Source organism: Camponotus vicinus, unplaced genomic scaffold (assembly GCF_025532165.1).
Source record: "Camponotus vicinus isolate PSW18456_S1 unplaced genomic scaffold, iyCamVici1.0 SCAF_13, whole genome shotgun sequence".
In the NCBI taxonomy this organism is placed as follows: Eukaryota; Metazoa; Arthropoda; class Insecta; order Hymenoptera; family Formicidae; genus Camponotus; species Camponotus vicinus.
Window position 1 is genome coordinate 8613201 of NW_028141949.1, and position 144179 is coordinate 8757379.

Genomic DNA, 144179 nt, shown 5'->3' on the forward strand with positions numbered 1-144179 from the left:
AATAATTGTTTATTATTAATTCTGGATAAATTTTCATTAGATGGTCCAACTATACTATTCACTACATTTTCTTTTTGCATATTTCTTTTCCATAAATTTGTAATATTATGTGTTTGCAATAATTGTCTATTATTAGTTCTGGGCAAATTATTATTAGATGGCCTACACACAATAGTATTATTTGCAATATTTTTTTTCTTTCTTTTATAGTATTTTTGTTGATTTAAAGCCTTTCGTTCTCTTTTCAATCGCTGAAATTCTTCTTCTTCCTCTTGAGTACGAACAACTTTTCGTTTACCCATAATTATTGATTAGCTTAATTTTTCTGTTAAAAATTAAATTTTACTTTTATTCAGTGTAAAATGTATTAAAAACAAAGTTTTTGTTTATAACGTAAATGTTATTAATTTGTAGTTAATAAATTAAACAACAAAATACTATATAATGTTAAATTTTATTTAAATAAAAATAACAATAATAACTTTTACAAAATTGAATGTTATGATATATTACAAAAACTAATTACTTTAATACACTTTTTTAAATTATAACTCTGAATATGACTCATATAAGATTTAAGTTTAATGATAAATAATTATAAAACGATAATAAATATATAACGTTGAAATACAATCTAATCTTATATAAAACATATAGTTTTATATTGATAATAATATATAATTGAATTAATATAAATTGAATGTTAATTTATTAAAAGCGACAAATCTTAAAATGACAAAGTTGATTTAAAATGTCAAATTTTTAACTATATTAATGACAAATATTAAAATGTTAACTTTTTAATTGTAATGTCAAATATAAATGTCAAATAATTTTTCAACAACTATGTCAAATTATCAAATAATCTTCTTGAGTAACTGGTAAATCTGAAATCAAATATTTTATTATATTTTTAATTATATTTTTTCATTAAATAGTACACACACACACACACATATGTAACACAGGTATATAATTAGTTTATTTTTTTATTATTATTAAGAATATAAAGTTTTTTATTAAAAATGCGAAAATATGTATATTACATATATACTTTCTATATGCAACACTTCTTCCTTTTTTCCTTTTTTATTTTTTTGTCTCTATATTGATTCTTTCTTTATCTTTTTCTTCTTTCTCCTTTCTTCTCTTTTTACCTTTTTTATTTTTTTTTCTCCTTCTTTCTTCTTTATATTTATCTTAATTTTCTCTCCTTTTTCTTCTTTTTTATTTTTCTTTAACTTTCCTTCTCCATTTATTCTTTAAATAAAAATTTATGAAATTAATACATATGTATAATAAAAATTATAATAATAACAATATACGCGCGCGCGCGCGCGCCCACACACACACACACACACACACACACACACACACACCTTTTTTGACTCTTCTTCTTCTTACTCCCTTTTAATTCTCCTTCTCTCTCTCTCTCTCTCTCTCTCTCTCTCTCTCTCTCTCTCTCTGTCTGTCTCTCTTTCTCTCACTACACAATTCTTTTTCTTGTCAGTTCTTCTTCAATTATTATTTTATACTCTTAAATAAATTAATATTGTATATATACTACGCAAAAAAATTAGGGGATCACTTTAAAAATTGTAAATTTTGTCGATTTTTGAAAAGCTATATCTCAGCTTCAGGAGGTCGTAGGACGGTGTTCCAAAGCGCATTTTAAAGAGTGAAGTGTCAACTTTAAAGCGTGTGAGGTCGCATTGCTCATCTCATCGAATTGTATTACGTGGTCGCATTTTAAAGGGGAAGATGCCCACTTTAAAGCCAATGTAGTGGCATATTTTATCCCATTCCTGCTTTTTCCGTGCATGATCATAAAATCATGAAATTTTTGGAATTTTTTTTATGGTCTCACTTTGGACCTCAGACGTGATACAATGCGATGAGGCGGGCAATGCGACCTTACACATCTTAAAGTTGACACTTCACCCTTTAAAATGCGCTTTGGAACACCGTTCTACGACCTCCCGAAGCTGAGATATAACTTTTTAAATATCGATAAAATAATAATTATAAGTTTTAAAGTGATTCCCTAATTTTTTCGCTATATATACGAACATAACAATTATAAATAGCAGAATATTTAAAAATTATTTACATATTTACATATAATATTAAAATTTATTTACACATTTATGCATACTTTTTTTTATTCGCTTCTTCTTCTTTATCTGCTTGGTTCTCTATCGTTTTCTATTTTTTCTTTCTTTCTTTTTTTTATATTTTACATCTATTATTTTCTATAAATTGTTAAAATAAATTCGTGTTACAATCTATTTAAATTTGTTCAACAGTTTAACAGTAACAACATGAATCTGCACAGACAATTAGCATCGCAAAAAGAGATTTCAATTTTCAATACTTCGAGATATTCGAGTTTCAAGTATCGATATCAATTAAACATATAACTTTTTTAGAGACTCAGTGTTCATGAATATTAGAACTTTCTTGATCCCAAAAATGTTTAACCAATCAACTTGCAATTTTTATGGAAAAGCAGTAATCTTAAGCCTGATTTATGCAGGTCGTAACTGATAAGTATCGTAAACTGTAAGAAATTAACTAATCAAAATTAAGTATGAGAAGAATAATCGAATATAATTGGTTAATTTCTTATAGTTTACGGCATAAATTACCAGTTACGGTCTGTATAAATCAAGCTTTATTAGTTACGCATTTCTTGAACCGAGAACTCGGACTAAGTTCTGTATCGTGGACATAGAACATTTTTAAGGCATTTGTACATAAAAATGTTTTAATCTTTAATCATAATCTTTGACTATACACGACCAATCACAGTGCATCGTAAGGCAAGCGAAATTATTACTACGCACTGTGATTGGTCAATTTCTTTGCGTTTCCTTTGGACACTCACGCGCTGAAAGCATTCTATCTTTGTTGCTCATTATACATTAAAGAAAGATAGCATGATGTTGAGCGTCGCGAAAAGGAAGCCAGAATGTCACCATTCGTTATTTGTTGACATTCGTCAGTCCGTTGTCACAATATATATAGTAGCGCAACTTTGGCAATTTCAGCATGAGTAAAAATGAATTGCACATGCGCGGACTTGGTAGGTAACCAATCACGACAGTGACCTTCTGTCTCGCTTACTCTCTCTTTATCTCTCTTTCTAACCTATTATACACACACACTATACAGGACGAGCTATCTGACATCGGAACATACACTATACTGGGTGACTTATTTGAAATATACAATTTCAGATCAATCACTTAGTATAGTGTATGTTCCGATGTCAGATGTTTCGCCCTGTATAGTGTGTGTATAATAGGTTAGAAAGAGAGAGAAAGAGAGAGCAAGCAAGACAGAAGGTTACTGCCGTGATTGGTTACCTACCAAGTCCGCGCATGTGCAGTTCATTTTTACTTACGCTAACATCAAAGGTGCCGACAGAGAGTTGCGCTACTGTATATACTGTGCCGTGAGACCGTTACCGGCCTTGAACCGGTGCGGACGTGTTTTACGTGTGTGTCCTTCGGATAAGAATTTTTGAGTTTAACCTCTTACGAGAACTTTAGCCGTAGACAAAATTTAAACCAATTGTTGGCCTGAGTAAATTGATCGTTGTTCAGATCAATTACGACCATAAAAAATAAAAAAAAAAAAAATATACTGTGCCGTTGTCGACCTCTTATGGGAACGGACATAATAGCAAATCAGGTTATTTTTAATTATTCCGTACACATACACACATGCACACATGCACACCCACAATTTTTAATTTAAATACATTAATTTTACTCAACAGGGTTTTTATTTTAATAAAATATATTTCTCACATATAGGAAAATAGCAGGTTACGTGATTTCAAATTTTCAATAAAATTATTTCGAAAAGAATGACCAGTGACAAGAAATAGGATTTCTTTAATTTATTCCTGCAACGATGAAGCCACGGTATGCAAATAATTGCTTGGAATAAGTAATTTGGCCATTAACAAATAAGACAGAACAGGTAATAAAATATATATATGTATATATATATATATATATATGTATATGTATATGTATATGTATAAGTTCTTTTATTTGTTCTGTCTTATTTATTAAATTTGCATATTTGCATTTAAGGGCCAAATCAGTTAATCCAAGCAATTATTTGTACAGTATAGCTTCATTGTTACATATAGGAAAAAATTAAAGAAATCCCATTTTTTGTCATTCTTTTCGAAATAATTTTATGTGAAAAATTAGAGTCACGCAACCAGTTATTTTCCTATACTTATATGAAAGATATATTTTATTAAAATAAAAAGCCTGTTGAGTAAAATTATTGTATCTAACAATAAATTAAGAATTAAGTGTATGTGTATGTGTGTGTTTGTGCGAAGTAACAATTTATAATTTAGTATGCGATACATATTGTGTTAATAGAACTTAAATTAATAAGTTTTAGTATCTTTTTAGTATTTGCATTATATATGTATATAAAACTGCTTATTTTAATTATATTAACTTCGAATTAAAATTATTAGAAATATTCTGATTCTAAAGAAGCTAAAATTGGTATGGACATCTAGATATAGACATCAATATTATTATTTACCTTTATTATTTATTGTTATTATTTATTATAATTTTTATCTATTATATATATTTTTGTTATAATAAACAATAAAAGATTAATATTAAATTATTTATTAATATTTAATGCATTTGTAGTAATTGTATATATATATATATATATATATATATATATATATATATATATGTATATGTATATGTATATGTACATGTATATGTATATGTATATATATATATATATATACAGGGTGACCCATTTTAACTTAGGCAGCCAAATAACTCGAAAAATAAGCAAGATAGAGAAAAATGTTTTAGACAAAAGTTGTATGGTTTCGAGGGGGCCATAAGATGGTATCATTGGTTTGACCTTGAAGAGTCATTTGAAGGTCACGTGAAGGTCACTTCAATTTTTTTAAATGGAACATCCTATATATTTTTGTACATTCTTGTAGCTCATCTCGAGAGCTTTCCAAAACACTATAATTAAGTACATTTTCGTTAAGTACTTTTTGAGTTATGAGGCTTGAAATAATTTCTTAATTTTACATAAACCGTAAAATATCTTGTAAAATATTCATTTTTCGATTACCTTACCTTAATAGTTTTATGTACAAAATAATGAGAGGAATCAATTGGTGTAAAGAAAACACATAGTTGTTTCGAAGAAAAAATATGTAATTTGCAATTAACAATTCCATATTTTTTCTTAAAAACAACTATGTGTTTTCTTTACACCAATTGATTCCTCTCATTATTTTGTACATAAAAGTATTAAGGTAAGATAATCGAAAAATGAATATTTTACAAGATATTTTACGGTTTATGTAAAATTAAGAAATTATTTCAAGCATCATAACTCAAAAAGTACTTAACGGAAAGGTACTTAATTATAGTGTTTTGGAAAGCTCTCGAAATAAGCTACAAGAATGTACAAAAATATATAGGGTATTCCATTTAAAAAAATTGAAGTGACCTTCACGTGACCTTCAAATGACTCTTCAAGGTCAAACCAATGATACCATCTTATGGCCCCCTCGAAACCATACAACTTTTGTCTAAAACATTTTTCTCTATCTTGCTTATTTTTCGAGTTATTTGGCTGCCTAAGTTAAAATGGGTCACCCTGTATATATATATATATATATATATATATGTGTGTGTGTGTCAAAGGGTTTGTTCCGGGACATTTAGAAATCTCATATTTTTTACTGAATTTTAATAAAGCATTAAGATTCAAACTCATTTTGATCTTAAAAAATTAGATATTTCTTTCCGTTTTTGAGATATTACATTTTTAAAATTTTCCAAGACACTTGCATAATGGCAGTTTTCAGGACAATGGTTATTTCCAGGACTGTCCTGGAAAAATTCTATATATAATGGTATTTTCCAAGACAAACATAAAATATATGTAATTCTTTTTAAACATTCAAATATTCGAATATCTTTTTTTTTATTACTTTTAAAATGTTTAGTTTTCCAGGAAGTAATCAAAGCCTTACTTTAATCATTTATATGTAAGTTATATATTAAAATTACGTCTTTTATGTTTTTTGCACATTCCTATGAATCGTACGGCTTTCAAGACAAATGTGATCTAGTATACCTGAACGCCAAATTTTGTATGTACGTTAATTGCTTTGAACTCTATGAAGAACTAAAAATATTGATTTGTGGCCTAACGTTCGTTTCCAGGACACAAGTTTATTTTCAAGACATACGAGTATTATTGTAAATAATGTCCTATTAAACACTTAAATGAACAACTCCTCTTGAAGTACATTTATTTGACTTCAAATAATATGACCGCGTTTCCAAATATTGTGTGTACGTTAACTGCGTTGAATTCTTGAAAGAAATGATAATGATCGATTTTTGGCCTAATGTTTGTTTCCAGGACACAAACACACCGTAAATAATGTCCTACTAAATACTTAAATCAACTCTTCTCGAAGTACATTTAGCCTAAGTCTTTTTCAAGTAATTTATAATTTTCAAATCTCCTCAAAGTACATTCATATCAAGCTCCTATTAAGTAATTCATGATTTAATATTTAATTGTTTTATCTAATTATATTGGAAGCAATCAGAACTTTGGCGTATAAACTCGCATCTCTGTTCTACATAAGTTATTTATTCTTTCACTACTTTTGATGTCAACATTTTTGAAAATGATACATCATTATGGAAAGACATGAGTTAATGCCAAACCGCCTTTACAAATGTCTGCGGCACGTTAAATGCGTTTAATCATTGAAAAAAAAGAAAACATCATTGAAAAAATAGGAACATTTTGTGGCCTAACGGTCATTTCCAGGACACGAGCCATTATTTGTAACAATATCATATTAAACACATGAATAAACAATTCTCCACGATGTACATTCATCCCAAGCTTCTATCAACTAATTCCTGATTTATTATTAAATTGTTTAATCTATCTATCCTGGAAGTAATCATAACGTTGGCATATAAACTTGCATGTCTGCTCTATATTAATTGTATTCTTTTGTTCTATTTTATATCAAAATTCTAGAAAGTGATATATTACTATGCAAAGGCATGAGCTAACAATGCCTGACCGCCTTTATAAATGACTACGTTAAGTGTGGCAAGTTAAATCGTTGGAGAATGTGAATATATCATTTTATGGCTTAACGTATGTTTTCAGGACACATGCAATTTCTCTTAAATAATATTATATTATAATAAACACGTGAGGAAACATTATTCTTTGATGTATATTTTTCCTAAGTCTCTTTCGAAAATTTTTTTTGTTTTAAATATTCAGTTTAATTTTTTGTAAAGCAATAAAAAAACATTGTATAATAATTATAATATCACTTTGTAACCTAACATTTTTGTCATAAAATATTTTTCATTATGTCATAATCAATTTATCTAATTTCAGATTACATACAATATATTTTTTTTTCAGTTTTTATAAATATTTGTATTTATTTTAAAAGATCGCTTCTTTTCTTTCAATATCTTTTTTATATATATTATTCGATGTTACACTATTATTTTAATTAAATATCTATATATATTAATGATTCTTGTGTTTAATTCAATAATACAATGTTTATACTTCAATTGGCAATGTTGCACAATATATGTATATTTTTTTAATCAAATGGCAGTTTCCAGGACAGTCCTGGAAAATATATGTATATACATTTGAGAATTGTATGTACGTACATCTTTCATATGTATATACATAAGTTTTCCAGGACTGTCCTGGAAACTGCCATTTGACATAAAATTCTTCCAGGTCAGGGCTGGAACCCCACGAATGTCCCGGAATTTACCAATATATATCGAGAAATGTCTCGGAATAGACAATTTGACATATATATATTGTGACGTTGCCGCCCCGACGCGCGTCCATCCGCCCCGGAAATCTTGACGGGGCGCGAGCCGAGCGGCCGCGCCAGAAAGAGATTGCGAGAGCCGTATCGAAATCCCCGGGGAGACGAGTCATTGTCATATTTCGCGCTATTATTAATTCCTATTTTTTTTTCTCTTTGTATCATTTTGTACGTCGGGCAACCCGCCGGAGGGAACCCGGAAGAGGCTCAAGAGGAGTCCTTGTTACGACAGCCGACACGACATTTCCTACCTCCGATTTGAGAACGGAGAAGGCGCCGGAAGAACAGGGCAGCGCAGAGTCGCGGGTGGATTTTGCCCCCTGCAACTAAAGACGGAAAAGCGGCAAAGGACCAGCTGTCTCGAACCGGGATAACCGGACCGGATCGACGCCACCCTCCGAGGACGGAGGACGAAAGACCTGCCTCCGGAAGACCACGAATAACAGGGTCGCCGAAATTAAGAATTTTAAATTATCGGGGCCGTTACGGCCCCCGATACGGCATTGTCGCGGGGCGCAGTGATACCTCGCGTGTCGCGGCGCTATTGGCCGCGAATCCGCGCACCCCTGCGCGCAGGATTGACGCCGCTATCGACCCTGGATCGCGAGATCCAGGGAATCACTCTGGTGCGGTCGCTCTTAGCGTAAAGTCGCTCTTTTCCAAGTGTTGTCGTTGTCGTATTGAGTGTCGCCGAGGAGATCAAGACGAGAGGACGAGACCGAGGATCACCCCCTGTTCACGGGAGCGAGTATCGGTGAGGTTGCCCAGCGCTAACTTGTAAGCCACGTACGCGATTCCATCCGCGGACCGGCCGCTCTGTCGCCGTCGCCATTTTCGTGTTTCGTTGTCGCTCGGGCTTTGTACCGAGTTCGCGATTTTCGTGTATTTCGGGCGACCGGAGACAAGCGACCGAGGCATCAAGGACGATTGTAACGTCGGCCGTAGCTGATAAGGAACCGTTCGTCTCTCTCCGGGATTCGGGGTGTCGTAAAACGCGTAGTGACCGGCTCTCGTATATCGACCACGTGCGCGGTAAATCGCGGGGAATGCGTTCGCTATCCGTGCTGTCGAAAAGAGTTGTCGAAGCCGCGTAAGACGTCCCCGCAATCGATCTTTGGGCAATTTTTGTTAGTAATTTGCGTGTATGTGAGCGTGTGACCGTGTGCGTATCGCGACGTGGCAAATGTAGTGCTGTCTTCGTCGCACTCGGTACTTGTATGAATTGCGTTTATCGCGAGGTAATTGTCGTACGTGTGAGTGTGTCGCGGTGTATAATAAATTTCAGCGAATTAAGAAAGTGTCGAAATTCGAAGGTTTCGCATAGATAAAAAGCGTTACGCCGAAAAGAAGCGAAGCTCCGACGGCTATCGAATATTGATCGAATCGAACGCGCTCGTCGCGAGCGACAATTTCTCGTCTTCGCAGATTGCTGGATTGTTCTCGCTCTAAGGTTAAGCTTCTTTTCGAACCTATTGCTGTCGACTAAATGAGCGAGCGAAAGAATAATGCATAAAGATCGATAAAATTGAGTCGTTAATGAGATTGTCGAAATTTCCGTTACGATCTCGAAACGCCGTTCGGTTTCACAAAATCCGGCCATAAAAACGGGCCCAGAGGACGATGAATATCACAGCTTTCTTATAGTCTCGACTTCGTATTGTTATTGTTATCACCGCTGTCGAAGAATTTTCTGTGGTACGTTCCGCTATTTCAAATCTTCGAAATTATGTCAACCGCAGTTATATTTCGATAATTCAGTCTCGCTAATTTATGTCATTATTATTATTTCTTTCTGGAACTCGTTATTTCTTTTACTTTATATTCTTTTCTATTATATTTCATTTATTTAAATAAATTTGTTATATTATCTTTTCTGTTAAATTTGTTTGTTAAATTTGTGTATTTAATTTGTTATATTATATTTCTATTAAATTCGATTTGTAGAATTGTATATGTATACATATATATATATATATATATATATATATATATATATATGTGTATACATATACAATTCTACAAATCTATTGAATATTATTAAATAATTTAACATTAATCTTTTATTGTTTATTAACACAAATAAATATAATAAGTAATAACATTGATGTACATATCTAGCATAATATCAATTTTAGCTTCTGCTTTAGAATCAGAATGTTTTTTAATTATTTTAATTCAACGTTAATATAATTAAAATAAGCAATAGCTTTATATACATATATATAAAGTTAATACTAAAAAGATATTAAAATTTATTAATTCAGGTTCTATATTAGAACTTCATAATTTCATATGTATCGCATATACTAAATTGTGAATTATTGTCATTTCGCACACACATACACATACTCACATACACTCACACATGCACAATTTTTAATTTAGATGCGTTAATTTTACTCAAACAACAGGTTTTTATTTTAATAAAATAAAAATATATTTTTCACATTATAGGAAAATGACAAGTTACATGACTTTAATTTTTCAAATAAAATTATTTGAAAAGAATAACAAGAAATTGGATTTTTAAAATTTTTTACAATTTAATAGTGAAGCCACTGTACAAATAATTGGTTGGAATATGTAATTTAGCTCTCAAATATGCAATATATATGCAATAATAAATAAGACAAAACTGGTAAGAAACATATCTATATATGTATATATACAATACAATGATACTATGTATCGAGCATAATATCAATTTTATCAGCTTCTTATTTAGAATCAAAATGTTTTCTAATAATTTTAATTTAAAGTTAATATAATTAAAATAAGAAGCAGTACCTTTTTGTATATAATGTACAGTATATATTGATTCCTCTCGAGGATACAAAGTTATATATAATGTATATACTAAAAAAATATCAAAATTTATCAATTCAAATTCTATTAGCACTTTATATGTCATTGCATATGCTAAATTGATGTTATTATATCATATTTTAAATTTTAGTAGCCAAATTATACTTTCATGATTTTAATGAAAAACAAGTAAATATAAACAAAATATATAGAATTTAAAAAAATTTTGCATATTGTTGACTATGCTGATTTAAAAAGAATGGATAAAGTACACAACTTTTGACAAAAGTTATTTTATGCAATTTCCAAACAATGTTTGAATAATAATATATATTAAATAAAAACTTATTATTTATAGATTTTCTTTATTGAAACTGTATTTTACACATAATATTGAATTATCAGAATAGTATTATTGTTATTTTTGTATATTTTTCTCATTTCTTATTAATTATATAGAATTCAATTAAAGTTTTATATAAAATTTAATACAAAATTACATATGAAATTTAATTAAAGAAATTATAGTCAAAATTATAATGAAAAATGTTGCTTCTTATTCATAGTTTTGACAGTACTTTTGTTATTGTTTTTACTACAATTTAAAAAATAATGTCTATGTTGATGTTACGTCCGGTGGACTCCACGATTCTTTTCTTTCCTCGAAACGATTTCGTGGAAGAAAGAAATCGAGGATCGACTTGCATTTGGAATGTAAATCGATTCTTCTTAGGAATAATGATAACGCGTAGAAGAACGCAACCTAATCCGCGTGTATCGCTAGTAAACTTTAACAAATCTAATTCAGGGAATGGCCAGTCGAGATAGCGTTAACGAAACTCTAAATAAATTCGTGAATTATAAGACGAAAAGTTGTTATAAGAAATTCCAACTGTCCCGTATCTATATCTTGGTACGGCTTTATGTTCGAAGCCTCTCTATCTAAAGAATTTTTAAAATAAAGATCTAGTTCTCGGGAAGATTGTCAAAATCTAAACATACAGCAATATTCTTGAAATTGATAGTGCACGTGCGCTCGTTCGACAGGCCACCCTCAAGCGTTCTCCGAATTGTTAAATCATCAAGAACGATAAGCTAATCAACTTACTCCCACTCTCTACTGGATGGAGCTAAGTCTCGAGCCAAAGGGCTTAACCAATAAAAATCTTAAGAAACGCCTCTCCTCCCAAAAATCAGCCTCCTCTTGTTCTTAAGAAGGGAGTATTGAATTTATTATGAAAGATTCCCACCATCCAGTAAGGAGGAGGAGTAATAACTTTAAAATGCAAGCGCAAGGCGCGACGGGCGCTATTAACACTCCAGTTGACAGTTCAGTACGCTAATTCTTCCAACGAGCAGCAGTGCAGTTGACAGTTCAGTTCACAGCTCCAGTCAAGATTCAGTCATTCAATTTTAAAATTATATAGCCTCGGGGATCCTTTTTTTTCTTGCATTATGCAATTGAGTTATTCATCTGTCTTATATCACAGTGAAAATGATTTTGTTAACATTTAATTGTGCATCGTGTGAATTTTCTGATGAACATCTCCATTACCCAGCTCTTCATGTTATAAATCTCCGACCTCAGCCATTGCAATTTTATGAACGCACTCATTTTTGTGATGCCAACGAGTTGTGAGTAAAATTGAGTAATTTTTTATTTTCTCCCTTTCCCATATCTTACTATCTCATAATTTAAAATCTATGTCTGACAAATAATTTTAAACGGTTTAATAACCATTAAATTTTTACTAATTACTATCAATCAATCAATCCTTGTCTCACCTCTCCTCCAGTCTCATTCCTTGTTCTTCCTGTTCGCCGAGAATCTCCGCAAGGCGATTCGCGAACAATTCCTCGTTCGCCGGGAATCTCCGCAAGGCGATTCGCGAACAATTCCCCGTTCACCGGGAATCTCCGTAAGGCGATTCGCGAACAATTCCCCGTTCGCCGGGAATCTCCGTAAGGCGATTCGCGAACAATTCCCTGTTCGCCGGGAATCTCCGTAAGGCGATTCGCGAACAATTTCCCGTTCGCCGGGAATCTCCGTAAGGCGATTCGCGAACAATTCCCCGTTCGCCGGGAATCTCCGTAAGGCGATTCGCGAACAATTCCCTGTTCGCCGGGAATCTCCGTAAGGCGATTCGCGAATAATTTCCCGTTCGCCGGGAATCTCCGTAAGGCGATTCGCGAACAATTCCCCGTTCACCGGGAATCTCCGTAAGGCGATTCGCGAACAATTCCCCGTTCGCCGGGAATCTCCGTAAGGCGATTCGCGAACAATTCCTTATTTCTCTTTATTAGCTCTTTCTGATTTATTTACCGAGAATTTATATTGTTTTCTATCATTATATCTCGTTTCAGCCCTTCTTTATATATATATCTTTTCATTTCTATTTTTTCTTGACTCCCTTTCGTTTTCTTTTAATTTCCCATCCTCATATTATTATTATTATTATTATCTTTTCCTTTCTCTTCATATTATTTTCCTTTGAATTATCATTTGGGGAGAATACTTTTGGGAGAAACCGTTGAAATAGATGAATAATTTTCGAACTTAGACTTGGCGAATCTCTTATCTTAATTTTATTATTGTATTTTAATTTAGACCTGTGTTTCAGCGAATTTAGAAAATTTTAATTCTAACTATAACACATATGCGCAAGCGACGAATTCTATACTTCTTCTAATGAGTAAGCGTTATTCATATTTTTATTACACATTCACTTTTTATTTTGTTTTATTTCTTATATTATATTAATTATATGTATATTGTATTAACCAATCAGAATTTAATTCTTAACGTAAATTCTTCCCTGTATATTCTGACTGATAACCTCCGAACGATTGTAACACCCGCGAGAATATATACATACACACACAGATACCCACTCACGCATACCTACAACTGCTAAAATGTATTTTTCTTTCATTATTTTTTTTATAATATATGTATTTTTAATTTAATGTATAATTTAATTATTTAAACCGTTCTCTTCCCTAAATCCTGAGATCGCACTAGGTCCCATCCCGCGTAACAAGGATTAAATTCCTTTACCGAAAAGGGGCCATCGAACGAATAGGCTTAAAAACGCAGCGTTAAAGAGATCTTCGGTCGCTGACCTGTGTCAGGCCCTTCACATTCGTTCGACCCGATCCATACACACGCCCGAATAAAGTGTGTCACGGGGTAAGTAAGTTGCGTCCTTCCATACGGCCCATCCATTCCAGGGTCTGAACGTAACATTGACAATTACGATTAATTAATTAGATTTTTGTCTGGATAATTCTACATTAATTTGAATCGATTTTAAGTTCTACAAATTGGTCCAGTACAGCAATAGAAGAAATTTAAAAGATATGTGTAATTATTAATTTTAATGCATTGTTTACATTAAAGTGTATTTGTTTTTAATATTAAAAATATTACAAATATATTTTTAATATTATATTAAAAAAGTATCATTTTAGCAATATATTTCAGACAAGAAATATAATAAAAAATAATAAAAAGATATTCCTATAATATACATACATATGTAAAAAATATAAAAAAGTATAGAAAATATAAGGAAAAATATATATCAAAAATATTTTTTATAAATATTTAAAAATTAAATATATTTATATATTATGTATATTTAAGTTAATACTATTTTTCTTTTTTCTCTACATTATCGATAAAATACACTATATATATTATATAATATTGATAATTTTATAATAAAAAAATTATTTTTTATAGATATTACTCAAGAATGTAAAATTTCAAAAGTTTAGTTTTCAATTCATATGTTGAAGTATTTCTATAATTGATGTTGAAGTAATTCTATAATTGTACATGTATCCTTAAAAATCCATTAATTTTTATTTGTTTTAACTTTCTTTTTTTTTCAGGAAAAGCAAATGTTTCTTGTTTTGTTTTATATCAGAATCTTTTTTTCTAAAAGGGAACGCTATAGTAACCTACAAATAATAGAAGTGCATCTTGTTGTACTTTTATAAAACAAAATATAAATACGAAATTACAATATTTACTATATTTTGGCGTTTTATTTGTCTAATACAACAAAATTGTAAAATAAAATTTCAAACATGGACAGTGATTCAGACATTTATTATGATTTGTGTAATACTCCTACATTATATGTCTCATCGAGGGAACTTTTTGAAGTTATGCTACCTAATGATGGCACAGTGTAAGTATTATCACAAAAAATTGATTTTTTAATTTTTAACTTCATATTTATAAATTTATTCTCATAAAGTTAATATTATTATTATATTTGTAAAATTATAATAGTTATGAATGAAGAATTTATAATAAAATAAGTTATTGCGCAATGTCATATAATTAAGCTGATATATAAAAAACACATTAAAAGTTTTATTTAATTTTTTATTAATTTCTTATTTTTTAATACAAATATGTAATATTAATTATAATACATATATATTATAAATACAAATAATATTATAACAAATATAAAGTGTTAATTATTTTTATATGTATTTTCAGATGTTTTATCGCTATAGTGGAACGAGTCGATGGCAAAATTACTGTAAAAACTAAAAACGGTAATGTTGAACGTTGCCGAGTGCTTTTAACAAATAATATTGACTGTAAAGTACAACTTTACTATATGGGGCGATAATATAAATAGAGTAATACATAACTCCCAAACATCATTCGTAAGTTTTTGTCATAAAATTAAAATTGTTTTATTATAAATATTTACTATAAATTAATATACAAATTATGATAATAATGTTTTACTTTAATTTGTTATTGAATAAAAAGTAAAAGTACTAATTGTTATAGAATTTAATTTTATTTTTATAAAATAATTTATAAAAATTTTTTTAAATTTAGTTTTAATAATAAAAAAATATTTAATTACTTTAAAGGCCAAAACACACTTGCATTTTGATTGAATTCTTTATGTAGTTGCTTTTGGAACAATCAATTTTCTTATGCATATGTGTTATATGTTATGCAAAAGTGTGTACTCTGGTTCTAATTCATCTACACAATTTTTTTTTATTTAATCCAAGTCTAACTCAGAATGACATTTTTTATAATTATTTAATAATCAAGCATCATATGTATAAACCACAATGGAAATTAAAGTTAAAGAATTGCGAAAGAAAAGCTTCTTCTTTAATTTCCACTTTGTTTTATATTCATGATGTCTAGTTATTAAGCTATGAATAAAAAAATCTTACTTTTAACCTTGAATTAAACAGGGGATTTAATTATTTTAAGTAATATAAAACTGTTTTTTAAATAAATAATATTTTACAAAAATGTTTTTATTATTATTATAGGTAATACATATATCCGGAGCTTTTTCTCAGCCTCGTCATTCTACAAGTTTGGGAAATGTGATAATGGATTTAACAATAAAAGATTATACAATCGTAAATGTTATTAGAAAAATTCGAAATTCGGAGGAAATGCAATCTTATACATTAATTGATATTCAAAATATTTTAAATTCTCCAACGAAGTATGGTAAGTATAATTTTTTTTTAAAAGATGTACTATGTAAATGTAAAGTTTAGTTTAACACATTTCTATTAAAACAAATTTATTAATTAAATATAATACATATACAAATATATGTCAGCAATAGAACTGAAAAAATGTTTTAATTTTTATCAAAATAATTAGTTGTATATCCTTTTTCTTATTTAATTTTTATTCTAATTATAGTGACTTTGGAAGCTTTTTTAAAACACGATTTTACTGAAGATACATTTGGAGAAATTACTTATATTTCATCAGTAGGAATCGGAAAATTTCGGTTTGAAATACGATGTAAAGATCGTAATGTTTTAAATAAATTTAAAGTAAAAACAAAGCTTCAAATATCTGGAATTCTGAAAATTGATAGAATGCCAAATTTGTTGCTTGTTGAGAATGTATCAGATATAAAAATCATACCAGGTATTATTACCGATGAGGAACTTTCGAAGGCAGTATTTCTTCCGAAAAGGAAAAGAAAATCCGAAAATGACATTATGGTATATTCTTTTATTCTATTTTCTTCCTTCTTTTTTTATCTTTGATTGTTTACTTATTAATTTTATTTCACTTTGAATATTTCCGTAAATTTAACAGTAAAATATTTATTAACTATTAGTTAAAATTATAATTTAATTTTAAAATTAACATTAATATATCTATACATGCATTTAAGTTTTCTTCTCAATTTTTTGTTTAATAACTTTTCTTTTAACTTTTTCTTTTAAATCTTTTTTTTCAACAAGTTACACATTAGTTTTGAATTATATATTATATAATAAAGTACACAAACAAGATAAAGTACATATAAAATAAAGTACACAAACAAAAAAAATATAACATACTTCTATTTTATGAAAAATTAAATTATTAATTTTAATATTTTATTTATAGGAGTAATCAAAACATAAAAAGTAATCTTACAGCAATTTTATAGGAGTAATCTATTTTACAAGGTAAACATATATTTTTATAATATATAATATAATTGATATATTATATAAATATATTATATAAATATATTATATAAATATATAATAATAAATAATAATATTATATAATAATAAATATATAATAATAGATAATAATATTATATAAATATATTAATATATTATATATATATATATATATATACAGGGTGACCCATTTTAATTTAGGCAGCCAAATAACTCGAAAAATAAGCAAGATAGAGAAAAATGTTTTAGACAAAAGTTGTATGGTTTCGAGGGGGCCATAAGATGGTACCATTGATTTGACCTTGAAGAGTCATTTGAAGGTCACGTGAAGGTCACTTCAATTTTTTTAAATGGAATACCCTATATATTTTTGCACATTCTTGTAGCTCATCTCGAGAGCTTTCTAAAACACTATAATTAAGTTAGTTTTCATTAAGTACTTTCCGAGTTATGAGGCTTGAAGTAATTTCTTAATTTTACGTAAATCATAAAATATCTTGTAAAATATTCATTTTTCGATTATCTTACCTTAATACTTTTATGTACAAAATAATAAAAGGAATCAATTGGTGTAAAAGAAACACAGTTATTTTTAAGAAAAAATATGTAATTGTTAATTACAAATTACATATTTTTTCTTCGAAACAACTATGTGTTTTCATTACACCAATTGATTCCTCTCATTATTTTGTACATAAAACTATTAAGGTAAGGTAATCGAAAAATGAATATTTTACAAGATATTTTACGGTTTATGTAAAATTAAGAAATTATTTCAAGCCTCATAACTCAAAAAGTACTTAACGAAAATGTACTTAATTATAGTGTTTTGGAAAGCTCTCGAGATGAGCTACAAGAATGTACAAAAATATATAGGATGTTCCATTTAAAAAAATTGAAGTGACCTTCACGTGACCTTCAAATGACTCTTCAAGGTCAAACCAATGATACCATCTTATGGCCCCCTCGAAACCATACAACTTTTGTCTAAAACATTTTTCTCTATCTTGCTTATTTTTCGAGTTATTTGGCTGCCTAAGTTAAAATGGGTCACCCTGTATATAATTGAATATTTAGTCAAAATTATTTAATGAAATATAGTATGTCTTTTTTATATTCAAATTGCACTTTTGTTTTAATCTAATTCCTAATTTTTGTTTTAATAATTCTAGCTATCGATTTTAATTATTTTTCAATGCAATGAAATGTTTTGTTGAAAATTAAATTCCTTATAACTTTTGATTGTTTCATTGACTTCAGATTTTTTTATAAATCTTTAAACATATGTAACAACAATTTGTTTTTGTTAAATTCCTATCTAAATATCTTAAACATAAATACTAAACATCCTTATAAATTAAAATATTTTAATGTTTCTCTTTTAGAAACAAACTTTTTCGATCTAAATAAACGAAATTAAAATTTAGCAATTCAAAAAATGTACATAATCTTTGCAATCTTGCTTTTTAGTTAATATAAATATTGTCACATTTTGCAGAATTAAAATTGAATTTCAATTACTTTTTATTACGATACATTCTTCAGAATCCATTAATATATATTTGTTTTAACTTTTTTTTCCAGAAAAAGCAAAGTTTCTTTTTTGTTTTCTAAAAAAAACATAAATGTAGTAACCTACAAATAATACGAGATATTAGTTGTGCTCATAAAAAGTTTAAATTAATACAAAAGTTAACATCAAAGTTTAATTATTGCATATTGATCATATTATTGCAGTAGTTGAGATAAAAAACAATTATTTGCATAATTAATAAAATAAAATACGAAAATAAAAATGACCAACACAGGAAAAAAAAGACATTGCAAAAAACGAGAACATGATCTTAAAGGAAATTACCGATTCAGATTTATTTACACACAAGGAAATTTTAGAGGATATTGTTGAAAACGATACAACTTTGTAAATAAACAACTTTTTATTTTATTAATAATCACATTAATTATAAAGAATAAGTATATATTATATAGAATCGATTAAAACTATAAAGCATACACATACTTTTGATACAAATTTTATAATTTATAATTTTATAATTTATTTATAAAAAAATCGTTTTAGATATTGCTTAAGAAAATTACGCGTCAAAATCAGGATTGAATAATTTCATATATGCACGTACACGCGCACATATACACGATTTTTAATTTAGATACATTAATTTTACTCAAATAAGCTTTGTATTTTAAATATTATAAAATATATTTTTTATTTTACAGTGAAATAACAGGTTATGTGAGTTCAATCTTTCAAATAAAATCATACGAGAAGAATGACAAGAAATGGGATCTTTTTAACTTTATTTTAAGTACCGATGAAACCACTATACAAGTCACTGCTTGGAAAGCTAATTTGGCTTTTAAATATGCAAGCTTAATAACTAAAACAGAACGGGTAAGATATTTATTTATACACACACACACAAATATATATACATATTAAATTGATACCAAAATTTAGCAATTTATATTTCGTTAGCGATTTATCGCAGATACTAAATTGGTATCGATAGTATGTTTTTAATTCTAGTCAAATTACTTTTACGATTTCAATGAAAAGTAAATAGATCAAATAAAAATATAAAAAAAAATAATTTTATATATTATTATATAACACTTAGATAGAAAAGTCTTAGTTTGGTAATAAATGCCATAATATGATTCTGCAAAATGCACATTTTTTCTTAAAAAGGATTTTCTAATTATAAGTTAATAAATATTTTAGATAATTTTAAAGAAAATTATTTAGAAATAATTTTACAACAATATACAATGTACAGAAAGTCTGAGACCATCCGTACACCTCTTTTATCTCAGAAACAGAGCATTTTAGAGAAAAATAAATTGATAAAGAATTCGGCTCTATGTAATTAATAACACGATACTTAAGAAACGAGCGAATAAGAGCCAAACGCGGATGATAGTGCGTAAATTTCTTAAACATTAATTGTTCGCGAAAAATTTTTAACGTGCACAAGGCATATATACAAATATTTTACTTGGTGTATAAACCAAGATATAGATTCTCATTTTTGAGAATTCTATAAAACCCTCTTTACCCTCCTGAAGAGATGTAGACAAGAAAAATATCGGGGCGAAGTCGCTGAATCGGGAATCGAACCCGAGTCTTTCGCTTGCCGGGCGACTGCTCTTACCACTGAGCTATTTAGCCCCACACCGATACTTCTCTCGTCTATTTATTAATCTATGGAAATAATGAGAACGCGATCATTTCAGCTACGCGTGAATTAAATAAATTGATAAAGAATTCGGCTCTATGTAATTAATAACACGATACTTAAGAAACGAGCGAATAAGAGCCAAACGCGGATGGTAGTGCGTAAATTTCTTAAACATTAATTGTTCGCGAAAAATTTTTAACGTGCACAAGGCATATATACAAATATTTTACTTGGTGTATAAACCAAGATATAGATTCTCATTTTTGAGAATTCTATAAAACCCTCTTTACCCCCCTGAAGAGATGTAGACAAGAAAAATATCAGGGCGAAGTCGCTGAATCGGGAATCGAACCCGAGTCTTTCGCTTGCCGAGCGACTGCTCTTACCACTGAGCTATTTAGCCCCACACCGATACTTGGATAATCGTTTGAAGGTCATGTATATTACAAGATATTTTATATTTTATGTTAAAAATACTGCAATTTTGAAGCCTTATAATCGAAAATCATTAAATGAAAAAAATATTTTATCATAGTATTTTGAAAAGCTCTCTCGAAATAAGCTGCAAGAATATGCAATCAAAAATAGTGTTCCATTTAAAAAAATCATCATGACCTCATATGACTTACAAACAACTATGCAAGATCAAATCAATGACACCTTATATATCCCTAGAAATCATGCAACTTTTATCTGAAACATTTTTCTCTAAAATACTCTATTTCCGAGATAAAATCTTAAAATTTTTTTTCGAAATTTTCATTTAAGAAGACTTCAATAATAATTGTATAATTTTATGCTATAACAATTTTCACAAGTACAAACTTAGTTTCTAAAATGTATTCACCAATAAATGTGCTAAGATAATTCTTGCTAATACTACAATTATATTAGCATTTATTTTAGGTGTTAATTTTACGTAGATCACTACATATTACAATAATTAAATTTAAAATGGTTTCAAAATTTAAAATTCTAATATGATATATTATATCTTATATTTTAAAATTAAAAAGATATTAAAATTTTTTTACATGCTTTTCTATCTGGATGAAAAAAAATTAAAAAGATATAAATAAATAATAAAGAAAAAATATGTGAGAAGTACATAGTTTTTGACAAGAGCCATATTTATGCAAAAATTTATGAAAATTTAATTTAACAATAATATCGAAAATATCATTTTAGTAAATAATCAAGAGTATATAGTATTAACTTTAATAACATTATCACATATCAATTTTTCCAAGATTGTTATAATTTAAAAAATTTACTGAATTACAGGTTTATACTTTACAAAATGTAGTACCTAAAATTCCTGTAAAAAAAGAGATTTTACATAATGCATCTTTTCCGTTTGAGTTGCTAATTCGAACTTATACCATTGTCATACCATTGGGAATTTATAAAATTCCACGACAAATTGAAGAAATTTCATTAATACAAATGCGTCATGCTAGAGCAAAGAATGGTGTAATAATAGGTAATAATAATAATAATATAATAGATAATTTGCTATTAAAGAAATTACAAATTATCCAAATTAATTATTAAAATATTTTAATGTATTTGCAGAAATGATACATTATATACAAATGGTTTTTGAAAAACCATCAAATAATAATTTTTATATTGGAGCAATCACAGATGGTTATTACAAACTATGTGTTTTAATAACAAATGACGGAGAATTTAAAGATGAATTTACTTATGGTTCAAAAATCAAAATAACAGGAAGAATGCGAATATCTGAAGACAAACCCCCATATCTCTCAGTTTCTTCAATAAACAATGTTAAATTAGTTAACGAAGAAAAGATGCCATTTTTAAAAACTTTAGACGGATATCATCCAATTCCTTAAAAAACATTCGGTAAGTTAATCACTTTTTTTAAGAAAGTTGTTTATTAATGTAAATGAAATAAAATAGGTTAATTTACTAATCTTAATTTTATATATTAAAAATAAAATATTAAACTTTTTTTGTTAAAACATAAAATTTAAATTAATTGCAGGTTTTTTTGAATAAATTAAAATAAATACTCTATATGCTAATTTTAATAAAATATTAAATTTTTTTTAATATAAAACTCAAATTAATTGCAGGTTTTGTTTGTTTTTAAATAAATTAAAGTAGATACTCTATATATTTACAAAAAATACAAAACAATGCTGACACTCTTGAACAGAAGTGCCGCGTGCCTTAATAACGTGTTCAGCATGCTTGATGGCGGTTGTTAATGCGTGAGCAGCAAGTGAAGGACAATATGGACGTGTCTCGAAATTGAGCTGAAATGTACATTTTAACATTGATTTAAATTATTAATGTAAAATTAATATTTATAATTTTTTTTACAAATTGAAATTACCCACGAGAGTCGCAAAACAGTACAAAAAGAAGTAATCGCGATAATTACAAATAAATTGAAATTTATTTTTAATTTAAAGCATAATATTACAATATAGAATACTCCTGTAAGATTACAATATAATTATTCCTGCGTTTTATCTATGTTAAAAAAATCTATATTATAATATAAAATACTGTTGTAAGATTACAATATAATTATTATTGCGTTTTATCTATGTTAGAAAAATCTATATTACAATATAAAATACTGTTGTAAGATTACAATATAATTATTAATGCGTTTTATCTATGTTAGAAAAATCTATATTACAATATAAAATACTGTTGTAAGATTACAATATAATTATTATTGCGTTTTATCTATGTTAGAAAAATTTATGTTTGAAAAAGTTTATATTTTGCAATAAAATGTTCGTATAAATACAGTTAAATTTATAGAATTTGCAATTATAATCTGTTTTTTTACTCTAAAAAAAAATATATTTTGCACGCAATAAAGTTTGTATAAGCAAGTTGTATTTATTTATAAAATTTACACACACATACATAGATGCATACAACATACAAACCGCATATATATTTTCTCTGTTCCTTTATCTACACACACACATACATAGATGCATACAAACATACATACAAACCGCATATATATTTTCTCTGTTCCTTTATCTTTTCATATTACTTTATCTTTTCATATTATTTTCCATTCTCTAGTATTATCTCTCCCTCGATCATTTTTATTCAAATTATTTTTTTCTTCAAAATAATTTATAGCATAACATAATTACTAAAAAATTCATTTGCTATTTTTTCGAACTGTCAAATGAGTGCCACCTGACTCGTCACGCAATCATCGCGAGATCGATCACATCGCGAAATCGAGACGGCCAATCACAAACGGAATAAAACGACAACAATGCAAACGCCAATTCACGATCCCACAGCAATTTTTAAAGAGGAACATACTATGAATGCAAATTTATAAAATTACATTCTTAAATTAATGAAATTTATAATTGTTCTAGATAAAGATAATGGTAAAACATATAATGATATTGAGAATATTTCCTTTGAGTTATCAAATACAGGTAAGATCCAATATGTATATACAGATGTTGGTTATTTAAAAATATCGTTAATAACTACAAATATAATATTTAATATAAGTCAAATTGTGTATATATTGATTAATTTGTAGATTTGTTGCAATTTCTCGCTTCGGATAAAGAAAATAGCGAGAATCAGAATCATGCAGAAGATATAACTACTGTTATATCAAACATAGATAAAATTAATGTATATGTATAGCTACATTTGAGATTTTTTAAAGATATTATATTTATTTATATTAATTTTCTTTTAATATAAGCATATTTTATAAGTATTGACTAACTTAGAGAACTATAATAATTTTTAATTTTAAATAAAAACAGTGAAAAAGATGATACTAAGAATAATGGAAAAGATGATATTAACAATAATAATCAAAAAGATGAAACGAACATTGCAACAGTGTCATCAAATAGAGATGAAATCATTCCAAGTACGTAGAATCTACAGGGTGACCCATTTTAACTTAGGCAGCCAAATAACTCGAAAAATAAGCAAGATAGAGAAAAATGTTTTAGACAAAAGTTGTATGGTTTCGAAGGGGCCATAAGATGGTATCATTGGTTTGACCTTGAAGAGTCATTTGAAGGTCACGTGAAGGTCACTTCAATTTTTTTAAATGGAATACCCTATATATTTTTGTACATTCTTGTAGCTTATTTCGAGAGCTTTCCAAAACACTATAATTAAGTACCTTTCCGTTAAGTACTTTTTGAGTTATGATGCTTGAAATAATTTCTTAATTTTACATAAACCGTAAAATATATCTTGTAAAATATTCATTTTTCGATTATCTTACCTTAATACTTTTATGTACAAAATAATGAGAGGAATCAATTGGTGTAAAGAAAACACATAGTTGTTTTTAAGAAAAAATATGGAATTGTTAATTGCAAATTACATATTTTTTCTTCGAAACAACTATGTGTTTTCTTTACACCAATTGATTCCTCTCATTATTTTGTACATAAAACTATTAAGGTAAGGTAATCGAAAAATGAATATTTTACAAGATATTTTACGGTTTATGTAAAATTAAGAAATTATTTCAAGCCTCATAACTCAAAAAGTACTTAACGAAAATGTACTTAATTATAGTGTTTTGGAAAGCTCTCGAGATGAGCTACAAGAATGTACAAAAATATATAGGATGTTCCATTTAAAAAAATTGAAGTGACCTTCACGTGACCTTCAAATGACTCTTCAAGGTCAAACCAATGATACCATCTTATGGCCCCCTCGAAACCATACAACTTTTGTCTAAAACATTTTTCTCTATCTTGCTTATTTTTCGAGTTATTTGGCTGCCTAAGTTAAAATGGGTCACCCTGTATATGTAGATATTATGAGAGGTATGATGGTACACAATGCGATAGAATTTAATAATCAGTAATAGATTATTTGTGTGTATGTGGCATCTGATCAAGTAAAATTTTTCTATCATATATCATTATGCCCTGTGTACTAATAAATCCCTTTACATCTTACATGATCAAATATTGAATATTTATATTTTATCTTTTTAACAACTCATTTCTTTTGTATATCTTAATTTATCCCTTTTTTTGCTTATTGAATGAAACAAATTATCAAGTAAAACATATAGCAATATTGTGTTGCTTATTAAACACAATTGCAAGCTGAGTTAAAATATGTCGATGTTTTATATAATGTGAATAATTAAAATATTTATTTTTATAGTTATTTTATAGTTATTTTTTATATCTGTTATATTTAAAAATTTGTTAATAATGATACATTTTTTATCAGCAAAAGGAGTAGTGGAAAGTGAATCAGATGATGATTCTGAATATTATCCATCAAATGAATCTTGTTCAGAATCTTCTGATGATAATGATAAGGATGAAAAAGGATGTAAAGAGCCACCTAATAAATCAAATACTTTGGAAATCAATAAATCAACAGAAGTACCAACAGCAGGAGTTTTTGATGATAAAGATTTGTATATTCCAACTTCATCTACCAGTAGTAAAGATAAAAAAAAAATTGTCTCTTTTGTAAAAAGTTATATACGAAAATAGCTCGTCACTTGGAGACTATTCATTCTAATGAAGCTGTAGTTAAAAAATTCATTATACTACCCAAGAAGTGTACAGAGAAATTGAAAATAATAGATATAATTAGACGTAAAGGAAACTTTCAATATAATACTGACAAAGATATTGGAAAAGGTGACTTAATCGTTTGTCGAAGACCACAAGCTTCAAAAAATAAGGAAGCTAAAGATTATTTACCCTGCGCAAAATGTCATGGCTTTTTTTCCAAGATTTCACTTCGCCAACATTTTTATCGATGTACTGGTCGTTCTAGTAAGCATTCTAAAAGTGTAACAATTTTGGGACGTGCAATATTAGGTAGAGTACATAGCGCGGCTAATAAAAAATTACGATCTGTGATATTACCTGTAATAAGAGAGGATGGTGTATGTCGTGCAATAAGATATGACAAGCTTATTATTTTATATGGTAACAAATTATCTATTAAATATAAACTTCAACACTAGCATGACATGATTCGTGCATATTTAAGGCTGCTAGGTCGTTTTCTACTAACTATTAAAAAGAGTAATAAAAATATAAATGATTTTGAGTCTATATATCATCTGAAATTTTATGAAGACGTTAGTAGTGTTAATAAAGTAGCTGGTTTGGATGATGAAGTAAGAACTTATTCTAAACCTATTACAGCAGCCATGTTAGGAACATTAATAAAAAAAGTTGGTCATATACTTATTACGGAATGTTATAAAACGACAAGATGATGAAAAAAAGCTTTAGTTAAAGACTTTTTGGAATTATTAACAGAAGATTATGGTACCAGTGTTAATAAAACAGTTATAGAAACAAGCTTACAACATCAAAGACATAAAAATGATGATCTTCCATCATTAAATGACATAGCTAAGTTATACATGTATTTGAAATGTAAACGACAAAAAGCATTTGACGATTTATCGAATAAATACACATATGAAACTTGGTTAACACTGGCAGAATGTATATTAAGCTCAGTTCAATTATTCAATCGTAGACGATCTGGTGAAATTGAACGGATGTTTATAACAGATTTTAAGCAATATAAAGGTATTGATCCAAACATGACTAATGAATTTTTTAAAATAATTTCATTGAAAGCACAAGAAGCAGCAAAAAATATGTACGATTTGTAATTAGAGGCAAACTTGGTCGTACAGTACCTGTGATATTAAATTATAGTTTACTAGAATGTATAAAATTAATACTAAAATTTCGCACAAATGCTAAAGTTCCTGCAGAACATCCGTACATCTTTGGTCTTCCAACCTATAATCGAAAACGTTTTAAATACTTAAGAGCTTGTGTTCTCATGAGAAAATTTTCTGAAGATTGTAATGCAAAAGTTGCACATTTATTACGAGGCACTAAGCTAAGAAAGCACATTGCTACATTTTGTGCAAGTATGGAACTTGCTGACACTGAGATATCTGATCTCGCAAACTTCATAGGACATGCTGAGAAAATACACAGAGAAGTGTACAGGCAACCCATCATTAGTCGTGATATTTTGAATATTACGCAACATTTAGAAGCGGCTCATGGTTGTGATTCTCAAAGTTCAGAAAGTGAGGATAGCAATCAAGAGGATATTGAGGAAAAATTATAGAAACAACTATAAATAAAAATAATAAATATGAGACTCGAAATATAAAATTAAACAAAACAGTTATAATGGCAATATGAGTCGAGTGTCGATGTTATAACACATTTATTTATAATACAATCAAATAAATATTGATATTAAAGCATACAAAGAGAGGATAGCGAACGTTCAGCGCGAAAGTATATAATAAAAGATAATATAATAAAAAAAATATAATAACAAAGTGTTTTATATCGGAGTCTGTTACAAAGGGTGCTGTCTAAAGCGATAATAAATGTCTCGGTATCTCATTATCTTGACGATGCCTACATAAAAACAAAGGACAAAAGTAAAATAAGTTAAATAAATAATGTAACTAATATGAACAAAGAAAGAAAAAAGTACTAAATTAAACATGAAATTACGAGATTGAAATGTCAATTTATTAAAAATGATCTAATATAAACTGAACATAAAGTCAAAGAAATAAAATAAATAAGTTCTAAATAAGTTAAATAAATAATATAATTAATATGAACATAGAAAGAAAAAAGTACTAAGAATTAAACATGAAAATTACGAGATTGAAATTATTTTAATGTCAATTTATTAAAAATGATCTAAATAAACTGAACATATAGTCAAAGAAATAAAAATTAAAAGGTTAAAAAGATAAGAAGTTAAAACTACAAAAATAAGACTTACTTCCAGGCATCGAAGATAATGACGCGCCGAGGAGACGAATAGAGACAACTTAACATCTCCGAAGACAAAGATCGACTCGTCTTTAACGGATAAATGTGACTTATATATAAACGGTAAAGAGAGTCAAGTAATGTATAAATGTACACATACGCAAAGTCGCAGATCTATTTGTTATGATAGAAACTATGTTAAATTTTTGGCAAGTTGTTGACAATATTTAAATAAATTTCTGGTAAACGTTCAGTATCCGTCTGCAAATTGAGACCATTTTTTTGCCTTTTGATATATAGCATTTCGGAGATCAATCTTTTACTCAAATATGGTTCCCGATCCAAAACCTGAACGCCATCCCAATCAAAAGTATGATCAAAACCAACCCTGTGATTCGTGATAACTGATTGAGAATTAGTGTTATGTCTAATGTGACTGCGATGTTCGTTGATTCTGGTATGCAGTTGTCTGCAAGTTTGTCCAACGTAGGACGCATCGCAATCCATGCAGTTCAATTTGTATATGACGTTCAAAGAATTGGAGGTAGGAAGAGGATCCTTATGAGCCCTGATGAAGTTTTTCATTTTATTGATTCTGTAATATGAGAGTCGAACATCCAAATCCTTAACGATATGTTTAAAACGCCCGGAGATTGAAGGAACGTATGGTATCGTGAAATAAGTAATGTGATCATTTGTGTTTATGACCTGGGTATTATTCACTAAGGAATTTGATTTGAAAAGGTGTGTCTTAAGGCGGTCAACACATGTATGGAAAATAAAATTTAAAGGGTATCTATTGCTTAAAAGGATGTTGATAGCCAATTTAATATTCTTATAATGGAAAACAGGGTGAGACAAGCGGAAAACCTTGTCTATTAAACCAATTACTGTGCTTCTTTTTTGGCAGAGAGGATGTTGAGATAAGAAGTGTAGGTATCTACCGGAAAAGGTATCTTTACGGTACCAGTCAAAAATTATAAAATTATTGTCGGAAATTAAAGTCACATCTAAAAAGTTAATTTTATTGTCTACAGCAATTTCCATTGTGAATTGTAGACGAGGATGGAAAGAATTGAAAGTGTCAAGAGTATCTTTAAAAAAAGAAGGAGGAATGGCTAACAGAACATCATCAACATACCTTAAATAAAAGGGGGGAGTAAATTTTAAGGAAAGAAGTGCTTTGTTTTCCAAATCCTGCAACACTATGTCAGCTACAATAGGAGACAAGGGGGAGCCCATCGGCGTGCCAAAGGATTGCTTATAAGTGATGTCGTTAAAGGTGAAAAAGGATGAATCCAATACAAACTTAACTGCTAAAAGGAATTCATTGCATGGTATGTCACAATTTGGCGAGATATTATTCCATCTGGAAGAAACGCTGTCAATAATCAGATTTGTTGGCACGTTGGTAAAAAGAGAAATTAGATCTAGCGAAACTAATCTGAAATTGTTGTCGAGGTATGTATTAGACAGTTTTTTAACCACATCACAACTGTTGGAGACATGACTGTGAGAAACCGGAAAACTCTTAATCATGATCTTATGTAAATATGTGGCTAAAAAATACAAAGGACTGTTTATGGATGAAACAATTACTCTAAATGGACAGTTCGGTTTGTGGATTTTGGGTAAACCGTAAGCTCTCGGTAAAATACCATCACTGTAATAAAGTGACTTGTAAGTGGAAGCTGAGATGATATTCGACTTCCTCCATCTCGTTAAAATTTCACGTAAACTATTTGTTAACTTCTTGACAGGGCTTCTTCCAACCACCATGTACGTGTCAGTGTCCATCAAAAGATTTTCGACTTCTCTAACATATTTGTCTTTGTCTAAAGCAACTGTGACATTACCTTTGTCTGCACGAGTCAAAATTAGGTTTTTGTTGCTGTTAAGAAACTTTTTCGTAGCTAATGTAAGTCTATTCAGAGTCTCATCAAGTTCATCTCTGTTAACTGAGTAAGAAGGTAAATTGTTGATAGTGTTCAACGATCGATTCCGAATAGCTGATTGACTGACCGCAGGAAGCTTTCTTATGTTATTTTCAAAACTCTTGATGAACTCCATTGTTAGCATGTCATTGTTCTGTGTAGGAAGACTGAAATTCTCGCCCAGCTGTAACAAGGATTGTATATTCTTCGGGATGGTAATGGACGATAAATTAATAAACCATTTTTTGTTAATGTCACAAAGGGAATAGTGGTTGTTGATAAATGACCCAGAATCAACTTTGATCTCAATAATGTCATCGGAATGAAGGGCCGGTTCTGGAGGTTCAAAGGAGAACTTCATATTATTTAGGTTTCCAAAATTCCCAGACGTAGAAGAAAAACTACAAAAATAATGTATGGAATCTAACTTTTGGAGAAAGGCATTACGCCTAGATCGTAGAGAGGCAAATTTCTTGTTGAGTCTCTCTCGTTGGTTGCAAAAAAAGGAAAGCAATGGTCCCGCTTGTTTAAAAAAGAAAGAATTGCAAACTATAAATAAAGATACAAATTATTAAATTATTAATTGTATTAATGTTAATTTTATGTGAGTCTTGAGAACATTGTAATCATTTATATAAATCTTTTTGAAAGTCATGGAAGAAAAATCTATAAAAATATACCCCTAACAGCACATGTCCAAAAGACGTTCAGAAATCATCGAAAGGACATCCAGAGGACATAAAACATCCTCTGACTCCTCTGGAGTCCTCTGTGAGTCTTTTGGATATATGTATTGTTACAAACATATTAGCGAGATATCTACTACTGCAATATGTATTTTAATTACAGAAACAAATGATAGTAACTCATTTAATACATATACATCGGATATTGGAGATACATCAGGAATTAAAAGACGTTCTAGTAAGTATTATGTTACATTGATTTAATGACTATCAAATTGTATCAAAATATAAAGGCAAAACTCATAAACAATTAATTAATTAATGAGATAATTTTCACTATACATTTACATATTTATTATAAATCTACCTATCATTTCATCAACTATTATATATATTTGTTATATATATATATATATATATATATATATATATATATTTCATCAACTATTATTAAAGTTTAAAAAAATTAGAATTTAACAATCCTGTAATATTTCAATAATCGATTTAAATCTATAAATTTACACTACAGTATACATTAAGTCTATTTCATTAACAATAATTACTATCATTGTATTGTTAAAATTTAAAATAAAAAATGTGATTTAATCATCAATGATGTGATATTAAGTAAATTACTTATTAAAGTGTAAAGTAAATTATAATTTATTATAAATTGATTCTATAAGTGCCTATTTTAACTAATACAGTTAATACGATACGAAAATTCTAATAATATTCATTTATAAATAATCAACATCTTTTTATAGGTTCCCCATATGGTCGCACAAAGCGAAAACGATAGAACGAAAATGAAAAAACAGTAGTGCTAACAGCGTTTGATGAAAATATAAAAAGTGGCAAGTTACCTTCTTTACGAGCAATTCATGAAATTATAAAACAAAATCCTTGCTTACGACATAGATCATCTCCACAAGTAAAATCTTGGTTGCAAAACCAATTAAAAAGAAATCAAATCTTCAAAACCAAATTAATTTTTTTCTGTTATATTTTTTTCTGATTCAAACGTTAGATATATTAGTAGCGCTGGGTTTTCTGTTATTTACTACGTTATAAACAATGCTTTGTAAAATTAAAAAATTTCCGCTACAATGAGTCGTAAGTCGTAAACAAATTGATCAACCATAGTCGATTATTCTTTAAATAATTGACCATGGTTGGTCAATTTGCTTACGACTTACGACTCATTGTAGCAGAAGTCTAAGGCCCATATTCTGAATCCTCTTTTATTGATAAAAGTGCCTCTAAAAGTAGCTTATAAGCTTTCTGATTGGCTACAAGCCACTTTTAGAAGCACTTTTATCGATAAAAGAAGATTCAGAATATGGACCTAAGTCTTATAATGAGTTATGTTCCTTTATGTGATATTTCTAACATATTATAGTTATTTTCTTAAAAAAGTATAGTTATTTTCTTAAGTATAGTTATTTTTTTTAAATAAATATAATTATTTTATGTTTGTAAGATTAACATGTTAAATTTAAAGGAATATTCCATACATCTATTTACTTATATTATGTTTCTCTTAAAAATTAAGATGTATTGTTCTTTTTTATCAAGTATGCAAATATGCGTATTAAGTATGTATTATTATACAAAAAGTTATTTTATTATTATTTTATAAAGAATGTTTTTTTCTTTTATGTACTTGTGCTCAATATTATAAACTACACTTTGTAAACTCGAAAAATCAAATTTATGATGACTTTTCTTTATTAAAATCATTTCAAAGTATAAACAGTTATTTTTTAATGAAATACCAATATATATTTGTATAATAAAATTGATTGATAGATCAAATGGTGTGTTGTAATTATAGATCAAAATTGAATTATAGATCAAATTTAAATTAATCTTCTATTTACTTTCTTATATTTTTTGCATTTCTTTGACAAACGTATTCATTTTATCAATGTCTTTTTGAAAATGTGAATGTATAATACATTATTATATAAAACCCATAATATACATACAGTGTTCAAAAACATCAATAATTAGAAAATAAGCGATTAAGATGTTCTACTTAGGTTTACAACATTTCACACAAGTAATTTGTATCTCATCGCCCGTTTCTTTAGGAGCGAATTGGAAAGAAAAGGACTGTTCAATATGGACAATAAAAATAAAAAAGCTCTCATAGTTTATTTTAAGAAATTTTTTACAATTATATTTGTTTTCTCAAAATTTATTTGTTGTATGTTTTCTTTTAATATTAAATTTTTTTCATTATCTTTTTCATTATCAAATTAAATATTTGTAAAAATCAGTTAAAAGGCTACAAGGACCAATGCAATGGTGGAATATTTGCAAAAATAAAACGGTTATTACAATACAATAACCATATGAAAATGTTTATTTAATTTGAACATGACAAACGCCGCGTTTCAATCCAATTCGGATCCTTTTCAATGTCGAATAACAAAGTGAGTAATAAACATTAAGATAAAAGCAAAATTAACAGTCATAGGAGAAATGTAAATAAGTTTCGGAACAACGCAAAGTCAAAAAAAGTCAAAAAATCGGAAGCAAATATATGTAAAATAACGGAAAATTTAAACCGTCAATCACAAAAAAGGAAAGAACGCATCGCATTAACGTATCGCCACAGAAAAACCGAAAGCAACTCGTACCGCATATCCTTAGTGTACCGTTAAGAACGAGCTGATCCTCTCCAAAACAAAAACCGGAAGGAAATCCCACATACAAGTCCACGCCCATTTCCAAAAGAAAAAACAGTCACAGATGCATAAATCGATGACCAGTTGGAAACTTGATGGTCCAAATATGTGCGAGTAAAAGCTTAAAAGTATGACACTCTAAAAAAGAAAAAACAAGACAGAGCAATAATTTAACAATCCGGAAACTACTTAAGAGAATCCTTCATATAAAGCAAGACTAAAGTTAATATAATCACATACCGGTCTCTAAATTTGAAAGTGATCTCAAATTAAAAAATCGACACAAAGGGAGAGCAAGTTAAGCACAACTTAACGTTCCAATCAACAGAGCCGAACTGAGGCACATGGGAATCACGTATACCCAAGTAACGTGAAACATCAAAAAGAGGGGGGGGGGGAAAAGGAAGGAGAAGAACAAAACGTCACAGAAGGAAAGAAGACAGAACGAAGGAAAAATTCAAAAAATCAATACGAACATTTTTTTATAATGGGCAAATACAGCTTATCCAAGAAATCGGTATGAATGTTAAGGCTATGATTCTGACTAGAGATATGTAACATCTCAGCAATTAGTCTCTTTTTATATCTAGGCTCCTCCTCCAAAATGGAAACATTCTCCCAATCAAACTCATGACCATTCAATCTATGAAGGAACACAACTGAGAAAGAACCAGAAGATTTATTGATATCAGAACGATGTTCTTTAACTCTGGTCAGTAACTTCCTTTGTCCCACATACGAAGCATCACAGTCTAAACAACTAATTTTATAAATGACATTCACGTGATGGAATTTAGATACCGGATCCTTGTACAATCTAATAAGGGATTTTAATTTGTTATTAACTGTATATGCCAATCTTCTGTTCGCATAACTCTTTATGTTAGAAACAAAACCTCTTGGAAAGCTTGAGGAAAAAGGAATGGTGAAGAAAGGAATAAGAGAGGAGGAGGATTGAGTGAGAGCAGTTTCGTCATTGTTCACGTCAGAGATTAAAAACTTTAATCTTTGAGAAATAGTGTGAAAAATAAATTTAATAGGATAACCATTGCCTAATAAAGTCGAAATAATAAATGAAAAGATTCTCATTATGAAACCGTGGATGTGAAAGTTTAAAAATTCTATCAGTCAATTCAATGATTATTATATTAACTTTAGTCTTGCTTTATATGAAGGATTCTCTTAAGTAGTTTCCGGATTGTTTGTCAAATTATTGCTCTGTCTTGTTTTTTCTTTTTTAGAGTGTCATACTTTTAAGCTTTTACTCGCACATATTTGGACCATCAAGTTTCCAACTGGTCATCGATTTATGCATCTTTGACTGTTTTTTCTTTTGGAAATGGGCGTGGACTTGTATGTGGGATTTCCTTCCGGTTTTTGTTTTGGAGAGGATCAGCTCGTTCTTAACGGTACACTAAGGATATGCGGTACGAGTTGCTTTCGGTTTTTCTGTGGCGATACGTTAATGCGATGCGTTCTTTCCTTTTTTGTGATTGACGGTTTAAATTTTCCGTTATTTTACATATATTTGCTTCCGATTTTTTGACTTTTTTTGACTTTGCGTTGTTCCGAAACTTATTTACATTTCTCCTATGACTGTTAATTTTGCTTTTATCTTAATGTTTATTACTCATTTTGTTATTCGACATTGAAAAGGATCCGAATTGGATTGAAACGCGGCGTTTGTCATGTTCAAATTAAATAAACATTTTCATATGGTTATTGTATTGTAATAACCGTTTTATTTTTGCATATATTCCACCATTGCGTTGGTCCTTGTAGCCTTTTAACTAATTTTTATTGATTTTATCTAACGGACCTTTATTTCATTATAATAATTTAAATATTTGTATATCCAAATAAAAAAATAATGATCCGAAAGTGAGATTCAAGTTGCAAAAGAAGAAGTGCAAGAGATAAGTTAGTCACAAAATAAATATGAAAAATATGCACATAAATATATAACGTTTTACTAAAAATAAATGATTAATAAGTTAAAAGAAAATCAAAGAAAACAATATTTTTTTGTTTTATTCAAATATACTAATGTTTTGTTAAAAACATCTTTTTAAAAATATCTTTTGCTACATTAAAAATTCTGAATTTTGTAATTATAGTTTTTACATTATAGTAAAAATTAATATACTATGGCCCAGTTCCACAACTTATTCTAACCGAAGCTCAGCTCGTTAAAGGAGGATTTACATTACGTTCAATGTCCGATGTATGACGTCCGATTGGATACTATGGGTTTGGGACGCAATGTAAATCTTCCTTTAACGAGTTAAACTTCGGTTAAAGTAAGTTGTGGAACTGGGCCTAAAGAATTAAGAGTTTATATATTAATTATAAATAACACAACATGTTGCATATATATGAGAGTTTATTAAAACGAAATTAGAATTTATTAGTGTATTAACTTATAATTTTCTTATTTTTATTTATTTCTGTAAAAAATCAGAGGATAAAAGCAAGGTTAAAAGTTTAATACTTATTGTTAGATAATAATAATGTTTGCAAAAATATTTTATTTAACTTGTTTTTTATTTGTTTTATATTTTCTAAATTTGTTTTGTTGAAAATATAAGGAAAATATAAGGAAACTAATTAAAAATAATATAAATCATTATTTTAGCATAAAGAGAAATATAATAATTTAATACTATTAACTTTATTCTAAAATAATTTGTCATTCTGTTATTTTTCATTGAATCTATCTTTCTTTTTTTACAGGCAATTCAGGTTGAAAAAGGTCAATAAAATCAAAGATATATAAGCATGTAAACATATATTACTCAAAAAAAGACATTTAGAAAAGCCATTATTTGCTTATCTTTTCCTTTAAATTACAGAAGAGATTATTAGTTATTTCTATAATATGATATCGCTATATTTTATTAATATGACAAATTTCCTAACCTTAAATACACAAGAATTTGTTGATAAATATGTAATTAGTCCGCACATCTTAGATTTCAATCAAAATACTCATTTTCTGTTTTTTCATAAGAAACAAATCTTAAAAAAAAGTAAAAGTCATTACTCGATATTAACAAAATAAATAATACGCTATTAAAAGTTATGCTTTTGAAGATGAGGAAATTTCAATCATATCAATGAAATAAACGAAATTAGTATAATAGAAATAACCTAAGATGTCTACACAAAAATGTAAATAAAAAAATAATTATGAGACAAATGTTCCGCTCTATAGATTTGCAAATTTTCATATGAATCGGGGTACACAACATATCGCCTGTCACTTTATAATTAATTTAATATAATTATTGGCTGCGTTTAGCAGAAAAAGCTGCTTTGCAATTGTTGTGAAATTCATGAATCTGATTGGTGTATGCTCTTAGATTCAGTCAAAATTAAGAGCATACCAATCAGGCTCGCGAATTTTACAAATTTTGTTAGTAATCACAATCTACTTTCTGCTCTTTTAATGTACTGCTTATTACCAGCGCGAATTCTGACTGGCTTTCTGCTTTTCTATCAAGGTGTGAATGCGCCCTAAGTCGATAGATTAACTCCAACCGCTCAGAAATGCTAATGACTGCGTTCAGCAGGAACAGTTGCAAAGCAGCTTTTCCTGCTGAACGCAGTCATTAGCATTTCTGAGCGGTTGGAGTTAATCTATCGACTTAGGGCGCATTCACACCTTGATAGAAAAGCAGAAAGCCAGTCAGAATTCGCGCTGGTAATAAGCAGTACATTAAAAGAGCAAAAAGTAGATTGTGATTACTAACGCGAGTTTTGATTGGTTTCTGCTTTTCTGCCAAAGTATGAATGCACCCTTATAGAATGGACTGAGCATCGCGATAAACAGGCGAGCGCCCGTTGTAGAGAAAGATTATATAGGATGGCTATGGGGGTATTATGGGAGGCTTATGTCTGTCTCTTTTGCTAGCATTTCATTGGTAATTTTCATCGAAAAAGCTACCAATGAGATATTAGCAAGAGAGACAAAATAGGCCTCCTACACAGGGTGATTCTAAATAACTTTATGTTTTTGCAAAAACATAATCTTGACCGAATTCTAAGACGATTTTTCCTTTGTCAAAATTTTGTCCGAAACTTAGTTTTTGAATTATTAAAGGAAGTAGTTAACATACGATGGGTCAGATACAAGAGGCAGGCAAGGGTGGCGCGATTCACCGTCAGACGCGGGTGCTTACGCGGGGCGCCTGCTGCGATCAGCTGGTCGCTATACACATACAGACACACATGCGAACACATAAATTCTCTCTCTGTCTGTCTTTCTGTCTCTCTCTCTCTCCCCCTTCCCTCTCTCTCTCTTTCATTCGCTCACTCACCTGTATTTTTTTTATTTTTTTTTAATTTTTTTTTTTTACGAGAGAGGGGAAAATGCATTTTATGCATACCCACCGGTCGATCCAGTGAGTTATGTGGGACTCGAGTACCAAGTCGAATTACCAACTCGGTACTCCCTACCCACTAAAAACCCCTTTCTTTTCATGAATTTCCTTTGACACACTGTCCCTCTGACTTCCCGAGATCTGTTTTCACATAACGTCAAAAAATAGTTATTATTAGCTTGTTCGATGACTTTTGATGTATTGCTGTAATTGCTTGAAGGAGAAATGAATTTTTAGATCGTACGTTCTCAAATTTAACGTAGATATCATGCTGCAAAAGACAAGAAATCCACACTAAATTATTAACTGAAAGTTTTTCTTCTTTCATGAACTATATTCTTTTATAAACTTTAACTTAATCACATTTATTTACTCACTCGATGAGATGAGAAATTTACTAATGACTATCACTAATCACTATTAATCACTGTCGAATAATAACTGTTGGCGATTAAAAATCACCCAATGAAACACGCGCGGACACGTTACTACACGACGCGACGACGCGACAATGCGACGATAATTACTCGGCGACTGCAAGCAGTTTTTCGTCATGGTAGGTTGCGGTAGGTTAAGGTACTACTGGCGCTATCGAACGCGATCATGTGTTCGATTGAAGAATGCGGTAAACATAATAAACATTTAACATATTAATATTATTATTATCATGAATGTGTGTGATATCCATACATCGTATGATATCTATTTAAAAATTAATTAGATTAAATAAGTGTTTTTAAAATATTTATTACTTTTACTATGTTTATTAAATGTTATGTATGCTATGTTGTTTAAATGTTTATTATGTTTACCGCATTCTTCAATCGAACACATGATCGCGTTCGATAGCGCCAGTAGTACCTTAACCTACCGCAACCTACCATGACAAAAAACTGCTTGCAGTCGCCAAGTAATTATCGTCGCATTGTCGCGTCGTCGCGTCGTGTAGCAACGTGTCCGCGCGTGTTTCTTTCATCGAGTGATTTTTAATCGCCAACAGTTATTATTCGACAGTGATTAATAGTGATTAGTGATAGAGTCATTAGTAAATTTCTCGTCTCATCGAGTGAGTAAATAAATGTGATTACGTTAAAGTTTATAAAAGAATACAGTTCATGAAAGAAGAAAAACTTTCAGTTAATAATTTAGTGTGGATTTCTTTTGCAACGTAATATCTACGTTAAATTTGAGAACGTACGATCTATTGGAAAATTCATTTCTCCTTCAAGCAATTACAGCAATACATCAAAAGTCAAGTCGAACAAGGTAATAATAACTATTTTTTGACGTTATGTGAAAACAGATCTCGGGAAGTCAGAGGGACAGTGTGTCAAAGGAAATTCGTGAAAAGAGAGGGGTTTTTAGTGGGTAGGGAGTACCGAGTTGGTAATTCGACTTGGTACTCGAGTCCCACATTACTCACTGGATCGACCGGTGGGTATGCATGAAATGCATTTTCCCCTCTCTCATAAAAAAAAAAATTACAGGTGAGTGAGCGAATGAGAGAGAGAGAGAGAGAGAGAGAGACAGACAAACAGACAGACAGAGAGAGAATGTATGTGTTCGCATGTGTGTCTGTATGTGTATAGCGATCAGCTGATCGCAGCAGGCGCCCCGCGTAAGCACCCGCGTCTGACGGTGAATCGCGCCACCCTTGCCTGCCTCTTGTATTCGACCCGTCATACGTTGACTACTTCCTTTAATAATTCAAAAACTAAGCTTCGGACAAAATTTTGACAAAGGAAAAATCGTCTTAGAATTCGGTCAAGATTATGTTTTTGCAAAAGCATAAAGTTATTTAGAATCACCCTGTATAATACCTCTCTCTCTCTCTCTCTCTCTCTCTCTCTCTCTCTCTCTCTCTCTTTCTACAGGGGGCGCTCACTTATCTATCACGATCACTGAACTATATATAAACTGGAATGGAACTGTCATTGCAAGTACATAAGCGGACAGCGAATCTGATAATGTTTTCGACTGCTCGGGTTCAGTCGTTCCGGGGTAGTTTACTAGACGTTATTGACCAATCACAGTCATTCTTCTGAAGAATGTAACTATACGTTCTTCCTCAAAGCGATTGAACCCGAGCAGTCGAAAACGTTATGAGATACATAGATTTTTAGGGAGTGGCTCATTGGCGCACAGTACAATTGGACACGTTGCAATTGCACACCGTGCTATTAGACACATAAGATTGCGCACCGTTCAATTGGACACAGTTCTTTTGCGCACCGTTCGATTGGACACGTTACATTTGTCCACCGTTCAATTGGACACAATTCTTTTGCGCACAGTTCTTTTGCGCACAGTTCTTTTGCCCACAGTTCTTTTGCGCACATTACTTTTGCCCACATTACTTTTGTGCACATTACTTTTGCCCACAGTTCAATTGCGCACATATACTTTTCCATGCGAAGGGAGGTTCCACATGGATTTGCAACGAGGTTATGGGCGGGGAGCGGGGGTGCAGTCTGTGCGTATACTTTGCAACGCAAACTGAGATTCCACATGGGTTTATAAAACTATGGGCAAAAGTAATGTGGGCAAAAGTAATGTGCGCAAAAGAACTGTGGGCAAAAGAACTGTGCGCAAAAGAACTGTGTCCAATTGAACGGTGGGCAAATGTAACGTGTCCATTCGAACGGTGCGCAATCTTATGTGTCTAATAGCACGGTGTGCAATTGCAACGTGTCCAATTGTTCTGTGCGCCAATGAAGGCTTCTCAGATTTTTAGGGCTAGGTGTCTCGCTCACTACGCACATGCGCATATCTTGAACAAGCAGATCTAAAAAGATAAAATGAGACACTAGCTCTGACGAGTGTTCTCTCTCGGCTCGCGAAAACCTCTTGAGTTCCCATTCTAGTTTATATATAGTTCAGTGATCACGATGCTCAGTCCCACAGACTTCTATATAATATACTAGACTGCGCACTGCGGCTTATCAAACGTACCCTTTATTTATGTATCTTGTACAGTACGCATCAACGTTCCTGTCCTACGCGGGGCAAGGGGAGCGTAGAACTGGCCAATCAGCCACTGCCGCGCTGTTGGCTGATCGGCCAGTTTTACGCTCCCCTTGCCCCGTCTAGGACAGGATCGTTGACGCGCACTGTACATAAGATAGAGCGCATGCGCGAAATAAGGGACCATTTATTATTGTCACATTATTGTCGTCTGCAACTTGAACGATTATAGGTTCATTCCATGGTCCTCTATTTCGCGCATGCGCTGTATCTTAATTTTGATACATATTTTTAGGGTACGCGTACATAAAGCCCTTTGCACAATGCTAGGCAACAGGCAATAAGAACAGAAATAGTATCTATTCTCTGCTCCTATTGGCGAATATTTTCTGTTCTGCGTATTTATTGGTGAATTGGCTAATATATAAGAGTCACGCAGTCTAGTTATTATATAGAAGCCTGTGCTCAGTCCATTCTATAAGTCGATGGTTTAATTGCTTCGAGATAGTTTACTAGACATCATTGACCAATCACAGCCAAGAATGCCACCATTACATTCTTCAAAGAAATAACTGTGATTGACAATGACGTCTAATAAACTATCTTGGAGCGATTAAATCCGATCACTCGAAAATGCTATATATAAATACTGTTTTAATTTTGAATGCTTTAAGGCTGTTCTACATATAAAGATCATTTTTTTATTAATCGTAAGCAACCAATTGCAAGCAATATTTTTCTATATTACTAAACTGACTGCTTATGATTAATAGCTGCGTTCAAGTAGAAAAAGCTACTTTACAAGCTGTTGTAAAATTCGTGATTCTGATTGGCGTACACTGTTAGATTTAACCAAAATTAAGACATACGCCAATCAAATTCACGAATTTTACAATGGCCGGACCATTTAGCGGACTCAACAGTTGGGCAACATTACTAGATTTTCCGATGTAATTCGACGCTAATTGGTCGGACCTGAAAGTAGAAACCAATCATGTTCGATTGCTATTTAGTGGTTGAGTCTGCTGAATGCGACCAATGGTTGCAAAGCAGATTTTTCTGTGAACACAGCCAATGTAAAATGAATACGATAGGCTTGTCTATAATAGGAGTCGTACACACTGAACTATATATAAACTGGAATGGAAACTGAAGAGCTTTTCGCGAGCCGAGACAAAACAATCTTCAGGGCATGGTGTCTCATTTCATCCTCTTAGATCTGCTTGTACTGTCCAAGATGTGCGCATGTGCGTATATGCGTGTGAGCGAGACACCCTGCCCTGAACATCCATCTATCTCAGGCTCGCTGTCCGCTTATGTATTTACAATGGCAGTTCCCATTCCAGTTTATATATAGTTCAGTGGTCGTTCAGTCGTAGATACGGTTGCAGTTTTAAAGTCAACTAGGCGGAAGCGCAATATAAATACTATCTACATAAAGTCATAAGGAGAGTAAAGGTGGAAGTACATAAAATTGCAGGAGCCATGAGCAGAATGCAGAAGTCATAGCGCATGCACTGTGATACCTGCATTCTGCTCATGGCTTCTGAATTTGCAATCTACATAAAAATACATAATGCATAGCCACGGGCATAACTCATTGTAGCTGATCCTAAAGAAAAGTGAATCGTGTTTTCAAAAAGAAAAAGACTTTTCTTTAGGACCGGACAATGAGTTATGCTCGTGGCTATGCATTATGTATTTTTATGTAGATTGCAAATTCAGAAGCCATGAGCAGTTGTTTGTAATTCTTTCTTAATACATGTTGTGTTTTATATTCATTACTCAAATGAAATCTTACATTATATTCTTGTATTTATTTAACAATCAAAATAAGCTGCCATCAGAAACGTCATATCCGGTATTCCCCAACGATGACATTGTCCAATCTCTGATTAACCCGAGTCTACAATAGGTGTAGTAAGCTTTAAATCGTAAGATATTGATTAATCACAGTAGAGTATGAGAAGAATAATTGAATATATGATTAATTTCTTACGGCTTAAAGCTTATTACACCTATAGGTCTACTATTGTAGACCTGGGCTTAAGGATTTTTATGCTTGTCTAGTAGCATCCCAGGTAGCAAAATGATATCAAAATGACATTAAAAGGACAACCAAAAAAAGATCTGGATGACTTTTTAGTTGGCAAAAAAGATGCCTTTTTGTAGCACAAATAGTATCACTAATGTCCGCTTAAATGACAACTTATTTGTATCCGAACGCCAACTATAAGAAAACTTGTAACTGTAACCAAATTGCCAGCATATGGTCAACTTTTATCAGCTGTCGATAAGTCAACGTAAAGTTATCGAATCGTTAGAATCGAAAGATATCTTTTTAAAGACATAAAACAGACAAATATGTATAATGCCGTTATCCAATAGATGTCTTATAGACATTTAAAAAAGGTTAACAAAAGGCATCTAAATGGCATCAATCAGTTACCTAAAAATTATTTTATTTACAGGATATATGGGACAGATGCAAGCAGATAATAAAAGTTTGTTATCTGAAATACAGATGTATATTATGTATATATAGTTGATTGTTAACTATATATTAATAATTTTAATTAACAATTAACTTCGTATTATATACATCCGTATTTCAAATAACAAACTTTTATTACTTGCTCACTATCTTATATTTCGGATATCAAAAGCTATTTAAAATAATCAAAATATTTTATTCATGAAAAACAGTCTTCATTGCACATTCAAAAACTGACACATTCAAAAGTAAATAAAACTCAAATAAAAAAAAGAATATTTATATTACTTAACATATGAAATAAATATCACAAATTAGAAATAAGTAATTCAATAATATGCAATAAAGCGAAATAGTCGTTTATAAGATACTATATTGCTTTTACATATGAACGAAGAAATTCTATTATTTAAAAAAATAAACTTTATGAATTATTATTATTACTATTATTTAAGCAAACTTATATATAAAAAATAATTATTAATCATTATTATTAACTATTATTTAAAAAAATAACTGAGTGTATGCACTTAAAACAAGCATACTGTGTATATATATATATACATATATAATAATAATAATAATTATCGTATTTAATATTTAATATTTCTCTCGAAAAAAAAAATATGCCTGAAAATTCTACTTCTCCCCTTCGCCATCCCGAAACAACATCCATACATTCGCAGCGAATTTTGCGATATTATATTATATATTACAACGAGGATATGTGCCCGATGTGCGAATCTCTATGTCGATCTTTTCTGCGTTGCGTTTCTTTATATCGGTTTAAACATTAACGCGAACATTGGTATACGTGCAATCGTTAACTACATGTGTATATAATCTAACGCGATATTACGTTTAGAATCATGACGAACCACCGGGAGTACTCTTTATCGATTTACTTATCGATAACTCTTGCCAATTCACGCAGCATCAATCACGCACAATCTCCCCCAAATGTAAAAATTAATCTTTACCTAAATATCGCTATGTAATTACGGAAATTCTTCATCGAACTTAGAAAATGCATCTTCGATAATAGGCTTGCTCGACATATCAACGAAGAAAAACTGTTTTGCGTTATTAATACGGAATAAATGTTTTCACTGGTGGTGGCGTTCTCGTCGTTTATCCGCAGCTTTTTTTCTATCGCCCCCACGGCGAAGCCAATCGGCAATTCGATCCTCGACGGTTTTTATCGTTGTCCCGGGAAATGCATTACGTATTACATCTGAAAAAATTAATGGATAAATATTATCAGAATGATATGACGAAACGTAGTAACTTCTTCACGACGAAGAACTCAATAAGGCTGTGAATGAGATTTCATTTAACGTTTGTCGACGTTGTTGGACGTTTTAGTTGATTATTGGATAGGAAATATATGAGATTCTATCAGAATTCTAAAAATTATATATCTAATAGCCAATCGATAAGTCCAACAACGCCGACAAATGTAAAATGAAATCTCATTCTAAAATATTGAAACAATATGTATCATGTATATATATATTGTGTATGTGTGTGTGTATACGTACCAATAATAAGATACGGAAACGTAAATTTTGATATTTTTTGAGTATTCTCAGCTCCAAGAGTCCAAACGACTTTTTGAGTTAAGTCATCTGTCATAATCACTTCCATCGAAAATTTTACCGCTTTTTGAACCGTTTTTCCACCGATATCTTGAATTTTCTGTGTCTAAAAGATACCGATTAAACAATTAATTATTATTAAATAAACGATATATCGCAGTTTCAGAATACTCGTATACTTACAAACTGATTTCGCATTTGCTCATTGTTTTTTAGCTCAAGATCAAATTGTTGTAACGCATTGATATCATTGAATGGCATCGGGGGCAGAAGTAAATAATTGCGTTTTGGTAATTCGAATGGATTAGAATTACGTGCTATTTCTAATAATTCATTTAATTTTCTGAGTATTCGTTCTTCAAAACGTTTTCGCTCTTCTCGACAATCTTCTGAAAAATAAAATATATAATAATAATCTATAGATTTACAGATATAAGTGTTATAAAAAGTTTTTTATACTTACTGCAACATCTTGCATTGTGTAAAGTGTTTTCTCGAATAATTTGATTGCTTTGAGTAGTATCTTCTTCATCCTCTTCATTATTTTCTATGTACATTTGATCCAAAAGATATTCCTCCTCTACTATATTTTCATCTGTAAAGTAAAAGATTTTGGTGTCAGATTTATTTTATTTCGAATATAATGTTCGGACAGTTTATTAATATTAATTTTACTTTGTCCTTCCTCTTCCGTTTCTATACTCTCTATTGGGACGCTCTTGCCCGAGAAATATTTTTGAATATCTTTCGGACTTTGTAACTGTTTCATGTTTTGAGCATAATTGCTGTCGATTATTTTAATATTTGAGATGTTAGCCACGCTTTCATTTTCTACAATATAAAGTACACCATAATTTTTTTATACATAATTTAGATCTTATAAAATTTTTCATAAGATATTTAATATATAATGTATATACCTATAAAATTTCTAGGCGGAAGGTACATAATCTTTGAATTAGCTGCAAAAAATGAAGAAAATTTAATGTAGAATATTACTATGTATATTGATAATCAGTTCAATTGTGATGAATACTGACATATGATCAAATACTTACACAATTCTTCACATATTTGTTTTGGATTTAGTCTCTTTTTTTTCGTGATCTTCTGAGTAGATGTCATATCCTACACAATATATATAAGAACAAATTTAATAATGATACTTCTTATTTTTAGTTTAATTCAATATAATATTTATACGCATGATAATTAAGAAATAGCACCACCCATATCTACTGAAATCCGTAAGAGACATCTATAAGAGACACGACAGAGGGGAGCAAGACAATCACATCAAAACTTAATAAAATAAAAATGGAACAATGTTATAAAACGATAAGGACCATTGAAGCCAGACAATATCAAATACATAACAACATAAATCTAAACAAAATCAAAATGAAATCAATCTGTTGTATGCAAATTAAAATAAAATTATAATAAAATTAAATCTACACAATCTCATTCATATATTTATGTCAAATTTGTGAAATGATCAATATGAAATATAGAGTAAATATTATAAATATTATAAAAAACACCATGAAGTGGATAATAAATAACATAACATTCAAATAAAATAAAAATAATATTAAATAACATAAATCAAAATAATATTAAATAATATTTAAATAAAATCAAAGTTAAATCAAGGCATACAAATCGAAATAAAAAAACACCATGAAGTGGATAATAAATAACATAACATTCAAATAAAATCAAAATAATATTAAATAACATTTAAATAAAATCAAAGTTAAATCAAGGCATATAAATCGAAATAAAATTAAAATCAAATCAAAATTAAAATAATTAAATTAAAATTAAATCTATCATCTCAGTGAAATGTGCAAAATGATCAGTATATAAAAATAGAGCAATATTATAAACCGATACCGAGAAAAGCATGAAACCAAATAATATCAAATATATAACAACAATTAAAATCAAATCAAAATCAAGTAATCTGCCATGCAAATCAAAATTAAATCAAAATTAAATCTGCACTCTCATCCAAGTATTTGTGTCAAACCTGTAAAATGACCAGTAAAATATTGTAGAATATCATATATTGTTGTCGGGAAAATGTAACATATTGTGAGCGGTTACAGCGATTCCTTCGTACAAGATTGGATTGAAAGATTGGCAACCATTTCCTCCGACGTCTCATGATGTTAAATCTGTAAATGGAAATATATAATTACATGTTCTAAATATCATATGATAAAATGTAGTCTCATGCAAACATACGGCTATGCGACAATCAGTCAATGTGATTCTTACCATGCAGTCAGATGCAGATAAATAATATTAATAAGGAAGAAATAAAAAGCCAGAAGATATATTTTTATGTGTCACTGTGAATCATAGGGAAAATATATACACAATCAGTGTTATACGGAACAACGAAGCCTTTTCTGTCAATGTAATCTATGTTCCATGTCTGAGATTCGGAAAGCTCGCGACCTTCAAAAATACCTAAACTGCAAGAATCGCACGGATAATTAGGAATAGAATGAGTATTAATAAATTTGCGACCAATAATAACAGGAATCCCTTCGTGGTAACATATATGTTGGATGAGAACAACGCTCTTATCCGATAGATAGCAACAATTATTAGGACTCTTGTCAGTTAATAAAAAATCTCGAAATTGAATCTCCCGATGGGGATCAGTATATCCTTTTGGAAATTGATTATCTAACCAATTCTTCCTTTTGTTTAAATTGTAATTAGTTTTAATGCAGTTAGTTGAAGGTATAAAATGAATCGATCGTTCTGTTATTCTTTTCATTATTTGCGCTACAGGCTGAGCACCACCTTTGATCATTAATTTAATTTTCTGCAAAAAATTTTCAAATAAAAAACAACTAAAAGAATCCAGAGGTCCATGATTTAAAACATCCATCGGAATGTGAATTAAATTATGAATGTTATAAATTAATGTTTCTTTGCCATACAAAAGTTCCATATTATTCACGAAATAAATCATAAGATCTTGAGCATATCTATTATTGCGTACACATTCCCTTGGATCACAAAGAATTCTAACGGCACAGTTAAGAGCATTAAAATGTATGATATAAGGTTTTTCCAAAAAATATTGCAAAACCGCAGGACCCAAATACAATAAAAACAATCGAAACTCTGTCGCCTTCCACTGAGCAACTTCTTCTAAAGAACGCGGACTTCGTGAAAATTCTGCTGGAATAAATTTAGCAAAACTACAATAAAAATTATTAAATGCGGCAAATTTAGTTAATGCGTTGACGGATTTTCCCATAACACGAATCCAGATTAAAATAAGTTTTTTCATCGTTCCTAAACACAACAAATGCATGTAATCAAGAGGAAATTGCTTAATCATATCAACACCTATGGTTTCAAAAGGAGAGATAACATTTTGATATGCAGCAGGTAATCCTTCTCTAAAAGAAGCATTAGTTCTCAAAGGCGAATTTGTTTCTTCAAATATTCGTCGTCCATTAATAGTTTCACCGGATTGAACACACTTAGCACAACGACTGTTATGAGCAGGGAAGCAAGCGATGAAATTTCGTGCAGGAGTAGCAAGAACTGCGTTCAATTGTACAAAATAATTTCGATTTTCGTACATGAAACCCTCACTGTTTAATTTTGTGTATTCTGCGATAAATGTTTCCAGAAATTGAGCAACAGAGGAAGGCTTGCTATTTCCATGAAACGCACCAATAAGAAATGGTTCGATAAATTGATTCTGAGTTCCGACAACTTTACCCAATATAGGCCACAATTGACTCTTTGAACTCTTTGACAGAGGTAATCCATCGATATTAATATTAATTTGAAGAATCACAGGAATTCTTGTGTCAGAAATACGCTGTAGGAATATATATCGCAATTGTTCTTTCAATGCCTTCTCTAAGCCATAATGAGCATAAGTACCTCCAGCGAGAGCTTGTATATTGATTCTGTTTGGCGTGTTACATAATGTCCTGCTATCAGATGGAAGCTCAGGATGACCAAATTTCTGCAACCCTATCAAAAGATTATTTACAACAGATTGAGGTACTTTATTTTGAATTGCCCAATGAGCAAGAAAAGCTCGAAGATCAGGGGGACGAGTATCAGTCAAATGAGTCTGAATCACTTCTACATAAGAAGAAGAAGAAGATTGAGCTGAAACATTTATTTGAGCATCTTTGTTAGTCAACGCTGTGGATCTTTCATTGACCAACGCATTAAGATCTGCAGCATTAAAATGCTCAGGATTATTAAAAAACTGACCGATTTCATGACGAACGTTAAGAATAGGTGCACCAACTGTTGATGAACAAGGAAGACATATAGGATTAGACACAATATTATTTGCAAGATATAACGAATTATTATCAATTTGCAAAAGAGCGCGTATTCGTCGTCTTTGCTGTCTTCGCGAAACCTTAAGAAATGGTTTCAACGGGGGACCCATAATCATGTATTAGCTATTCAACCGTTAAATAAAACAGAATATATTTACAAAAATATTTGTACTCACTTAAGCTTCCCGAGCAAATTTGTAGTAGTAGTAATGTAGTAGTAAATGTAGTAGTATAATTGTTCCAATATAACCTAAAAAGTACACGTGTTCTTTATGAATTTCTAAAGTATATAGCATATATTCGTATATATTAAAAATGCGAATGATAATAAACTGATAATAAATTAATAATATATACTTACGTGTATATCGTAAATGTTTTTAAAATATTTTTATACTCTATAACTTTTTCCTTCTGCAAAATACGCAATTCGAGAGGCAAAGAAGCAGCACAATGGACTCAACCGTTAAGTATATACAGCAATCGAATGATTGATTTCTACTTTCAGATCCGGCCAGTCAGCGTCGAATTACATTGGAAAACCTATAGTGATTTGCCCAATTGTCGAGTCCGCTGAATGCGATCATTATGATATCTGATTGGTGACATCTTTCGGACTGTAATAAAATCGAAAGATATCTTTTGGACAACTTTCATAGAGATATTTTGGATAACAATAAATTGATAACTTTTTGATGTATTAAAATAGACATTTATCAGATTTAACGATATGCTAACTTTTAGACAACAGTCTTTCTCTTTGTTAAGATATCATAAAAAAGACACCATTAAGGCAACAGTTAAATAGATATCGATTTAAAGACATACATAGGTTATCTTATAGTAAAATCGTAAAGGCAACCTTAAAACGATAACTTATAGACATCGAATGGACATTAATGCTACCTGGGATGTTACGGGACGGCTCTTCTCGCCGCGCGTGAAGGCGGCCGACACGCCGCGCGCTTCTACTTGCGCGCATTGGTTAGTCTTTATAAATTAATATCTGATTAATTATTGTGAAAATTGCAAAATGGTGAAGAACTTTTCTATTCAGTTTAACTCGCTCTATCAGCACATGACAATGCGACTATTACCGGACATCCTGTGTCTATATAATATTCACTTCTTAGAGAGATATTTAATAAATATTTACGAATATGTTCTTTAACGATAATATCGTTATTGTTACAGAATTCTAGACAATTACATAATATGTTACGCAAATCGACAACATAACCTAGAACAACAGCATATATGTCGAAAAAACCTCCGGAGAGAACATCCAAAGGATGTTTTATGTCTTTTGGATGTCCTCATGGATAATCTCTGGATATATTTTTATATCTGAGCTGTTGATGCTGGGATGATAATAAAACTGTTCTTAAAAATTATGAAATTAGTTCACGATTGCCCGGTCACACCTATTGCATTAGTCGCACCGACCAACTTGATTGTGGAATCACGTACAACATTTTGGTCATTAACTGAACAGGTGTAAGCTTAAGTCGGATAGGGCTGCTTTAGACGAAACGCTATTATCTTTCTTTTTTATTTTAAAAGCTGCTGTATATTCTATTTTCGCAAAATAGTAACGTCTTTATATTAGTTTATATTAATTTATTATATTAGTTTTTATTAGTTTATATTAATTTTATCAAGTGAACGGTATTATGAATGATAATGAAAACCTGAATCGCATAATGAAGCAGTACAAATATCGATCACTTTTATCAATAAAACATTCTGTGCGTTTAGCGATATAACTTTATGTTCAACATAACCGTAACAAAAAGAAATTATGATATATATTCTTGGATATCATATAAAAATTGTGTAATAAGAGACAAAAGTAAATCATCAAATCTCAATGTAAACAAAATAATACAGTTGTGATAATAAATGTTATTATGTTGTGTAAAAATTCATACGGTATTGATGTATAACAATTATAGATATTAATATATAAGAAAAACATCATTTATAAATGTCCTCAAAAATATTGTTATATATAAATTATTTGTATATACATTTGTATATACATTTGCGAAGTCCTCGAAAACAAAAATTTGTTGTACATTACTGTAAAAATCAAGATAAAGGAAAATAGATTGTAATGTATATATCAGAAACCGACACTCTTTGCACGTATGCAAAGAAACTATTAAATTTTTCATAGTCCTCAAAAACGTCAATTAACATATATACAGGGTGTCCCATTTTAATGTCCCACCCCAAATAACTTTCTTATTTTTAATTTTAGAAAAAGATGTTTCAGACAAAAGTTGTATGGTTTCAAGGGGGACATAAGGCGGTGTCATTAGTTTGACCTTGAATAGTTGCTTCAAGGTCACGTAAAGGTCACCTTCAATTTTTTAAACGAAACCTCTTACTTCCTTTTGCATATTCTTGTAGCTTATCTCGAGAGCTTTCCAAAACACTATAATTAAGTACATTTTCGTTAAGTACTTTTTGAGTTATGAGGCTAGAAATAATTTCTTAATTTTACATAAACCGTAAAATATCTTGTAAAATATTCATTTTTCGATTATCTTACCTTAATACTTTTATGTACAAAATAATGAGAGGAATCAATTGGTGTAAAGAAAACACATAGTTGTTTTTAAGAAAAAATATGGAATTGTTAATTGCAAATTACATATTTTTTCTTCAAAACAACTATGTTTTTTTCTTTACACCAATTGATTCCTCTCATTATTTTGTATGTAAAAGTATTAAGGGAAGATAATCATAAAATGAATATTTTACAAGATATTTTACGGTTTATGTAAAATTAAGAAATTATTTCAACCCTCATAACTCAAAAAGTACTTAACGAAAATGTACTTAATTATAGTGTTTTGAAAAGCTCTCGAGATAAGCTACAAGAATATGCAAAAGGAAGTAAGAGGTTTCGTTTAAAAAATTGAAGGTGACCTTTACGTGACCTTGAAGCAACTATTCAAGGTCAAACTAATGACACCGCCTTATGTCCCCCTTGAAACCATACAACTTTTGTCTGAAACATCTTTTTCTGAAATTAAAAATAAGAAAGTTATTTGGGGTGGGACATTAAAATGGGACACCCTGTGTATATATATATATATATATATATATATATATATATATATATATATATACAGGGTGAGCCATTTTAATTAACGCACGCAATTATTTCGGAAACGAAGCATTTTAGAGAAAAATGTTTCAGACAAAAGTTTTATGGTTTCGAGGGGGCCATAAGATGGTATCATTGGTTTGACCTTGAAGAGTTATTTGAAGGTCACATGAAGGTCACCGTCAATTTCTTAAGTGGAACCTACTATTTGTCATTGCATATTCTTGTAGCTTATCTCGAAAGCTTTCCAAAACACTATAATTAAGTACCTTTTCGTTAAGTACTTTTTGAGTTATGAGGCTTGAAATAATTTCTTAATTTTACATAAACCGTAAAATATCTTGTAAAATATTCATTTTTCGATTATCTTATCTTAATACTTTTATGTACAAAATAATGAGAGGAATCAATTGGTGTAAAGAAAACACATAGTTGTTTTTAAGAAAAAATATATAATTTGCAATTAACAATTCCATATTTTTTCTTAAAAACAACTATGTGTTTTCTTTACACCAATTGATTCCTCTCATTATTTTGTACATAAAAGTATTAAGATAAGATAATCGAAAAATGAATATTTTACAAGATATTTTACGGTTTATGTAAAATTAAGAAATTATTTCAAGCCTCATAACTCAAAAAGTACTTAACGAAAAGGTACTTAATTATAGTGTTTTGGAAAGCTCTCGAGATAAGATACAAGAATATGCAATGACAAATAGTCGGTTCCATTTAAGAAATTGAAGGTGACCTTCATGTGACCTTCAAATAACTCTTCAAGGTCAAACCAATGATACCAACTTATGGCCCCCTCGGAACCATAAAACTTTTGTCTGAAACATTTTTCTCTTAAATGCTTTGTTTCCGAAATAATTGCGTGCATTAATTAAAATGGCTCACCCTGTATATATGTTAATTGACGTTTTTGAGGACTATGAAAAATTTAATAGTTTCTTTGCATACGTGCAAAGAGTGTCGGTTTCTGATATATACATTACAATCTATTTTCCTTTATCTTGATTTTTACAGTAATGTACAACAAATTTTTGTTTTCGAGGACTTCGCAAATGTATATACAAATGTATGTACAAATAATTTATATATAACAATATTTTTGAGGACATTTATAAATGATGTTTTTCTTATATATTAATATCTATAATTGTTATACATCAATACCGTATGAATTTTTACACAACATAATAACATTTATTATCACAACTGTATTGTTTTGTTTACATTGAGATTTGATGATTTACTTTTGTCTCGTATTACACAATTTTTATATGATATCCAAGAATATATCATAATTTCTTAGCCAAAACTGGACACAAGAGGTGCTTGAAGAGGCGTGCCACTATAGCATGCCTGTAATAGTTCCGGTACGAAAAGAGAGCGCGTACTGGTGGAATGCGCACATCGCCGAGTTGCGAGCATCGTGTAATCGAGCCAGAAGACAATGGCAGAAAGAGAAGCGTAATGGTCTACTTAATACTATATTACAAAAAGAAGAGGAATATAGAACAATTAAAAAAGAGCTATGTACATAGATAAAAAGAGCTAAAACTAAAGCCTGGGACGAGCTCATCCAGTCAATAGATAAGGACCCCTGGGGCCTCCCATACCGTATAATAATGAAGAAGCTAAGGAGAAGTAACCCCAGCTTTAGTGAAACTCTTCCATTAGAAGTACTCGAACAAGTGGTAGATAAACTGTTCCCACAAGATCCTTACTGGGATGAGGGCGCATCTGATGACGCTACCGACGAACAGTGGCTCGAAGAATATAACATAAGTACGGAAGAAGTCAATAATATTCTAAAAAGAAAAGCGGGAGCTAACAAAGCCCCAGGTATTGACGGAGTCAAGTCCGTATTTCTGAAGAGAATCCCTCCGGAATTTTTGAAAAAACTTGTTCAGGTGTATAATGCGTGCTTGCGAAATGGCATCTTTCCGAAGACATGGAAACAATCTTTATTAATACTGATCCCTAAAGGGGTGTTTGATCCTTCTGAAATCAAGGCTCGCCCTATATGCCTACTGAGCGAGTTAGGCAAAACGCTAGAACGCGTTATCGAAAATAGGATCCAAGACTGGATGATACAACACCCGGAATCGAGACTTGCGGCATGCCAATTTGGATTCCGCAAGCATACATCAACGTGTGATGCATTACTGATAGTCAAGGAAATGGTTACAGAGGCGCGAATCAACGGAGAAATCGTCGTAGGATTAAGCCTAGATATAACTAACGCATTTAATTCAGTGCGCTGGAGCAATATAAGAAATGCGATGAGAGAAAAATCATTCCCGTTGTATCTGCGAAAAATCATCAGTAGCTATTTATCACATAGGAAAATCGAGTACCCAACTATCGAGGGAAAAACGATTACTAGACAAGTAACAGCTGGAGTTCCACAGGGATCGGTCCTCGGACCGACCCTGTGGAACATAGCTTACGATCAAGTGCTGAGAACCCCATTTGAAGAGGATACATTAGTATTGGGCTACGCCGACGATACTCTCGTATTGGCGAAAGCGACAACCATCGAGGCTGCAATTGCTAAGGCTAACTTGCAGGTGAGCAAAGTCATTAACAGAATCAAGACTCTTGGATTAAAGATAGCGGCCAGTAAAACCGGCGTGATAGCGTTCAATACTAAATCTAAGATAGAAAAATACAATATGTACAATAATTTACATTGCGTGTATATAGATCGCGAAATAGTTAAGATGGAACCCTCCATCAAATATCTGGGGCTTATACTAGATAGAGAATGGACATTCATCGACCATTTTAACTACGTCGAAAGCAAAGTTTCTCGGGTGAGTCGTGCCTTAAGCGCGCTTATGCCGAATCTTCGCGGTCCTCGTGAGAGAAAGCGTAAGTTGTACGCGCATGTAATAGGATCTATCATCAACTATGGGGCTCCCATATGGAGCGAGGCCACCACCAATAGAAGAATCAGGGACAAACTGCGCCGTTTACAACGTACTATGGCGATCAGAGTAATAGCCGGTTATCGGACTATATCTGCAGACGCGTCTCTTCTGCTCGCGGGAATTACTCCGGCTGACATACGGGCGGCATACTTTTGCCGTGTATTTGTGCGGGCACGTGATCTAAAGCTCCAGTGGAGCACGCGTGGAATAAGCTGGAGGAAAGAGAGATAAAGAAAGAGGAAGAAATACTCTTGAGAAGACAATGGAAACAGCTGCTGCAACGTCGAGAGGTGGCTGGGGCGCGTACGTGCCGTGCCATAGAGCCAATTTTAGATCAATGGCTGGATAGGTCACATGGGGAGCTATCCTTTCATGCGACCCAACTCATAGCGGGACACGGATGCTTCCAGACTTACCTCCACCGCATTGGAAAAGCTGAGACCGCTACGTGCATATTCTGCGAGCTGGAGGATGACTTCCTAGATCATACGCTCCAAAGTTGCCCGAACTGGAGCGAACAAAGAGAGCTCCTAAGTAGCCTCATCGGTCAGGATCTATCGATCGATACGATCATCAGACAGATGCTAATGTCTGAAGAGAATTGGAAGGCATTCCTGACATTCGCCGATGATGTCATGCTCGCCAAGGAAGAGGAGGAGCGCGCTCGAGAACACGCGAGAATGGACGATAGTGACAGCGATTCGCCGTAAATAAATAAATTAACACACTTACTAGACTTGGACGGTTCTTTGAACTCGACACAAATGAGACTTACTCGATAGCGACTACAGAAGTAGGAGGTCCATCTTCACCACACAAACATCTACCATTCACACATTCACACATTCACATTCGCACAAACAAAGCAAACAAATACACTAACAGGGGGGGATATGGAGGGTGGAGGGCAGGAGTAGGAGAGGGTAGGGGGGTAGGGTGAGGGGAATAAGGTGAGGGGGAAGGGTTTACACTACACATTCAATAACACACTCATCCAGTCACTCTCATGCATACAAGCATCCCTACATAAACTAGGTAAGGACCACAGTGGATTCTACGTGATTTCACTATTAAATAGGAAATCAATTAATTAACCAGAAAGTAGACAGATAATACCAGACCGTAAATATCCCAAAACATGTTTACAACTCACATACATATACACACACACGCTAACAAACATACACACGTACATACACAGACACACACACACACACAGATACACAGAAATACTCACATATGAACACGTCGAGGGATACTACGTACAGAGAGATACCCGAAATGGACAGGGGCCTTAACCGGCCATACGGTAACGGCTCCCGGGCGGATAATGCGTAAGCGGGTACCGCCCGGGAGTCAATACCATCCAGGAGGTGCGTAAAGAGAGGGGTTTTTTAGTGGATAGGGGCCGTTAAATAGGCCGAACCCCACACTCCCCCGGTCTACGGGGACCGGGGGGTGCGTAAGAAGCATTTTTCCCCTCTCTCGTTAAAAAAAAAAAAAAAAAGATATTTTACGGTTTATGTAAAATTAAGAAATGATTTCGAGCCTCATAACTCGAAAAGTACTCAATGAAAAAATACTTTATTATAGTGTTTTGAAAAGCCCTCGAGATATGCTACAAGAATATGTAATGAAAAATAGGGGGTTCCATTTAAGAAATTTAAGATGACCTTCACGTGACCTTGACAACACTATTCAAGGTCGCACCAATATTACTATATAATACGGTACTTGAAACCCTACAACTTTTGTCTGAAATATTTTTGTCTGTCGTTCTTGGTTTTCGAGATGTTTGGCTGGCACGGGTGGTCTGATACACCCTGTATATATATATATATATATATTTATATATATATTACTAATATACATTTATCGATGATTACACTAAAGAGAGATTGTTCTGTTAATTTTGTAATTTCATGTCTAAATTTTAGATATTTGTTACGTCATTTTGTTACATATTATAGCTATGTTCCGATATTCACTGCCAGTACTGAAAACCTATAGTTTACGTCACGTATGGTATAGATTTTCAGCACTAGTAGTTTATATCGGAATGCAGCCTATATACAACATAATGTTGCTGTATATAATACGTGACATTTTAACCTAAACATTATTACCTATAAATTACATAATGGTTACCAGAACGGAGAATATCTGTTCTGTAAATGTTATGTAAATGTTACAAATAATATTTAATAGATTCTGTTATAGTTACGTAATTTTATACCTAAATTTTATGTATCTGTTACGTTTAAATTTTATGTATCTATTACATATCATATACAGACATAATGTTGCTGACATTTCCATCTAAACGTTACTTAATAGTTGACATAACGGTTACCAGAACAGCGAACAACCGTTTTGTAAATGTTCTGTAAAAGTTACAGAAAAGTGTTTATTGGGTATGTATTATCTACAGGGTGTCCCGAAACTAACTCTTGATATTTTAAAGGCAGATTCTCTGGCCAATTTAAAAACGATTTTTCCTCAGCGAAAATGTCGAGGGAGATCATTATTTTTTGCATATTCCCAATTTTTGTCATCATGTATCTTTCTAACTAAGCCTTAAATTAAAATTCTATTAAAGTAAACTCTACCTAAAATTAACTAAAGAATGTGACTTTATTAATATTTTATTCCCATAAGCCTTAGTTTGCGAAAAACCATTTATTTTCAATCGTTTATAACTCGAAAACTATTAGTGCCACGACATTTTCGCTGAGGAAAAATTGTTTTTAAATTGGCCAGAGAATCTGCCTTTAAAATATCGAGCGTTAGTTTTGGGACACCCTGTATATCTGATGAAAAAAAAATATTACTTTTACTAAATTATCTAAAATAATGTTCATATAATTTGATTTAAAGTTATAGCATTTTTATTAAGTATTTTTATTAAGTAGTAGAATTTAAACAATAAACAATAAAAACTAAAAAAATAACAATATAAGAAATTAAATATTAATTATTTAAAAAATACAAATTAATTTACAATTTTTTTCTTTTTTATACTTACAAAGTCGAATCATACATTTGTACGTTCTCTAAAACTTCATTTGATGTTAATAATTCCATTATGTTTACATTATTTAAGTCAATCAATTTTACTACATTTTGAGATGTACTGCTGCTTCCAGAAGCTTCCATCTTTATTTTATTTTTAAAATATGTGACAATTAATGATTCTGAAAAGCACATGAAATACAATATAAACATGTATATACAATAGAATAAAAAATATATTTTGATATGTGTTTTATTATGCAAATTATTTATCTGATCTTATATGCACTATAAGTTATCAATTGCTTTTCGAATAATTTATTAATGTCACTATTCAGCTGTATGAAATATTGCTGAATTTTATTTTAATCAGATATCGAAAATAAGAAATAAAATAATTGTCTAAAATTACTCATATTTTAATAAAATAAATGCTTTAAACACAGTACCAACAAACACACACCAAACATTAGTAGGTTAACAAAATATTCAATTATTAAGATTTTTATTAAATTGTGATACAACACAAGAAATTTAAACACGATAAAATAAAAGAGAATAAAAGGGAGAGAAAGTAATGAGAGAGAGAAAAAGGAAAAAAGTGAAATGAGAAAGAAAAAGAAGAAAGAAGAGAGAATAAAAGGGAGAGAAAGTAATGAAAAAGAGAGAGAGAATAAAAGGGAGAAAAAGTAATGAAAAAGAAAGAGAGAGAATAAAAGGGAGAGAAAGTAATGAAAGAGAGAGAGAGAATGAAATGAGAAAAAGAGAGAGAGAGAATGAAATGAGAGAGAGAAAAAAGAACTAAATAAAATATTTTACATACCGTATAAAATAACTCGTAACGTTCTTTCAAAACTTCACGAATTATATCGGTATTTATTTTCTCAATATTTATTCTACAATATTTATATATTATAACGAATCTATGCTATTTGTCTATCTATTTTAACGTTAAAATTAAATATTGATTAAACATAGATTTGTTACTAGGCAACATAAATATTAAGGACCGGTATTACAGTAATAGTTAGATAAAAGTTTAAACTATGTTCAGACACATGTGACAACAGAATAAAAACTTTAATCTAAGTTTAAATTATTATTGAAAAACTGGTCCTAAAAAAAAAAATAAACAAGATATAATTCCTACATTTAGAAAATAACAAGTTATTTTACATAAAAATTATTATTCCTTTTTTTCTCCCTTTTATTATTCCTTTTATTTCCTTTCATTCTTTTTTTTTATTCTATCATGATCTATTTTCTTGTATCATAATTGATAAATTCTTAAGGATATCGAAAATATCGTTAACCTAATGTTTGGTATATGTTTCTTTGTGTGCTGTATTTAAAGCGTTTTTCTAATATAAGAAATTTTATTTTTTACTAGCTGTACCCTGCGCGCGCTGCTACGCCTACAAAAATCGAATTTAAAGAGAACTCGTTATAACAATTCTGTGCTCATTTTTTTTTATTGAAGTGTCAAAAAATGATAAAAACGCATCGTAACGGAACACTGCTTCACGTATCATTACGGAATGTTGACTAAAACCTTCCCAGGAGTTCATAGATCATTTCATCCGAAGCAACCTATATGATTAGAGCTAAACTGTGGCTTCCTATAAGACACAAACAAACAAACATTCATTTTTATATATATAGATTTATTATTTTCAAAATCTGATTGAGACAAATTTCAACAAAATTTTATACAACTAAATAATAATATTGATATGTGATTTGAAATAGCAATTAATAATTTATAATGCAAAAATTAAGATTAGATAAATAAATCATGCACACATAGATAAAACATGCACACATCAAAATATATTTTTCTATGTTATATTGTATACACATGTTTATATTATATGTTACGTGCTTTTCAGATTAATTAATTCATATTAATTAATCATATATTTGGAAATTGAAATAAAGATAAAAGCATCTAAAAATAATACATCTCAAATTCCAATAACTTATCGATGCAATGGACTTATTAACATAAGAAAATGAAGTTATGGAGAACATATAATAAATGTATGATGCAACATATTGTAACTATAAAAAAGAAAAAATTTTTAAAATTATTCATATTATTATTTTAATATTTAATAAGTAATAAAAATCTGTATTTATTTTGATATATGTTTAATAAATATTACTGTTATCAATTTTAAATGACACACGCATATTAAAAAAAATTAAAAATAAAAAACCCATCCGATCAAGTATAATTAATTATAAAAAGATTTAAAAAGTATATTTATTCTTAATTTATAAAGCTAAAAAATTTATTAAACTTGCATTATTCAGAAAAATTAAAGAAATAAAAAAATTTTTTTAATTAAATTCATTTTTTAAGAATATATATATTAAAATCCACTATTAAAAAAGGCATGTTAAATCGATTCTCGCATGTATTGTTGCCACTTTTCCGCGATGCTGATTGGTTGTCTCGGTTCTCTCTCATTATGTGTTATATTCACAATATCGAGCGACTCTGTCATCGCGAAGGTTAATAGTTTAATATAACCTATTATAAAGTATATATATGTGATTAATATATGTATATATATATATATATATATATATATATATATAATATGTGTTTCTTATTACAAAGTTTAAAAGAATCTTACGAAAATAGAGGAACAAATGTTATGATATTTGTTTATAGAGTTAATATCCAAAATATGTTATTATTGATTTTTAGTTCAATAATTTTTTTATGTTGCAATATTATACGTAAGTATAACAAAAAATATTTTTAATAAACATTTTATAATTCAAGTGAGAGAATATAATATGTAAATTTAAATATATTTAAACATAGGTCTAATATTTTATTAATTAAAATGTCAAAAATTGTAGGGGTATATTTTAAAAATGATATTTATTTTTATTCATTGTATAAGGTTAATATACGAGTGAGTTACATATATATGTGAATTTTGGTAATATTCTTATAAATTTTCTTATCTTTGTTAAATCATACATTATTCTACTCTTCATTACATTATACATTATATATATATATATATATATATATATATATATATATATATCTTTTAATACTGTTTAATTATAATTTACTTTTTTCAGTTACTTATTTCCATGTTTCCTTTTCTCAATTTTCTTAATTAACTCTAAATGTTATGGATTTTCCGGAAAATATTGGAAAAATATTAGATAAAATCATGAACATTTCTAAAGATAAGTTTTATTACAAATTTTTATATACTTTATTTAAGTATAAATATGTATATAGTATACATATATATACATATTATACTACAACTATTTAGTAATAGTACCGGTGATATTTGTTCCTCTAATTTCATAAGAATTTTTTAAACTTTGTAATAAGATATATATATATATATATATATATATATATATAAAGTTTAAAAGAATCCTATGAAATTAAAGGAACAAATGTCATTGGTATCATTACTAAATATTTGTTGTATGCATAAGAAGAAAATGGAAAAAAGTTTGTAAGAGGTATAAATTTAGAAAATATATAAAAACTATATAAAAATTATTACAAAATAATTAATTATTAATTATTAATAATGAATAATTATTATTTATTATTATTTATTATTATTACTATTAAAAATTATTATTATTATCAGAATAGGTGCATTTTCGAAGTATTTATCAAGTAAGTTCTTTTTAATAAGAATATGTAACTGTAGGAATATTTAACTAATGCCACAGAAAATCAATTAATATTTAACACTATTTTGATATCGAATACAGGAAATATGTATAAGATATGATTTCCAAATATATTATAGTTCCTGATAGATATCTCGCTAATGTTCGATGGAAATAACTTCTGTGTGAAAGAATATTGTTACTGGATCCAAATGGGATAGTGTGCCGCAATAAATATGGTTGAAATTCATACCAAATTAACAAACTGAAGCTACTTAAAAATAAAAGTAAAATGGTGCTATAGAAAAGTCTTTATATTCAGGTAAAAAATACAAAATGAGGAATGATAGTAATTAAAATATTGTTAAAATATTTAAGAAGAGAATTCAATATGATATATTAATTAATTTATATATTGATGTTTGTTTATAGAGCTAATATCCAAAATATGGTTTATTTTTGATTGGATCAATAATGAATGAATTTGATTCGGATAATATCGACGTGGACATATCTTTTTTAATGAGACATTTAATTTCATTCTATACTTTTCTTCTTATGTTACTATATTATACGTAAGTATAACAAAAAATATTTTTAATAAACATTTTATAATTCAAGTGAGAGAATATAGTATGTAAATTTAATGATTAAATATACGAGTGAATTACATATACAGGGTGTCCTGGACCACCCGTACACCCCTTTTCTTTCAAAAACTAAGCATTTTAGAGAAAAATGTTTTAGACAAAAGTTGTTTGGTTTCGAGGGGGCCATAAGATGGTACCATTGATTTGACCTTGAAGAGTCATTTGAAGGTCACGTGAAGGTCACTTCAATTTTTTTAAATGGAATACCCTATATATTTTTGCACATTCTTGTAGCTCATCTCGAGAGCTTTCTAAAACACTATAATTAAGTTAGTTTTCATTAAGTACTTTCCGAGTTATGAGGCTTGAAGTAATTTCTTAATTTTACGTAAATCATAAAATATCTTGTAAAATATTCATTTTTCGATTATCTTACCTTAATACTTTTATGTACAAAATAATAAAAGGAATCAATTGGTGTAAAAGAAACACAGTTATTTTTAAGAAAAAATATGTAATTGTTAATTACAAATTACATATTTTTTCTTCGAAACAACTATGTGTTTTCTTTACACCAATTAATTCCTCTCATTATTTTGTACATAAAAGTATTAAGGTAAGATAATCGAAAAATGAATATTTTACAAGATATTTTATGATTTACGTAAAATTAAGAAATTATTTCAAGCCTCATAACTCGGAAAGTACTTAATGAAAACTAACTTAATTATAGTGTTTTGGAAAGCTCTCGAGATGAGCTACAAGAATGTGTAAAAATATATAGGGTATTCCGTTTAAAAAAATTGAAGTGACCTTCACGTGACCTTCATATGACTCTTCAAGGTCAAACCAATGGTACCGTCTTATGGCCCCCTCGAAACCAAACAACTTTTGTCTGAAACATTTTTCTCTAAAATGCTTAGTTTTTGAAAGAAAAGGGGTGTACGGGCGGTCTAGGACACCCTGTATATGTGAATTTTAGTAATATTCTTATAAATTTTCGTATCTTTGTTAAATCATACATTATTCTACTCTTCATTACATTATACATTATATATATATATTTTTTAATACTATTTAATTATAATTTACTTTTTTCAGTTACTTATTTCCATGTTTCCTTTTCTCAATTTTCTTAATTAACTCTAAATGTTATGGATTTTCCGGAAAATATTGGAAAAATATTAGATAAAATGAACATTTCTAAAGATAAGTTTTATTACAAATTTTTATATACTTTATTTAAGTATAAATATGTATATAGTATACATATATATACATATTATACTATAACTAATTTATTTTTTATTTTTTAATTTATATGTCTTACAAGTAAGAAAATGGTATTATTGTTTAACTTATTTTTATTAATTATTTTTTAAGAGTTGATTGAAGATATAGAGTAGATAGAGAAGATAGAGTAGATAGATTCAATTAGTTCATCATCTGTAATGCATTTTTTAAAATTGCATCTATTAAGTAGTTAATGAATAATAAACATTTTTTTCTGTAATAAACAAAAAAATTTTCAAAATAATAAATGAAATATTTCATATAATATTGTTTATTTGATAATTTTAATTTGTTAGATTTCTTTACATTAATAAAGAAAACTTTCGTTAAGAATATTTTTTTACAAATTTACATATAACAGAAAAACAATTTAGATCATAATAATAAGTCACTCCTTGTATATGTTTATAAAATAAAAATAAATAATTTCATAGTGTACGGTATGTCAATCGATTTATCGCAGTCGATTTACGTGACATATTTTATTGCAAATTTCACTATATTATAATGTTGCTATGCGATTAATAAGTTGCTATGTAAATAAACATAAATAATTGATAGACGATTTGTTAATGATTTTTATTAGAAGTTTGCGAGACACGTAAGAGAGAGTTGAGAAAGATTCAACTTTATATAAAAGGTAATAAATTCTTTTTTTAAAATAATTATTTCATAATGATTGTTTACGTTTGATTTATAACACATTTCACATATATTTATATTCTTTTAACATATTTACGTTACTTGTATAATTACACAGGTAAAATTTTATAAATTATATTTATTTTTATTTATTGTATAACTTTAAAATTAATGTACAATTACATGTGAACTATATTATATATGTAAAATTTTGTGACATTCTTATAAATTTTCTTATCTTTATTAAACCAAACATTATTTATTCATTAAATTATATACTATATATTAATTTTATTCTTGACCAGTTGAAATTTGGAATACACATATCATTTCTCAAATCATCTTATTTTTGCTTACTTTTCGAATCGTTTATCTCTTCAACTTATATTATATTCTTTTATAATTTATTTTTACGTATATTACAAAGAAAGAAACGATTTATATATATATATATATATATATAAAAGATTAATTTAAATATACATATTATATTTTATATTTAAATATATATCTTATTTTTTACAAAATATTTAATGAATTTAATAAATTTTGTATTAGAAAATCAATTTATTTAATTTTAATAATTTCGCATTAAATATATATGTATGTATATATATATATATATATATATATATATATATACATATATATATACAGGGTGATTCTAAATAACTTTATGTTTTTGCAAAAACATAATCTTGACCGAATTCTAAGACGATTTTTCCTTTGGCAAAATTTCGTCCGAAGCTTAGTTTTTGAATTATTAAAGGAAGTAGTTAACGTATGACGGGTCGAATACAAGAGGCAGGCAAGGGTGGCGCGATTCACCGTCAGACGCGGGTGCTTACGCGGGGCGCCTGCTGCGATCAGCTGGTCGCTATACACATACAGACAACACATGCGAACACATACATTCTCTCTCTGTCTGTCTGTCTGTCTGTCTGTCTGTCTCTTTCTCTCTCTCTCTCCCCCCCTCTCTCGCTCATTCGCTCACTCACCTGTGTTTTTTTTTTTTTTTTTTTTTACGAGAGAGGGGAAAATGCATTTTATGCATACCCACCGGTCGATCCAGTGAGTTATGTGGGACTCGAATACCAAGTCGAATTACCAACTCGGTACTCCCTACCCACTAAAAACCCCTCTCTTTTCACGAATTTCCTTTGACACACTGTCCCTCTGACTTCCCGAGATCTGTTTTCACATAAAGTCAAAAAATAGTTATTATTACCTTGTTCGATGACTTTTGATGTATTGCTGTAATTGCTTGAAGGAGAAATGAATTTTCCGATAGATCGTACGTTCTCAAATTTAACGTAGATATCACGTTGCAAAAGACAAGAAATCCACACTAAATTATTAACAGAAAGTTTTTCTTCTTTCATGAACTGTATTCTTTTATAAACTTTAACGTAATCACATTTATTTACTCACTCGATGAGACGAGAAATTTACTAATGACTCTACCACTAATCACTATTAATCACTGTCGAATAATAACTGTTGGCGATTAAAAATCACTCGATGAAAGAAACACGCGCGGACACGTTACTACACGACGCGACGACGCGACAATGCGACGATAATTACTCGGCGACTGCAAGCAGTTTTTTGTCATGGTAGGTTGCGATAGGTTAAGGTACTACTGGCGCTATCGAACGCGATCATGTGTTCGATTGAAGAATGCGGTAAACATAATAAACATTTAACATATTAATATTATTATTATCATGGATGTGTGTGATATCCATACATCGTATGATATCTACTTAAAAATTAATTAGATTAAATAAGTGTTTTTAAAATATTTATTACTTTTACTATTATCTTAAATAAATATTTAATATTAATATTTTATATGATTTGATTTTTAATCGCCAACAGTTATTATTCGACAGTGATTAATAGTGATTAGTGGTAGAGTCATTAGTAAATTTCTCGTCTCATCGAGTGAGTAAATAAATGTGATTACGTTAAAGTTTATAAAAGAATACAGTTCATGAAAGGAGAAAAACTTTCAGTTAATAATTTAGTGTGGATTTCTTGTCTTTTGCAACGTGATATTTACGTTAAATTTGAGAACGTACGATCTATCGGAAAATTCATTTCTCCTTCAAGCAATTACTGCAATACATCAAAAGTCATCGAACAAGGTAATAATAACTATTTTTTGACGTTATGTGAAAACAGATCTCGGGAAGTCAGAGGGACAGTGTGTCAAAGGAAATTCGTGAAAAGAGAGGGGTTTTTAGTGGGTAGGGAGTACCGAGTTGGTAATTCGACTTGGTATTCGAGTCCCACATAACTCACTGGATCGACCGGTGGGTATGCATAAAATGCATTTTCCCCTCTCTCGTAAAAAAAAAAAAAAAAAATTACAGGTGAGTGAGCGAATGAGAGAGAGAGAGAGAGAGAGAGAGAGAGAAAGAGAGAGACAGACAGACAGACAGACAGACAGACAGACAGACAGACAGAGAGAGAATGTATGTGTTCGCATGTGTGTCTGTATGTGTATAGCGACTAGCTGATTGCAGCAGGCGCCCCGCGTAAGCACCCGCGTCTGACGGTGAATCGCGCCACTCTTGCCTGCCTCTTGTATTCGACCCGTCATACGTTAACTACTTCCTTTAATAATTCAAAAACTAAGCTTCGGACGAAATTTTGCCAAAGAAAAAATCGTCTTAGAATTCGGTCAAGATTATGTTTTTGCAAAAACATAAAGTTATTTAGAATCACCCTGTATATATATATATATATATATATATATATATATATATATATATATATACATACATATATATTTAATGCGAAATTATTAAAATTAAATAAATTGATTTTCTAATACAAAATTTATTAAATTCATTAAATATTTTGTAAAAAATAAGATATATATTTAAATATAAAATATAATATGTATATTTAAATTAATCTTTTTGTATATTACTTTTTGTATATATATATATATATATATATATATATATATATATACATACATATATATTTAATGCGAAATTATTAAAATTAAATAAATTTATTTTCTATGTAATATATAAAAAGATTAATTTAAATATACATATTATATTTTATATTTAAATATATCTTATTTTTTACAAAATATTTAATGAATTTAATAAATTTTGCATTACAAATGTATATTAAAAATAATATACAATTTTTAATTTTTACATATAATTTAGTATATACTATTTTTTAAGATTAGTAATAATTTTATATATATAAATAACTATAAGAAATTAGGCTCTGTGTATTAAAACATAAACTTAAATTTAAAGGCCATAAGAGCTAAACGCGGATGATAGTGCGTAAGTTCAACGAGAAAATAAGTTTTTCGTTGAAACTTATTTGTGTGCACAGGGCACAAATTTTCTTGGTACGATACCAAGCAAATTTAAATAATTCTCAATTCGAGAATTTATTTAATTATTATCCCTCTTTCCCCCCTGTAATGTTGTAGGCGAGAAAAATATCGGGCCGAAAGTCGCTGAATCGGGAATCGAACCCGAGTCTTTCGCTTGCCGGGCGACTGCTCTTACCACTGAGCTATTCAGACCCCTCAACTCGATACTTCTCGGTCGCCTACAATTATATATTAAATTGAAGAATAACGCCATCTTCCGCCGGCGTGAATTTTAAATAACTATAAGAAATTAGGCTCTGTGTATTAAAACATAAACTTAAATTTAAAGGCCATAAGAGCTAAACGCGGATGATAGTGCGTAAGTTCAACGAGAAAATAAGTTTTTCGTTGAAACTTATTTGTGTGCACAGGGCATAATATATAATTGTAGGCGACCGAGAAGTATCGAGTTGAGGGGTCTGAATAGCTCAGTGGTAAGAGCAGTCGCCCGGCAAGCGAAAGACTCGGGTTCGATTCCCGATTCAGCGACTTTCGGCCCGATATTTTTCTCGCCTACAACATTACAGGGGGGAAAGAGGGATAATAATTAAATAAATTCTCGAATTGAGAATTATTTAAATTTGCTTGGTATCGTACCAAGAAAATTTGTGCCCTGTGCACACAAATAAGTTTCAACGAAAAACTTATTTTCTCGTTGAACTTACGCACTATCATCCGCGTTTAGCTCTTATGGCCTTTAAATTTAAGTTTATGTTTTAATACACAGAGCCTAATTTCTTATAGTTATTTAAAATTCACGCCGGCGGAAGATGGCGTTATTCTTCAATTTAATATATAATTGTAGGCGACCGAGAAGTATCGAGTTGAGGGGTCTGAATAGCTCAGTGGTAAGAGCAGTCGCCCGGCAAGCGAAAGACTCGGGTTCGATTCCCGATTCAGCGACTTTCGGCCCGATATTTTTCTCGCCTACAACATTACAGGGGGGAAAGAGGGATAATAATTAAATAAATTCTCGAATTGAGAATTATTTAAATTTGCTTGGTATCGTACTAAGAAAATTTGTGCCCTGTGCACACAAATAAGTTTCAACGAAAAACTTATTTTCTCGTTGAACTTACGCACTATCATCCGCGTTTAGCTCTTATGGCCTTTAAATTTAAGTTTATGTTTTAATACACAGAGCCTAATTTCTTATAGTTATTTAAAATTCACGCCGGCGGAAGATGGCGTTATTCTTCAATTTAATATATAATTGTAGGCGACCGAGAAGTATCGAGTTGAGGGGTCTGAATAGCTCAGTGGTAAGAGCAGTCGCCCGGCAAGCGAAAGACTCGGGTTCGATTCCCGATTCAGCGACTTTCGGCCCGATATTTTTCTCGCCTACAACATTACAGGGGGGAAAGAGGGATAATAATTAAATAAATTCTCGAATTGAGAATTATTTAAATTTGCTTGGTATCGTACCAAGAAAATTTGTGCCCTGTGCACACAAATAAGTTTCAACGAAAAACTTATTTTCTCGTTGAACTTACGCACTATCATCCGCGTTTAGCTCTTATGGCCTTTAAATTTAAGTTTATGTTTTATATATATATATATAACTAAAACTTATAGTTAAATAATATAAAAAAATATTAATAAAATATTTTTACATGGATATTTTTATATTAAAATAAATATTTTTTTATTTATAAGAATGTTCTTTTGGTTTAATATTTAATACTTTTTTCAACTATTTGTTTCAGGCATTATTTCAACTACTTCGATCTTAATTTCTTCACTTTCCGTTAATAAGAATATTGTGTGCTGTTCATTTTGGATTTAAAGAAAAATTTTATAAAATATAAATATAAATATATATATGTATATATAAATATCTCTTTAGGTAAGTTAAATTTAAAATCTTAAATATTAACAAATTTTTTTATATTGTATGCATGCATGTACGCATACATATACACACACACATACGCAATATGCTTGTATATATATATATATATGAAATGATAAAAAATAGAAACAATTAAATAACTCGCAAACAATGTATTTGTATTTTTTTTTTAAATTTACAAAAACACTACAAAAATTATATCATTTGAAGAAATTCATTTAACAGTGTTACTCTATTTATTGCGTTTTTTGTTTCTCTCGGAATAATTTTGAGTCGATAAAAAATTTTAAATAAAAAAAGTTTGAGGCTTTTAAATACTAAAGAAATGAACTATAGAATCGTAACCCAGGTAGCAAGCACACGTCATTTTGACGTTTCAAATTGGTCATTCACTGACTATTCTTGACGTCACGAATTGACGTTTTTATGACGTAAAAGTAACGGTCTAATGTCACAGATTTTTGACGTCATGACATGTACCGAATTTTGACGTCATAAAATGTACCATATTTTGACGTCTTTTTCTTAGCATAATAATATATTTAATAGTGTTGTCGAATAAAGCACTCTCTAAAAGTGAATCAGTGTATTATCACTGAAAAACAGTAAATAGTCACAGATTACAGCAGTTATAAGTACAGCACTGTAAATCAGTAATATTTTATTGAAAGAATCAGTTAATAAATTTTGACTATTTCAATCAGTAATATCTCAGTAATATTTCTCAATATCAGTAATATTTCTTTCGTTATTGCCAGTAATATTAAACTACAATTCATCTCTCTATCTATTTCATAAATATAATATAAATATAATAAATATAAGAATAAATAAATATATATAAATATAAATAAATATATATAAAATTAAAAATTTTATTTATATTTACTAAATATTTATTATATTAAAAATTTTATTTTATTTATATTACATGTATATTGAACTTGTTATTTTAAATAGATAACGAACGAATAATTTTGATTAAGTAGCCAGACATTTATTTGTCCGACTTATAAGATCGATTTAATATCTGAAGCCTCTCTATTGAGATTGTATCAGAAATTAAATCGAAGTAATATTTCTAATTTTATCTGACACTCTTTGCAAACTTTATATAATTCTTATGACTAAAACTAAATACGAGAGAGATAGCGATCATAGCGGTAAACGAACAAACTAGCGATTACTGGTTTTACAGTGAATTTTACTTTAACAATTGTTAAAGTCTGATCGCAAAAGTCATGTTATATAAAAAATTTAAAAAAATTTTTTTATGGGATCGATGTACTAACTAATGACATTAATAATAAAATAATCGTCACTTCATGACTGAAAAATGACGTCAAAATAACGTTATATCAAGACGTCAATATAAAGTCATGTAACAAATCAGTCATTTTGACGACATATGACCAAAAATGACCAGTTTGGAACGCCAAATGACGTGTGTTTGCTACCTGGGAATCTCTCTTTATATATGTAACACATACATATATATATGTATATGTATATTCACTTATACATATACAAATTTGAAATGATTTATATTTAACTTAATTTTAGTATATCTATTCAAAGTTAAACCAACATCATCTCTAAATTTAATATTTTATATTTTAAAATTTTTATAGAGAAAATTTTTTTAATATATTATTTTTCTTCTTTATATATTCAATCGATCTTTGTCTTTTTGTGTACCTACTAGATTAAAATAATTATGTACTATATCTTTAAAAATATATCAAAAAGAAAATTGTTTTAAATAAAAATTGTTTGTTTTATTTTTTTTATAAATATGTTAATTGATCTCCTTCCTATTTAAATAAAACATTTTTATTACTTTATATGTATGATTCTATATATATACAAATAATAAAAAAAGTTTAACATATTTTACATTAATACATATATTTACACACACAAACATATATTACATGAAAAATATACGTAAATGTAAATTATTGTATAATTAAATATTTCGGTTTTAAATTTTTAAATCCTCTTTAATAATAAAGTAAGATTTCAGTGATAAACGAGATTTTAAAGTAAAATGGTAATAATAAAATATTAATAATAAAATAAAAAAATAAATTAAAATATTTTAATTAAATTACAAAAGCAACTAATGAAAATTTTTTTGAGGAGGTTAGAAAATAGAATATTAAGATAAAAGTATTTCCAAAATATTTATTATGTAATTATTTAGAAATTATTTAGAAATATGTGTGTAAAAATCACTGATTGATTGAATCATTTTATATTTGTATATTGTTAGTTAAATTTGCGATAAGAATAATATATTTCTTATTAATTTTGTAATTTATTATTTTTATATTTTTATTATTTTAAATTATTATTTTAAATTAAATTTAGTTTCAATCTTTATAATTACGATGTTTAAAAATTTGAGTTTTTAATTATTTGTCAGTTTGTTTAAAGTATGAATTGTAATAAGCAATTAATCTGATATTCAATATTTAAAAAAAAATAAGATAACGTATTTAATGTACCCAGCAAACACCAAATAACAGTTATATAACTGTTAGTTATAATTTCCCACTCAACAATATAACTGTTACATAACAGATATGTTATGTAGCTGTTATATTGTTGAATGGGAAATTACAACTAACAGTTATATAAATGTTACTTGGTGTTTGTTGGATAATTTGTTAAAGTATTTAAATTTATCAATTTAATATAAATTTAATTACTATAAATTTAATTATTATTTTAAAGAAATGGTTAAATTTTTTAATAAAGAAATATCTCAATGTTTAAAATAAGATAAAAAAAGGAACAACAGAATTGAGAAATTAATTAAATTATAAAATATTTTTTTGAAACAGGCATTTTAATTTATTTTATGGATAAGTTTAAAAATTAATTTATTAAATAGAGAATATCAATAAAATAAAATATTATTAATAAATTTAAATTTTAATATTTTAAATAAAATTTTTAGTTACAAACAAAATACTTTTAAAAACATTTTATAATATCATAATTAAAATAGTTCAAAAGAAATACATTCTTATGGAACATTTGTGTAATTTTATTTAAAGAAGGAAGAAAATTTTGCTGCATACTTTTAACGTGCAAAACAATAATAAAAATTTATCATAAAAATAAATGCGGAAATTGAAATATAGTTTTAAATAAAAAGTTAAAGTATTAAAATTGATTGAATTTTTAAATATGTATTTCTACCGCTTTAATGTATCGAATATGTATACATAGCGCTTTAATATTAATAATAATAAATATAATAATATACAGGGTGTCCCACAACTCGCAATTGAAATTTTAATAACATATTCCTGAGCAAAAACTGCAACAAAAATTCTAATAGAAAAATATTGAAGCTACAATAGTTTTTGAGTTATAAGCGATCAAAGTTTGACAATGATATCGTATAGAATTCGCGCATCCAGGTCCGTAATTACATTTACACGTGTACTGATATCATCTCTTATTGATTTTTTTCATGTCAGGTAATATTGATTTTTACTGCACATCTGATTTCATTTTTTTTATTTTGTTTTATAATGATAATAGATTAATTTCTACAAATATTTTTTTGATTAAAAAGAAATGTATCTTATTTTTCAAGTTGTTGAAACATTAAATTTTATAATTCTGTTTAAATGTAATAATTGAAGTATTATTTAAATTTTTATTTAAAAAAGAACGTTTTCTGTATATTATTTATAATTCGTTAATACTATATATAATACTAATTAATCACCATAATGTATAATGTACATAATAAACACATACATAAGAAACGATAAAATAAAATCAGCTGTGCAATAGAAATCAATATAACCTGACATGAAAAAATAACAAATGACAGATCGGTATACGTGTAAATGTAGTTACGGACCTGAGCGCGCGAATTCTACGCGACATTATTGGCAAATTTTGATCGCTTATAACTCAAAAACTAATACTTCAACTATAGCTTCAACATTTTTATATTAGAATTTTCGTCTCAGTTTTTGCTGAAAAATATGTTATTCAAATTTCTTTAAATTTTGATGATAAATCTTCTTTGTAAAATACATCTTTAAGAAATTAATTTATGATAAATAATTATAACTAATTAAATTTTAAATATTCAATCTAAGAAATGAATATAATATTAATTGTTATACTGGATATTTTAAACTTTTTTTTTACTATCTTTAATTACTTGATTTTGTTAGATTTTTCTGTTTAATTTCAATAAGTAAATTGAAATCTTACATTAATACTAAAGAGGATTTAAATGGAATATTTTGTACACTATAATAAAACCTTTATGATTTTAAAAACATTTAATATATACATATACATATAAAAAAAATAATTGTCTATATATATATAATATATATATATATAGTTTTTTTTTTATTTTAATAATATATGCATTTATAATACATTATTAAAAAAAAAACGTTTTTTCGTACATTAAAAATTGAGTACTCAAACTAGGTGAAAAATCATTGTATAGAAAAATTTAAAGAAGTAAATTTTTTAAGCTTGAAATTTCTAATTCAATATACTATCAATTGTTTAAAAAATTTTTTTATTTTTAAGAAAAATTAAAGAAAATGTAAATAAAATATTATAATTTATGGAACTTTACTTATGTTAGATTTTTCGGAAGAAATTTTTTATCGAATTACATAGTACTAAATACATATAATTTTAAAGAACAAAATAATGTTTTTTTTAAAGCATAGAATAAAGAAGATAAATAAATTTTCGAAAACTAGCGTGTTAAATTTGAGATTTTAAACTTCGAAATGTTTTTTTAATTCCTCATCTACAATGATTTTTTAGAGTTCCAGCGATTTAAAAATAACGCAAATTTTAGTGTATTTTAGTAAAAGGTTTTTTATTATTTTTTAATAGTATATAATAATTTTTATTAAATTAAAATATATTAACTTTTATAATTTTTTGTTTCAGGTACATGAAAAACAATTTTAAAAAAATAGAAGAAGTTTGTGCATGTGTATATTTTTTAAGTTCTATATAAATTAAACATATTTTTAAGTTCTATAAAAATTAAGTTTAAGTGTATTCTTAACTTCTATATAAATTAAGTTTAAATTATATTGTATATGTTTATTTTAAATATAAACCTTTAAGTTATTAATTTGATTTGTGTGTACATATATGTAAAAAATTAAATATGTAAGAAATATAATATATGTAAGAAATTATATTCAAATTATATAAAATTAAAATAAAGGATTAGATATTAACAGTATAATACTTATTATTAATAATATTAATAAAAATTATAATGATAATGATATGATGATGATGACAATTATAAGATTGATGATGATGATGATGATGATGATGATGATGATTATGATGATGATAACAATGATAATGATGATAATGATAACAATAATGATGATAATGATAATTATAATAATAATAAATGCTTATGATAGTAAAAATAACTATTAAAGATAATTATTAAATAATATTATTCAAAAAAATAAATTAATTTATAATAATTAATTTAAATAATTATTTTATAATTAATAATAAAAATTAATTTGATTAGTTTTATTAAATTATTAATTGTATTTAATTAAAATAATTATAATATATATAGTGCATATTTTTAAACATTTTAAAATTTACATATTTATATTTTAATAAAATGCCAAGGCGTAAAATAGAACGGAATTTAGAGGAAAAAGAAAAATTAAAACAACAACGTCGTGAAAAAAAAGCTGAAAATCAACGTCAACGTCGACAAGCTATGAGAATAACAAATGTTGATAATAGTTTACAAAACAAAATTAACCAAGGATATAATATTATTGATCTTGCAAGTGTTAGTGAAGTACATGATAATCACGTAACAACACATGTGACTTCATTACAAAAACGTGTAGAATATCAATCTCAATATCGATTACGGAAAAAAAGACAACCTCAATTAAATATAAATAATATAACATCGATGGATAATATAGTAGAATATTATATTGGTCCTATGGATGTGAATTGTATTCATTGTAATGCAAAACATTTCGCTCCTGAAAAGACATCTAATAAAGGAAATTCATTTCATGATTGTTGTAATCATGGTTCAGTATATTTGCAACCAATGCCTGATTTTCCTGAATTTATTCGAACATTATTTGATGGCAGTCATATAAAATCAAACAATTTCTCAACATATTCGCAGTTATAATAGCTCATTTTCGTTTGCATCATTTAATGCTAACTTGATTAATTTTCAAAATTGGCGATCTGGTCCATATTGTTTTAAAATACAAGGACAGATTTATTATCAAATTAATACAGCATTGTATGCTACACAAAATGAGAGTCCAACTTATGGTCAGCTTTTTATTGTTGATTCAAATGAAGCAATAAATTATCGTCTTAATCAAAATTCAAATTTAGATTGTGAAATCGTTCAAAATCTTGAATATATAATGCGGGACTGTAATGTGTTTGCTCATTCTTATCAAATGATGGGTGAAGAATTAAAAAATCAACAATTAGAAATGGAATCTGGTGAAAAATTACCGGAATTACAATTATTATTTACTTTAAAACCAGGTATGGATCGACGTCGATATAATGCTCAAAGAACTAATGAAGTTGCTGCTGTTTTTATACGACTGCTGATGGAGAAATTCCAGATTCATATGTTATAATACGTAATAAAAATACTAAAACTTTGCAAAAAGTTAGTATTATGGATCCCAATGTTGAACCATGGATATATCCATTGTTTTATCCATTTGGTACTCAAGGATGGCATCGTCATTTAACAAAATTAAATAGTAATAGACGAATAACCAGGGGACAATATATTAAATATCGCATGGCCATTCGTGATGAATTTAATGTTTTTTTATTAGGTCGTCGTCTATTTCAACAGTGGCTCGTTGATAATTATGTAAAAATTGAAAAAGATAGAATTGATTATTGCAAAACTCATCAAAAAGAATTACGTGCTGAAACATATCAAGGTTTAAAAGATTACATACAAACTATGGCGAATAACTTAAGTGGACGTATTGGAAAAATGATTATACTTCCTTCTACGTTTATTGGGTCACCACGTAACATGTTACAACATTATCAAGATGCAATGGCAATTGTTAGTAAATTTGGTAAACCAGATCTTTTTATTACCATGACTTGTAATCCAAAATGGCGTGAAATTGAGGAAAATCTCTTGCCTGGTCAACAAGCTTGTGATAGGCCTGACATTTGTGCTCGTGTTTTTAACATTAAAAAAGATTATTTAATTGATTTGATTGTGAAACCAAAATTTTTTGGTGAAGTAGCAGCGTTTGTATATGTTATTGAATTTCAAAAACGCGGATTACCACATATTCATATATTAATTACATTAAAATATAATTTTAAAATAACAACACCACAAATTGTTGATAAATATATTTCTGCTGAAATTCCTGATCTCTATGAGAATCCAATTTTACATAATATAGTCATGAGACATATGATTCATGGACCTTGTGGCGATTGGTGTTTGGTAGATGGGCAGTGTTCGAAACATTATCCAAAACCTTATCTCAAAGAAACTAGAATGGATGAAGATGCTTATCCTTATTATCGTCGACGAAATAATGGTAAATGTTTTGAACGTCCTGGTAAATATATAGTTGATAATCGTTATGTTGTTCCATATTGTCCTACTTTATCAGTTATATTTAATTGTCATATTAATGTTGAAGTAGTTTCAAGTATTAAATCAGTTAAATATTTGTATAAATATATTTATAAAGGACATGATGCTGCTGCTATAACTATTGAACCAAAGTAGATATGGGCCACTATGGTGCGTCAAAACAAACCCCCACCACTCGGCCCCTGGCGCCGTGGGCGTGGCCAGGTGAAGTGGAGGGAGGCGTTCTGATTGGTGGAAACAATGCCCCACCTCCCGAAGTCTCGATTTTGATTGGCTTGCACCATAGTGGCCCAGAGTTTGATTGGCTTGCACCATAGTGGTCCAGAGTTTGATTGGCTCGCACCATAGTGGCCCAGAGCTGCGATTGGTCGACGCCGGCTGTGTCGCCGATTTATCAAATTTTTATTTCCCTACCTCCGCGGTACTAGACTCGAAGAAGCAATCCTTCTCCCACTCCAGCCCAGGCTCACCTGTATAGGGTTCCGAGTCAAATTCCCGTTACCTAGCCCTTAGTCGCTCTCGCTACGTCTTGGCAGAACGAACCCCCCCACCTACCGACTTTCGGGGTAGCTGGTATATGTCTCGAGGAAACAATCCTTACCTCCCCACTCCGTCTCGGGGCCCGCTATGGAATATCGAAACAAGCCCCCTCCGCTCGAACGGTTCATGACGCACTTTATCGGAAAAAGAGACAAAGCATCTCAGTAGGAGACAATAATTATTATAATTATTATAATTATTATAATTAGACTACATTGCGCTACAGAGGTAAAAAGATGAACATGCGGATGATTGAACGCGAGGCGGGGGTGTTATAAAGGAAGAAGGGAAAAGTTAAAAGTATTAAACACGAATTAAGATAAAAAATTTTCACATTTATTAATATACCCGCATACAATTCGTAGTACTTCGCAAAAATTTTTTTTATATCTTCTTACAATTAAACACGCTATTAATTAACATTATATTTTTCATGTTTTTTTTCGCGAAGAAAAATTTTATGAAATAATTCTACGATTAAATGATCGTTATATTTGCAATTTTCGGAAAAAAGACTAAGAAATCCATCGAGATCGTAACCGCTGCACATATAATATAAAAATACACAACTGTAGAGTCCGCAGGTTTGAGAGAAAAGCCCTTGTAGTTGTTCGGTATTCCATCGATAAATGTTGGAATTTCGCCGGAGACGTAGGAAAAAACCCGGATACAAGGGCGGTATTCCGTAGCTATCGAAGTATGTCCCTGTACCGTCTTCGTCGAGGAAGAAAGCGATCCAGTGTTCTCCAGGGCGATTATGATTGTCCGTATTAGCGACGATGGCCGTCGACCTCGTCCACGCCATCGGCAATCTGTCGGCAGGATAGACTCCCACATGTTTGACATCTAGCTGACGCAATGCTTGCAGAATTTCGCGAGAGTCCATTTGTTTGCAGCGAAGACGAGCGAACAAGCGGTATTATTTGAATAATTTCTTTTGGTGGCTTGTTTTCGGGTTGTACAGCTAGCGGATTTTCTGTTTGCGCGGGGCGGTTAATAGCCGCACGTTCGATTTTTTGCAGATTTTTCTTCTCTATTTTATTATTTGATTGTGCTTTAATATTTTCATTTTCATCGTCGTCGTCGTCGTCGCTTACTATCAAAATTTCGGGAGAACTGCAAGTCGTTCGAGTAATGCTGTCTCCGTCGCTGCTGAAATTATTTTGCGCAACAATCCAGCTTTTTAATTTGTAAGCGTTGCGTAATGCACAATGAAAGATTCCGAATTTTCGAAATCCGTGATGTCCGCACTCTTCTTCTACCGTCAGATTTTTGAATGCCGGTGAGATGCCTTCCAAATTATATATATTTCTAGAAAGTAGATTCCTCAAATAACTCGCTTTCTCGTTTCCTCTAACATAAATGTGACGCACGCATCTTGTAATTTGCCGCAGTTGCGATGTAAAATATTTCGGATTAGTTTCGCCATCGAACCATTCAATGCCGTGATGATTTCGCGTGAGCCAGTTGTTTTCTTGTCTTATTTTTTCAGGTAATTTGGCAAACGAATGCGTCGGTATCATAATCCAATGATCGACGATTGGAGCGTCAATCGCTACAATAGCAACCTCCTTAGGGATAAACTTTTTCTTCGCATCGCGGAAACCCTGAATATCGACGACTATATCCATCTTACGAAAAAACTTATGTGATTCGACGCGAGGCTCTATGTAAAACAACGACGCCGAGCGTGTCTCCAACGAAACTGAATATTTTTCGAAACGTTGCGCACTGATGTCGGAGTTTTGAGCGAAGTAGAGGGGGAACAATTTTAAGCGTCTATAAAAAATTTACCCCGAAAAATCGACGATGACCTGACGAGACGAGTCGATTTCTATGACATTATCGAATTCGGCATAGATAATACAATTAATCGTCTCGGAAAGTGCTCTTACGAATCGCACTTCTAATCGTAAACTACCATGTTTGACGAGATTCCAATGTCCAGCGCAATTAGCGGATAGATCGGGAGTAAGATCAAAAGCGAATAAAGTATATCCTTTGAAATAGTCGTCTCTGCTTATAGAATTTCCCTCGTTCAAAAAATGAATACCTGTTCCCGAGAAAAGCGTTTGATAAGCTTCGATGTAAAGCGGTTCCTCCTCGGAGAAAGCTGGTTGCAAAGGCCTACTGGGGATTTGCGTGCCATCGATGTACAGCGAGAAGAAATTTATTCCGTAGTTCTTGAAATTAAACGGATTTAATTTTCTGTCACCGTTAAACGCTTTATTACTAACGAAACCGACTATTACTCGCTTCGGTAATTGACCGAGTATTACATTATCTAACGATTCACCCATAACGCCGCTATGAATCGTGAATGTTTTAACCTCGACTCTCGTGAGCGGATACTTGGCTGTAACTTTACTCATCATTCTAGCATGCGCGAGTAACAAACCCGAGCTTATTTTCGCCCTTCTAACGAGCAAGGTAGCGTCGAGAATGTGAATTTTCGATGTTCCGCTACTTTCCATGAGACAGAACGAATCTTTCGAACGAACGAATCTCAACCGTACTTCTACACCGTTAATTAAAAATTTGTCTTGATTGAAAACGTCGCAATGGAGATGTCCTACGAGATCTAACGCCTTTCCTCCGGAAATGTAACGAGCGCGTCTCGCGAGAGCGGGATTGCCGGGATTTGTTTCCAACAGATCGTCCATGTGTCCGGGTGCATCCATGTCCCATAGACAGGAAGTTAGATGGGAAGTTTTTGCGGGTGAAGAATAATTTAACAACGCCTCTATGTACGCTCGGTACGCGTAAGCGTTGTTTGGAGGCGACACGAGCTTTTGATTGAAATACACGTCGATTTGATTGAAGATAGAATGAAGCAAATGATTTACAGGGCCTACGGCTATTCTTTCGGCGCTTGTTCCTGAAGCCTGTCTCGCGGAATCGGCGCTTGTTTCTACACGTAGACGAAGACTCAGCATGGTGTGCGTGAGATCTAAATATTCTTCTCCGTGTCCGGGGATGACGAATTCTATCGGCGAGTCGTCCGAGAGAGAGGTCACGGGTTTGTAATGAATCCATTGCGAATTTTCGATGCTAGTTTGCGTAGGTGGTAGAGAGAAGAGATCTAGTTCGCTCTTTAAACACTCGCTCGAATGCGTGTGAAGAAAAGACATATTTCTTTATCGCAAATTGCTCGCTGTCGTCCGTCGCTCGCCACCGTCGTTAAATTAGAATGCTCCGAATATAACCGCTTAAGAAAATATATCGGATACGGTACGTTTTTTACCGATTTTACGTCGTTTCGCAGACGTCTTAAGTCTTTTTTTCACAACCGTACGACTTTTCTTCTTCTTTTTATTTCTCTGCGCTTTTGTACTCGTTCTTTTTTTCCCAACCGCTTTGATTTTCTTACTCGTCCGTCGTCGCTTGCGAGCCGATGTTATTGCGGATCGTGCGATGTGATTATCAAGCCCGACAAAAGGGAACTGAGCTACATGCATTTTCGCATCAGACTTATATCCCGAACCCTTCATTAGACTACTTATTTTTTCTTTGGCTTTTCTCTTGAGTTTGTCTCGCGATTCTTCAAAACGGTGTTTGGCCGCTATCTTAAATGGCGTATTGTTTTCGACGTCTTCGATTACATTAACGCCAGCCCGTAAAGCTTCTTTTCCCACAGCTCGCGCGGCTTTACCTAAATATGGTAGTATGCGTCTGAATAATCCCCCGAGAAAACTGCCGATTCCGTGACCGCGCTGATAGGGCGATCCGACGAAAACTCGCGGGATTCCGCCGCCGCGACCGCCTCCGTTCTGTAATTCGTCGCGATATACCGAGTAATAGTCCATTAATAATAATAATAATAATAATGAACGGTCAAATGCGTTTTTCTCTTTCGCGGATTCCGTGTATTTTATAATATCTAATCGATACACCTAAAATGCAAAGTTACCGTCAACGTTCCGAATTCGAATGGTATGCTCTTCCCCAGCTGATCTCTTATATCTATTTCGATCGTACGGAAACTCGTTCGCCGCAGCGCGATGTATTGCGCGGGCGAAAAATGCTTTATCTGAGTGGATGCAAACGGATAATCGTTTCGTGCATCGTGCGCGACTATTCGAAGAAGAGGCGATTGTACATCGCCCGTAATATAAGGTTCGCAAATGTCGCAGTAGACGAAAAGTTTGTCTGGAATACCTCGCAACAAACTAGCTGGTATGTCGGCTATTATATAGTCGTCACCCGTGAGTACAAAAGGAAATTTTGGAAAAGCAATGCTCGAAGAAGGAGGAATGTCAGGATTGTAGTAGATCGGTAGTAGATCGTTCGAACTTCCACAGCGTGAATCAAAACCGAGCATACGACAAAGCTTGTCGGAAAAATGCACATGATGTTCCATATCGCATTTCCTCTCTTTGCAGGAAAGTCTCATAACAACTTTACCACCAGCTTTTAATTCCCAAACGACATGGGCTTTTACGGGTTTGCACGCGTCATTCATTGTCTCTATAATATCGCGTACGCTCGAATAAACGCCTGGTGATACTTCGACATCCGCATGAGAAAACGCATCGATGCTCTTATTAATATCGATAAATTTTATTGTTCCTTCTCCAGGGCGTATATGTAAAAAGCTACACGGAAACTGGATCTCCGTGAGCGCTACTTCCCAACGACCGCTTAAGTCTATACGCTGAGGTAATTCGGTGGTGAAACACGTTGTTTTATTTTCCGGAAAGTAGCGCATGCTACTATTACTCGGGAGGATTATGTGAAATTCTTCCCCTCTCATTTTGATATTAAACTCGAGGCTGATATCCAAGAATCGAATTTAGAAGGATATCCCCGCCAACTAACTAGTAATTGTTTATTGTCGCCCCGTCCCTTGGTTTTTATCACACGGTCTACGATAAATTCTCCCTCTCGTAAGTCTTTAATAACTTGCGTTAATTCCTGCTCGTAAAAAATCCCGTCTATAACCTCGCCCTGTAAATCGCTTAGTTCGTATACAGGAGGTCTTCTCCATTCGAGAACGCGATGAATTCGAAATATTTCTTCACTCCATCCCGCCTCGTATCCTTTCTCAAACGCTGCTTTTGCTCTACTAATGCGTACGAGCTCGCCCGCTCTGTATTTACACTTTTGTTTGCGCCCGCGATTTTTTCTTCCTTCAGCATCTTCGGCATTGATATTCCAACGTCGATTCATATTTTCTCGCGCGATACGCGCATTTTCCAACGTAACGATCGCTGGTTACATTTTAATGCTAGAATGACGAGTATGATTGTAAGCGTGAACAATATCCTGCAAAATATCGATATAACGGCGAGTATTTTTATGTGTAAAATAGCGCCACATCCTCTCCTTAAGTGTTCTGTTGAAACGTTCGACTATAGCTGCTTTGATATCGGGATTTCGCGCTACACGAAATCGGATGTTTTTTTCTTTTAAGAATTTTTGTACAGCGCTCGCGATAAATTCTTTACCTTTGTCGGTTTGTAGGTAAACGGGTAAACGTTTTTTGTTTCTCGAGAATATGTTTTGAAAGGCCTTTATCACGCACGCCGAAGTTTTATCGCGCAAAGGTTCTACCCAAGCAAATTTGCTAAGTACATCGATAACCACCAGTAGATAGGAATATCCGTCGTTATAACTCTTAAGATTACGAAGATCGATTAAATCAGCCTCCCATAAATCATCGATATTTGTCACGTTATAATGTAAACGCGGAAATTTTCGTCGTACTGGACGATGCAGCGTGTACGCGTCTTGCGATTTAAGCCAGTCGACAACCTCGTTACGCGAGAAATTCGGCTTAGCCGCTCGTGATAAATTGACCGTCGCTGAATAACCCGCGTAGTGCGAAGGATCGTAATATAATTTTTCGAGTTCCATCTTATTAGAATTTGCTCCAACCGAATAAACCTCTTGCTTTCTTTGTCGGGGAATTCTCGTCCTTACTTGCTAATGTTTTATCGGCCTCATCCTCATCCTCATCGGCAGATATAAATATCGTATCTCCTTCGGATACAACCGTCTCGTTTAACCTGCTCCGTGAACGACGAGTTTTCGGAGTGGAAGTAACAGCTGCTAATTCGCTGCTTTTAATACGACGAGCTATTTTGCCTACGTGTAAAAAACTACGATTTCCTATGAGACTGGAAGGTGTGTTTATGTCCTGCAGTAATCGCGCAAACTGAACTCTTCCGATTGCTTTTACTGTTTTTCTCTCGCGTATCGCGTCATTTATGAGATCGCTAATATTCGAACCCGTTACAACCGCACCGTTTATAGTCACGAGTCCTTGTCTATCCCAACCGATCTTTGACGACGGAGCATCGAGTAAATATTTCAATAGCGTGTGAGCTTTGTAGCGATAAGTTTTCGGCACACTTTCGATTATATTTTTAATCATTTCCGCCGATTGATCGCGCTTTTTTCCGAAACTATTAGCGTCACCTCCTCCTCCATCTTCAACGCTACTAATTAAAGTACGCGTAAATTCTTCGGTATCGTCATCTTCCAAGTACATGTCCTCGTCTTGCTCAGTTTTATCATCGGCGTCGCCGTTTAAAGCCCCACGCGAATCTTTGCGAAAACGCTTTTTTGCATCCCGAACAAAGTAAAGATAACGTTGAAGTACTTCTTTATACATTTTCCATCTTTCACCCTCGTCGGCGGGAGTCGAGAGATTGAGAATACGACACATCTCCGCATCGAGTCGCGATAAAGGGGTTCCCGGTGTCCGTACAGATTTATTATTATCATTTTCCGTATTATTAACATTTTCCGACTGTTGATTTTGCTGCTGCTGCTGCTGCATTCGTTGCATTTTTTCGAGATTTTCCGTAGAAATTAAAACCATTTTTTTAGCCTTTTCCATTTTTAATACTTTTCCAAATATTATTATTTTTCCTCACAAAGAATATATAAAGAATTGTATTTCTTTTCACTCGCCGATAATTCGTGATAATAAAGCTCCAAGTATAGGGCCAATAATATAGGGTAAAAATCCTCCGCGTTGTACCAATAGTTTTCTTTTAGTCTTCAAATTACCCCGCTTTGCCGCGATGCGCCGTAAAGTCGTTTTATGCTTGGACAAGCGCTTTTTTTCGCTAGATTCGAGCGGTACGTTACCTTCGAGCGTATTGAAAATACACTCCTGAATACACTTTACAAATTTATTGTCGGCATCGCGTAAGAACGCCGCTCTTTGATTTTTTTTCAAATAGCATAGAGTTTTTAAGAAACACAGGTTCTTCTCTCCGATGCAACGTTTTGCAGTCTTTATTGCGCTATTCGGTAAATTCCTCGCTGTCGCTGTCGATGATGTTTTGTTAGGGTCTGCTTTTTTCACCATTGCGTCGTAATCGCACAACTACAACTCGCGGCTGCGAATACCTTTCTTTTATACGCTTCCGGCTCTAATGACAGATTTACGTGGTATGTAGACGTAATGTAGAGTATCCTCCGGAAAGATACACGTGCGAAATCGGTATTCGTCTGGAGTCGATTGTTTCAAATCGAGCAATAAATATCCATGCGGCTTCGAGGTAGCGTCGTAGTACGCTTCTTCCATAAATTTTGGATCGTCGGGATATACCTGACGCGCTAAATGACGAATTTGTGCACGATCGCGCGGATTTTTGAAAACTACTATATAATTCGCGTTGAGAGATATGTCGCGCTGTCCACGTCCCTGATGGAAAAGATTTTGCGAAATGAGTATAACGCTGAGATTCTTATGATGACTTCCTTTCGTAAATAGATCCACGATAGCGTCGCACGAAGACGTTTCCCTCATAAGATCGTCGATTATCACCAATTTCGGAGAAAGCGCATCGTTAGAATAATCCTCCGGACGCGGTAACCCTTCGCGAAATTCGATTATATTTTTCCTCGATTTTATTAAAGCATTATCGCTATATTTGCTCTCGCTTTTCTCTTCTTCTCTCTCTCCCGTGTCGCAATGTAAGCACTGATACGCATCTTGCCACTCGGCGTAATAAAATAAAATTCTCTCGAATCGGACATCGGACATGCGGGATAAATGTCGAAGAAATGTTTTCACGAAAATTGTTTTCCCGCATCCCGTAGGACCGCAGACGATCGACGTCCAAGGATGTTTCCAGCGCACGTCCATTACACAAAATAATCGATTTCGCGTTTAGGAACAATCTCATAAATAAAAAAGTAAACGACGATATTTAACAACAATAATCTAAGAAAGAAAAAAATGCGCATGCTCCTCGAATATTATACAGGAATGTAAGAAGAAAATAAGCTTATTCGCGTGGGGCCCCATCCGCGCCGGCCACGTGCTCGCGCTAGCGTTCTCTGTTACGCGTGCGAGCGGAAAGCACCGCTGATTAGATGATACACGACGCGCGACCGCGAGTAAGCGTATTCGCGCGAGGGTAAGCTCGCATCGGCGACTTTCGCGAGCACCAACGCTAATGAGCTTATAATTGATTCTCCATATACGCTTATAGTAAAAATAAAATGCTTAAATTCTGGAAAATATATTTTAAATCGATGTATCGCCTAAATTACAAAATACCTGTACATACTCGTATTTTATGAATCAACCGATAGCTGACTCAGACAAACACTATCCCCCCGTGATATAATAATAATATCTAGAGATTCTTAAAACCCTAAACACACGTTAAAAAACTAGAGACATTCAATAAAATAATCTCATCTTAAGATAACCGTCAATGGTTTTCATTTTAAAATAACCCCGCTATATTTGCAATAGTGATTAAGAAAACAATTCTGTTTCCAAATAATTTAGGAAGATATGGAAAATCTTTCTCACCTTGAATCTACCCTAGCGAAACCCTCATCCTAAATCCTCAACCTATTTTTTTTCTCATGCTGAAACAGCATATATACCGTATCGACTAAGAAATCTGATAAGATTTCACATTTTTTTTAAATTAAACATTCAGATATACCTCCGCCCGTAATATCTATAAATTTATCATTCGAATCTTCCTTAATAAAACATCCCCTAAATATTTTTCCCGTGGTGAATCACTCGAGATATAGCTTAGAGAAAATTTTTAGAAGTTTCTAGAAACGTTTATAGAAGTTTCTCGGTATTTTTCTTTGATTATTGTAAAATATTTTGTTTGAATACGCATTTATGCTCACTTCTGCCCATATTATTTCCCCCCACTCTTTTTGCTTAGATTTTTTTTTAGGTGGGAGAAGCAGTAATATAAGCGCGAGGACAAACCGTGTATTCATTCGAATTTCGTCGTTAACAGAAGTTAAGTCTCGAGCGAAGAAGAAAAATTCTACGCAAATACGCTAACGTTGTTGTTGTGATTATTTTTTGCACAGTACATTTTTCGAGTTTGTTTCGAGTGGTTAATAGTAATGGCCGGAACAACCGAAATAGCCAGTTTTGTGAAATCCTCGCATGTTTGCGATATTAAGGAGCCGGGAAATGGAGACAATAAAATCGGCAACGGTGGAAGAAACCGACATTTGTTGCTATCAACAACATACGGACTTAATTCATCCTTCACTAAGAAGATACAAGTGGGATTGCAATCGACGAAGGAAGACTGTTTTGTTCCAATTGTTAAATTAACGAGCAATAATGCCGATGGGATTTGTCTCGACTCCGACACGTGGCAGCAATTTCAATCCTGCATGGAACATATGAGACAGTATTTGAACGACGATCAAAAAAGAACGGGAGGAATAAATCCGATTATTATTAACAATATCAACATCAACTTTACCAGCGCTTATGGCTCGAGGGCTATTCTAGTGGCATACAAGGAAACCAACGAATATTCCGCGAGTAATGTCGAGAAGGAAGAACAACCTCCGTCGAAGAAACGAAAAACTTATAACACCGCTATCGTGATGCAGAAAGTTACTTTCCTCGGCTTGGAAAATATTATAAAATGCATAGATACGCATTTGTCGCAATTAATTAATATCGTTGATACTGTCAATACATGTGCTAACTATATAATAAACGAAATAGAATTAAAACTTCCCTCATCGTACATAGATTGCGAAATTATAAAACTCACAATTAAAGGAAATTATGAACAAATCGAACAAAGTGTTCGAACTCAAATTAATAATTTAACATTTTTAGATGTATATTTCAGCATTATATTTGTAGAGATACTTTCGCTTAAATTTAATGAAATTTCTCGTGCGATTTTACAAAAACGAAAATTTTATGAAAACCAATAAATAAATGTACATCGATAAAATATAATAAATAACATAACAAGTTTTTCTTAAAAAAAAATTCACAGAGTACTTTTTACTACGTTTTCAACATATTTCCCGATATCTCCTTCTGTCCTTTACTGCGAACACGCAGCAACACGTCGTGTATTATTATTATTATTAGCATTAAACGTGTATTTTTTCTTATAAAGAAACAAATAATTTTAAAAATGTATTATATTCGAGCAATAGCTATGGTCGACGCAAAATAAAAATCTTTGACAAATAAAATAATTACAAATTTTTTTTTATTACGCCTAGTTTTTAAGAAATCATATGCGTAAACCATTACTTAATTAAGGTAATTAGCAAAATGTTTAGCGTCAGTTGCTTTCTCGAAAAACAAAATAAGAAATGAAATAGATTATTCGCGCTACGGTGAAAAATATAATTACAATACGGTATATACGACTACAAGAAATTTCAAACTTCTACATTTTTTATGGACTTCTCCGTGCGCTGATAAAGGTTTGTTTGATTTTCCTTTTTGAGTGGGGAGGAAAATATATAAAATGGACAACGCTTAACCGAATATAAGCATTTTCGAGATTTTCTTTGCCCGAGGAAACTTGTACGATTTTCACGCGCGTGTTATTCCTTTAAGAAAAAAATGGCGTGTAATAAAAATTTGATATCGAGTTGTGCAAAGTTGGCTGCGAGTTTATCTCCAAAGATAAATTCCGCGAGCTACATTTCCAAATTAACGGAAACAAGTGAACATAATTACAGCGTATTTTCGAATTTCGCGTGTGCCTGCTCCGATACATTGCTTGCGATTTTATATAAATTGGGGCATTTCGGCGGCGACGCGAAATTACTAAATATTGCCGGCGAAATAATTAGTGCACGAAGAGCCTTGAGCGAAGATGAAAAATATGAAGAAGAGGAAGATGTAGGTGGACATATAACCTACCTACTTCGAAACTACAGTAGGATCCAGTCGACGGGTAATTATTTTACTTATTTTATTTATTTTTGCTTTCAAAGAAAAAATACGAAAAATCGCGATTATAAAGTTAAATATTTAATTACTAATTAATCACAGGAAACAATAATCTCGCGAGAACAGCGATAGTGCGACCTTCACGTAGACGCCGCGCAGAGAAAGAACCCGAGGCAGGTCCTTCGCGTAAGTTTTGCACGTAATGAAAACGAGTGCTAATTTTTCTCGGATAGAATGTTCGGTAGTAATAAAAATAATCAATACTAATAAAAAATATTCTACATTTCAGGAAGACCGCGATTACTCGAGCAAAATCCGGCGATTCCCGTTGTCGTTCTTGACGACGACGACGACGACGAGGAAAGCATGAACGCTGACGACATCACATATGCAATCAGTAGCCCTGATAGCGAAGTGTTCTCGCCGGGTAAAGATGATGATTATGTAAAAAATAGGCTAAAACGAAAATTCAAATATAAAAATAATTTTAGAACTGTTTTAAATTTTGTTTCTATAATATTAAATATTCGAATCTTGAAATATTATTAGAATTTCCGCGAGAGATGGAGGAGCGCGAGAGAGTCGAGATTAACGAAGAAGAGCCAGAAGAGAGTGGGGAAGAAGAAGAAGAAGTGCAGGAAGAGGAAGAAGTGATAGTGCTGGAAGAAGAAGAAGAAGAAGAAAAAGAGACTGTGAGAGAGGAAGAAGAGGAAAATATATACGCTCCCTCCAGAGAAGGTAACTTTAATCATTTATTTCTCGATATATTTTTATGCTCGAATTTAATCCAAATTCTTAATTTTTCTTTAGAAACTCGTCGCTGGGGGATTAGCTATTCCCCAGAATATTAGTAGCGGAATAAAAAACAACAAATATTGCTAAAAAGGTGAGATTATTTCGTTGTATTATAATATTTATAGTACGGATTACATTCGAGTATAAAAATATTAAAATAATAAAAATAACAAAAATAGTATTTATAATTTATACGGTTTTTTTTTAACAGTACAATACGGAGGTGGTGTTGACGGCCAACAAAATTCTGCGCTCTCCCACACCAATGAGGAAGAAGAAGCGGAAGAGGATGAGACTGAGGGGGAGGTAGCCGAGTTACCCCGCTCGGAAAATATTTCATCCGAGACCGAGGAGGGTGAAGAGGACGAGGAGGAGGAGCATGAGTACCAGCAGCAACAACAACAGCAACAACAACAGCAACATCAGCAGCAGCAGCAACAACTTCACCAACAGGTCGGAAATAATAATTTTAATTTTGTAAATTTAATATCGGAAAATGCGCGACAATTTAGAAGATTCCGGGTAATCGGTAGAGAAGCGAGTTTCGCGATACGTCCGTTGACTGAAGGCAACGATATATATCACTCGTTAGAAAACGCGTTTCGCGAAATTCACGCGTATGCGTTAAATTCATGTGAACCGGGCGATTACATAGGATTATCGTTTGATTCGCCGAATTTATCGCATGGTCCTGCGGGTATATCTTTTCGTCCGGCGCGTGATTTGAGTTACGAGGACATTTGGAGACTTGTGAGTTCGTTAGCACAGAGCGCCGGTGGTCTCGATATCGCCGACCAATTTAACATACGGGTTTATAATGTCTCGATGCCTTCGGGTCGCGGTCGCGTCACGTTAACACGGGAGGATGTCGCGAAACGTTCGATAGTCGAAATTAATAATTCCGATAACCTGTGCTTCCCTCGAGCTCTCGTAGTAGCTCAAACTTATAGCGAGCGCGGTAATATCCGTACGGGTGAGCTGCATGAGAAATGGAACGCAATAAGATATCAGCATTCTTCGTTACAACGCGAATGTGCATTGCAATTAACGAGAAATGCCGGTGTCGCAATACCGGAAGAGGGTTGTGGAATTCGTGAAATCGAACGTTTCCAGCGTTATTTCGCCGCCGACAATATCGCGATTATTGTGTATAATTTTAATACTTTCGGTCGCGGCGAAAAACCGATGTATGACGGTGCCGAAATACTCGCTTCTCTCGGACGCGAGTCCTCGCGGCGATTAAATATCATGTATTACGAGGATTCGCGACATTATAATCCTATTTTAAATTTAAAAGCCGCCGCTGGTACTCGCGATTATTGCGTAGCGTGTAATGTAGGCTTCCGAAACGATAGACCCAATAGTCACCGGTGCTTAAATAAATGCCCGCGATGCTTATCCGCACCACCGTGCGATTCCACTTACGCCGAAATAAAATGCGACGCGTGCAATCGGCTATTTTACGGTGCAAGGTGTTTCGAGCGTCATCGTAGCGAGAAATCGTACGACGGTAGAACACGCGCTAATGTTTGTAGCATCGTGCGATTTTGCGATAGTTGCGGGCGTATCGTTAAATCGAATTTAAAACACGAATGCGGCGTTTCTTATTGCAAATTATGCCGTTCACAACAACCGCGCAATCATATGTGTTATATGCAACCTCTTCGACAACGTGTCGATATTTCCTCTGCCGGGCCATCTTCATCAGCGATGGTACCGGATGAGGTAGATATATCTAGCACGAGAGAAGAAGAAGCACGGAACATATGTGATAACGCGGAAAAGAACGAACGTGCATATGAACGCGGAAAGGGACATGTGGCTTTCGTATTTTACGATTTCGAAACGCGGCAGGACGAGACGGTCGAAGGAACGGGAAATATAAAAAAACATATTCCGACGCTATGCATCGCGCAACAGATTTGTGAAGCATGCGTGGGGGAAAATAACATGCCCGTGTGGTGCCGTTGGTGCGGAGTGCGAGAGTTCGTATTTCAACGCGATCCGGTTAAACAGTTTGTAGATTTCGTTACGCGTCCGGTAAAATATTTTAAACACATAATTTGTATAGCGCATAATGCGAAAGCGTTCGACGCGCAATTTATTTTGAAATATATCGTGGAAAATTGTAGGGATATTGAACCGAAAGTAATTTTAAACGGCACAAAAATTATTCTTTTAACCGCGGGACATACAAAATTCATCGATAGCGTTAATTATATGCCGATGCGCTTATCCGAATTACCTAAGGCTTTCGGGCTAAAGGATACTGAGGATAAGGGCATTTTTCCGCATTTATTTAATACTATCGAAAATCAAACGTACGTCGGACCGTTACCCGATGTACAATATTATTCTCCGGATAACATGAAATCGCAAGAGCGCGAACGCTTTCTCACATGGCATACCGAAATGAGGGAAAAAAATACCGTGTTCGACTTCCAACGCGAGATAGTGCGCTATTGTCGTAACGATGTTGATATTCTTCGACGAGCGTGTGTAGCGTTTAGAAAAATTTTCCTAGATCGCGGAAATGTATGCCCGTTCGAGGAATGTACAACTATTGCTTCGATCTGCATGACGGTTTTCCGGAAAAACTTTTTGCAAGCCGATACGATAGGCATTATTCCTACGGGGGGATACAGATGCGCGAGCAATCATTCGCGTAAAGCCTTACAATGGCTGATATGGATGGAGCGCGAACTCGACCGCCGTATAAATCACGCGGGGCGTGCGCGGGAATATCGCACGATCGAGGGTACGCTCGTCGATGGTTATTTCGAAACGTCTGTTGCGGGAAAGACGCAGCGTCACGTGTTGCAATTTCACGGTTGCTTTTGGCACGGATGTCCAACTTGTTTCCCTGTAAATCGCGATAAAGCGCTTTCGTCGGGGGAGGATCGCGGAGATACATTAAATTCGCGATATGAACGAACTCTCGCAGTTTCATGGCGCCTTCGTCAGCGGGGATACATAGTGTCGGAAAAGTGGGAGTGCGCCTTCGACCAAGAAATGCGCGACAATCGCGTAATGTATGATTTTCTCGCGAACCATCCGATGGTAGAAACACCACCGCTCGATCCTCGCGACGCGTTTTTCGGTGGGCGTACGGGAAATATCGCAACTCAATACGAAGTCACAGGTACGGAGAAAATACGCTACGTTGACGTATGCTCATTATACCCGTTTGTATTGAAGACGGGCGCTTTTCCGATCGGTCATCCGGAAATTTACGTCGGCGATGAATGTAGCGCGTTAGTCGGAAGGTCACCGAATTATAATTTCGACTCGCTCGAAGGCCTCATACGCTGTAGAGTACTCCCTCCTCGTGATTTATTTCACCCCGTACTTCCGCATCGCGTACGAGGAAAATTACTCTTCGCGTTATGTCGTAGTTGCTGCGAAACATTTTCTCAGACACCGTGCACTCATAATGATAGCGAGCGTGAATTCGAGGGTACCTGGGTAACCTGCGAATTACGCAAGGCCGTCGAGAAAGGTTATCTCGTAACGTCGGTAAGCGAAATTTGGCAATATAGAGTTAGCCAATACGATCGCGCGTCGCGGCAAGGTGGATTGTTCGCTGAATATATTAATACGTTTTTACAGCTTAAACAGGAAGCCAGTGGTTGGCCGAGCGAATGCGGGGAAAACGACGATGAGGCAAAAGAGCGATACTTGAGGGAATATGAAAAAACTGAGGGTATCGTTCTTGATAAGCGAAACATCGCGCGGAATTCTGGTTTACGCTCGGTTGCGAAACTGTGCTTAAATTCATTCTGGGGAAAATTCGGCCAACGATCCAATTTGCCTACTACCGAAATCGTAAAAACACAACAACGTTTCGCGACATTACTAACGAGCGCCGAATACGAGATAACCGACATATTACCCGTGAATGACGAGGTAATGTATGTTTCGTGGCGACTGCGACAAGAGGCTCTCGTTCCCTCGCCGATAACAAACGTCGTGATAGCAGCGTATACGACTGCACTAGCGCGTTTAAAATTGTACGAGTACCTAGAACGTTTAGATCGTCGTGTATTATATTACGATACGGATTCGTGTATTTTTATAAGCACCGGTGATTCGAACGAATACATGCCGCCTACGGGAAATTTTCTAGGCGACATGACGGATGAACTCGAAAGCTACGGCCGCGGTAGCTATATCGAGGCGTTCGTGTCCGGGGGCCCGAAATTTTACGCCTACATCGTGCGAACACCGGAGGGTAATACTCACGAAACTTGTAAAGTTAAGGGTATTACTCTCAATTACGAGAACTCGCGACGAATTAATTTTAATGCTATAAAAAAGCTACTATTAGCGAGAGAAAAAGACACACAGGAAAACGAAGAAGAAGAAAATAACGAAACTTCGATAAATCTACGCTTTAATGCGATTCGACGTACGGCGTTTCATGAAATTGTTACGCGAAGTGAAACAAAAATATGTGCGCCGGTATTAGTAAAGCGTAGATTTATCAATAGCAGATATTCGCTACCATACGGATATGTGTCGGTATAACAATATTCTTATTTCTTGGGTGACTTTTTCTTTTTTAAATAAAAGTCGCGCATTTTCCGATTTTATTTTAAAAAATAGAATTATAAATATTGTAAGTAGCATAAGAAAAATGTAAAATTTATAACAATATAAATATAATTCTTCTTTGTATATATTTCTGTATATTAATAATAAGCAAAAATTTTATTAAAAAATGGCTGGTTTTGAAAAATATTAATAAATGTAAAAATTTTTTATCTTAATTCGAGTTTAATACTTTTAACTTTTCCCTTCTTCCTTTATAACACCCCCGCCTCGCGTTCAATCATCCGCATGTTCATCTTTTTACCTCTGTAGTGCAATGTAGTCTAATTATAATAATTATAATAATTATAATAATTATTGTCTCCTACTGAGATGCTTTGTCTCTTTTTCCGAGTGCGTCATGAACCGTTCGAGCGGAGGGGGCTTGTTTCGATATTCCATAGCGGGTCCCGAGACGGAGTGGGGAGGTAAGGATTGTTTCCTCGAGACATATGGTATACCGCCGGCTACCCTCCGAAAGTCGGTAGGTGGGGGGGTTCGTTCTGCCAAGACGTAGCGAGAGCGACTAAGAGCTAGGTAACGGGAATTTGACTCGGAACCCTATACAGGTGGGCCAGGGCTGGAGTGGGAGGAGGATTGCTTCTTCGAGTCTAGTACCGCAGAGGTAGGGAAATAAAAATTTGATAAAACGGCGACACAGCCGGCGTCGACCAATCGCAGCTCTGGGCCACTATGGTGCGAGCCAATCAAACTCTAGACCACTATGGTGCAAGCCAATCAAACTCTGGGCCACTATGGTGCAAGCCAATCAAAATCGAGACTTCGGGAGGTGGGGCATTGTTTCCACCAATCAGAACGCCTCCCTCCACTTCACCTGGCCACGCCCACGGCGCCGGGGGCCGAGTGGTGGGGGTTTGTTTTGACGCACCATAGTGGCCCATATCTACTAACCAACAACACAAAACGTAATTATTGATCATGATGAGATACATAATTATATTGAAGCTCGTTATGTTGGACCTGTGGAAGCCACCTGGCGTATTTTTAGTAAAAAATTACAGGATAAAAGTCATGCTATAATACGTTTGCCAGTCCACCTTCCTAATGAACAAAATATTATAATTGAAAATGAATCTACTGAAGACGCAATGCTTACTGCTTTAAATCAAGTTACTATGTTAATAGACTATTTTTCATTGAACTCACGTGATGAAGAAGCAAGACAATATTTATATGTAGAAATTCCACGTTATTATACATTTAAAAAAGAAAAAATTAATGTTAAAAATGTATCATGTTGGGTCAAACGCAAAAGTCATTTTAATTGTGTAGGACGAATGTATTCTGTTAGTCCAACACAAACAGAATTATTTCATTTACGATTATTATTACTTACAGTAAAGGGCGCTACAAGTTTTAATGATTTAAGAACTGTAAATGGACAATTTTATCAATCATTTTCAGAGACATGTTTAGCTTTAGGTCTAATCGAAGATGATGATGAATGGAAACAAGCTATGAATGAAGCTGTTGAATGGATGATGCCACGACAACTTCGTAGATTATTTGTTCGTATATTATTACACTGTCAGCCATTACAGCCAGAACAGTTATGGGAAAGTTTTAAAATAGCAATGTCAGAAGATTACATCCGACATTTTGGTATGTTACAAGGACAAAATAAAGCATATGAACAAATAAATAGTATACTTCGTGCTGAAGGTAAAAGTCTTGCCGATTTTCCACAAATGGAACAGTTAACAGAAAATACTACAGAGGAAGATTACGTGACACTTGAAGAAGCTATGGAAATAGGTACCGAACAATACAAACAATTAAATGAGAAGCAAAAAGAAATAGTCGATCTTATATTAAATAGATTAGATAGTGATACTAATAATAATTATTGTTTTTATATCGATGGTCCGGGTGGATCAGGGAAAACATTTATATATACAACTATTTATTATTTAGCTAAAATTAAAAATAAACGCGTATGTACAATGGCTTTTACGGGCATTGCAGCGACGTTATTACCTGCTGGAAGAACGATTCATAAAACGTTTGGATTACCAGTTCCATTATTTGCTGATTCATCATCTGCTATTAAAATCCAATCAAAAGAAGCTCAATATTTAAAAGAAACGGATATTTATATTTGGGATGAAGCACCAATGGCCCCACGATATGCTTTAGAGATTATGGATCGTACCTTGCGTGATATTATGAATAATGATTTACTTTTTGATGGAAAAATGATTATATTGGGTGGTGATTTTAGACAACTTCTCCCTATTAAAGTACGTGGCACTCGAAGTGAAATTGTGAATCTTTCTATCAAATTTAGTCCTATTTGGAAACATTTTGTAAATTATTCTTTGATACAAAATATGCGAGTTCTTCCAGAAGAAATTGAATTTGCAAAATTTTTATTAGATATGGGAGATGGTATATTAAATGATTCCAATGATAATATACAAATTCCTGAATGTTGCATAGCACCTATTAATGTTGATATTGTAGAAGATATATATGGTGATTTAATACGAAAAAAGGAATTTGATAAAATAACTAAATGTGCTATACTTTCTGCAAGAAATATTGATGTAGATGAAATCAATAAAAAAGTTGTAGAATTATTAGATATAACTGGTGAACGAATTTATACGAGTATAGATAGTACTGTAAATTGTGGTGACAATGGTGATATTGGAGAAGCTTTGTTACCAGAATATCTAAATAGTTTATCTCCATCATCTCTTCCTCCTCATGAATTACGATTAAGACCAAATTGTATTATTATGTTGATCAGAAATCTTAGTATTAATGAAGGTCTTTGTAATGGTATTAGATTAATGATTATGGAACTTACTGATCATTTATTGAAGTGTAAAATTTTAACAGGTGATAAAACAGGAGATATTGTTTTTCTAAATCGCATAACATTATATTGTGAAAACGTTTATCCTTTTACTTTTTCAAGAAGACAATTTCCTGTAAAATTAGCTTTTGCTATGACAATTAATAAATCACAAGGACAGACGTTTGATAGAGTAGGTCTTGATCTTCGCAAAGATATTTTTAATCATGGGCAACTTTATGTTGCTTTCTCACGAGTTCGTTCTTGGCAAGCATTAAAAGTTTTTCTAGGTAATCAAAGAGATAATGCTTGTGTCAAAAATTATGTGTATAAAGAATTATATTTCTAAACTTTAAAATATTAATTTATATGTATAGACAATTTTAGATATTTTAGATATTTTCATTTTTTATTTGATTTGATTTATAAAAATATGTAATAAAAATATAGAAATATATAATAGAAAGATGCAAAATTTCTCTATTTTAAATTAAATTAATAATAAAATTTCAAATAAAAAAAGATTCATAAAAGATATAAATTTATAAGCATTTTTTCTCATAAAAGTTTAAAGTTCTTAGTAACAATTTATAAATGTATGAAAAACGTAATTTTTTAAAAAGAATATTATTTTTAGTTAAATGATACAACGTAATTCTAATTGATATTTAACAAATAAAATTTAAAAAAACAGAAATAATTTATAATCTTAAATATAATTATTTTTTTAAACATAATTAAAATTATATTTTTAGTGGTTTTAATTTAAAAAAATAAAAAATATATGAGAAATATATATATATGTATACATACAGGGTGACCCATTTTAACTTAGGCAGCCAAATAACTCGAAAAATAAGCAAGATAGAGAAAAATGTTTTAGACAAAAGTTGTATGGTTTCGAGGGGGCCATAAGATGGTATCATTGGTTTGACCTTGAAGAGTCATTTGAAGGTCACGTGAAGGTCACTTCAATTTTTTTAAATGGAATACCCTATATATTTTTGTACATTCTTGTAGCTTATTTCGAGAGCTTTCCAAAACACTATAATTAAGTACATTTTCGTTAAGTACTTTTTGAGTTATGAGGCTTGAAATAATTTCTTAATTTTACATAAACCGTAAAATATCTTGTAAAATATTCATTTTTCGATTATCTTACCTTAATACTTTTATGTACAAAATAATGAGAGGAATCAATTGGTGTAAAGAAAACACATAGTTGTTTCGAAGAAAAAATATGTAATTTGCAATTAACAATTACATATTTTTTCTTAAAAACAACTATGTGTTTTCTTTACACCAATTGATTCCTCTCATTATTTTGTACATAAAAGTATTAAGGTAAGGTAATCGAAAAATGAATATTTTACAAGATATTTTACGGTTTATGTAAAATTAAGAAATTATTTCAAGCCTCATAACTCAAAAGGTACTTAACGAAAATGTACTTAATTATAGTGTTTTGGAAAGCTCTCGAGATGAGCTACAAGAATGTACAAAAATATATAGGATGTTCCATTTAAAAAAATTGAAGTGACCTTCACGTGACCTTCAAATGACTCTTCAAGGTTAAACCAATGATACCATTTTATGGCCCCCTCGAAACCATACAACTTTTGTCTAAAACATTTTTCTCTATCTTGCTTATTTTTCGAGTTATTTGGCTGCCTAAGTTAAAATGGGTCACCCTGTATATACAGGGTGGCCCACGTAAAGTGTTACAAATTTATATTTCGGAAACGAAGCAATTTAGAGAAAAATGTTTCAGACAAAAGTTGTATGGTTTCAACGGAGACATAAGATGATGTCATTAGTTTGACCTTGAAGAGTCACCTAAAGGTCACATGAAGGTCACCTCCAACTTTTTAAATGGGACACCATATATGTTTTTACATATTCTTGTAGCTCATCTCGAGAGCTTTCCAAAACACTATAATTAAGTTAATTTTCATTAAGTACTTTCCGAGTTATGAGGCTTAAAATCATTTCTTAATTTTACATAAACCGTAAAATATCTTGTAAAATATTCATTTTTCGATTATCTTACCTTAATACTTTTATGTACAAAATAATGAGAAGAATCAATTGGTATAAAGAAAACACATAAAAAAGAAAAAAAAACAACAATTATGTGTTTTCTTTACACCAATTGATTCTTCTCATTATTTTGTACATAAAAGTATTAAGGTAAGATAATCGAAAAATGAATCTTTTACAAGATATTTTACGGTTTATGTAAAATTAAGAAATGATTTTAAGCCTCATAACTCGGAAAGTACTTAATGAAAATTAACTTAATTATAGTGTTTTGGAAAGCTCTCGAGATGAGCTACAAGAATATGTAAAAGCATATAGGATGTCCCATTTAAAAAGTTGGAGGTGACCTGCACGTGACCTTTAGGTGACTCTTCAAGGTCAAACTAATGACATCATCTTATGTCCCCCTTGAAACCATACAACTTTTGTCTGAAATATTTTTCTCTAAATTGCTTCGTTTCCGAAATACAAATTTGTAACACTTTACGTGGGCCACCCTGTATATATATATTATATATATTCCATGTTCGCGAATCCTAGCACACCCAGTATACTAATATAAATAATAAGAAATATTGTGACATAGATGTTGACAAAAGGAAATTGTATATTGTAATAATAAAAACAACTACATAAAATAATATAATACATTCAATATAATATAATAATTTTCAATAATTTAATCATTGATCAAATATAAAGTTTTCCTTGATTACTAATTCTGTATTTCTATAAATACATAAAAAAGGAACGCGAATTTATCTTTGCTAGATGAAGAAAAGGAATACCTATATGTATATATATATATGTGTGTGTGTGTGTGTGTGTGTGTGTGTGTGTGTATACACACACACACACACACACATATATATATATATATATATATATATATATATATATATATACACATATATACAGGGTGACCCATTTTAACTTAGGCAGCCAAATAACTCGAAAAATAAGCAAGATAGAGAAAAATGTTTTAGACAAAAGTTGTATGGTTTCGAGGGGGCCATAAGATGGTATCATTGGTTTGACCTTGAAGAGTCATTTGAAGGTCACGTGAAGGTCACTTCAATTTTTTTAAATGGAACATCCTATATATTTTTGTACATTCTTGTAGCTCAGCTCGAGAGCTTTCCAAAACACTATAATTAAGTACATTTTCGTTAAGTACTTTTTGAGTTATGAGGCTTGAAATAATTTCTTAATTTTACATAAACCGTAAAATATCTTGTAAAATATTCATTTTTCGATTACCTTACCTTAATAGTTTTATGTACAAAATAATGAGAGGAATCAATTGGTGTAAAGAAAACACATAGTTGTTTCGAAGAAAAAATATGTAATTTGCAATTAACAATTACATATTTTTTCTTAAAAACAACTATGTGTTTTCTTTACACCAATTGATTCCTCTCATTATTTTGTACATAAAAGTATTAAGGTAAGATAATCGAAAAATGAATATTTTACAAGATATTTTACGGTTTATGTAAAATTAAGAAATTATTTCAAGCATCATAACTCAAAAAGTACTTAACGGAAAGGTACTTAATTATAGTGTTTTGGAAAGCTCTCGAAATAGGCTACAAGAATGTACAAAAATATATAGGATATTCCATTTAAAAAAATTGAAGTGACCTTCACGTGACCTTCAAATGACTCTTCAAGGTCAAACCAATGATACCATCTTATGGCCCCCTCGAAACCATACAACTTTTGTCTAAAACATTTTTCTCTATCTTGCTTATTTTTCGAGTTATTTGGCTGCCTAAGTTAAAATGGGTCACCCTGTATATATATAATATTTAAAATTAAAACTATATGAATATATATGTGTGTGTGTAAAATATATATATATATAATATTAAAAATTAAAAATATATGAATAAATATATAGGGGAGACTGGGGACAAAAGTAATAGTGTCATGAAAGTAATAAGCCTACTACTAACCTACACAATATATTGAATAATTTGTACTATACAGTCAAACACATACGCCCTAATGCTCTTCCTTTTCAGCTAATTGTTGTAGAACGATCGCTCCAGTTGCACATGCAGGAGTGAAATTAGTGTATTTGCATTATTCACGTAAATATTTCTTGTTTTAGTTTTTTTGTATCTATGCCTAATTAAAGTGTATATATTGATATAATTATTTGCCGGTGCATTCTTCTAAAATATATTCTTAAGTATTTATAGATGATTTGGATAAGTCTTGCATCATATTTGGGTTATAATGCTTTTATTCTAAAAAATGTGTCCGAAGACAAAAATAACACGACACTCTGTGGACGAAAGTAACATGTTTCGATGCTTAGAGTGTAAGGACTGGTCCCATAATAACTGTACCAAAGGCGATTCTTATTACGTATGCCATAATTGTGAATCGGAATAGATACCAATCTTTTTTGTATTAGTAGTTATCATACAATTATTACACTATTACTTAGAATTAAACTATTATTTAGACTTAAAAAAGCACAAAACTGATGTGATATTAAATATAATTATTTTATAATATTATTTATAATTATTTTGCTTAACGAAGATTATTTCTTTTAAGTTTTTCAAAGATGATAAAAATAAATATTTATTTTATTTTGTATTTTAATATAATACAAGTTTATAATAAAAATTATAATAAAAGTTATCTTGTTTAATAAAAGATTATAATAAAAGTTGCCTTAAATTGAAAAAAAGTCATATTTATTATATTTTCGCGAAAATAAGAACTGGTACTTTTATCCCCAGACTATGTTACTTTCGTCCCAGACCCCAGGATAAAAGTAACAATCAACGTACTTGCGAAAAGCTATAGTAGCTCTTTAAATATCTATCATTTGAGATTGAAACATAAGTATAATAATAGAATAATAAATAGTTTTTTAATATATAATCTTTTTTATTATATCTCTGTCGATAATTAATAGCTGACCTGTAATACAAAAAATGTTACTTTTGTTCCCGGTCTCCTCTATATATATTTTTTTTTCTGAAGCAATTTGGAACTGAGATTTGTATTTGTTTATATTTATGTACATAAAATAAATGGCGCGCGCGTAGCGCGCGCTTGTATTGTTCTAGTTAATTATAAAAAATCTGTTAAGGTCTTCCATTGATAATAAATTATAATATCAAAAGCAAGTTACTACATTTAAATTTATATATATTTGTGTGTGTGTGTGCGTACATGCGTGCGTGTGTATATATTAATACTGATTTCTGGTTATTCTATAATAATCACTTATTAATATCTTATTATATTATTTTATTATTATAGTAAGTCACCATTATATTTAATGTATAATGTACTTATTACTTTGTCAAAATATTCATGTGTAAACTTTTATAAATAATTTTATATTTTAAATATTAGAAAACGTTTATTTATATATAAAATTTTATTTAATTATATAATTTATAAAATTATATATAAATACATTATTATATTATTTTAATATTACATTGTTCATATAAAATGAGCAATGGCGCGCGCGAAGCGCGCGCTTGTGTGTTCTAGTATTATATAAAAAACATATATTAAACAATTATGTATTATACGTTATAAATACTAAAAATTATATTTTTATTTTTAAAAACTATATTATCGACGCTCGAACGGTCGACGCTGCTTATTGTTTTCTCTACCCGTGACTTGCGAATAATAATTCGTTGCCTATTTGCGCCTTCCGAGATTTCACCTAAGCCAATCAGCTGATCAACTGATTTTTCGTCGCTTCGCGTCGAAAAGCGTCCCGTACAGTCTGCCGTCTCAGTTGTCTGAGTCCAGTCGTATTTATCGCACCCATCGCTCAACCGTGCGATTACCGCTCGTCTTGTTCGTGTCTCTAAGTCCGACTCAAATAAAATTCTTATTGTAGAACCAAAAATCAACCTCTCAAGCATTGTCTTTCGCAACCCGGCCGATACCTATCCACCGCCTTGATTACCGAGCCTTCGTAAAAAGGCTGCTCCAGCCCTTATCGAACTTTCTGGTCCTTCGAGCCGGATCGGAGTCAAGGAAAGAAGATCGTTTGCTGATCGGCTGTTATCCATCGAACTGCTGAGAGGAAGAAAACCATTCGCAATGGCATCCTTGGACGAGCTTTTGGAAAGGCAACACCAGCTTATAGGCTTTATTTCTCGAGCCTTACTGAATTTTAAAAAATTGGGCCAAACCAAGATCACGCGGGCAGTCGTACAAAGTCGGATCACCACTCTTCAAGACAAGTTCGCTAGCCCAGGACCTGGAGGGAAAGATTCGGTCATCCGTCGACTCGAAAGCAGCGCAGACTATCCCCTACACTACGGAAAACCACTTCATCGACTGCGAAGAGACATTCCTGGAGACGATTGACTTCATGTCGGAGGTACTCGCCAAACTTACAGCCGGAGACGCAGTCGGAGACCCGAACGTAAGTCATGGCTCAGACTTTGCTATTCGTCCGTCGCCTCAACTACCGCGGATCAACTTGCCGACGGATCCTTCAACCGCTGGGAGAGCTTCCGCGACCGCTTTCAATCTATGATTATAGACAATCGAAGTCTATCTAGTGTCGAGCGGATGCATTATCTTTGTTCGAGTCTATCGGGAGATGCAAGTAACGCGCTCAACCATCTTGCGATTACCGATGCTAATTTCGCCGTCGCATGGGATATTCTCATATCGCGTTATGAGAATAAACGTCGTTTAGTTAACGGTCACTTACAAACTTTGTTTTCGTTACCGCAACTCTCGTCAGAGACCTTCAAAGACCTTCAGAACCTGCGTGATAAAGCGAATATGTCGATTCAAGCGCTCAAAAACCTCGGTCGTCGATACATGGAGCGATATTCTTGTCTTTCTTATTTCGCAAAAGTTAGACAAATCGTCCCGAAAGGCATGAGAATTACAGTTAAGCGAAACCGTCGATTATCCAACGTATTCCGAGTTGGATAAATTTTTAGAATCTCGTATTTGCGCCTTCGAAGCGATTTCACCGTCAAAATCCGACAAGTCAACGGATAATTCACAAAAGGTCAATAAAGCCAAATCGATCGCTTCACACTCGACAACGACGGCAAATCTTTCATGTGCAATTTGTAAAGCAGCGCATTTACTGTACCAATGTCCGTCGTTTTTAGCATATACTTCGTCGCAGCAATTCGAATATATTAAAAAAGAGAACCGTTGCATTAACTGTTTCGGGAGCAAGCATTCGATGAAGAATTGTAAAAGCGTACGGTCATGTCAGACTTGTCCTCAACGGCATCACACGCTGCTCCATTTTACGAGCGAAATCAAACCCATTGCAGGAGAATCCGTTCCTACCGCCGAATCAAAAGCGATAGATACCGCCGTCGAAGTTGCGTCCCATGTATGATCTAACATTGCGATGCCGAGATCGATCATACCAGTGATGCCAGAATGCCCACGCAACCGTAGTCGAAGGGATGACGTGCGCAGGCGTAAACTGCATACCGTAAGAGCCGGAGCCTCGGCTAGCATCGGATAATAAAGGAGGACAGAGATATTGTTTTCTGTCTCCTTCTCACTTTCTACAGTCGGCGACGAATGTTTCTCGTTCTCGTTGCCTCTGGCCTCTCACTATTTAATACGCGTGACAGCATTAAATGTTTTTTTACAGCCTTTATGTATTATTATATTATATATTATGTATGCGTTATGTATTAAATATACGTATCTTAAAATCGCTAATATATAATACATAATGCATACATAATATACAATATATGTATATAATACATAATAAAATTAATGAATGTGCCGATTGCGTCGTGCACATTGCGATATATCGAAGTCGTTCCGCAAACATAACAATATATTTGCAATAATAATGACAGCAAACGTATACCTATCACTTATACGTTTGTGTCATGATAATAATATAAAAATTAATGTAAATAAATGGTGATTTTCCTCATCACCCATGGGGTATCACCAATGGCGCGTAAGGTTTTTTTTAGAGTGTGGACTTCGCCCGGTTGTACCACACTTTAACTAATATTATATTGTACTATAATATATCTACATATAATTATCTATATTACATTTATGCAGAAGTTATGTTTTTTAAAAAGATATTTTTTACACATTAATATTTTGTGAGTCTGGTGTCAATTAGTGACAAGATATTTTTTAATATTTTGCAAGTTTGGTGTCAATTAGCGACAAGATATTTTTTAATATTTTGCAAGTCTGGTGTCAATTAGCGACAAGATATTTTTTAATATTTTGCAAGTTTGGTGTCAATTAGCGACAAGATATTTGTTAATATTTTGTGAGTTTGGTGTCAATTAGCGACAAGATATTTTTTAATATTTTGCAAGTTTGGTGTCAATTAGCGACAAGATATTCTTTACATATTTATGAAGTGTTTGTTTTCTTTTATTATTGCATTGTAAACGATTAACCGATACTTTCATCTGCTGCATATAAAATTAAACTACTTTTTTCTTTTTTAGGATGAGCTGCATATAATTTATCAGATAACATTCGAGACAAATGTTCTTTGGTTATTGTCATGCTTATAGCTGTTTCGTCTCTAGTTTTCAGTGCTGATTTTATTACGCAAGTAGCATTAACAGTGGTTGAAGAAAGTTTTTTGCGTTTTTTTTATTTTAAGTCTGTTAAAATTGAAAACATTCTCTCCGGATCTGCACTTAAATTAAGAGGTGATCTAACAGCACTCAGAACATTTCTCAAAGTAGGATATTTATAAGTATTATTTGACAACTGGTACTGTAAAATTTTTTTCCACATATCATCAAATTTTAATTTCGATAGATTTTCTTTCTTTTTTAGAGTTAAATCTGTTGGTAACGCAAGCCACTCTTTTCTTAAAGATTCTGCATCGAAACCACCAAGATTTTTAGCAATAAAAGAAATATGCTGAAACGATGTTTCTCTATTATTATCGAATAGAGATATAGATGGTGCAAAAATTTGTAATTTTGTCAAAAAATTATGTGTAATAGGCAATCTTTTACGTATTTCCTGTGTAGCAGTTACATAAAATTGTAAACAGTTTTCTCGAATGGTTACAACTGCTTCTATATGATCTCCTATCACTAAATTATTAAGATATGCTTCACATTGTGATCCAACAAAAATTTAATTTATATTTTTCTGAATTTGTTTCTGCGAAAAATCCATATTTGTGGCTATGTTTTGTAGATATTCTTTTTTAACAAAATTTTGGCAGATTTGGGAGAGAAAATTAACTGATTTAAATTGCAATAAATGAATTCTCGTTTCTGTTGATTGGAAATATGCATTGAATATATTTAAAAAATTTAAATATATTTGAGAAAAAGAAAATAAGCTTTCATTTCTACATTATCCATCATAGACAAAAGATATTCTCCAGACTTTGTTTTATCGCTCACAACCATTCCTTGTAGAAAATTTTTAATTGTATCCCATGATTCAAGAAGTCTTTTGACACATGTATGGTGAGATAGCCAGCGCGTTTCACTTAATTTTAAAATTTTGCGATTACTTTCTTGAAAACAATCGCAAAATTCTTAAAAAATTGATAAACGTTTTGGACTGCTATTAATATAATTAGCTATTTTTTTCAAATTCATCACAAAATAACGGTACTTTCGCACATGCAGCGTGCGCAGCTAATGCAGCTGAATGGCATGGGCACAGAAATGTTAATACATGTTAGCACATCTCTTCTAATTTGGTTTTAAATGATAAATGTTTCCCTATCATTACAGATGCATTGTCGCATGACAGGACAACAATATTTAAAAAGGAAATCTGCAATTTCCACATTTTAGACTTAAATGCATGGAATAACTTTTCAGCACTACAATCTTTCGCATCAATATTAATTAATTTGACTAGTTGTGAGCGAATATCTAATGTCTCAGGATCAATGTATCGAACGAAAAATGTCGTCTACTTTTCATTGCAAATATTTTATGTTTCATCAATAAAAACGGAGAATTTTATATTTTGAAGCTTATTAGCGACATTTTCATTTTCAACAGGATACAAGACATTGGAAATTATATTTCTACATTTAGTTCGATCCATGCTCATTTTTTTAACACATTAGGATCTTGCCCTACGTGTTGAAAAAAGCTTCAAATTTCTTGTGCAATTTGATGAGGTACATTTTTTTCTGCAATTAAAGCGGCATATTGTATTTCCGCTGCTTTTTTACGTTCATCAAACGGCAAAAGTGAGTCATATATCATGTCTGTACATCTATGTTCTTTGTTTCTGTTTAATTTCTTTTAGACATGTTTATATGTGATTTGGATTCTGCGTGATGATAAATGTGTGATAAATCGCCAACCATAGATTTATCACAAAAAGTGCAAAAAAATGAACTTTTATTATGCGGCACTTCACATAACCACGGTTTAAATAATTCGATTTCCATCCATTGTGGTTGAAATGTAGAGTTTTTGTATATATTTTCATGTAAATTTTAATTATTATCATTTAAGAAAAAGTATTTTCTTGAATATTTTTTTGTGAGACAGAATCCGCATGCCTCAAAACATGTATGTTACAAGAAATATTTTTATTGCATATCGTGCAATGATACAAGCTATCATTAGAAGATACTTTACGTATCCAAGATTTAATTACATCATTACTAATTGTAAGCCAATTTTCCTGAAAACTTTGTTTAGATTTTTTTTTAAATTCATCAGACATTTTTATAGAACAAAAAATAGGCAGAAACAAAGAATCCAAGGAGAATGAATAAAAGAAAATAAAGAAGATAAAAATATATAAGAATTTAAAAACAATTGGAACTTACAATTAAGATTGTTTCAGCTTCTCTCTCTCTCTCTCTCTCTCTCTTTCTTTCTTAAACACCCAGCACAAGTCACAAGGTGAAATAGATTACTAGCACAAAATATATATATTATAATATATATTAGCAAGTACAAAGTAATAATTATTTCACAGAAGCGCCATGAAATAAATAAAGAAGTGAAATAGCACATAACAAATGCGCATGAAACAAATGAAGAAATCAGTGATGCCAGAACGTATCTGTACACGCGATTTTCACTTGTGTGCTTACCCCCTCCACTACGTTGCCGGTTGCCAGCGTAAGCGTTCTGGCATCACTGGAACAAATGCCGATAGTGCTTCATGTCGCTGTAATACGTCAACAAACAACGATACGTCGACGTATAAGACTGGACACGCCAGCATCTCGTAAGTAATAAATCAAATTATTATTATTTCTATTCATTAGTAAAATATTAAGAATTTATACTTTTATCTTCTTTTTTAATTTTATGTACTTTTTATTTTTACAGGAGAAATCAAAATGAGCCAAAATGAAATTGGAAATATGCAGCAAATAAGTGGTGCAGGAGCAGAAGCTCCAACAACAACAGTTGCAGTATTTGCTGCAACAGCAGCCGGAGCAGCAGCAGCAGCCGCCGTCGACATCGACGTCGACGCCGTCATCGACGATGAAACCGACGTCAACGCCGGCGCCAATGACAACAATAACGTCGCAACATTCAAATAGTATATATTATTTAAATGATATTTATTTATTTTAAACGAATATTATAATGCATTATTAATTATGTAAATGTTTATTTTTCAGATACACAGAGAAGAGGACCGGGCGAGCGATCACGTGCCCGCTGGTATGCCCGGCGGCAAATGATGGCCGACCGAGGTGGTCGAGGAGGCCAACATCGCGGCAATTTTCGAAGCCGAATTATGAGGGGCCGCAGTGGCCCCACTATAATAAAGAAATATTTCTCTAATTAAATTTAATGTGTTAAATAATTATTTATCCTCTTTTATCCTCTTTTTCCCTCTCTCTTTCACATATTATGTTATATTATGTAATATTAAAAAATATCTTGTCGCTGATTGACACTAGACTCACAAAATATGAAAAGATATCTTGTCACTAATTGACACCAGACTCACAAAATATTAATGTGTAAAAAATATCTTTTTAAAAAACAACTTCTGCATAAATGTAATATAGATAATTATATGTAGATATATTATAGTACAATATAATATTAGTTAAAGTGTGGTACCACAATAGGACTCGGGGCGAAGGTCTACACTCTAAAAAAACCTTATGCGTCATTGATGATACCCCATGGGTGATGAGAAAAATCACCATTCATTTACATTAATTTTTATATTATTATCACGACACAAACGTATAAGTGATAGGTATACGTTTGCTGTCGTTATTATTGCAAATATATTGTTACGTTTGCGGAACGACTTCGATATATCGCAATGTGCACGACGCAATCGGCACATTCATTAATTTTATTATGTATTATATACATATATTGTATATTATGTATGCATTATGTATTATATATTAGCGATTTTAAGATACATATATTTAATACATAACGCATACATAATATATAATATAATAATACAAAAAGGCTGTAAAAACATTTAACGCTGTTACGCGTATTAAATAAAGCGAGAGGCCAGAGGCAACGAGAACGAGAAGCATTGCCTCGTCGCCGATTGTGAAAAGTGGAGAAGGAGACAGAAAACAATATCTCTGTCCTCCTCTACTATCCGAAGCTAGCCGAGGCTCTGGCTCTCACGGTACGCAGTTTACGCCTGCGCGCGTCATCCCCTTCATTACGGTTGCGTGTTGCTCGCGTGGGCATTCTAGCATCACTGGATCATACTTTTAGCTACCGCTCGCGTTCGTATTTATTCCCCACAAGGTCGTTTCGTTCACGCTCGCGCCTTACTCGACCAAAGTTCCGTTGCTACTTTGATCTCTGAGAATATCGCTCAATGTTTACGCCTTGCGAAGGTGAAACAAACCACTCGTATTACCGGGATAGGAGAATCGCAATCATTATCGCATTACACCGCACACATCAGCGTAACACCCTTCTTCGGTGACAAACCTGCCTACTCAACTCTCGCTTACATCGTCGGATCGCTATCAAAATATCTACCGAATCGCGTTCATCCGTCGAACCGATGGGCGCACACGTCCGATTTGAATCTTGCGGATAGTGACCCAATGAGCTCAGACCCTATCGACTTAATTATCCGGGCCGATTTGTATGGCGCACTAATATTAGATGGTGTCCGTAGAGGGACCGAAACCGAACTTGTCGCGCAAAATACCATGCTCGGATGGACCCTATCCGGACCTATTTCCGCTTCACGATCCTCATCCTCCGACTCTGTGCCCATTCATCACGGAGCCATCCTCGAAAATCTTGACCTTAACCTTCGTAGGTTTTGGGAGGTCGAAGAAGTACCTCGCCGAACACATCTAAGTCCCGACGAGCAACGGTGTGAGGAGCATTTTTCCGCTACTCATTATCGCACGCCGGAGGGAAAATACGTAGTTCGCTTGCCATTTAAAAACGGCCCTACTATCGATATCGGCGAATCTCGATCCGCCGCGCTTTTGTGCCTATATCACGCAGAGCAACATCTTTGTCGCGAACCAACCAAAGCCGCGTTATACCGCGATTTCCTCGACGAATACGAGAATCTTGGTCATATGATCAAAGTTGCAAATACGATTCAACGCATTCGCAAGTTTATTATATTCCTCATCATGCTGTCTTTCGTGAGAGCAGCATGACAACTCGTCTCCGCGTTGTTTTTAACGCATCCTGTCGCACATCTAACGGTACGTCGTTAAATGACCATTTGTTTGTCGGGCCGAAATTTCAAGCGGATCTCTCTGCTGTCATTCTCCAATGGCGACAATACGTTACGTATATACCGCCGACATTGCCAAAATGTACCGGCAGATTCTCGTTGATCCTCAGGATACTAACTATCAACGTATTTTGTGGCGGTCTTTGCCTTCTGAACCAGTCACCGAATATCGTTTGCTTACCGTCACGTACGGTACAGCTTCAGCTCCGTATCAAGCAATTCGCGTATTAAAACAATTAGTCGCTGACGAGGGATCTGAATTTCCGCTGGCCGTTTCCGTTTTTCATCGCCAAATTTACGTTGACGACTGCACTTTTGGAGCTGACGATCCAACACGCGCGTGTCAAATCCGCAACCAATTGATTTCCTTGTTGAAAAAGGGCGGTTTTCTCTTGCGCAAATGGGCGAGTAATTGTCCGGAACTATTATCAGATATCGACCCCTCAGATCATGGTCTCGCATGCAATAAAGAGTTGCAAACTGACGAATCGCTCAAAATTCTTGGTGTCGAGTGGAATCCGAAAAGTAATTCCTTCCGATTTCGTGTTACGGCGTTGCCGGAACCCGGGAAGACGAAGCGCGCGATCCTCTCTTGTATCGCTGAACTGTTCGACCCGTTGGGCTGGGTCACTCCTGTCGTCGTTATCGCTAAAATACTATTGCAGCATCTATGGCTATTTAAATGTGATTGGGATGACATCCTCCCATCTAATCTCCTCGATCAGTGGTATGAATATCACAATCAACTACCGCGGCTTGAATCGATTTCCACTCCTCGTTAGACGAAGTACGGATCTAAAATCGCGTATTCCGAATTACACGGATTTTTGGATGTCTCAACAAAGGCATTTGCCGCCGTCGTTTACATCCGTCTCGTACCGAAAGACGGACCTGTGGTCGTTTCACTTCTCGTCGCAAAATCGAAAGTCGCACCGATAAAAACATTAAACGTATCACGTCTTGAACTTTTCAGTGCGTTACTTCTCGCGCGTTTAATGTCGTTTGTTCGGTCAAATCTTGAATTTAAAACAATACAATGCTATTGCGGGACGGACTCGACTATAACCTTGGCGTGGCTAAAACAAACGCCCTCGCAGTGGAAGGTTTTCGTCGCTAATCGGGTCGCCGAAATTTAAAATCTTCTACCGACAGCAATCTGGCATCACGTCCCGACGAAAGATACCCCCGCGGACTGCGCGTCTCGCGGCCTCCACCCGCCTGAATTCATGAATTGTACCCTTTGGTGGTCTGGGTCCACCTGGCTTAAGAAATCATCCGAGCATTGGCCGACGTCATGCTCAATACCTTCCGAACCCGACCTTTCCTCGGAGAAACGTATTACCGTCCATGCTTGCGTCGCTCGCGCTACAAACTCTTGGGATCTCGCAACCCGTTACTCGTCTTGGCCCAGGCTTCTACGTGTTACGGCATATCTAGTTCGTTTCGTTAAGAATCTCCGCCGTCCACTCGAATCAAAACCAAAAACCATCCCTAACTCTAACTAATCGATCGCATTGCTCTCGCACGAACTGCAAACTGCCAAAGTTTTTTGGCTAAAAACCATACAGACTGAATGTTTTTCGCAAAAGATTTCCAGTCTTAATAAAACAAAGCGCGTGGCAAAGGCAAGTCCGCTTATCGCGCTCAATCCTTATATCGATACCGAAGAACTTATCAGAATGAGAGGACGACTCGAAAGGTCCGACCTACCATATTCAGCAAAATATCCGATAATCCTGCGATCCCATCCCTTATTGACGCTCATAATTTCACATGCTCATGAGAAGACTCTTCACGGCGGTCCTCAGATTACCCTCACGTATCTTCGCTCCGAGTTTTGGATCTTGCGCGCTCGGGCAACCGTGCGAGCAATCTTGTACCAATGCGTCAAGTGCGCTCCCGAAAGGGCCGCGATCTCGGAAGAGCTCATGGGGAACCTACCCGAGGTTCACGTTCATAAATCGTCTCGCGCCCTCGAACATACCAGAGTCGATTATGCAGGACCCATACTCGTGCGGACCGCGCCAGGCCGCGGTCGCAAGGCGCACAAAGCCTACATCGCGTTATTCGTATGCATGACGACGAAGGCGATTCATCTGGAATTAGTCAGCGATTATAGCTCGGCCGCCTTTCTCGCATGCTTCAATCGATTTGTTTCGCGCCGGGGACTCCCAAATATCATGTACTCGGATAACGGCATTACGTTTCAGGGTACCGAGAGAGAGCTTGTCGCTTCGTATAACGCTGCCATTCGCGATTCCAATTTCTTAAATAAACTGTCTGTCGATCGCGTGTCTTGGCACTTCCTCCCTCCTGTGGCTCCACATTTCGGTGGACTATGGGAGGCAGGAGTACGTAGCGTTAAGTATCACTTGAAACGTTGTATTGGATCTCATACGCTAACGTTTGAGGAGATGAATACTCTCCTATGTCGCATCGAAGCGTGTTTGAACTCGCGACCAGTTGCTGCCACCTCCGACAGTCTCGATGACTATCGCGCCCTTATTCCCGGTCATTTCTTGATCGGCGCCAATCTCGTTGCGATCCCTGAACCCAGCGTTCTCGAATTGTCCGAGAATCGATTGTCGCGGTGGCAACTTGTACAACGACTTTCTGAAGGTTTTTGGAGGTCCTGGGTGAGCGATTATTTGCATACGCTCCAACAACGACCGAAGTGGCGTGTCATCCACAGACTGGCCAGGATCGGTCAGATCGTTCTCGTGCGTAATCCTCTCGCGCCTCCCAGTCATTGGGAGCTCGGACGCATTACCGCTTGTCATCCCGGAGATGACGGACTCACGCATGTCGTTACCGTCAAAACCACTCATTCCGAATATAAACGGCCGATCGTGAAACTCTGTTTCCTGCCGATTGATATAAATATCGAGACAGAAAGATGCGCAGGCATGGCAGGCGGCTCGAGCCTGTAAGGCGTTCCGTGCTGTCAACCGGCTGCACGTTTGTACATATGTAAATAGAAAATGTAAAAATATTCTAACTATCATGTATTGCGTTTAGTAAAGATGTTATAATCATATTCTGATAATTCGCGCTGATCTTATTGTTTTTCTTTTTGTTTTTTTTCTTCTTCGAATGTATCCATTCGAGGAGGGCGGTATGTTCCGGAATCATAAATATAATTTTGAAAGCGGTGTCTCGTTTAACTTCGCTGTTAGACCGATCGCTACCTCGCTTCACCAAAACATGTTTTTACGACGCTCGAACGCTGCTTATTGTTTTCTCTACCCGTGACTTGCGGATAATAATTCGTTGCCTATTTGCGCATTCCGAGATTTCACCTAAGCCGATCAGCTGATCAACTGATCTTTCGTCGCTTCGCGTCGGAAAGCGTCCCGCACAGTCTGTCGTCTCAGTCGTCTGAGTCCAGTCGTATTTATCGCACCCATCGCTCAACCGTGCGATTACCGCTCATCTCGTTCGTGTCTCTAAGTCCGATTCAAATAAAATTCTTACTGTAAAACCAAAAATCAACCTCTCAAGCATTGTCTTTCGCAACCCGGCCGATACCTATCCACCGCCTTGATTACCGAGCCTTCGTAAAAAGGCTGCCCCAGTCCTTACCGAACAATAATGTTTTAATAATGTTTTTGCTTCTTCGCTAAGTGGAAGTGATAGTTTTTGGTTCCGGCCTTAGGTGAGTGATATATGGATCCGATGATATTAAAATATTATGAAAAACATCTTCATTTGTCGCCAAACGAGAAAACTTTCTAGTATGATGGAGCCTATAGTATTTGTAATCTTTATTTTTACTTTCTTGTGCCTCTTCTGAAAGTGAACCTATTGGCAAGCTGCGGATTCTATAATTTCCTTGCCATGAATAAGAATTATATGGACAGTGGACGGCATGTTATACCAGGGATATAACGAAATAGCTAAATTAGCAGTTTCTCGAGCATATATTCCAAATTTTTCTACATCAATCGTGAAAGTGCAACAAATTTTTTCTAATATCACAGCCAATCTTTTTATAAATATTTCATCAATTTGAGTAATTTCAGTCGTTACAGTAGGATTTCCAAAAAATCTTCTCGAAGTGTGCATCATTTGTTGTCCCTGTTCTTTGCTTAACAATGTCAACTTGTATACCAACTCTTTTTTTAAATTGATTTTGAATACGTTTTTTGTTTCTTCTTTGATAGATCGAGTGGTTTCTGATGTTCTCCACGACTTAAAACTTAAATTGTAACTTAAATGTAGAATATATTCCATAAATCTTATTCGTGCATGCAAAGTGGACATTCCCAGTTTAAGAGCTTCTTCATTTGATGACCGATTTAGAAGTTTTGATATGTTGTTCATCTCTGATGGTTTGGCTCCACAAATGACGCAGTTACTCGAGGATGCGATATTAGTCACAGCTTGAGCGACTTTCCCATCTATCATTGTAAAGTAAAGGATGTGTCGCACCTTAAAAATCCGACCATGTAGAAATATTTCCGTTTCCCTCAAGTATTTTATTTCATTTTCAACACGAGTTCTTTCTTCTCGTATCAAGTTTAATGTTTCCTTTATAAACTCGAATTTCAAGGCTCTGCAATATCTTGTTGAAGATGGCCGAGAATTTTGCCAGACATGTTTGATTCGGTTTTCAGCAAGTGTCATACTTAAAGGCACAATCGAAGTCATGAATAAATTTAAATCCGAAATATCCACTGCAGGTTGCGAAATTTTTTGCATATACTCACTTTGGCCAGAAGCCCCGTCACAGCCCCACTTTGTATGCATTATGAGATATTCTTCTTCTAATGTTTTAATATCGTCTTGAGTTTTGGTTTCCATAATCCTTCTGGAGGTGTGATCAAGCAAATCTTGTAGACTGACTTTTGCCGACTTTTCCGTAACATGATATTGTCTGGATAACATTTTTTCTTGGCCTCTATTATTTTTCGATAACTTGGGAATATATTATGGCCAATATCTTGAGTTGCCTTTCGAAAAATTTTGTATTGATACTTGGACAGTTTAGCTTGTGTTATCAATGTCAGAGCAAAATCAGCATCAAAAGCTGTATCAGTAGAATCGGTAAATGACGAAGCAGCAGCATCAATTAACTAATTGATGCTACTGCTTCGTCATCTGGGAGTATGTGTCTCGGAGTTCGTGAATTTTATATCTTTAACCACGATCACAGTACTCTTCAAAATTCTTCTTTGGTCTGCCTCTATTATTCTTCTTTGGCCTGCCTCCACTATTTGAAGATAAATCCCGATCTCCCAAATCGCCACATAAATTCACTATAAAGACACCCTCTATCCAATGGCTGTACTTTTCAAGAAATTTCGTTTTAATACGATACACTGACTTGTATCTTTGATTGAAATGTGGTAAAAATCTCTTATTAATTTCCGAAACTATCTTCACAATTTGATCATCTTGTAAAGAGTAGTTTTCATGTAAAAACTGTCTAATGAATTATTACGCTCGAGAAAAACTTTGCACAAAACATTATAGGGAACTACGAAATCGGTCATGATTTGCATTTCCTGTCGTGCAAAAAATATTTGCACGACAGGAGACAAAACTAAACTAAATTACTTATCGCAATAATTTTCTAAGTCAGAACTGGGAAGAAACACACTTTAGATCAATCTTCGACGCCTACTACACTTCTCTTGCTTTTCGCTCGAGCAACTTTCTTTTTTATATATACTCGTTACGAAGATGTGCGACTGTTTCAAAAAGCACGTAGCGTGCAAGCTATAAATGCGATAGGCATAAACCTTGAATATTGACTTGCAAGTGCAACTAATTTCTAGCTTAAATGTCGTCCTAAATTGTTAAAACATGTGATGATTTTATAAACAAAATGTTGTTTAGTTGAAATTATATAATTTGATTGTGTGCACCAATCACTCGTATCCAATTCTCGAAATATATTATGACTACAGTTAAATAACAATTACAGTTAAATTTGCAATAAGTAGCATGTAATTTTTAGAGGACAGTTTAGTAATAATATCTACTATCAAAAAATACAATTAAGAGCTTGGAGGAAAGCGTGGAGCATTTTTTATAGACATAATGAAATAAACGAAAACTTGAAATTTTTGATATCATTGTTATAATCATTGTCAAATAGGATTTTTATTAAAAACTTTAGGAAAGTAATTATTACACATAAAGTAAGACTATACACATTTGAATATATATAAGATACATAATTATAAATATCTTTATAAATAAAAAATAAAACATTAAAATTTCAATTAAAAAAATAATAGATAATAGAGTATAAATATTTACTTATGGTTTGGTTTTTTTCCCTTAAATTAAATAAATAAAATATACTTTTTTATGACAAGATACTACTATTCATTAGATATCCTAAAATAGCAGTCAATACATAAAAATATTATTTTCAATATTTTGGCTTTTTTCCACCTACGTACCACTGTCCGCCATGGCATCTAGCCATGGCACCCCCCGCACTAGGCATCACTTCGGATCTGGGGGGGCAAGCACCGTCCCGGTGGGACCGCTTCGGAAAGGGAAACGGTCGCGCTATCCCACCGGATACCCTATTCTCGCCGCCAAACCCCGACCTCGGAATACGTCCGAGCAGCTCTAGCGGCAGGCAGCGGCGGGGGACCTACGGGAGGGAGACTTCCTCCCGCGGACACCCAACCGCTGCATCCTCCGTCGCACCGACTCTGCCTCGGAATACGTCCGAGCGGCCCGGTGCGACCCGGGCGAGCAGTCCGGGCAAGCCCGGTCGTCCAGATATCTCTGGACGAATAACCTGCTGGCCCGTCGCCTCTCCTACCTAGCGCGTATCCTGGGGTCACACCCCAGGCCGTTTTCCAGGCGGTGGAGGCTACCTCCTTGCGGGACGCCGCATCCTCCCCTTACCAGGGGGGACGTCCAACTACGGACGACACTCCCGACGCAGAGAGGACCGGCCACCGCCTCCACCCAGACCGTAGGCCCAAACCGACCAGGCTATCCCAGTCGGCCCCCCACGGTCACTGCGAGACGCTGAGCAGGTGTCCCATGCCAGAACGCACGCCCCGAAGGATGTCGTCCCCAGACACGAGGCATTTTTTTTACGGTAACGATGGAGAAATCCTTTATGGATACCCGCACTCCCCGGGGAGGGAGAGCAGGTTATGTGGGACTCCCCTATTTAACGGGTATACCCACTAAAACTCCATCGGATGCCTACTCGGGTGTTTAGGGGGAGGACCGGGGACGCCAGGGGCATTGCTTTCGGACGTCCTCCTCCCACCATCCGACCTCACCCTGTGGGCGGACCCCTGAGGGGGGTCCGCCCACACCGCCGCAATTGCGCGGCGGCTCCTCCTCTAACTGTGGCACAGCGGGGCATTATCTCCACGTCACGCCCCCTCGGGGTTTTTGGAGGGCGGGGTCAGGGCTCGAGTCTCCCGCTCGAGCCTCGGCCCCCTAGCCCAGAACGGGCCCTCTCCCCCCCAAATAGGGATGGGGAATCGGGCCCGCATTACGGGCTCTTCATTCTGTTCCTCCAGGGGCGTGCTCCTTCCTCTCCCCGAAAGGCGCCGTCTCCTTAATGGGTGCCGCATCGGGAAGCTTAGCGACTTCCAGGAACGGCACCCCCTTCTCTCGGCAGAGAGCGGAGAGGCCGCCTTAGCAGCCCCCCATCTCCGGTCGAGGTCATCCTCCTTTATTGGCGTCACGGAGAGGGTGATGGGGGCTATTACGCCTCCGCCTCCGCGGAGGCGGGCCTCCACCCGGCATTGCTCCCGTCTCTCGGCGGATCGGGAGAGACGCCTTGGCGATGACCTTCGCCGCGTCTCTCTCTCCGCGTCCTCCTTCTGCAGCATGACTGCCGCAGAAGGACACTGCTCTCCAGACCTCCCCACTCCCAACCATCGGGTTCGATTCCCGATCCAGCCACTTGCGCCTCACATATTTTTCTAGTCTGCGAATATTGTTTTCTAGCAATTATTCGTTAGGCTGAAAAATGTGTGAATGCTCTCTCCACAGGATATGCGTCAATGCCGTTGCCACGGATGGATTCTGTCGCTCGTTGATCAAATGGGCGTAAAAACACGTTCGACCTCCTCCCACATACATCCCTATCTTTTTCTGGACCAACCGCTATTACGGCCGGGAGGGAGAGGTCCGCCCCCACCGCGGCTACGAGGCCCGCACGCTCGGCCGCCCACGCCGGACAAAACTCCAACGTGTGCTGCGCCGTGTCGTGCGGGTAACCGCAGTGGTGACACTCCGTGGTGCGCTCCTTCCTTATCCTGCACAGGTACTCACCGAAACATTCGTGTCCGGTGAGCACCTGTGTCATCCTGTAGGTGATTCCTTCTCGTCGAACCCAATTTACCCATTCTGGTAGATGTGGGCGAATGGCCTCGACGGTCCTCCTTCCCGCAATGTGTGGATCTTCGAGTGACCGCTGCCACTCGAGAATCATGGACCGTCGAGCCTGGTCCCGTATCATACGACGGATCCTGTCGGTAACTACGGATCCCGCGAACCCTCCTGTACATATCGCTGTACATACGGGTCGCGAGGTCAAATGGGGGCATTCCCGACAGGACCGTCGCCGCCGCGTGGCTAACTGTTCGATAGCCCCTTGCCGCTCGTATTGCCACCCGTCGCTGCATTCTTCGCAGAAGGTCTCGCAGCCGTCGAGTGACGGCAACATCCTCCGCTCACACTGGGGCACCATAAAGGGCCACCGAACAAACCACCGCGGCATAAACTCGGCGAACCCTTCCGCCCGGTCCCCCAAGGTTCGGGAGCAGCCGGCAGAGTGCCATCGCTACTCCCTCAACCCTCGGGGCCAGACGACGGAAGTGTTCCCCGAAGGACCAGTTCGCGTCCAGCTGTAATCCCAAGTACTTCATACTATCTCCCAGCTGGACGCGAGCCTCACCCACATGGATGAAAGCCGGAGGCGGCGGGCCATGCGATACGTCGTGAAAGTAGACCGCTTCGGTCTTTCGCGCTGCCACCTCCAGCTCCAGTACCTGAATCGAGCGCACCACGTTCGCCACGGCTATGTCTGCCGCGGCAGCTGCCTCCCCCCAGTCTCTTCCCCCGGTAAGCACTAGTGTGTCGTCTGCGTAGCAGACGACTGCGCTGCCGGGGGGAGGGATGACCGGAAAACGTGGTCATATGCGAGGTTTCACAATAATGGGCCCAAGACTGAGTCCTGTGGAACCCCGCAACCAACGTCTCTTCCCCGCACCGTCCCACCGCTGCCTACGTACTCTAGGACCCTGTCCCGGAAGTAGTCCCTTATGATGGCGGCGAGATAGCGCGGTTTCCCGTGATGGTCGAGGGCCGCCACTACCCACCGCAGGGTGTTAAAGGCATTTGAGATATCCAAGGATATCGCCATCAACACCCCGCCTTCCTTAATCACGGCCTCCGAGACAGACCTGACGCGCAGTATTGCGTCAATTGTAGAGTGTCCGCCTCGGAAGCCGTATTGGTCCTGACTCAAATCAGGACCCGTCCAGGACAGGTGCTGGACGAGGCGATTGGCAATAATCCTCTCAAGGATTTTGTCTGCCTCGTCCAGCAAGCAGATGAGATGATACGACGACGGTAGGTCCCCCGGCTTGCTCCCCTTAGGGATGAGGACAAGTCTCGCCCTCTTCCAGACTAGAGAGACACAAGGCATCCCCCAGCTAGCCGCCTCCCCCCCCGGATGCCTCCGCCGATCAGACCACCTCCGAGAAGGCGGAGGTATCGTAGCCAATCGTCCTCCCCCTCGTACGAATAGAGGGGGAGGATGACCTCGACAGGGGCCGGGGACCCGGTAAGCCGGCCTCCCCGCCCCCGGCCGAGGAGAGTCGGGGGTGCTGCCTCGGGGAGCAATAGCGGGCCCCGTAGGGTTTATCAATGCGACGGGGTCTGCACACAGGTTTAGGCCGATTGGGTGGGGGAGGACGTCCGGAAGTAATGCCTCTGGCGTCCCCGGTCCTCCCCCCCAAACACCCGGGTAGGCATCCGTAGAGGTTTTAGTTGGTATACCGTTAGTCCTTGCACCACAGACCGGGAGTCCAACATAACCCTTGCTCCCTCCCCGGGGAGTAAGGGTACGCATGAAGCATTTCCTCTACGTTAAAAAAAAAAAAGAAAGCCGCCTCCCCCAACTGGGACTCCGGCAACCCCCATGCCAGGACGCACGCCCTAAAAAAGGGCGTCATTCCCCGGACACAGAAGCGCCTTCGTCCCATCCCCCCACAGGGGTCTAAACCTCATACCGGGAGCACCCGGAACTCCACCCCAGCACGGAGGGAAGATAGAAATCCTCCCCTATCGGCTCCGTGCAGCCGAGGTTTGTAGTCTCCTTCCCCTACCGACATTGGGTCTCATTGACCCTTCGGGGACAGACTGTCGCCTGGGCAAAGCCGGGTGCCCGGTACACTCTTAGCGAGTGATCCTCCCCGCCGGCCCTCCCGAGGGTTAGACCCTTGGTACTACCACAGCGGATCGTTGGATCACCCGAGTCCTTCCACCACGACAAGGTGGCGTACCACGGAAGGGGTCAGAAGAGACTCTCGGGACAATGAGGTTGCCAATATGCCTGCATAATAAATGTACATCGCACAACTTCGTCATCCTTCCATACATGGAGGATGAAATAATAATCGGTGTAGATCTACAGGCAAAACTGCAAATAAGAATCCCGCCACCCCCAAGACACATCTTACGAGAAGGGCCTAAATGCATTGCGACCAGGGGGCTGACCGTTTAAACTCCTGATGAAAAAGAAAAATTGGAACGGTTTCTGAAAAAAGAACTGCGACAGTTTGAAGCCGTCCACGGGACCACAGATAAAGTACAACACAAGATCCGGCTGCGAATTACAACGCCAATAAAACAGAGATACCGACCTCGAAACCCGGCCACGCAGGTCATTATTAACGAGGAAGTGGAAAAAATGTTGACAGATGACGATAATCGAACCGTCACTCAGCCCGTGGAGTTCGCCGATCGTATTAGTCAAAAAGAAAGATGGAAAACATCGATTTTGCATCGATTTCCGACGGGTTAATGACGCAACGCATAAAGACGCATATCCCTTGCCGCAAATTCCTGCGACACTAGACAAATTAAGGGGGGCACGTTACTTATCCACGTTGGATTCGAAAAACAGGTACTAGCAAGTCCCACTCACGCCGGAGAGTAGACCAATAACAGCATTTACAGTTTCCGGGATGGGCCTGTTTCAGTTCAAAGTATGCCGTTCGGGTTGCACTCGGCACCAGCCACATTCCAACGTTTACTGGATACCGTTCTCGGATCAGACTTAGAACCGCATGTTTTCGTATATCTGGACGATATTATCGTTATCAGTGAAACATTTAGCGAACACCTCGAGTTGCTCACCGAAATTTTCCGCCGCCTTCGAAATGTGCACTTTAAACTGAACCCAGACAAGTGCAAATTTTGCGTTGATCAGCTACGTTATTTGGGGCACATTATCGACCGCGAAGGAATCAGAACCGACCCGGAGAAAGTTAGCGCCGCAACTAACTGGCCGGAACCGCGAACGGTAAAACAAATACGCCAATTCATCGGGATGGTCTCCTGGTATAGACGTTTCATCGCGAACTTCTCCACGATTACCGCCCCGCTCACGAAACTTACGAAGAAAAATGCGCGATGGGTTTGGGGCCCGGATCAAAGTGAGGCGTTCCTTACCATTAAGGAAAAATTAACTTCCGCACCGGTCTTGGCGTGCCCAGATTTTACGCGGCGATTCCACCTGCAAACCGATGCCAGCACTTCGGAATTAGGAGCAGTGCTGATTCAGCAGTACAACGACGGCGAGCGCGTCGTGGCATACGCAAGCCGTACGCTAAATTCAGCAGAGAAAAATTATAATGCGACGGAACTCGAATGCCTGGCAGTCGTTTGGGGAATCCGGCTAATGAAAAACTACCTAGAGGGGTACGCATTCACGGTGATTACCGACCACCAAGCCTTGTGGTGGTTACAAAAATTAGAATCACCTATCGGACGACGGGCGTTGGATATTCGAGCTCCAGCAGTACGACTTCGATGTTAAGTACCGCCGAGGGGTCTTAAACAAAGTAGCAGACGCTCTCTCGCGCTGCTCGAAAATCAGCGCCACGAAGAAGGCAAAGCGCTGCCGGTGGTATGACCGCATTCGAGAAGAAACGCAGCAAGAGCCAGCGAAAAGACCGGAGTACAGAGTCAAGGACGGGCGACTCTACCGCCACATACTGCACTCTCTAGATTTTAAGGAGAGGGGCAGCGACGAGCAGTGGAAGCTGTGCGTTCCCACACCATTGCGTCAACGGGTGATGACAGCATATCACGACGAACCCACGGCCGGACATCCCGGAATTGCAAAAACAATCTCGCGAATTGCCAAGGAATTTTATTGGCCCGGCATGTTCAGAGACATCGCCAGACATGTCCGGAGTTGCAAAACCTGCCAAAGCTACAAGGCGACGCAGCAGAAACCGGCAGGGAAACTTCACGCGACTGAAGTAAGGAGACATGGGAGAAAGTCATCATCGACCTTGTCGGACCACTGCCGCGGTCAAAAAAAGGCCACACATGGCTCTTAGTCATGCAAGACAGGTTCTCGAAGTGGGTGGAACTGGTGCCTCTACGAAAAGCTACCGCCGACGCCGTGACACAGGTTGTAACCAGCAACATTATATGGAAACACGGAAAACCAGAAAGCATACTGTCCGACAACGGGACTCAGTTACGTTCAAACAAACTGTAAAAAAAGGCTAAGGAAGTGCAACATCAAGCATGTGACAACACCGGCATATGCTCCCCACTGCAACCCGGTAGAAAGAACGAACCGGACAATCAAGACCATGGTGGCGCAATTTGCCAGAAAAGATCAGAGGACGTGGGACGAAAAATTGCCAGCTCTGCAATTCGCGTATAACACGGCAGCCCACGATGCCACCGGCTACACACCAGCGTATTTAAATTTCGGCCGCGAACTCGTTTCATCAGTGGCCGAAGACCAGCCGGACAGAACAGCACCAGCTCCAGAAACAATGAGGCAACATCTCGAAGAGGCCTACGAGCTAGTCCGAGTCCACCTCGCCAGGGCTTTTGGAAAACAAAAGCACCACTACGATCTCAGAAGACGGGCCTGGAAACCAAAAATCGGCGACTGGGTATGGAGAAAGAATCATCTCCTATCAAAAAAGGCGGATAATTTCAATACGAAGCTGGCACCTAAGTATAGCGGGCCGTATGAAGTTCGTCGGATAATATCGCCGGTAATCGTCGATCTCCGGAATAAGCGAGGAAAATGGCTGCGTCATATTCATATGCAAGATTTGAAAACGGCCACCGAACAACAAAGCGACGACGAGGACAAAGAAGACGAAAACAATAACACTGACGATGAGGATCACAACGACGGCTGAGCTGGATCGAGAGCTCAGAAGAGTTTAAGATGTCGAACTGTGAAGACATACTACGAGCAATCGAGGAATACCTCGGCGAGCCCGCCGACACCGGAGCGCAATCCGCGCCACCGGCTTCGCCACCTGAGCCGCAGCAGCCGCCGCAACCGCGGCCACCACGGGTCGGAACGCTGGTCCAGAGATCCGACCGGGAAAACGTCAGGAAGCGCCAGATATTTCTGGCGCAACCTCCGCCATCACCAGGAAGACGACCAGCCAGGCCTTATGAAAGGTCACCGCCACCACCAGCCAGAGTGACACCGGAGCCTCAGCCCGAGATCCTGAGGCCGATGGGACCTATTCCGGCACCGCCCATCAAGGTCGAGGTCAAGCCCGGCCTCGTCTTCGGGGTACCGCATTTTGCAGTACATGTCAGCCGGAAATACAAGCCCAGGATACCGCAGGGCCGCTGAATTCTCTACTTCAGCCGGGACGGAATATTGAGATACCACCGTAAAATCGAATGAGCGAGCGATTCCGTATTTTTTTTTTCTCGTCTTGTTACCGTCCGTCTGTCCGTCCGTCGGACTGAAAAAACGCCGAACACCGGGCGTAAAAGTGCCTCGAATTCAGGCACATTCTAAGGGAGGGGAGGGTGATGTAACGATGCACTCCCGTGGCATGTTACTTTTCCCGGCCAAACAGCAGCCGGAAGCTGACGCCCGGAAAACAACTGCCGGACAGGGGCAGGGGCGCGCCGCGTCGCGCCGAATAACCGATAATTCAAACCGATTAACGACCGAAGCCGTCGGCAAGCCGCGCCGACGACAACCGAGGGCGCCCGAAGAGTCCTGGGTGAGAACCCCCGCGCCCGGCTCCGCCGCGCCTCACCGATTGGATCCGTACCGTATCGTTTTTCCGCCGCTCGGTGAGGGCATCCCGTTTTTACGCCGGCGCGGGATTAATTACCCAGGGTATAAAAAGGCCCTCAGCGTTATCACGGCACCCAGATTCCGATTTCACTTGCGATAGCAAGCACGATCCGAACCTACCGATCCTAGAAAACGCCTCAAGCCTCGAACAGAAGGTGGAGCGAACTCCTCCTCAGCCGATCACTCTCGGTTTCGGGCCTACGACTAGATCCAGATTTCATTGATTTCCGCCTAAGAGAATATTGGAGCGAACTCCGATATCGTCGAGAGATCTCGACCACGGCAAAAGATCCCGCCGTCGCACCGCCGTTGCAATAAGTTTCAGAGAAAGATAGGGATGTATGTGGGAGAAGATCGGACGTGTCTTTATGCCCATTTGATCAACGAGCGACAGAATCCATCCGTGGCAACGGCATTGACGCATATCCTGTGGAGAGAGCATTTACACATTTTTCAGCCTAACGAATAATTGCTAGGAAACAATATTCGCAGACTAGAAAAATATGTGAGGGTAGAGAGGAGAGCTACCTCCGACGAGCTGCTCTCGTGGGCACGGCGTGCCCACGCGACTTTCCATTTCCGCGAAATAATTAAGAAACGAACAGCGTTAAAGAGTGCGTTCGATATATCGAGAACGACGCTTAGATCGCGCGTCAAAATACGGCACAAAAACACCGACCCGCGTAACGTCACGCGGTCATCGACCGCACGCTCACAACAGACCGATGAAACAGCTGGCACGGTTTTTCATCGCGTAAAGCCTTTTAATAAATTCCGATTATCGCGACGATTGAACTAACGTCGTGAGCGTTAATAATTAACATTATATACACAAGCGCACACGCACATTTATATCGTACATTTATACCGTCTATTCTTACACCGAACATCGTACATCTATACCGCACACGTACATTTATATCATACTTTCATACCGTATATTCTTACACCACACAGCGTACACTTATACCGCACACGTACATTTATGTCATATCGTATATTCTTACACCACACAGCGTACACTTATACCGCACATTCACCATTTATACCGTACATTTAATCGTACATCCATACTGTACATTCACACGCAGTATACATTTATATCGTGCACTGCAACCGTAGATTTAATTCGTACTTGCATACACCGTACACGCTTATATTAACATTCACGCCTACACTCACATTCTTTTTTCTTTGTTTGTACATATTCGACACAAAATAAAATCTGTTTTAATTATCGACATAATCACCGAGTAATTCATACGCTTGCCTAGAAAACTGAATCCTGATCCCGGTTGCGATTATCTGCTGGCGATTCGCGGAAGTCGTCTGTGACATACCTTTATATATTTTTGTATTTTTCGTATGGTGTATGTATGGTGTATTTTTGTATTTTCGTATGGTGTATGTATTATTTGAAAACAATAATTGTATCTGTTACGTATAAAATGTTACGACGCTGTGACATAAGATTTTACTTGGGAAAAGATATAATAGAATTATTAATTATTTGCAGATAACATAACACATGTAAAATACTTGTAACATACTTGTATATAAGTATTAATTATATTACAAAATTACATAAATCTCTCTCTCTCCCTCTCTTTTTATCTATCTCATTTTCTCGTGCTCTTTCTCTCTCTCTTTTTCTTGTGCTCTTATCTCGCACCGCTAATGTAACAAATTTTTTAATCTCAATTATTGATATTGTTTTATAATAAATTTTTATTGTCTTTACGTAGAAAAATTCTAACGTAAATTCTCCAACTCTTGGTTTCTAGACAAAGTGACATTGTTGTGCGTTGCTGACATTCCTAATGATGGCTGCGTTCCAATATTCACTGCCAGTACTGAAAATCTATAGTTTACGTGACGGACACTATAGATTTTTAGTACTGGCAGTGAATATTGGAACACAGCCGTTATAGCATCTGGAAACTGAGGCCCATATCCTCTTTTATCGATAAAACTGCCTCTAACAGTAGCTTATAATTGGCTTACGTGCTTCTGATTGACTGTAAGTTACTTTTAGGGCCATTCCAGAATAAGTTGCAAATGTTCCGTTGCTAGTTGCCAAACCATTGTGATCCAATCAATGTCGAACTAGCTTGACGCTAATTGGATCGCAATGGTTTGGCAACTGACAACAGCATATTTGCAACGTATTCTGGAATTGCCCCAAAGGCCCTTGCACAATGTTAGGCAACAGGCAATAGGAATAGGAAATAAAAACTATTCACCAATAAAAACGCGGAATAGAAAATATTCGCCAATAGGAGCAGAGAATAGATACTATTTCTGTTCTTATTGCTTGTTGCCTAGCATTGTGCAAGGGCCTTAAGGGCCTTGGCACACAAAAATACGTAAGCAGTAAGACGTAAGCAGTAAGGAAATCGACCAATCGTGATCAAGCAGTAAAGCAGCCATATTAAAACGTAAGAATTCCGATTTGTTGATTTCCTTACTGTTTACGTCTTACTGCTTATGTATTTTTGTGTGCCAGGGCCTTTTAGAAGTATTATCAATAAAGGTCCTGGCACACAAAACGTAAGCAGTAAAACGTGAACAGTAATGTTGTGTGCCAAGGCCCTAAAAGAGGATCCAGAATATGGAGTTGGAGAATTTATATTCGAATTTTTCTACGTAAAAACAACAAAAATTTATTACAAAGCAGTAACATTATATGAGACTAAAAAATCTGTTACAATAACTTCTGGTCCACAAAAGATGTAGTAAGCCTTAAGCCGTTAAAAAATTAATCAATCAATTAATTAGGACCATCGCACACGAAATTGCATAGGGTGCATCCAGAAGCACAACCGCTCACTGAGCGGCTAAGTAGCAATCGAATGCGATTGGTGAATACAAACATAGAAACCAATCACATTCAATTGCTACTTAGCCGCTCAGTGGAGCGGTTGTGCTTCTGGATGCACCCATAGCTGCACATGTATAGCATAAGACCATGGTCCATATTCTGAATCCTCTTTTATCGATAAAAATGCTTCTAAAAGTGGCTTGTATCCAATCAGAAGACTTATAAGCCACTTTTAGAGACACTTTTATCGATAAAAGAGGATTCGGAATATGGGGCCCTATGAATCAATGAGCATCGAGTATCATGTTATGTAAATCAATATGGCGACTTAATACTCGATGTTCATTGATCCATATGGTCTTATGCTATACAGCTATACAATTTCGTGTGCGATGGCCCTTATTCTTTTTACATTCAACTATGATTGGTCCATAAGTATATGCATAAAAAAATGAACCAATCAATTTTCTTATGTTTATGATTATGCGCTTTTGCAAAAACTGTGTTCCCCTTGCTTAATAGTGTGAGAGAGAGAGAGAGAGAGAGAGGGAAAAATATATTTTAATCAGAATTAATATTTATATATAGTTATATAATTCTGTTTTTCGTGTGCTAAGGTGTTAAAAATTAATAATTGTGTTGTACCTTTTTGTAAGTAAACCCTCAGGCCGGCGTCCCATAGAGCAGAAATACTCAGCGGAACGGAAAGTGCGGAGTCAGGGTGCCATCACATGCGGCGTAACTTGGGTAAGCGTAACTTGCGTATTCTAGTAATTTTTAATTGAAGTTAGGTCATTTTGAAAGTCGGCTTTCACATGGGGCGTATTGTGCGGAATACGTAACAAATACAATCAATTGTGAATTAGATTTTCCGTTGTACACTCTAATGGAAATGCTAAGAAGATTTGCGATTGGTCCTCGTAACTACACGTCTCGAAAAGTACGCATCATGGGGAACCGATGCTCTGCATACAAGTATGTGTGAAGCGGAATGTATGCAATATTTATAAAGTTAAAAAAATTGAAGTACATATTTACTTCAATCTTTTTAAATTTAAAACAGTACATGTGTTCTTGAGGCCACGTTAAGGACAATCTGTGATACCAGTAGGCTCACCATTCAAAAAAATATTAATTAAATCTATTATTAATCTTATATGAATCCTAATTATTTTATAATTTAGTTAAAATTAAAATTTAAAGTTAAAATTTGAATATTAGTATTTACATATTTAAAAAGTAATTCAGAGATTTTAATCCACAGAAAAGTATATAATAATGGATCCTAACTTAATATTAATAATTATTTGGAAACGATGGCAAAAGTGAAAGAAGATTTGATCGTTATTCATATTTTATTAAAACTTTTTAATGCCTCTTCAATCTACACTATCCTATGTCTTGAATAACACTGAACGATACGTTTACTAATACACATACATCAGCGTTTCTTCCGCCAAAAATTGGATTCGGCGTAACGAGCATAAAATAACTAGGCGGAAGCTGATACTTAAATGAAACGATGTGATTGGTCGGCGCGAGTTACGCTTACGCAAGTTACGCCGCATGTGACGGCACCCTCAGCGCAACCAATCACAGCTATTCCGTTTTTCTGGCGCTTTTTTATGGCTGTGATTGGCTCCGTCGCGTTAGCTCCGCGCGTTCCGTTCCGCTGAATATTTCCGCGTTATGGGACGCCAGCCTCACATATGTCACAGCATTATATTTTACGTGCGATAGGATACAATTATTAATTTGCAAACAGTATAGCACACGAAAAACACAGAAGTAAACTATATATATAAATAATACAGATATTTCAGTATTGCGTTTTCACGTTACACTTGTAACGATGCACCCCGCAATGCATCCGCCCGAGGATGTAACTTATGTACATATACGTTTTTCTTTACCTTACTTTACGTCCATGACTACGACGGACATAAGCGCTTACGTTTTGTTCTCTGCCATTAGCCTAAGTTGGAAATCGTAAGTCGTTAATCGTAGGAAATTTGCACCAACCATATACCTATAAAGTATATACTGCTAATACTCAATAGTCCATATTCTGAATCCTCTTTTATCGATAAAAGTACTTCTAAAAGTGGCTTATAGCCAATCAGAAGGCTTATAAGCCACTTTTAGAAGCACTTTTATCGATAAAAGAAAATTCAGAACATGGACCTATAAGAACAATGAGTGGAGAGTGAAGTCAAAAGAGAGAGTAAAAAGATATTTCCCTCTTTCTTACTCTGAAAACATTTGTCGTTATGCGATTGGCCTGATGTCCCACCACCGTGAATTTTGTCATTATGCACATGCGCATATCGCTCAATGTTTCCAGGTTGAGAGAGAGAAAATGATATGTCTGCGCTCTAATGTTGGCTTCATCTTTTAGGCAGTATCAGCAGTATATACTTTATAGGTATATGGCATCCACAATGAATCGTAACAAATAGTAACGTCACAACAATTTAGCTAATCAGAAACGAGAAGACAATTTTCATGGCAGGAGACAAAATGCTGCGTGCATTACATATGCGTATATATGGTTGTGATTGTTTAGATATTACACTCTCTTTATTATTACACTCTCTCATAACACTTTGGGTGCGTTCCACTTAACGACCACAACGACCGCAACGCCCGCAAATTCGTTCCACATAACAACCGTGGTCGTCACGATCGCGCTTGAAACGTCATAGATGACGTCATTGATGGCGACCGCGTCGAGCCCACGACGCCCCAAGTTCATATGTGGGTCGGCGTGGTCGTTGGCCATTTTGGCGCATATTTTTGAAAGTAGAGTAGTTCGCAGTGACAATGTCGACGAAAATCGTACCATTTTACAATATTGATATCGACACAGTCATTGAACTGGAATTGTCTGAAGAAGATGCCGTGCGTGCTCAAAACGGTAAGTCATATACTTTTTGCATATCATGAAATTTTAGTCAATTAATTTTTTTAGAAAAACAACCCTCAAAAACATTTTGTATGTTAACATTAATTTATCAGTTATATTGTTCTCTGCTTTCAGATATAACTTTTGCAACAAAAATTATGCAGGCTTATTTGAAGCAACAACAAACAACGACTTCAATAATTGTAGACCTTCCTTCCACGGATCAGACCCAAGAAGAAGAAGAAGAAATTACTATCAATACTGATACTGAAGAGTCAGATATATTAAACTTTTATGAACAGTAATTACAGGTCCAATCTTTTACAGTGAATGCAGCAATTAGTGACATGTGTGTATTACGTATTTCAGGCTCTTTATACAGATGGACTGAATTGTGCGTATTGCTGCTATTAGAAAATTATAGGGCGTCAGAGAAAAAATTTACTGATGGAAAACAATCGCATAAGAAAATTTGGGAGGAAATTGCCAAAAGAATGATTGAGAAGGGGCATGCAGTGACGAGGCTACAATGTGCTGCCAAGTTACGCAGCCTAAAAAAAATCATATAAATCAGTAAAAGACCATAATAACAAATCGGGCAACAATAGAAGAACATGGCAATTTTTTAAGGAAACAAATAAAAGACGAGTGTGTTTTCTTAACAGTTGCTGAATCTTTGTAATAGTCATTATATCCATCTTTGTAGATCATGGACGACATATTTGCCAAAAAGGCATGGTGTTCTCCAGTATCAACCAGATCCTCTACGGGTCTATCCACTACACGTACCGAAGAAAGCAGTGATACGGAAATAGATAGTGGATGTGCTCACGATGGTAAATTCTTGCACGAACCATTCTTCCACAGTTTGTGAATTTATTTTATATTGTTCTTATTGTTTTTTTTTTAATAGAACCATCAACATCGAAAGGAAAATCTACCGCCACCTCACTGCTGGCAAAAAGAATACATCAAAAAGATGAACATGAATGCACTCGAAACAAAAGACACAAGGAACGAATGGAAATGGACAATAAGCTCCTGACTCTTTTAAATAAACTCGTAGAAAAATAGTAAAGTAGAAACCTCGCGTGTAAATATCGTTCTTGTTTTACAAATATTGTTCTTGTTTTTACTGCCATTACCATTATCATTATAATATATTCTATTATCATTATAAATTTATTATTATTATTAGAATTCATTTTTTTTTATGGACATCTTTGTTTTGTGTCGATATTACTGTTTTGGTATTTGTTCATTCATATATTTAAGAGTCTGTCATACATGTAGTTGTATGCTGCTTTGTGATATATACTTTAATAAGACTTTAATTAAAGACTATACTACTTTAATAACACTATACTTTAATATGTGAAACTATATTAAGACTACAAATTCAATAAACCAAATACTATTCCATTATTGTTTTGTATATATTTGATGAACAAGTTTATCACTGTTTTTACAATTTTTAGATTTGCAGATTATATAGATATATAATATAAAGTAAAAAATATATGTAAGTATAAAGTATATTAAAGTATATAATATATGGTATATTAAAAAATAAATATCTGATAATAATATACTAATATTGATACAAATATTATCTTAGTTCACGAAAACAATTTTGTCACGGAAAACAAGAATTATAACAGTCTTTTGATGTCATTGATATTCTCGTTCTATTGTTTCTGTAGATGCGTCCCACAGTCTCGCAACTCCGTCTGCAAAAGAACATAAAGTATTTAAATTAAGTATATAAAATAAACTTTTAATTGTAGATGTTTAAATGGATTACATACGATATAAAATTTATTAGAATGTACAAGTGCTATATTACGCGCGTTAATAAAAACTTACTGCGAAAGAGAAATGGAGCAAGATAGAGAAATGGAGCAAGATAAAGAATAAAGATATACAATACTTATCAGTTTTAACGTTTCAAAGTATTCATAATTAAATTTCTCTTATTAATCCCTGTATTCTATCTTCCTTCATGTGAAATATTATTATCTGTGTCATTTTCGTGTGAAGATGGAGGAATTGTGACAATGATTATTTCATCTCTTCGTAGCGTGCAAATATTGTGAATCACACGCTATAATATATTCCGCCATTAAGTCAATCCTTGACATTGGTAAGCGATCCAATAAACTTCTCATTTGTCCTTTCAGCAAACCAATACATCTTTCTACTGCTACCCCCTGGCTGCTGAGTGACGGTAGTTATAATTTTTTTGCCTCTCAGTCAAATGACCATTATCTCGGAAGGGAGTGAGCAGGTATTGATGCAGCCCATATGCGACATCACCCAGAATATGGTTGTCCGCAGGAAATTTTTCTGCATCGTTTAAGAAATCTGCCACTTCGGACTGTCGAAAAACTCTCTGGTCATGAACAGAACCAGGGTAGCCAGCGTAACAATGTGTGATTAATGTTCTGTGATCGCATACCAACTGCAAATAAATATATGCACAGATATAAATATATGCCAACATTTATAATATAACTTTATTATGACTCACTTACAACTTTATTATGAACTTTATTACTCGATATTACATTTACTTACCTGTAATTGAATGGAAATGGTACCCTTTGCGGTTTATATAATCTGCAGGGTTCTCTTTTGGAGCGTTAATTCGAATGTGGGTGCCATCAATGGCCCCGATGACTCCTGGAAATCCACTAGTTGCTTCAAAGCCTTGCATTATACTAACAGCTTGATCATCACTGGGCCACTGAATGAATCTCGTACAATGTGAGAACAGAGCATGGGTGACTCTGCGCACAGCTCTAAGAGCCGTAGCTCTTCCCACATTAAATCGATCGCAGATTGACCTGTAATAAAACAGAGTTAATCGCTTGTGTATTTCAAAATGGAGCATATATGAGAAAAGATTCTTTAATAAATATTACTCGATGCTATTAAGGCCTAAAATATCAATTTGTCACCTGTATGTGTCCATAGTAGCCATTTTCCAAAGTGCTATCATTAATTGTTCATGAGAAGAGATTGTAAGGTAGCCTTTCACTTTCCTGGTTAAATCTTCACCAATGATACTGTGAAGATATGCAAATGTAGTCTTTGACATTCTGCAAACAGAGGAAATGTGGGCCAATATCAATTATCTTTATTCTGAACTTTGTAAATGCTATTGAAAATACAATGCATTTAATACAGAAACAGTTACATTAAAAATTTGGAAAAAGCAAAAGTTGTCAATGCTCACTAACCTAAAATGATTTTTGAACTCATGGTTCATGTAAGAGCGGACAACTTCGTCGTAACCTATAATTCGTGGACGAAGTTTTCGCCTTCCTCTCTCCCGCAAGGCTGCTTCTCAATCTTCATCGGAACTTGATGAGCTTTCCGATATATTGTTTCTTCGACGCACCAACAACATACCAATTACACCAACGGCGTCCATGTTTGTGGTCGTCCACAATTCGTTCCACTACAGTTTAGGGTCCGCGACGCTCGCAAGTTAGTGGAACGGAAAATTTTGCGGTCGTGGGCGTTGCGGTCGTTAAGTGGAACGCACCCTTTATCATACTAATTTTTATAACAATATCGTAAGTCGTGAGCGTGAGCGAAATTATATTATTTATTTCAAAAATAATCGACTATGGTTGGTCAATTCGCTCACGACTTACGACTTACGACTCATTATAGCGGAGGCCTTAGTCGTAAGTCGTAGAAGATGGCATTTGGCCAATTGTTTACGATCGCCGATTACAGACTTGCGATTGCTTTACAACACGCTTACAACTTGCTTCCAACTCATTCCTACATCTGATTAAAAGAATGTCGTAGCGGCGGCCGAACACCGATGGGTACGCGCCCTCATTTTAACGTAACTAAAAGCGTCGTAAATTACGGACGTTCAGTTACGTTAGTTACGTTACCGACAGTATTTTATCTATATGTACATACAGAGGCATATATAAAGTATAATGAATCTCGATGTTTATTCAACTGAATAAACCTTTGACATTAATAATTGCATTGAATATTTAAAAGTTATATATTTAGCATAATTACCGCACGTAATATTTATATGAATATAAAAATGTATATATATTGTTATAAAAATTAGTCTGAAAAAACTAACAGTAATATAAAGTCGAATATAAAAATAAATAATATTTTACAAAATATTTATAAACAATATATATATATATATATATATATATATATATATATATATACACACATATATATATATATATATATATATTTGCACATACATAAATAAAAATGCAATATGTAATAAAGTAGAAATAGAAACAGAGAGAGAGAGAGAAAACAGTGCTAATATACAGGGTGCCGCAGACCACCCGTATCAGCCGAATATCTTAAAAACTGAGCGCGACAGACAAAAATATTTCAGACAAAAGTTGTAAGGTTTCAAGTAACGCATTACATGGCGATATCAGTTTGACCGTGAAGAGTTATTTGAAGATCACGTGAATGTCACCGTCAATTTATTAAATGGAACCCCCTATTTTTTACTGCATATTTTTGTAGATTATCTCGAGGGCTTTCCAAAACACTATAATAAAATATTTTTCCCTCAAGTACTTTTTGAGTTATGAGGCTTGAAATAATTTCTTAATTTTACATAAACCGTAAAATATCTTGTAAAATATTCATTTTTCGATTATCTTACCTTGATACTTTTATGTACAAAATAATGAGAGGAATCAATTGGTGTAAAGAAAACACATAGTTATTTTTAAGAAAAAATATGTAATTGTTAATTGCGAATGATTTTTAAATATATTTTATAATTAAAATACTAATTTGTCTGTTAAAATAATAAAAATATATAGCACAATAATAAGATAAAAAAAACTCAAAGGTAAGATTTGAACCAGCGACAGGCAGCGTACTAATCAAGCGCCTTACCCACTGCGCTACGCTGTTAGTTGACAATTCATTCTTTCTGCTCGATACATAACGAGCATATAAATTTTCGACGCTGCTTGTGTTTCGATATCTCGATACGATAGCGTTAAACGTTTTTCTCTTTTAGCTTGTTATATTAGATATTTTTATAACTGGTAAATATATTATATATATTTGCTAATCGTAAGAAAATATTATGATATATCTTTTCATATTAAAAAATCAAATCGTATAATTCTTAAAAATGAATATATATACATACATACATACATACATATATATATATATATATATATATATATATATATATACATTTGTTTATAAGAATTATGTCATTTAATTTTTAACATGAAAAAATATATCGATATTTTCTTACAATTGATAAATGTATAATATATTTATTAGTTAAAAAATATATTAAATAGATTAATATTTATCAGTTAAAAAATATGTATGTAATATAAAATGCTATAAGGGAAAAACGTTTAACGCTGTCGCACGCATTGAGATATCGAGAAGCGAGCAGCGTCGCGCGTCGCCCGTCTTTCGTTGCCAGCTTGGTAGGAAGGAGACAGAAGACTGTATTCTGTCCTCTTCTACTATCCGAAGCTAGCCGAAGCGCCAAGCTCACACGTACGCTTACGCTCACATCCTCATTACCCCCTCCACGCCGTGTTGCATGTTGCTTGCGGCGGAGATCTGGCAGCTTTGGTCAAACGTTATCGTTCTCGCGACAACGTTACTCTTGACACCTTTAACTTTCTTCGTGTCCTTTTTCCCATTCACTCGTAACGCGTACATCTTTGCTCTGAGCCCGACGAATTCGGTCATTATGGCGCCATTGTTTTCGTCCTTCATCAGGCCCGGTACCTTTTTATTTACAAGCGGCATACCGTACGCATTGTCAACCGCATAATCGCTCGTGTCGAATCTGACGATATCACACTTCATATTCTCATACACATCCGCGCACTCAATGTGATATATGAGACTATCCGTATCGGTGTACATTACCCGGCATTTGTCGCGATACATTGGCGTCATATACTCGTGATGAAACTTGTACAAACATGTCTTGGATATGTCGAGTAGACACATACCCACGTAAATCGGTTTGTAGAATTTCACCTCGAGTTTGCGCAATTTCACAGCAATAAGATTCTCCGAAAAAACGCTTCTGCTATGGAAATTTGGTTTCGCGATCATTGCCTCTGCGCCGTACCGACCATCCCACTTTGTTAATAATTTAACATTGACACGATTGCGCATATTTTCCATCGTTTTACCAAACACCGCATTGTTCATTAATTTATATAAATTTTTTTCGAAATCATTTTTAGCCAATGTTCTGAAATGTGTATTTAATTCTATGTAATTTCGAAGCCATGGAGATTGAGAAAACTGTAAAATTCGATGTATTTTTGTAACGCGAAGACCGTGACGCGTACACTGCTGCAGGTTGCGGTAGTGTATCACGTAACGCTTCTTATCGTATAGCGTTGCAAGCAGTTTGAATTCCCGCTTGCCAGGTGGTTTGTCGCGTGTCGGGCAAAACGGTAGGTCAGTGTGCGTATCGTGAAGATGTTGCGGATACTCTAAATTTACTTCGAGGATATAACCCGTAGGCGAATCTAGCGCGATCGATGATACGTCAAAATTCGACACATCGTCGACCCATTGGAAATCGGCGTAAGGCAACGGTTGACACATTGCCCATCCGTACAAATTATTTACATCAAAGTACATCAAATACGATGATGATTTCGATGGATCGTACGACTTCATGTATTTGTTATTAGCGCGAGAGTATCTACCCGAACATTGACTCAGACCGCCGCGTATACCACGTTCGATGAACATAACCATGTCGATGTCGATAAGCAGCTCGAACGTAATTTTCGTATGCTTCAACATGGCATCCCACGTGTATCCGGGGAAAGTATAGTAATACGCGGGGTCGAGCCCGTAACTTTCGATACATTTATCTCGAAAGTTTTCAAAAATGTCGGCTAATAACATGACATTGATTTTGAGGTACAAGTCGCTATATTCGCCTAGCGTCCGAATGGAGAATCGCGTCCAGATGTTCTCGGCGTACGCGTAATCGCTCTCGGATACAGTGTCACCGGTCAAGGAACTGTAAAACGATTCGCGCGGTGGTAAACACGTATCTTGCAACTTGTCAACGGAATCGATGTATTCGTACGGAAATACACCTTTTCGCGTTAACAAATTGAAATTTTCTGTTGATAAATTTTGAAATTCTGATTTTAAAATTTTGAGTTTGTCTTTGTCCAAAAATGATGCTAATTTGTCGAGACTCGATACGAGAAATTTGAATGAATCGATGAAACGTAATTTTACATGAGTTTTTGATTCTTCTTCCATACAAACATCTTTTGTGAACGAAATATATTTCTCTTTAGTTATTGGTAATAAATCGATTCTCCCTTCGAATGCTGTAGCTATTTCCTCGATAATAAAGTGTGAATCGTAACCGGATAAATTGTGAAAAACTATGGGAATACAAAAAGATTCTTTATAATTTAAATTGCAATTTGAGTGTGCTGGACCTCTGTACCGCCCGGTCAGACGGCAATGATCGCGAACGCGTGTATCGTCTTCCGCGAACGGTTTTTCGCATATATGATATTGAGTGGCGCTATGGAATTTCTCCCACTCTTCGTACGTCAAATTTACCATGGGGACATTTGTTTTTAAAATATTTTTTACACGTAACGCTAAATTTTTGAGGTCTGTGGCGAACCATGCTATACAATCAGCGCTACGACGCGAATGGTACGCCGATAAAGATTCGTCGAAAGAAAAATGTACATAGTAAGCTATGCTAAATACTTGGTGATGTTGGTACAATTTTTGTTGTTCTTCCTCCGTCTTCGCCAGAACACATTCCAAATCGGCGTATACGACGAATGGAAGCCGCTCCTTCCGATTAAAGTTGTTGAACGATAACCACTTGTCCTTATCGCTCGGCAATCGGACAGCGCAATCGTTCATCTTTCCGCAGTCGACCGTATGCGACTGCAACTTGTCGTCGGCACTAAAATAATGTAAGCATCTGTAAAAGAAAAAAATTTTTTAATTAATATTTGAACAATTTGTTATATAACTTATAATTATTTGAATTATATAAATTAAACTTACCGATCGCAGATATATTTTTGATTCTTGTGTTTGCTCAGTTGCGAGTTCACTAGCCGGGATAAATTCTTAATCCACGCAAAATGTCCAACGCTGTTGTCATCTTCAATGTACAGCAAATTGACATGCTTGTCCCGCTTCTGCTGCGAAAGACGTATCGGGACAATGCTGTTCTTGTCTTCGATGCCGTACACATTTATAGAAATGTCATTAACAAGTTCAAAATTTTTTATTTGATTCACAGTCACTGGAAACTCAATGTTCTGGAGATTCAGCACTGTCGCGTAATGCGGGTACGATGATTCCCGTTCCGCCTTTCTTTCAGCGGGGTATAGTGCGGCGACCACTGCCCACGCGAAACACGCATTGTCCTTTGATTGCACGTTAATCACCGCTCGTTTCATCATAATCTCCCGCGGTAATTTGATGTAAGATCCCGCGCGCATAGGATTATACTTATTTATATTATTTACAGTTAAATTTAGTATTCGCGACAAAGCCCACCCGCTGCCGCGTTCCTGAAACTCTTCCAGCGATGCTAGAGTGGGTTCGATAACGCGCCGTTCGTACCACTCGCGTAAATCAGACGTGCGAAAGAGTTCATAGTTTCTCGTATTGATACTTTTGTTGGCACGTTTATCTCCAGCCACAAATTCACCGTTAAATATAGTGTTCACTTTCACATTATAATGTTTTTTCATAACGTCCTGCACATGTTTTATCACAATGTCTTTGGCGTCATCGAGAAATTGGCGAGGTTCGATGTGATTATAGTTTATCACCGCACCAGTCGATACGCGACTCTCGAACGCCGTATCAATCTCACGCCACACAAGTCCATTTTGACGCGCGCTACATCCGGCACCCGCGTATATGAAACGTCTACGTACCGAATTTTTCAACCCTTCGAGGCGCGCGATCCGAGCAATCAGTGATTGTCGATTTCCGATCGATAATCGTGGTCGTTTGATTCGACTTTGCTCTTCCAGCGACTCGATATACATATCGCATCGTTGCTCCCACACAATGTAGTCTTCCAGCGAATTCACCAAAGTGGATTGCTCTTGCAAACTTTGTTCCTCCATATTGTATCAGACTTGCGAAATGCGCTTTCCAATGATAGTTCTGGATGTACTTTAGCGAAAATACTGGCGGGGTGTGCCTCTTTATCATGATTTATATACCGTCTCGTGCATATCATCGAACATTCTAGAATAGCGTGTGCAATTTAACCTTGATAATTTCGCGTTTTGTCACGTACATTTGAAAAATCTAACGTGATTGCATCAGGAGCAGCCGTACGTCGGCGCTCGATTTTAGCACATTCAGCTAAATCTTTGTCTAGGGGTGATGTGCATTTTAACCTTGGTGGTTATTCTTTTTCACGTTTTGTCACGCACATTTGATTGCATCAGAAGCAGCCGTACGTCGACGCTTGGAAGTTTAGTGCACTCAGCTAAATTTTTATTCTGATGCGCAATTTAACCTTGATAATTTCGCGTTTTGTCACGTACATTTGATCGCATCAGGAGCAGCCGTACATCGATGCTTGGAAATTTTTTGTTATATTCAGCTAAATCTTTGTTCTGGGGATGATGATATCATCGCAGCCGTACATCGGCGCGACAAAATTTTAGAGGAAATTAAAATGTGTCAGCAATAATCTCCTCTACATCACAATTTGAGATACTATTTGAATTAATAATAATTCTAATACGATCAGTATTGCATCAATCACGCGTGTGAAAGGTTCACTGAAGAAATCAACATAAATTTTTACGTTCCGATTCGAAACGGTGAAACTCCACCATGTAAGAAGCAAAAATGCGACATGTAAGTTTCGATCGTTTAAAAATTTTATTATTTATTAATTTTTTTTTAAATATTAATCTAATTTATATATATTTATATCATTCAGCTTCATCGTGCGACTCGTATACTTGGAAGAAGATACGCTCTAACCCCAACGTCGTACAAGTATTTGGACATTGGAATAAGCTTTGGAGCTGTATCGTACGTGGAGCTGATTCTCGGTGATAATCGAGGCAATCAAATAGTATTGCCTTTTTCAACGTGGAATTTGTTGATGCAGAAGCAAGCAGACGTTGAACAATTTCTACAATCGACTGCTCTCCCATTAAGGATTGGAGATTTATCGATCGAAATGTATCAATCGAAAATTGTAAAACTCACATTATGCAACAATTCTTTGTACATGAAACCACCGACATTATTACATTTATTTAATTTTGAAAATTGTATCGATCATATGCACAATTGGTTATGCGAGAATACCTATCTCGTGAATGAAAAATTTAAACAATTTGAAACTGTATTACAACGTAACAATATTACTACTGTATGCAATGCTGTAAAAACGATACGCGAGAGTGATGTTTTTAACAGCGAATCATTAATTGATTGCGAATTATTAACATGTGCTGTAAATGATATTCTTTACGATGCGTGTAATAAATAATTATTTTTATTCCATCTGTGATTTTAATTCTTTCCTTCCATACCAATAAGAGTAGTTGACAATTTTTTTCAACACGCTCCGCTAAAGATGTAGAGAAATGCTGAGGTAGATAAGACGTGATGCTCTAGTTGGAATGAGACAAAAGATATTAAAAGATATATGATGAAGAGGAGTCTGCAGCATTAGAATATTATTTCTTTCGTTGTTCTGTGTTTCGTTGGTTTTGGGAAAAGAAGAGACAAAATTATGTGTATTCCTAACATAAATCTGCCAAACCATACAAACCGAGGTCCGATTCTCGCTTTCACTGATCTTCCGAGAATACACATTGCAAAATGTTTCTGGACCGAGTCCTACCTACGTCGAAACCGACACTACTGCAAGGATTGTCGGTACGGATTTTATCGAAATTATGCATTACAGCATAATTATTTCCACGGGTTCTTCGAGGGACCGTTTACGCCGTTTAGGTGCTGTCGCTGCGGTACGGAGGTAACGGTGATAAGACCTGTCCTAGACTGTAAGGATTGTTACCAGGAATACTGTCATACGTTCCGGTACCCTCAAGAAGCAAGGATATGATGTAGATAATATGTCCATCATAGTATATAATACTGACCGTATGGAAATATGGAAGATACATTTTTTACCGTCTGAACCTCCTAGTATAGAAGAGCAACGAGAGGAATTGATGGAACCTTATTATATGCTGCCTACTCAGAGCGAGAATTCGACGACGCGTAACGAACTCTTCTTTCAAGAAACATAAATTGTAAGTAACTTTCAATTTATATTACATCAAATGTATCTTACAATAAATTATTAAAAACTAATGAAATGTCTCTTTTTCTGTTCCAGGAGCGACCTCCCCCTTAGCCTGGCGCATCGCCCCCTCCCCCTATATTAAATTTTAATTTTATATTATTAATATTATATTATTTTATTAGACACACACACACACACACACACACACATGTATTTACACACACATTTAAATAAATTTTATATTTTAATTGTGAAAAGAATGTGATTATTTACGCGCCTTCCCTTGCGCTATCTCTCTCTCGCGCGTTAGTTGTAAGTCTCGCGATATCTTCGTTGCGTTCTCTCTCGCGCGTTAGTTATAAGTATAGCGATATCGTTCTCTCTCGCACGCGTTGTCTTGCGCTATTATCGTTCTAAGTCTCGCGATATTATAGTTCTCTCTCTCGCACGCGCTTAGAATAAGTAATCTCTCTCGCGCTATGACACAAAAATGTATAACAGATTTTTAATAAATTTTATATTTAATATTGAAAAAGAAATGTATTTATTTACGCGCCTCTCCTTGCGCTCCCTTCCCTTGCGTCTCTCTCTCTCTCTCTCTTGCGCTTGTAAGTATAGCGATATCGTTCTCTCTCGCACGCGTTGTTCTCGCGCTATTATCGTTCTCTCTTTCGTACGCGCTATCATTCTCTCTCTCACTCGCGTTGTTCTTGCACTATCGTTCTCTCTCGCACGCGTTGTTCTCGCGCTATAATTGTTCTAAGTCTCGCGATATTATAGTTCTCTTTCGTATGCGTTCTCTTCGCGCTATCGTTCTCTCTCGCACGCGTTGCTCTTGCAATATCGTTCTCTTTCGTACGCGTTGTTCGCGATATTATCGTTCTCTCTCTTTCATATGCTCGTCACTATCACTCACTCACTCACTTACCTTTGCGTCGTCCTTCTCCCACCTATGCGCCATCTTACAATGCATCGTCCTTGTCCCACGTTAACGTCATCCTTGTCGTACGTTGACGCTATCCTTGTCGCACTGTCCTCTTCACACACTTCGCGCTATCCTTTTCCCACACGTAGCGCTATCCTTCTCACACCACCGTCTTCTTTCCGCGGATCCCCCTTCCCCGCGCGGACCCCCTCGTCCTTCGGTCGCGCCGCGGATCCTCCATTCCCCGCGCGTGACGTCACTCCCCCGCGCTGCAGTTCCTCCTTCCCGCGCGTGACGCCACTCCCCCCCGCGCGTGACGTCACTCCCCTCTCCGCGCGTGACGTCACTCCCTTCCACGCATGACGTCACCCCGTCGCGCCGCGGTTCCCCCCTCGCACCTCACCCCCCCTGAGAGGACCTGGGTTAGAACCCGCCTAGTCTTACTACTACTGCTTTTATTCTATAATAAATATAAAATATTTGTCTCTCTTTCTCTCTGTTTTGTTATAATAAATACACCTATACAATACAATTTATATATATTTTTTACATTTATAATAAGAATAATCTTTATGATAATTGATTACAATTTACAACTATTTACCAAGAATAAAATTTGGTAAGATCAATTTACATCAAATATTTATATTAATAAAATCACTACTACGAATTACCTCGACATGTGATATAATAATGAAATTTACAAA

At 34.2% G+C, this 144179-nt stretch overlaps 6 protein-coding genes, 3 long non-coding RNA genes and 1 pseudogene across 10 annotated transcripts; 6 read left to right on the forward strand and 4 right to left on the reverse strand.

Annotated features, from left to right (window-relative positions):
* The first annotated feature begins 25848 nt into the window (after window positions 1-25848).
* LOC145963675 (uncharacterized) lies at window positions 25849-31870 on the forward strand (annotated as a pseudogene).
* An 11693-nt stretch (window positions 31871-43563) lies between these two features.
* On the reverse strand, window positions 43564-49798 carry LOC145964108 (uncharacterized). Of its 2 annotated transcripts, XM_083086517.1 has the most exons (10): window positions 49691-49798; window positions 49506-49579; window positions 47022-47169; window positions 46045-46114; window positions 45907-45948; window positions 45662-45817; window positions 45450-45581; window positions 45170-45375; window positions 44930-45092; window positions 43564-44622 (listed from the first exon to the last, which is right to left on the reverse strand). In XM_083086517.1, the coding sequence occupies exons 3-10, from the start codon at window positions 47157-47159 to the stop codon at window positions 44495-44497; spliced, it is 1035 nt and encodes a 344-aa protein (XP_082942643.1). In that variant the 5' UTR covers window positions 47160-47169; window positions 49506-49579; window positions 49691-49798; the 3' UTR covers window positions 43564-44494. The 2 variants fall into 2 exon arrangements, with proteins under 2 accessions (XP_082942643.1, XP_082942644.1); XM_083086518.1 differs by lacking the exons at window positions 49506-49579; window positions 49691-49798 and having other exon boundaries at window positions 47022-47651.
* A 42-nt stretch (window positions 49799-49840) lies between these two features.
* Window positions 49841-59257, reverse strand: LOC145964025 (uncharacterized). Its single transcript, XR_014436328.1, has 3 exons — window positions 59225-59257; window positions 58415-58583; window positions 49841-49946 (listed from the first exon to the last, which is right to left on the reverse strand). It is a non-coding gene; the product is annotated as an uncharacterized LOC145964025 (long non-coding RNA).
* Window positions 59258-64399: 5142 nt separating this feature from the next.
* On the forward strand, window positions 64400-74856 carry LOC145964667 (uncharacterized). Its single transcript, XR_014436535.1, has 3 exons — window positions 64400-64590; window positions 69714-69853; window positions 74816-74856. It is a non-coding gene; the product is annotated as an uncharacterized LOC145964667 (long non-coding RNA).
* A 3541-nt stretch (window positions 74857-78397) lies between these two features.
* LOC145964665 (uncharacterized) lies at window positions 78398-80220 on the reverse strand. The gene has a single exon (XM_083087676.1). It carries the CDS (start codon window positions 79712-79714, stop codon window positions 78854-78856), a length of 861 nt encoding a protein of 286 aa, XP_082943802.1. The 5' UTR covers window positions 79715-80220; the 3' UTR covers window positions 78398-78853.
* Window positions 79874-81214, reverse strand: LOC145963676 (uncharacterized protein F54H12.2-like). Its single transcript, XM_083085800.1, has 2 exons — window positions 80317-81214; window positions 79874-80136 (listed from the first exon to the last, which is right to left on the reverse strand). Exons 1-2 carry the CDS (start codon window positions 81212-81214, stop codon window positions 79874-79876), a joined length of 1161 nt encoding a protein of 386 aa, XP_082941926.1.
* An 8724-nt stretch (window positions 81215-89938) lies between these two features.
* LOC145964666 (uncharacterized) lies at window positions 89939-90452 on the forward strand. The gene is made up of 3 exons (XR_014436534.1): window positions 89939-89991; window positions 90064-90139; window positions 90260-90452. It is a non-coding gene; the product is annotated as an uncharacterized LOC145964666 (long non-coding RNA).
* A 20815-nt stretch (window positions 90453-111267) lies between these two features.
* On the forward strand, window positions 111268-111969 carry LOC145963677 (uncharacterized). Its single transcript, XM_083085801.1, has one exon. It carries the CDS (start codon window positions 111268-111270, stop codon window positions 111967-111969), a length of 702 nt encoding a protein of 233 aa, XP_082941927.1.
* An 897-nt stretch (window positions 111970-112866) lies between these two features.
* LOC145963678 (uncharacterized) lies at window positions 112867-114117 on the forward strand. The gene has a single exon (XM_083085802.1). The coding sequence runs from the start codon at window positions 112867-112869 to the stop codon at window positions 114115-114117; it is 1251 nt and encodes a 416-aa protein (XP_082941928.1).
* Window positions 114118-124020: 9903 nt separating this feature from the next.
* Window positions 124021-124587, forward strand: LOC145963680 (uncharacterized). The gene has a single exon (XM_083085803.1). The coding sequence runs from the start codon at window positions 124021-124023 to the stop codon at window positions 124585-124587; it is 567 nt and encodes a 188-aa protein (XP_082941929.1).
* The last annotated feature ends 19592 nt before the right edge of the window (window positions 124588-144179 follow it).

What these genes read in the sequence shown, in the direction of transcription:
- LOC145963677 (XM_083085801.1), top strand. Translation starts at nt 111,268, where the DNA reads ATGTACCGGCAGATTCTCGTTGATCCTCAGGATACTAACTATCAACGT.
- LOC145964665 (XM_083087676.1), bottom strand. Translation starts at nt 79,714, where the DNA reads ATGGATATAGTCGTCGATATTCAGGGTTTCCGCGATGCGAAGAAAAAG.
- LOC145963676 (XM_083085800.1), bottom strand. Translation starts at nt 81,214, where the DNA reads ATGTCTTTTCTTCACACGCATTCGAGCGAGTGTTTAAAGAGCGAACTA. An exon ending in AGTAATAGTCGGTTTCGTTA is followed by an intron (nt 80,137 to 80,316) that starts GTAATAAAGCGT and finishes TCTCGGGAACAG; the next exon opens with GTATTCATTTTTTGAACGAG.
- LOC145963678 (XM_083085802.1), top strand. Translation starts at nt 112,867, where the DNA reads ATGAGAGGACGACTCGAAAGGTCCGACCTACCATATTCAGCAAAATAT.
- LOC145963680 (XM_083085803.1), top strand. Translation starts at nt 124,021, where the DNA reads ATGGTGGCGCAATTTGCCAGAAAAGATCAGAGGACGTGGGACGAAAAA.
- LOC145964108 (XM_083086517.1), bottom strand. Translation starts at nt 47,159, where the DNA reads ATGAGACGTCGGAGGAAATGGTTGCCAATCTTTCAATCCAATCTTGTA. An exon ending in TTTTACTGGTCATTTTACAG is followed by an intron (nt 46,115 to 47,021) that starts GTTTGACACAAA and finishes TATATTGTGTAG; the next exon opens with GATATGACATCTACTCAGAA. An exon ending in GTTTCCGTATCTTATTATTG is followed by an intron (nt 44,623 to 44,929) that starts GTACGTATACAC and finishes TAATTTTTTCAG; the next exon opens with ATGTAATACGTAATGCATTT.